At 31.5% G+C, this 130,928-nt stretch overlaps 5 protein-coding genes and 2 long non-coding RNA genes across 8 annotated transcripts in view; 5 read left to right on the forward strand and 2 right to left on the reverse strand.

Moving 5' to 3' along the window:
- Positions 1-2,694, reverse strand: part of LOC134705471 (uncharacterized) — a 12,112-nt gene extending 9,418 nt beyond the window's left edge. Inside the window, exons 1-2 of one of the 2 annotated variants that reach the window (XM_063564195.1) lie at positions 2,581-2,694; positions 1,286-1,368 (exon numbers count right to left, since the gene is read on the reverse strand). In XM_063564195.1, coding sequence (XP_063420265.1) covers positions 1,286-1,368; positions 2,581-2,644 — 147 coding nt within the window. In that variant the 5' untranslated portion in view covers positions 2,645-2,694. The remainder of the gene's footprint in view (positions 1-1,285; positions 1,369-2,580) is intronic. The other variant, XM_063564196.1, reaches the window with a different exon arrangement.
- A 7,439-nt stretch (positions 2,695-10,133) lies between these two features.
- Positions 10,134-24,095, reverse strand: LOC134705472 (uncharacterized). Its single transcript, XM_063564197.1, has 11 exons — positions 23,974-24,095; positions 22,957-23,039; positions 22,333-22,422; positions 21,860-21,974; positions 18,022-18,089; positions 17,189-17,263; positions 15,358-15,490; positions 14,352-14,492; positions 12,929-12,946; positions 12,073-12,412; positions 10,134-10,339 (listed from the first exon to the last, which is right to left on the reverse strand). Exons 1-11 carry the CDS (start codon positions 24,008-24,010, stop codon positions 10,138-10,140), a joined length of 1,302 nt encoding a protein of 433 aa, XP_063420267.1. The 5' UTR covers positions 24,011-24,095; the 3' UTR covers positions 10,134-10,137.
- A 3,157-nt stretch (positions 24,096-27,252) lies between these two features.
- Positions 27,253-47,357, forward strand: LOC134706051 (uncharacterized). Its single transcript, XM_063564760.1, has 19 exons — positions 27,253-27,361; positions 30,423-30,511; positions 31,861-31,932; positions 32,552-32,666; positions 33,542-33,597; positions 34,685-34,753; positions 35,117-35,237; positions 36,394-36,458; positions 37,758-37,820; positions 38,267-38,372; positions 39,767-39,828; positions 41,005-41,070; positions 41,758-41,839; positions 43,375-43,626; positions 44,455-44,601; positions 45,156-45,188; positions 46,683-46,829; positions 47,115-47,132; positions 47,320-47,357. The coding sequence occupies exons 1-19, from the start codon at positions 27,265-27,267 to the stop codon at positions 47,355-47,357; spliced, it is 1,698 nt and encodes a 565-aa protein (XP_063420830.1). The 5' UTR covers positions 27,253-27,264.
- A 508-nt stretch (positions 47,358-47,865) lies between these two features.
- On the forward strand, positions 47,866-49,635 carry LOC134708206 (uncharacterized). Its single transcript, XR_010105816.1, has 3 exons — positions 47,866-47,920; positions 48,770-48,944; positions 49,391-49,635. It is a non-coding gene; the product is annotated as an uncharacterized LOC134708206 (long non-coding RNA).
- Positions 49,636-53,829: 4,194 nt separating this feature from the next.
- LOC134706052 (uncharacterized) lies at positions 53,830-71,361 on the forward strand. Its single transcript, XM_063564761.1, has 10 exons — positions 53,830-53,868; positions 55,198-55,345; positions 56,605-56,696; positions 58,181-58,252; positions 59,549-59,636; positions 61,095-61,174; positions 63,586-63,645; positions 69,334-69,433; positions 71,000-71,061; positions 71,332-71,361. Exons 1-10 carry the CDS (start codon positions 53,830-53,832, stop codon positions 71,359-71,361), a joined length of 771 nt encoding a protein of 256 aa, XP_063420831.1.
- Positions 71,362-74,856: 3,495 nt separating this feature from the next.
- On the forward strand, positions 74,857-100,023 carry LOC134706053 (salivary glue protein Sgs-3-like). The gene is made up of 7 exons (XM_063564762.1): positions 74,857-74,915; positions 75,773-75,857; positions 78,372-78,641; positions 95,096-95,242; positions 97,897-97,923; positions 98,653-98,799; positions 100,004-100,023. Exons 3-7 carry the CDS (start codon positions 78,383-78,385, stop codon positions 100,021-100,023), a joined length of 600 nt encoding a protein of 199 aa, XP_063420832.1. The 5' UTR covers positions 74,857-74,915; positions 75,773-75,857; positions 78,372-78,382.
- A 490-nt stretch (positions 100,024-100,513) lies between these two features.
- LOC134705473 (uncharacterized) lies at positions 100,514-103,152 on the forward strand. Its single transcript, XR_010105576.1, has 2 exons — positions 100,514-100,696; positions 102,944-103,152. It is a non-coding gene; the product is annotated as an uncharacterized LOC134705473 (long non-coding RNA).
- The last annotated feature ends 27,776 nt before the right edge of the window (positions 103,153-130,928 follow it).

Below are 130,928 nucleotides of genomic sequence, written 5' to 3' on the forward strand. Positions count from 1 at the left end.
GCGCATATAGTTTCACTTGCTTTAATTTCATATATTACTAGTTTTAGGATAGAAAATAGTTTCTACACCTTTTAATGTGACAAATGACCGATAATTATTGATTACACTGTTTTAGAAAGCTTCTTAAATTTAATAGGAAATGTAGGTACCTGTATTATGATATATTTATAACACGTAGTAAACATAATATACTGCGAGAGGAAATTCGATTGTTAAATAAATGTGGTTGACAAGAGATACACGAATAATTCATGTGAACATATTCAAATAAAGGAGGTTGTGGTTGGGGTCCTCAAGTTCTGTTTATCATTAATTATTTTGGTATTCTTTTTTTTCTATTCCTTATACTTTTTGCCATTTACTGTTGTAAAAATCTGTCCCATCGAACTTGAGATAAAGGATATAACGGAAACAATTAAGTCTGCCTTATTTCTTAACCTACTTGACTTGACTGACCCGGTTGAAAACTAACATTTACGACAAAAGAGGTAACTTCAGCTTCCAAATTGTAATCTTTCCATTTCTTTGTTGGAACAGTCTAGCAGCGCCTTCAAAATGAATGTATAATAAAATATCCCTGTTGATACGATATACCAGAGCTTGTTGTATTTCCTATCATGATTTCCTTGATAGAGTTTTACGGACGCCCTCAGAAGTTGATTGACCTTATGGAATTTCCGTTTCATAGATGATATCGGTAATGTTCCTGATGTCGTTACTGCAATCCCGTATCTTTTCCCGGATGTGACCTACCAAAGCAGACTTAATACCTGCTTATTCTGACATGGGCAACTTAACTCCCCGGCAGTTTTAGCTCCGATCTGCATACTTCTCTACACTTACGATGGAGTAAAGGAAACGGAACGGAAATGATCACTATACGGAGTTCGATGAGCAACGCGATGGGTGCCACGTGTGGAAAAGGATCTGTATATCCCTACAAAGGACTTGAGGTTACCCCTAGTTTTTGGTGGAGTTCGGGTTACTCAGTCTTTAGTTTTCTATGCTGTGTTTTGTGTACATTTGTTTGTCTGCTTGTCTTTTTCTTGTTTCCCCTTTTAGCCATGATAGATAATTTAATTAATGAACCAACCATATTTTGTGCTTATACCAAGTGAATTAGGAACATGTGTTGTCGAATGTTGTTTTCCTTGTTTGTGTGTCTATTTAAGTTGTTAGAGAGCTCAATTGTTGGTGATAAATTTATTGCGATCTATTGCAGTATCAAAATTTTTGTTTTTGTGTACAAATGCAATAATATTAATAATATAAATGAAAACATTACATCACCATGGTCACAAACGTGTTTGAAACATCTGAATGGAGTTTGGTGTGGTGCCACACATACGCCGACAAACGCCACAAGGACTTTAAAAAAAAAGTGAAGTACACAGTTTACATAAGAATGTCACTTCAGCTTTTCAATCATTTAATTTACTGTAAGAAATAATTTTATTCCTTACATATAACGGTATTTTTATAATTATTTATTAATATTTCTTTTAAAAATAGAAAATTTATATAATACACTTAATTACTATATAAATAGATTGTCTTTCGGTTACAAAGTGATTCTGTTTGAAAACTGATGTCCGTCGATGTAAAAAATATTATCATGAACAATTTTCCGAGTCGCCAGAACCAGGTTCAATCCACCATTTTTACATTAGAAAATGCCTGTACCAATTCAGGAATAAGACAGTTGTTATCCATTCGTTTGATGTGTTTGGACTTTTGATTTTGCCTTTTGTTTTTTGATTTTCCTTTTTGGTTTTCCTCGGAGTTTAGTTTTTTTGTGTTTTTACTTTTTTTAACAACAATTTGTGCTGGTGAAAACAAAAATAGTGTATGAATATATTGGAATAAAGTGAAGTAATAGTTTCCGGTCTAGTTTGTTATTCAGTAAGTTTTATCAAATATTTTGTCACAATAAATGGATTGAAATCAGAATTGTTTATAAAAAAAATCATGTATGTTATCTATTTTTTAATATTTGAATCGAATTTACTTAATTAATTTTGTGTGGTTTTTTTTTGTTATCTTGAAGCTGAAAAGGATACATCAGTGAATCTCAAATCATATACGTTAACATGTCAAAATGTACGACGCGAAAGAGCCTTGCGAACCACCCCCAAATTTGAATAGATTTTCCACAATTTTTACAGCCAAGGTGACCAAATTCAGAATTTAAAAAAAAATCTATCTAAACAGAAACTGGCGTTGTAATATCAACCCACATCTTATTTATCGTTTAGCTGGTAATGTGTATACACTTCTACATAATGTAACTAACCAATATCCTGATAGTTAAACTTAATTGTCATGGTAAATAATTAAAGTGTAAATAAAATGATCAATCCCTATGGCAATATACTTCTGTAAATGTTACAATATCGGACACAGTAGAACATTTTAGAAAGATACATAATTACTTTAAATTGAGAATGGAAATGGGGAATGTGTCAAAGAGACAACAACTCGACCATATTGCAGACAACAGCCGAAGGCCATCAAAGGGTCTGCAATGCAGCGAGAAACTCAATAGAGAACAATAAAATTAATACAAATGTTATATCCTACCGAATGTAATATGCTGTATAATTCCGAATGTAGACATCATATGTCGACATAACATATATTTCATATGGCGATCAGATAAAGATAACGGTATCACTGTTCCTCACTCATATGTCATTAAAGTTCAAAGAACTGATATGATATAACACACTCATTCGTCTCAACTCGGCCTATTCCGGAGAGTAGCGGATTCTACCGAGGATTGCCGAATGATAAAACACTGTAAACCTGAGTCTAAACCAAAACAGCTGTGTTCACAAGAGAGTTGGTGATACAGACACACACACTATACTAGTAAAACAAATAAATTTATTATATGATAATTGTCAAAACCAGAAACAGAAACGCCCTTTATAGCTTTAACTAATTTCAAAAGAACCACAAGGCCTTTACAATAGTACAAAGTTTACCTAGTTCAATGTTCGCACCCTTGAACTAAAAACTTTTTCGCAGAAAAGCACTACATTCTGTTGGACTTCGCCTTATGCTCATGTATTTTCCAATGTCAATAGAAGCAATGTTACATAAAGAGAAGAAGCTGTCAACCCTTCCGGAACCTTAAAATACCAAAAGAAACTGAAAGATGAAATGGAATTTCTAGAGATGAAAGAAAGTGTCATCTCTGCGACTTGTCAATTGGAAATCAATTTCACTATTAATTTGAGTGCCAGTCTGACTGTTATTTTTAGAATTATTTTTCGAAATAAGCAAGATTACCACACGTGTCCATGTGTCGATAAAATGAAATGCCTGCTTTCATTTTGAAATATTAAAGTATAAATGACGAATTGATCACTTTTCATTAACAAATTTAAATATTGTAATCGTACTCTTCTCAATTATCAATTTTGTGAATACCGGTATGTAAATATTGTTCTGTGTCAGCCATACAGTCATATGATTATGCAGTTTGCCTCTATTAATATATATGTGTGTTTGTGTCTGATTGTTTTTGAAATAAATGATATTGTTATTGATATTGTGTTACTCTGTTTTTAGTGTTTTTGTAGATAGTTGTTTGTCTTGTAGTCTTGAAATCTTGACTGTTTAACCATGTCTTTGGTATATTTCTTGGTGTTTTAGTCATTTTCTAAATTTTGGCGTTGATGACGCTGTATAGTATTAAAGCCGGATAGTCTTCATAATTTAAATTGTTCTATTTTGCATCTTTATCAATTTTCCATGTTTCTGAAAGCAAGATAGTACTTCACTTTACTTACAAAGTAGGCTGTATTTTACTTGCGAAGTCCCATCGTTTACATCTGGGTTTTTTTGTGTTGTTTTTTTTGGTTTATTGATTTGTTATAAATTAGGCTGTTAAATGTTTTTTTTCATATTTTGTTATGTTAGGGCCTTTAATTACTGATTATAAGTACGTTATTGGTTTTGCTTTTTGATAAAAAAAATATGCAGGGTGGATTTTGATTTTTATTAAAAATTGGGCAGTAACCTGTGATTGCTAATATCCCTTAATTTGACTCCTAATGACTGTTGTCTCATTGACAATACACAATATCTACATATTCTATGTAAACACCACGTATGCCAAACGCCTCCCTGACCCATGACTTGATTTCTTGAGACTGTTACATAATTTTCACTTTATAATTTATATTTCTTTTTGGTGTTTAAAATTTACATGTCAAAATCGATTAAACATCGGTGGGGTACTTTTTTCACATCAAGACCACTTTTCCAAATTAGCAAGTACAGTTACAATTTGAACTATATTATATACATTTTGTACATATAAATTTGCAATCTCCGGCGCAGTCTCAGCTCACATCCGTTGCGTACTAAATTCGTATTACTACACTGAATATGTATTGTAGTGTACTATATAAGTATACGGAAAGGAAACGAGCGCTGTACGGAGATTGATACATTTGTACCTCAAACACCAATTAATTTAGATGTTTTACGAGACATTAAGTAATACATTTTTGGGGTTGATAAGCCTTTGTAAATAAATTTATCATAGATACCAGGATTAAATTTTATATTTACGCCAGACGCGCGTTTCGTCTACATAAGACTCATCAATGATGCTCGAATAAAAAAATGTTTAAAGGCCAAAAAAAAAGTACGAAGTTGAGGAGCATTGAAAACCAAAAATTCCTAAAAGTTTTACCAACTACAACTAATGCAATCTCTTCCTGAGGTAGAAAAGCCTTATTTTTTTTTCAAAAATTCAAAGTTTTGTTAACAGTTAATTTATGATTATGAACACATCAAAGATAACTCAAGTCAACACAGAAGTGCTGACTACTGAGCTGATGATACCCTCTGAGAAATAAATCTCCACCAGTAGTGGTATCGACCCAGTGGTTGTAAATAAACTCATCATATATTCCAGGATTACATTTTATATTTACGCCAGACCCGCGTTTCGTCTACATAAGACTTATCAGTGACGGTCGAATAAAAAAAAAATTTAAAAGGCCAAAATAAAGTACGAAGTTGAAGAGCATTGAGGACCAACATTAACGTGACTAATATCGCTAATGTCACTTATGATAAATTAGTGGATTGATTCTTTTGCAAACTTACTGATATCGATATCTCCACAGATGGATGATACAGCACGATTATCATTCTTCAAGTATTAACTTTATAAAGTGCTATTTTAGTTTCTGGCACTAGAGCGATACCGTATGCATGTGGGTTGTTAGTTGCCGGGGTGTCAGCAGCTATTAATAGTAGTCAATTCTGTATTGTAAGGTTTCTAAAAATCATTCTACAAAGTTTTTGTTAATGAGATTATCAAGAAACTTTTTGGGACAAATTCGAAGTTAGAATTGATTTGACTTTTCTTTGTATATCCCCTTTTCAAATACGCGTACATCCTTGGGTATCAACTTAATAGGTTTACGTTCCTTATACGATTTAATCCAGGGACCCCCCTTTTTTTTGCCGATCAATGCATTTGAATGGGAGCATATAGCTGGACCGACCCCCCCCCCCCCCCCCAATCTCCTTTACTCTGGGTTGGGAACCACCCCTTTTTAAAATGTCTGGATCCGCCCCTGGAGTGTGTGAAGATCTTTTCGATATTAGAAATAAAGTATTCGCAATAATATGTTGTTGAAAATGTACACATTTCACATGATATGTCCCACTTTTCTGATGTGTTGCTATCATTATTTGTCATAATTATGGTATCTATTTTAAAGACTGATCTGAATACCAGATTTAGTTTTTGAAACTTGTTTGTAAGCCATATTGTATCGTCCACTTAAATATTATGTAAGTATATTGTATTGTCCTGCATTGCATAATAATAACGCCTTCTCTTCGCTTGGCATCTGACCCCACATAAGAATATTTAACATATTGTAAAAGTTACGTCTTGACATTAACCGAACGTTGATAACCTGGCATGATCTCATAAGAAATATGGTACGACATTTTGGAATTTTTCTATAAACAGATATTCATACTACGAAATATTATCAAATAAATATAAGATGTGATATAAGTGCAAATGAGACAACTCTCCAACAGATCACAATTTGTAAAAAGAAAACAATTAAAGGTCAAAGTACGGTCTTCAACACGGAGCTTTGGCTCACGCCAAACAACAAATATAAGTCTTAAGTATGAAGATTGCTATGATTGTTCGCAACGCTTACTCGCTGAAAGGTTTCGCATATAGTATAATGCTCAATATCAATAAAATTAATAGTGTTACTGTTCTTACACATTTTAGCTAAGCAATGACATTACTCAACATTACAATTGTCCTCTGTTGTTGACTGTTTTTTTAATTTTAGTTTTCGTCTATATTCTTGCCAGAAATCAATGAAATTTTTAAAGAATAGTGCTTCCATGTTTCAATTCGAAACACTTGTGCAAGCTGTATTTAGTGTGATGTGGTTCAATACGGGTCAATGAAGACTTTTATATATCACCGTGTAAAACGCCACATGCGGGGTGTCGGCTATGGTTGACACGAAGTAGCAATTTCGAAGCGAAGAAAAACTATCAAAGTTAGTTCAAGTATCAAAATTTCTTCTTTTTTGATTCTTAGTACCATATAATGTATTGCACGGAAGGACCTGCAACACAATCTATTTCCTGCAAGGAGAAGCAGTCGATTTCAGTGCTCTGTTTTCTCAAACACCTCTCCCTAGTTTTCCGTGTTGCAGATTTTGAGGCTTCAAATTCAAATTTCTGGATACAAAACTACTTTAGACGAACTCCCCCCCCCCCCCCCCCCGTAACATTTTTATAGAATCGAATTCATATCATGGAATTTAATCAAATACCAGCTTCTTACTTAAATTATCGGTTAAAATAAATGTTACCGGGGGGGGGGGGGGGGGGTGGAGTTCGTCTAAAGTAGATTGTGTTGCAGTTCCTTTCGTGCAATACATTATATGGTACTAAGAATTCTAAAAAAAAGAAATTTTGATATTTGAACTGACTTTGATAGTTTTTCTTCGCTTCGAAATTGCTACTTCGTGTCAACCAAAGCCGACACCCCGCATGTGGTGTTCTACACGGTGTATGTGTTTTTTAAAGAGAAGATGTGTATCTCACTTTTTGATAACATTTAAGTACAGACATATATTTTCTTTAAATTCAGAGGCCTTACAGAATAACACATAGGATAATCGAGATAATCGGGTCGAAAAAGAGGGGTGAAAGATACCAGAGGGACATTCAAACTCATATGTTGAAAATAAGTAGACAACCCCATGGGTACAAAAGAAAAAGTACCAATGACAAACAATAGAACATAAAACACACCATGATAACTAAAAACTGAGCAACACGATTTCCATAAAAATACAATTGGATGATCGCCGATGGTCTTGAAGGGTAAGCAGATCCTGCATAACATGTAACACTCGTCGTGTTTCTCATATGTTATTAAAAACCCGGTAATAAGTCTAATTCGGTAGGTCACATTTCGGAAATGGATACATGGTTGTGGTTACGAAATAAGAAACATATCCGTTATCATATGTGAACTTTATTAATTAAGTGCCGCAAAAGTGATGAACACATTTCGGCCAATCAGACAGAATTTAACTTTATGAATTTTTCAAACCAGATTTGTTTCTTTATCGGTCTCTGATATGAATACCGGACTTTCATAACAATAACAATTCACTTCAAAGAAAAAGTGAAAATCGCTACCGATAAACTTTCAACTTTACTATTTGAATTAATGCAATAATGTCTTCGTAAGAAATAAAGTTTCTATTAACTCGCTATCAAGAAAAAAAAAAGCATTGCAGGACAAATTATCCCTTTAATATTGTATCAACTCGGTGATATAATAAAATTGAGAATGTAAATGAGGAGTGTATCAAAGAGACGACAACTCAACAATAGAAAAAACAACAGCAGAAGGTCACCAAGAGGTCCTCAATGTAACGAGAAATTCCCGCACCCGGAGGCGTCCTTAAGCTGGCCCCTAAACAAATATATACTAGTTCAGTGATAAATAACGCCATACTTATTCCAAATTGTACACAAGAAACTAAAATTAAAATAATACAAGACTAACAAAGACCAGAGGCTTCTGACTTGGGACAGGCGCAAAAATGCGGGGGGTTAAACATGTTTATGAGATCGCAACCCTCCCCCTATACGTATACATCTAGCCAATGTAGAAAGTAAAAGCATAACAATACGTACATTTAAAATTCAATTCAAGAGAAGTCCGAGTCTGATGTCAGAAGATGTAACCAAAGAAAATAATCAAAATGACAATTATACATGAATAACAACAGACTACTAGAAATAACTGACATGTCAGCTCCAGACCTCAATTAAACTGATTGAAAGATTATGATTTCATCATATGAATATCAGGCACAATCCTTCCCGTTAGGGGTTTAGTATCATACCATCATAACATATATGAGAAGAACAGAACCCGTGTCATGCCAACAACTGTTTTTTTAATAAATGTGTTTAGTTTCAATGCAAAGACCCTATAAGTGCATCAATATTAACGCCAAAATATGCAATCTTCAATAACCTGACAACAGTATCGTAACTAAATAATATCCCTTCTTAATAATTCAATTGAAAGGTTTTGTTAGTTTCTGCGGTGAATACTGACATCTTTGTGCTTGATAAAGAATATTTCCATAAAAGATTGGATGTGAAATACCTAAACGTATAAGAAGTCTGCATGTTCAGCTATATTTACGAATGATGTCCTTATACCGATGATAAAATTTAGTAAATGTTTTGACTAGTTTGTGATATCGAAAACCCTGGTGTAATAATTTTTCAGTAATACATAAATTTCTCTCGTTAAAATCTAAAACAATTTTACATACACGAGCGAATCGTACAAGTTGAGATTTATCAATACCGTAAGATGGTGACAAAGGAACGTCATTTTTCTGCTTTATTCTTCAAGAATAAGACTAGGTAGGCGTGGTCGAGCTTGACCACAGATAGAGACAAAGGTCTTTTACTGCATACCGTGATATATCTAGATATCGTTTATTTCAAAGTGTTTTGTGTCGTTGTGTAGTGACATTTACTTACCTCTCTTTTTATTACCATGTGTAAAACGTTGAAGGAATAAAACCAATAATCCATAGCACCATTATTTTCCATAATAAATTCTAGAAATTCAAGTATTTCTTCTGGTTTGAACAATTAGGCAAATGTACCCTACTATCATAATTGTATATACTCTTTTTATTATTCAGAAGAAATTTTCTACAAGGGTTCTACAATAATCCCATATCCCCATGCTTTAATTTGATACCGAAATATACCAAAATATTTAATTTAGATAAAATACAGCTATGTGTAAAAACTATATTGTTTAAAATATGTACTACTTTCTTGTATGCTATATCTGACTGGCCCCAAGGTAGTTGTTTAAATCCTGAAGCAATTGGTTATAATTCGAACGGTGTAGTTGGACAGTATATTTGTCACAATTCTTCTAAAATAAATGACCAATAAGATAAGTGACATAGTAAAGACGTCTGTACATTTCAGCTGGCTACGGACAACATCATAAAAAAGATATATATATATTTTACAAGTGCATTTATGTTGAAAATTATAAAATATAAAAAAGAAGTTGTGGTATGATTGCCAATGAGACAACTTTCCACAAGAGACAAAATGACACAAAAAATAACAACTATAGTTCACCAATTGGCCTTCAACAATGAGCAAACCCCATACCGCATAGTCAGCTATAAAAGGCCTCGAAATAACAAAGTTAAATAACTCAACGGCCTAATTCATGTGCGAAAAATGAACGAAAAAAATATATGTAACACATAAACAAACGACAACCACCGAATCAAAGGCTCCTGACTTATACAGGCACATACATAAGAATGTAGCGGGATTAACATGTTGAAGGCCGTACGGTGACCGATAGTTCTTAATGTTTGTGTTATTTTGGTCTTTTGTGGATAGTTGTCTCATTGGCAATCATACCGCATCTTCTTTTTATATCATCAAAGCATGATGGAAAAAGTGGAATGAAGAGAGTTGTTTTGTAAACGTTGATAATCAAACTTAAGGATTACGTTATAAAAATATTTTTATTATGATGTATTGTTTTTATTTTCCAACTATTAGAAAAGCATGCGGTACTACAAGAGTAGAATCGGAAGGTTTTATGCTTGTATTACATCCATCCCCAGTACAGCAGAAATGACATTCATAAGCATCATCGTTGGCCACCACTCCGTATTTTTGACAATAATCAAACTTTGAAGAGTCATTTGTCCACTTTGTGTTGCATGTTTGTTCTGTTACACATCTACAAAATACATTATTTTGTTATATTCTAAAGTGATTCAAGATTGATCTTGCTTTATGCGGCAACAATTCCAAGTGTTCTCCTACTTTGTCTTTGCAATGGTCGCACTAAACATGCATGTACATAACATCTTAATTTTTTTGACTTTGGTGGATAGTTAATTCATTGGCAATCATACCTCATCGCCTTATCTTTAGAGATAATATTTTCGACTGGACGTAAAACAACAAAAAATCAGTTTAATACTAAAATGTCTTTGATATTGAGATACACCAATCGCACTGATAGCATTATAATTATATTAAGCAAGAAATATTAACAGTCCTAATTTTATCTAAATTCGGAGTTTCTTTTCGTGATATTAGAAATTGGAGTATCTTAAAGCTGTATACTTACTATGACTTGTGTATTTATGTAATTTATATATCTATCAGTAATTCATTTTCGAAAATTAAGTTTGATGTTTACTAATTTTATTTTTTTGCAGTCTCAAGGCTTATCATTGGTTTTGCTAATAGTTATTTGTTGTATGTTGTATTATCATGATACAAATTAAAGAGATGTAGTGTGTATTTCACGTAGACTGCACCCGAACGATGTACCCAAAACGAAATCTAGACCTAAGTTATGCATATGAGCCAGGGGTTTAATAAAGCGTGAACTATAATATTGCCGAGGATAGTCGTTTCATCGTAATATAGTGCATAGAAAACTTTGTATAGACACAGGATAATGATAATTCTCGTTAAAATGTCAGTTGTGTAAGTAAAAATGTTTTTAAATTTTCTTGAAGAACTATTGCTTTTGCGCCAAATTGTATTTAATGTGCGACAACTAAAAAATCATGATTGCTCTTGCGTCAATATATATATAAAAAAATAAGATGGGGTATCAATGAGACAACTCTCCACAAGAGACAAAAAGGACACAGAAATTAAAACCTATAGGTCATTGTACGGCCTTCAACAATGAGTAAAACCCGTATACCGCATAGTCAACTACAAAAAGCCCCGAAATGACAAATGTAAACCAATTTAAACGAGAGAACAAACGGCATTATTTACTACCACTTAATTACAGTGAGGCTCGATGAGTTTTTATCCTGTTTCGTAGCGAGTACAATAACATTTATTATTGCTATATTGTGTATTTTTCCTTTGATCCTTTTTTGTGATAATTTTCATATCATGCTTCTCGCTTGAGATGGAACAATTATCGCTATAAACTAAGGAGGCCACGTGGCGTTGCTAATGAAATTGACATTGAAATTGACAACGTGAATAGGTTAAATAGCGATAAACAGATTATCATTGGTCATCTCAACTCGATTGCTTTTCTCACTTTCGCTGTACCAGCTCAAGCGAGAAAATCAACGATAATCTATAATAATAAATATTCTCCCAAACGGTTCAAATACTGTTTTGATATTTGTGTGTGTTTTTTGTTTTTTTTTTGTTTTGTTGTTGTTGTTTGGATAACTCATCGACGAATTTGTTTTTGAGTGAAATCTACATGACTACATGCGTTCCGCAATCAGGACTTCCAATTGAACTGTGTTATGTTAACAGTAATTTGAAAATAAGCGTACGATCGCAAAAGAAGCAGGGTACCAGGAGACAATTGAAATTTTGTATGCATTTATCGCTTCGTGTTAACTGTACACGTGTATTGGTAAAATAGTAGATGTGGTGATGCAAGATATAATTAATTGTTGTAACCGTATTAATACAAACCGTTTAAAAAGATCCGCATTGCCATCAGCATCAGTAAAAATATCAGTCATACAGAAGTTATGTCCAGCAGGACAGACTGACGTTTTGTTACCAAAGACATCTCTAGAGAAGCATGGTATATAGTTATCGATATCACCGCACGTGTTACATTTGGCGGGTACCGTATTGGTCGTGAGAGAGGCTGTAGATGTTGTCGGCATTGGCGTCGTCGTTGGTTTTGTCGTTGTTGCTGCTGTTGTTGGTTTTGTCGTTGTTGCTGCTGTTGTTGGCTTTGTCGTTGTTGCTGCTGTTGTTGGTGTATTTGTTGTCGATTTGGGTTTTTGTGCAGTTAAAGCTGGTGCTTATTCATAAGAATTCAATTTACATAATACGTATAAAGCTAGATGTAAAACAACTACCAGTATAAACATAATAATTATATATGTTCAGAACAATTAGGGGTTAGATGTTTTGGTCCTATTTTTTTTCTCATGATTTGTTTATCTTTTCTTTTCCAAAATACAGAAGAAGAAATGTTTCAATGCATTGAAATGTATGATTAGTTTATTCTTACAACTGTCAAATGAAAGGGAATATTTTTTTCGACCTATTTTCGAGTTGGACTTGGTGGTATTACACCTCAAAGGTGTATTGCCAAGATAATCGTTTACATACAATATTAGAATTTCGTTAAACACATACCACATACATAATAGATGATTTTTTTTATCGTAGCATAGTATTTAAAAGTATAAGGTATTATAGTGCTAAACTCCTTCTGTTATTGTATACCATTGTTCCCCAATGTATATCTTTTCTAAGCTCAACATTTAGATTGAAATGTTAAATAATTTATATTTATAATAAGTTAACTTACTTGGTAGGTGTAAAGAAGCTGAAATTGAAATATATTGATGCATTTTAAAGCATCTTTCACTGTTTGTTTTGATCATTTTTTTTTAAAGAAATTTAGAATTCTTATATCAACAATCGTTATGCGTCAATAAATATCAAAGTTTTTGAAAAAATACATATTCGGTATGTAGCAATGGCCAATAGTTTCATAAGAAAAATAAATATAATTATATAATTATAAATATATATGTCATCAAACACACACTATGAAATCTAGAATATGATACAATTTGAAGTTAATTTTGATGTTTGAAACGTGACAACTACAGCTTTTAACATACATAAATACACGGCATAGTCACAATCTCATTTTTCAAATATTCTACATGTATACATTTTGGGTACATCCCTCCACGTTTCATTTACATCTAAACATATTATTGTCGAGGGAAACAATTAAGCAATAAATATATGCTACATGTAAATAACCATTTCAGTTATGATTTGGTTTAGCTCTGTTTAAAAGAACAACTACTGCTATAGATAGAATATGTATGTTAATAAGACAGTAATCATGCGACAAAAAAAACTTCACAGATATTTAGAGGGCTACATATAGTTTCCAACAATAGATATGTGTCTACACAATATATATCAATTTCTGAATCGTCCCTTATGTATAAAAAGACTGTGAGTAAATTTAACAGAAGCAAAAAACAATCTGTCTATATATATGCTGTTATAATTAAGGAGGACGCCTGAATATAAATCAAATTCCAACCTTTTACTATTTTCCAGATTTATGCTAGAAAAGAATTATTCTAAGCCGTGGTTTGGAAATTGACCGCACATTTCCCAAAACTTTCATGTAAATTGAGAGTGTCATATTTTAAAACAGTTATCGACTAATGAAATCATACAACGCCATAATTTGTTTTATCCAATATGCAAACAGCAATGAAGTTACCAAAAGACCTTTCGTATGAATGGTCGTCGAATGTTTCGGGAATAACTTTAAGCAGTTTAAATATCTATACTTGAAGTGTGCAAGCATAAAAATGTAAAACATCAGAAGACACAAAAACTAAGAGGCACTCTTAAAAAAAATAGCCTAAGATCATTTAAGAGAGTTATAAATTGCTTGCATTAAGCACACCTAAATTGTAAGTATAAGAAAAGTCATAGAACAAAATGAGAGCACCTGCCACTAAGAAGATGATATTCTAAAAGCTGATAGGACAGTATCAGCGAGATGTTTTTCATTAAAAAAAGTTTTACACACTGAGGTTTGACAAACGACGGAAAAGGTAAACTTTCTACGTTCAGAGATATTTCGTTTCCTTCCAGGAATCAGTATGTAAAAAATTCTTTGTTGTTGGTATTTTCTATTGTCAAATAGAATATTATGCTTATTAATAAGTAAGAGTAATCAACATTACACATACCTATATACTGATCACACAAGTTACATGTTCTGGCACATGTTGCAATGGCATACGCCTGTGTCGTAGCATGGCATAAACTGTCTTTGAATAATGCGCATCTTGTATCGTGGTCTACACACAATGGATGAAATGTAGGAACCCCTGTAAAAAGAATATTTTTAGTATGCTTTCGTGCGTTATGTACTAAGACAATATTTTTAAAGAAGACTCATTTGTTTCAATAAACACAGTATTACAGAAAAACAAAATATGTCCTTTTAGAGAAACCACACAGTAAAACTAGTTTGATGTTTGTTATTGAAAGACAATAAAATGTTTATTTTCTTATTTAAAAAAAACAAACCCTAAGCTTTCTTTTTTGTTGTGTTTTCTTTTTATTTGTTGTGTTAAACTTCTGTGTAATTTTGGTCTCTTGTGGAGAGTTGTCTCTTTGGAATCATACAACTGAGTTTATGTCATGCAACGAATTCCTCTCAAAAAGGTGCTTGGGAACATTTCTAACTTGCAGTGAAGTGAGATATTTTTGTTTACTCTGTATTGAAGGTCTATGACTTTGAGATAAGGAACAGCAATACAAACGCTGTTCCTTTGCTCTTGTGTGTTTTATTATGCTACATAAGTACATGCATGTACTGATTTTGTACCAAAGAAAGATAACCCCTATCCTATTGTTTTGCCGATTATAAACATTAAAGCATTTTGTAGGACAAAATTATTTGTATGTACCTGTAATTTACATTTTATTGTAGAATGAGAGCAATACTTGCACGGAGTTTCACTGTCGTTTTAATTAAAATTTTAAGACAACATTCAATTTGGTTCAACGCAATAATATTGTGGAACAGGTTTCATCCAAGAGAGCATTCAATTTCAAAATGTTCGCCCAATATTTTACTCATATTTACAAACCATTATTAAATGTCAATAAGTTGCTGTAATAGTGCATGCGCCTTTTTTTCACCAATGTTTGTTAGAGACAACACACCACCAAATAAAAAAATCTTACCAGATGGAGGAGAGGCTGTTGTAGTTGTGGTAGTTGATGTTGTTGTAACAGCCCGTGCATCGTTCACACATTGTTTGTTATTACAGTAGCATTCCTGTCCTGCTCTCAGAAAAACTGGACATCCAAACCTCACCTTTTATTAAGGTAGACATGTGATTATTTAATATCAGTCGCATCATTATAAATCTTAAACCCTGAACATTATGTACATGTGTTTTTTTTGTTTAATTATACTGCAGCACTTCGAATATATTCACAAATAAAAACTAACTATCTTTGTTATCTATGATGAGCAAATTTGATTATTCATGATGGTTTGAAAACGTTCGTCATGCCATATAAATAAACTCTTTAGAATTGAAACATATAGAGTACAAATTAACAATATCTAATACTGACTTAATTTTTTTTAAGATGTATGTTTCATTATAATTCGTTATTCTGATTGTCTACACTGCAATCTCGCGATATTCATTAACCAACTTCATTACACAATAAAATTTATTATTCATGATGACACGAGGTCCCACAATAAAGTGCACAGGTAAATTAAATAAAAACTTGATAACAATCTTGTTTTCATGATCCTTGTTAAAACTAGAGGCTCCAAAGAGCCTGTGTCGCTCACCTTGGTCTGTGTGAACATTAAACAAAGGACACAGATGCATTATGACAAAATTGTGTTTTAGTGATGGGGATGTGTTTGTAGATCTTACTTTACTTATCATTCTTGCTGCTTACAATTATCTCTATCTATGATGAACTTGGCCCAATAGCTTCAGTAGAAAATGTAAGTGAAAATTTACAAAGTTTATGAAAATTGTTAAAAATTGACTATTAAGGACGATAACTCCTTAGGGGGTCAATTGACCATTTTAGTCATGTAGACTTATTTTTAGGTCTTACTTTGTTGTACATTGTTGCTGTTTACAGTTTATCTCTATCTATAATAGTATTCAAGATAATAACAAAAAACAGCAAAATTTCCTAAACATTACCAATTCAGGGGCAGCAACCTAACAATGGGTTGTCAGATTCATCTGAAAATTTCAGGGCAGATATATCTTGACCTGACAACAATTTTACTACCAATGTCAGATTTGCTCTAAATGATTTTGTTTTTGAGCTATAAGCCAAAAACTGCATTTCACCTCTATGTTCTATGTTTAGCCGTGGGGCCATCTTGGTTGGTATGCCAAGTCACCGGTCACAATTTTTAAACTAGATACCCCAACAATGATTGTGGCCAAGTTTGGTTTAATTTGGCCCAGTAGTTTCAGAGGAGATGATTTATGTTAAAGTTTACGGACGACGGACGCCAAGTGATGAGAAAAGCTCACTTGACCTTTCAGGTCAGGTGAGCTAAAAATGTAATTATAAGTATTAAATGCTTCTTTTTGTAAGTTCATTGGGGTGTAAAAGCGTTGACCGAAGTACATTTTGTATGAAGCGCGGAAGCCAGTAGCAAAACACTATACCTAAAGGCAAATGATTCGTACTTACATTTATACCATTTAGTATAATTTAGGATCATTCGGGCTTACATTTTATTCAACGTTGCTTAGAGTGCGGAATTTTCTCGCTGTGTTGAAGAACGATTGGTGGACTTCGGCTGTTTTCTGGTCTAAGATTGGTCTTTTCTCCCTTTGACATATTCCCCATTTCTATTCTCAATTTTATGTTGTTTAGGATCATCCGTACTTACAAATACACAATATTACTTAGGATCGTTTTCCAACTTAAATTTTATACCAAAGGCATGTTGTGTACGAGCACTTAAATAATTACATATTATATATTTTCCATGCTATCTTTGGTCATTCATACTTACAATTATACCATGTTGACCAGGATCATCCATGCACTGTCCTCTGATCGCTCCTCCAACATTATTTATTCTGCAAATCTGAACGTTTGTTATACGATAATTTATTATATATTAAGTATTCAGTTCATTAAAACAGCAATCAAATAAATAATTAAACGTAAAACATTAAGGTAAGCATAGAGTCTTGACATATGTCTTAACCACCACATATTTTATTGTTCATCTATAAGACTAATTTTTTTTAAATAAAAACAACAAATAATCGTCCTCCATTTGCAAATGATTGATTCTACAGATTTTGAATTTCAGGAAGTTTCAAAATAAATTAGAATGAAAATTTTACTGCATTCACATATACCAACATCTTCGCACTGTGATGATACATACTCGACTGTTTCTTATCTTGATGAAGATACATGTTAATCAAGACATTTTGCAGCTAGCGGCAAAGTGATGTCTTCGTTGAAGGAGTATGGATACTTATGAAATATTTTAAAATGACTTTTACCTTAAAAATATGCTGTTGGGATATATATATCGTTGTTATGCTTCACCATCTCTTGTGGTTTTTTTTTCAGACAAATGGGAAAACATGACAATTAAACACATTTAATTTTGTTCAACGGTGACTCTAAACGGGACTATTGTTCCTTTGTGTAAATGGGATGCAAGTTCTCTATGATAGATTATGTTAATGATCAGATTAGATCAGAATAAATACTTTCAGACATGACGACCGTGCGTTTGATAGTTTTACAGCTATGACTTTGCTATCTACCAAGAAAGCATTTCAGATCGGGTAGATAACTGTAACACATAGCATTTTATATATTTACCTCATTACTGTTGCAGGCGTATGTGTCACACACAAAGTCTTTATCCGGTGGTGGATTAGTATGACCATCTGAAAGTTATCAAACTATGAATTACGACCAATTTCAATAAAGCTTACCATAATTAATTTTTTATTTTTATTATAATAGAAACATGCTGCCTATCATCTATTTTAATGTCTATTTAAATGTTAATCAATACACGAACAGAATTTCATGTTATACTGACAATCTACCAGACAATTGGTTATACTTTAGTGATAATAGTCAGTAAATTTGTATGTCAGTTCGGAAGAATTTGTTATTGGTGTATTACAAGACATTATGCCAAACGATTCGTCTGTTTGAATCTATCTTTCTTTAAGAAGACATCAATTTAGTCCTTCATTTTTCAGTTTCTAAATCTTATGTCTCATTTGAAATCATACCACATAATTATTCTTTTTTTATAATGACATGAATATGCAAAATGAAATGTTGTAAAATTTGGCTATCAGGCCCGTTTCGGTTATACATCTTTGTAATTGTTTCGGTATTTATACATCATCGTCTTTCAAATATTTGGCTCTGAATTTTCTCGGTTAATGTAATTCCAGAAAAGAGCGTAAGACGCATGGAATTAATAAAGGGTCGTTTACATTTTTTTACGAGAATATAGGATAAACATATGTTGTTTGGTTACCACCATATACCAAATGAAGAAGATGATAGTAACTAGCAAAGGTTGCAGGGCGATAATAAGCGAAATCCGTGCGCATAACAAGTTAGTAAGACCAAAATTATACACAATTCAAATTAGAAAACCAACGACTTGATAGTCTGTGAGTGTACCTAACATATTTCCAAGGTCATACCAAGTTACCTGTCCTTATGTTACATTAAGGTTTGTTTATGTAATATATACGTGTTTCTCGTTTCTCGTTTTGTTTATATAGATTAGACCGTTGGTTTTTCCGTTTGAATGCTTTTACACTAGTAATTTTGGGGCCCTTTATAGCTTGTTGTTCGGTGTGAGCCAAGGCTCCGTGTTGAAGGCCGTACTTTAACCTATAATGGTTTACTTTTTATATTGTTATTTGGATGGAGAGTTGTCTCATTGGCACTCACACCACATCTTCCTATATCTATTGATAAAATATCTCTTGCTCACTGATTAAAATCGTTCAAAAACTTACCAACAGTTATGTGAAGAATCACAAAGACAAGAAAGGTTTTGTATATCATTCTTATGAATTATATTAAGATAAGAGATCGGTGTCATAGAGAAATTATATTTCAGATGAAAGAGGTCAACAATCCTCGTGTTTTTATCCAATATTGAGGTCAAACAATCATTTCAAAAGGTGAAAAGTGTACATTTTAGTCTTTAGTCAACGCTTGTTACTAAGCAAGACTTCGTATTTTACTCATTGAGATGTTATCTGACTCTATTTCATGTTTTCAGATTTGACGCATTCATTCAATTCTTCTACAAAGACTTCAATACAATAACCCAACCTTGTGAACCTGAATATTGGTCAACTGACAGTTCAAGATCTGATGAACTAACATAGAAATGAAGATAAAATCTATAATGTAACCTTTAGCCAAGGACATCACAACACAAACTAAGATCAGGTGTAATTCTTTAATTTAGATACTAGCTATGATGCAAATCTGATATATGAAAATTATTGCACATTACTTGCAATTTACAAAATCCTATTTATAATAGCTGTCGAGATATTAAGATTATTTTTTATTATTCATTAATGGAATACGAGTCTTCGCATTATATTCAGTCGTTTCTAACCGTTTGGTTTTCTATACTTTTGAATTATATGAGCGTTTAACCATATGTATTAACCAATTTGAGCTTTCTGTATTACATTAAAGTATAACCTTTCCTATAAGTCAATTAGAACAATGAACAAGTTGGAGAAAAAAACGTTACGACGAGTAGACAAACAACAGTGTAGAAAATAACTACTAGTACATAGAAAACAGGTCATAGAGGAACACGAGCCCAATCAAAGTTTGCCATTTTGGGAAATGCCCCGCAAAGGGTATACTACCAAGAGTTTATTCACGTTTTTGGTACATTTCTACCTTCTTACATATCAGTACTGTTCGGCAAGACTTGTAATGTTATACTTTCTATTAATTCAGTACTGTTTATTATTATACAAAAACTGCACAATTACTAATTCTAAAAATTGAGTGATTTTTTCAGTACTGTTTCCACCCTGATTTTGTCCGAACTGTTTCAGGCAGTATTGTACAAAAATTTACATATGCCGACCGTGCAAGGGCTGTATAGACAGTAAAGGTCATTGAAAACTTTCATTTGCTCTATTAACATATATCAGATTAACATCCTTTCTAAATTAAAGAATGGTATCTGATCTCAGTTCGTGTTGTGATATCCTTGGCTTATCCTCATATCTATGTTAGTTCATTTGATCTTGAACTTCCAGTTGATCAGTACTGATTTTGTCATTTTTGACTGGTTGCAAGCACCCGTCGTGTATATAATGTAGTGAATTGCATGACATACTCCAATGACGTGACGTTACACATATTTATTCTTTTGTTATTTTGCAATATCAGTGTGATGTGAGAGCCTAGTCATTTACTTGTGTCCAAGTGAGCTTTTTGTGTGAATTTGATGCTTTCCAATGGTTCTCGCGGGACAGATATTTTGAATTTAAAATTCATTATGTTAAAGATGTGGCAATAACGTGTGCTGATCATTGTTATTTATCTATTCAGCCAAACAAGCAGCTGCAAATGTTGCTCAGGTACTAGTTTTTTTTCGAATATCTGATTTTTCCCGTTTGAATGATCTTTCCAGACGCATTAAAACTCAATGAGACGCATTCCAATTTTTTATGGAAATATTCTTTATAAAGCACAAAGGTGTCAGTATTCACCTCGTGAAATTTACAAAACCTTTAAATAGACTGATTAAGAAGGGATATAATTACGATACTGTTGTCAAGTCATTAAAGATTGCATATTTTGGCGTTAATATTGGGTCACTGATAAGGTCTTTGCGTCGGAACTAAACACATTTATTCTAAAAACAGTTGTTGGCATGACACGGGTTATATTCTTCTCATATATGTTATGATGGTATGATACTAAACCCCTAACGGGAAGGATTAAACCTGATGTTCATATGATGAAATCATAATCTTTCAGTCAGTTTAATTGAAGTCTGGAGCTGGCATGTCAGTTAACTGCTAGTAGTCTGTTGTTATTTATGTATTATTGTCATTTTGTTTATTTTCTTTGATTACATCTTCTGACATCAGACTCGGACTTCTCTTGAACTGAACTAAAATGTGCGTATTGTTATGCTTTTACTTTTCTACATTGGTTAGAGGTATAGGGGAGGGTTGAGATCGCACAAACATGTTTAACCCCGCCGCATTTTTGCGCCTGTCCCAAGTCAGGAGCATCTGGCCTTTGTTAGTCTTGTATTATTTTAATTTTAGTTTCTTGTGTACAATTTGGAAATTAGTATGGCGTTCATTATCACTGAACTAGTATATATATGTTTAGGGGCCAGCTGAAGGACGCCTCCGGTTGCGGGAATTTCTCGCTACATTGAAGACCTGTTGCTGTTGTTTTTTGTTTTTTTTATTTGGTCGGGTTGTTGTCTCTTTGACTCATTCCCCATTTCCATTCTCAATTTTATTGATTTTATAAAGTATAGAACTAATATTATTTTCAATCGTGGTTATAATAAGTTGAATACTGAGACCATATCTAGATTATTTTAGATATATATCTTAATTAGTTTTTAGATATATATCTTAATTAGTTATTACATTAGAAAGATCATGAATGAACTTACACACATAGTTTAACACTTGTTTGGTACATTCCTCATTATTGCAGAAACACTCGAATCCATTATCATGGTTCTGACCATCAACAAGACTCTCTGAACACAGGCGTATGTGTTCTAACTAAATTTAAAATGAAAAAAAACACAACTATATATTAACTTTTTTTAAATGTTTACACATTACTATATACATTTAAGCTATTTGAATTAGAAGATTTCAAGATAGGTTATCATAAATACTGTGCATACTTTAATGGTCTAAGAAGATACATGTACCTAAAATTAGCTGGATATATCCTCCAAACCATTTGCTAGTTAAAATTTAGGAAATATACAGTACTACCATATCAATATTCAGTGTATTCATATTAATAGTAGACTCTGACAACAGTTGTGAATAGGTTGTTGGACAATGGGGATTTGATAATTAATGACATGTTTGGTTATGTGTGTGACTAAAATTATTTCCTTATTCTTACGTGTGGTTGAGGATGTGGCGGCCCATGAGGATCGTGATCTGGGTGACAGTTGGCCTGCATATGATCTTTGTGTAGGGTTATCAAACATATCTGTTAAACAGAAATTAATGCAATGCAAATATTAAACCATGACTAAAAAAATCAAATGTATCACATATGATGTCATGTCCAGCTTGTTTTTGAACAAATATTCATCATAGATTACTTCACCGACTTAAAACATATGAATTTAATTTCATTGTCATGCACACAATTCTTATTTGTGTGTCTTGTTTTGGTTACCAAGTCAGGAATATGACAGTTGTTGTCCATTCGTTTTTGATGTGTTTTGTCATGTGATTAGGGTTTTTCCGATTAAATTTTCCTTGGAGTTCAGTAAATTTGTGATTTTACTTTTTACGATCAGTTATACTCTTTGTAAAAGCATACATCTGTCTTCAATAGCTCTGAACAGCATTACAAATGGTTATGTTGGCACATAGATGACAACAACACAAACGCAAAGCAATGACACATTTTGAAGATTTGTGATTCTTAAATAGTTTTTTTCCACGTTTTTTTTTTCTCTTTTTTTTCATTTTTAGAAACTCATATAAATGCCACAAGAGAATAAACTACATTTACCTCGTCATGATGACAACTATGGTCAAAACATCTAAATTGACTCCTATGGTCATGTTTTCCAGGGGCACCAATCACTAATAAAACTGTAAATCATATGTTAAACAACATCATATCTAAACATAGCACATATATTGTTTTGAGATGCTTTCATTTCAGTAGGAACTTCATCTCTATTTTAATTAAAGACCAAATATGCATCAATGTTGGTTGAGCACATTTTGTCACATAACCTAATTTGTAATTTCCAGAAAAATGTGATCCATTTCCTGTTATCTTGTAAATAAAGGCAATAGTAGTATACCGCTATTCAATAGTCATTACATGATTCAACTGAAGACAACACATCAACTATAAGAACTACAACAACAAAAAACGACAACAAACATAGATACAGGACATTTTAAGAAAAAAATTGGTTGGTTAAACTTGGTTTTATGGCTAGCCAAACCGCCTGCGTATATGGCAATGTTAAAAATACTGCTAAAATGACAACATTTAAAAGTGTCAGGATTATATATATACTCTTCAATAAGATATATGATAAATCCTCAATCATGTCAATACATCTACAAAAGGAAATTAATTCAACATTATTTCCTCTTTTCATTATAATCAAGCCAAACAATGATATAAGAAAGTGTTTTTTTTTAGAAGCGCCCTCATTGCTTTTCTTATGGATATGAATGTATTCACTCCAGGAAGATCAGTAAAAAGTAAGATTTATTTTCATTTTATTTAATTATCAAGCGCAATGTATCTTTAATAATATGGCCAATAGAGTCCTTCCTTTGAATCATTTACAATTTATATATATCACATGTGTTATATTGCATATTTTGGATACAACATGCTTAAGATAATAATGATATCCTTATCATACTAGTAGCCCCGGATATTTACATCTCTTACACAAGTCTCAAATTGTCAAAAGGAACGGATAATTCGGATTGTTTTAAAAAGTAATAAAACAAAAAAATATATAGAGATAAATATTTCTTTCCAAATTGATATACCTACCATGCAAACTCTGTAATATTCCTATGGTTACCAACATTTGTCCAACAGGCTGTTACAACTTTTTAACAGTTTATTTCTCTGGATTGTACTATTACAATATGCAAATTATGCAATATATGTATGATAAGGCCTCCCCAATGACGCATTCGTAACAGATATATATTTACCTACGTGCAATTGATATTGTAATACAATATCCATTGCTTAACGTAAATAATTCAACTAGTTTTTTCTTCATAAAAAGAACAAACAGTATTGTCACTTCTGAACGCAATAATCTTTTGTTGCAGTTGAAAACATTAAATCGAATATTTGTATTTGCATGAATTTATGAGAATAAACTATCTATCTATCTCAGTTTGAACATATTAGCATTATTTTGTTGAATACATTTAAATAGTTTGTGGTGCAAAATAAGAATTTTGAAATTCGGACAATATTATTTCTGGTCATTGAAGCATGAGCCATAACTTAATGTGACTATCTTTAAATTTAGAGAATGAGTATAAGAAAAATGAAAAACTTCGATGCAAATTCAAAAGGGGAAGTCCATAAAAAACGTTCCAATCAACGGAACAAGTAAGGAAACCTGCCATATTTCTGGCTCGGTACATGTATTTCTAAAGAAAATTGAAAATTAAACCAGGTTTTATAGCTAGTTGAACCACCAATTTGTATGGCAGTTGTTTATAGTTCCGTTTTATTGACAACATAGGGTGACCATACCAAACAGACATAACAGGGTAATTTGACAATAATTGCGATCAAGCAGCCAAACCAGTGTAAACATACATCACGAACACACACCACAACTGGCTATAACATCAAACATAAGTAAAGTTTTAGAGTAAGTTCAAATAACAATTCCACTTAATATTTTGGTTAAAACTTCAAGTAAGACCCCCATTTCGTTTATAAGTCAAATTTTTTTAAGGACATCAACATGAACTATAACTTCATGAACTTGTTGATAAGCCCCACCTCCTTAGATGCACATGTTTGAAATTCTACCTAAAATTTCTTACGTGTGCACTGGCTTTGAAAGGGTCATGGTTTCCAAAATATTGACCTTGTATTTTAAAGTACACTTATTAGATTAATTTGATTAGAGCTCCAACAGTGTATTAAAGGCTAGTAACACATGCATCAGTTAGGTACTAGTATCGAATTCGCGGAGGATCAAATAAACCAAAAGGGTTGAATTCTTCTTTATATGCCCCTTGCTAGTAATGTAATGTTCCATTGAAATTTTAGATTTTTTAGGAATAAAATGTGAACGCAGATTGCAGAAATATATAAGAACAACCTTTTGGTCAAATACAGCAGTCTTGATTGTTCATTAAACGTGTTGTTTTCAAGTTTTTACATCACTGGTCGATACGTCTGCTGTCTACTGGTGGCCTATCAATCCCCGAGGGTATTTTCAGGTTAGAAGTCAGTACTTCGGGTCAATACGGCTTTTTCCCCCGCTTTTTTCTGTATTGACCATATTTTTTTTCATTATTAGACCTGTTAGAAGAGCAATATTAAATCTTGATTTATATCGACAGTGGAATGTTTTCAGTATTGCACAAGCTGATTTATCCGTATTAGGGCTTATTTGCTCATATCATTTAAAAACAGCATATTCATGGCTATGTCTGAATGGAATCTTATACACTATACAGGACTTTACTTACTCGTTAGTATTGAAAATGAGTATGTTTATTGTTTAAAATCATAATTAAAAGGGAGTTTTGTACGGTCTGAAGGTGGATGTAACATAACAAATCTTTAACCAATATTTAGGCAGTAATATGGAATACATATTACCCATTTTATATACGATGTTCTAAAATTGAGATTCCTTTTCTTTATTTTCCTGAGAGAGTGTTGCTCTTATATGGAAGTTTAAAAGCAACGGTTCGTATTGGCTAAACTTGACGTAATAATAGAATATCTGTTTCTACTTATACTTCTGCCTCATCTACCTTTTAGTTACCGCCTCCACTATGTTAAAGATGATGTTACTTGTACTACGCATGACTTAATGGTGACGTAAACTTTGATAATCTTGAAATTATTCAAATTTTTAATCTCATTTTTTTAAATCTTAGTACACATTTTGATTTGGCTTTGACGATGCAACTTTTGCACATGGTGCATTTATTAAATGTAAGTTTAGGTTATGACAGCTGCTTTTAAGAGCATACGATACAGTTTTGATCCCATATTGAAATTTTGCTAACAATTTGCCTATAGGCTAAATTTTTCCTGATTAAATCAAATGTGTTATACAAACAAACTCATCATGGATACCAGGAATCAAAATTAATGCCGGACGGGCGTTATAAAAAAAATATACCTTCATGTGCTACTTTTTGGATAAAATGTTTAATGTATTTGCTCAAAATTCGGATTAGTAGACGTATTTTTAACTTTCGACAGAAATACAGAACTCTTTTTTTAAAAGATAAACACCAGCTGTTTTGGTTTAATTATGTTTTATATAAATTTCAATTTAAATTTGTGCATTTGTTTTCCAAACAGCTCATATTTATTAAATGTCCATGAATGTAGAAAAAATCTTCATTTTTGTTGTATAGTTTAAAAAATTTATAAATTTAAAACAATTGTACTATTGACGTTTTCATGAACATTGGCACACATAATCTTCTTACGTAATCAAACCAAATGGCATTTTAAAAAGGGGTTCATAAACTCGTTTTTCAAGTTAAACTAGAAGTTTGAATGAAAAAAATCAGTCGAAAACTGAATCTTTTCCCGAAAGGTCATAGTTTGAAGTCGCGAAAATATCAATTTTCGATAGCAACGTCACTACCTCCCATGTAAATGTGTCGTTAACCCTTAACGACTTTACAGATTTTTTCATCTGTGTCTGGAGTTTGTATAAAACGCTTTATTGTTTGACCATTCTTCATAAAAAAACGCTCGAACTCCAAAAATGAAAATCAAGGTTGTATTACTACTTGATTACCTAAGCCGCTATATACACTGCATTTAATAAATAATAGAAATGTCATCTCCTTTTGCAAATGTTCATGGTAGTTCTCAGCAGTTCCTTAAGGTCATCCAATTGTCAATTAGGATTGTATTTTTTCATTCAATTCAACTGTCTAATTCTTAGTGCATGAATATTTATGACATTTGAATTGCGATTGTTTTGCTTTGGTCATTCAAAATTATGTTAAGGTGAAAGTGTGTATTGTTCATTGACTGCATTGTAAACTCTGTACTGAAACGCGTGACAATATAACCTTGTGACTGGATAAGAATTAGGTCATTACGTATATGGTGTATATCTTACCAATAGTAGGCGATACTATGGACAATACATACAGACCTGTCATCATGTTGTTAACGGTAGGACTCATCAGTGCTCTTGTTGGTATGTTAATTTATGGTGCATTATGAATACATTACTATTGAATCAGATACTAGTATGTATGGAGATTACCGCCATAGGTGTTTGCACACTATTATTTATTTATTTTACTATCTTATTTATCTTTATGGCATTCTTTCTTCCAACTTGAGTTGTTTTGATATGTTATTTGAAATTCCTACTTATTTTTATCTGAGCAAGTGCAGTTTTAGATACTTCTTTTTTTCCATTTATAAATTCGTTTAACATTTATATTGGTTTACCAAACTGCTCACCATTGCTCACGGTGAGTTACATTTTTTTTAGATGTATTACATATTACACGAAGACGAGTACGATGGTGATCATAGATGGCGTAGAATTAGGACACGTACTTTTTGTCTGATAACCAAATGACCCTAGCGGACATTCGAACAACACACACAAATTGATATAACTTATCTCCCCTGAATTTATCTACCTTACGCGATTAAATTCAGAAAACTAATAACATCTAAATTAAAGGAACATTTAATATCAGAGAGCATAATCTTTAGTTTTCTATGTTGTGTCGTGTGTGTTATTATTTGTCTGTTTGTCTTTTATTCGTTTTTTTAGCCATATGGCGTTATCAGTTTGTTTTCATATCTATGAGTTTGACTGTCCCTTTGGTATCTTTCGCCCCTTCATTAATTCACTTAAAATATCGTTTTAACCATATCAGTCATATCTATGAAACGAAACTATCATTCAGCGGAAAACTTTGCTTTTATAGGCCTTCGTCATATCACAAGACCAGGTTTCTGGATAGATACTGCTGCTGTACAGTGTTATGTTTTTTACGGTCATAGTATAACTCTTTGATACATTCCCTACTTTCATTCTCAATTTTAAAATATCATGACATTTTAAACAAGAAGGTATTTAGTTAATGGTGCCGTTATCAGTCATTTTCCAAGTATGTGAACATTTTTAGAATGAAAGAGGTGACGATAATTATTAAAGACTCATCATAACTATATAATATACCATACACCTATTTAACACTGATTAGATTGAATCCAACTAGTAGATTTACTTTTTGGTTAATTTGAAAATTAAAATTCAAGGTCAAAGGTCAATGAGATATTTTTAATTTTCATATGTTTGCAGTTTCCATGGTTACCACAACAATTTTGACACCATCTTCACATAACAGACACCATTTTATCTACTTTCAATTAATTTGATCAATTAATATCTGATTATTAGGCAAAAACAATAACAGTGATTCCTACTCTGGATAAGCAAATGATTTTATCATAGATAACAGGATTACACAATTTTATATTTGCGCTAGACGCGCGTTTCGTCTACAAAAGACCCATCAGCGACCCTCTAATAAAACAAAATATTTAAAAAGGCCAAGTGAAGTATTAGGTTGAAGAGCATTAAGGATAAAAAAAAACGTTTGCCAAACACAGCTAAGCTAATCTATTTCTAAACTAAAAAGACTTCGCATTTCCAATGTCATCCAACTTTTGTTTGGAATGTTATAGTTTTGTGTATACAAAAAAAATAAATGCAGATCAGCAGATATTTGCATCATCTTAAGAATTTCTTGACTTGCAATGACAAAACTATCAATTGTTTATAAATTCTGTAGACATTCACCTAAAAAGAAGGTCAAGAGATAAGGTACACATGTGGGTGAATCTAAACTATAGATTAGACATTTCATTACCGTTCAAATAAGTCAGAAGTGATTTTAGAAGGACAAGGGCATGGTATATTTGTTTATAACAACACGCATGATTTTCATTCCAACTAATACCCAAATCTTATCTTACTGACAGCGTTTACTGTAAATTTTCTATTTTGAAAGTGCACTACCCATTCAATTTTTTGGTTTCTCGTTTCTATTTTTTTTGGCCATTTGTGTATATGTGCTTAAATTTTATTTTTTATCCTATATTTTGAGACAGCACCAAGTTTGAGGCAAAATCCGTTTGATATCCAATCAATAAAAAGTAAAAAAAAAAAAATACCACAAAACGAGCTAAATTCTTAACGGAAATTCCGTAATCAAATTGTCAAATTAAAAGCTCAATCACTTCAAACGAATGGATGACACTTGTCCTATTTCTGACTTTGTAAAGGCAATTGTCATTGATATAGTTATATTTATAAATTAACTGTTTACAAAATTTTTAATTCTTTGGTATACTAAGGCTTTCTACCTCAGGCATATATTACCTTATCTGTATTTGGCAAAACGTTTAGGAATTTAGGTCCTTAATGCTCTTAAATTGTTCTTTATTTGGCCTTTTTTTTTTAACTTTTTTTTATTCGAGCGTCACTGATGAGTCTTTTGTAGACGAAACGCGCGTCTGGCGTATATAAAAAATTTAGTCCTGGTATCTATGATGAGATTATTTTTCATGTGTAGAAAATGATTGATTGAACCTGGTTTTATAGCTGGCTAAATCTCCCATATGTATGACTTTCATTATTGGTGGTGATATGTTTCTGTTGTGACTATTACATATTTTTCTGGTATTTAAGGTATTTATTTCGTCTGTTGTTCTGTATTTATTGCTTTCATTTCACAATCATAAAACCTTTGACAACAACTGTTTTTTATACTTTTCGTAGTTTCAAATATGTAAGCTATTGCTATAAATGAATGGATAATATAGTTATATGTCGATGAAACCGCAACCAAACTAAAACCAAATGAATATTTTAAGTTTAAGACATAAATGGTACAAGATATTGGAATTACAAGATTTATTAAATACCTGGTATGTGTTTCCAGTTCACAAAAACAAAAAAGAATATATTATGAAAACAACAAAATAACAGAATAAGAAAATGTACAATAAACAGATGTTTCTTCATTTCCCGTTTGAATTGTTGTACGATTGTTCATGTCTTACCATATGAACTCTTACGCTGAATCCTATTGAATTACTTTATTTTAATGTCGATAACTGTACGGTGATATACATGCTATAGCAATGTGTTATGGTAGATAATTGTTTTACTGCCAATTATTTCACATCTAATTTTAATATATCATATATTCATTAACGAACTTATATAGTTTTAGCATCAGCAAAAGGAGGTGGTGACCACAAAGGACATGCAGATCATGACCTAGCCTGTTTTGCAAACCAATGTCATCATGATGAGGTACCTATTGAGTTTTATGTCTGTCTGTTCATCAACTATTTTATTGCGAGATATCTTGCCACTTACATACTGTATTTCCTTCAAAAAACGCAGTATATATCTATTTCGTTTTTCAACGTGTATCACTTTTGTAATTCGTCGATATAACACCATAAAAACCTTCGAGACTAAAATATGTTCACTTTTAACATATTATGTAGTTTCAGAAAGATGGATCGACCGATATGACGGAAGAATCTTAGACTGGGCCTTTATGATGAGGGTTTGTTTTATAGACACCAAAATCTGACTTTTCAACAGGCCCGATACAAACTCCTCCGAGAGCTGTTGAAATATATTTTTCAACAGAATTGTAGATTCCATATATGGACATCAGATTTAACGCCCCTAATTAACACATAATAAGTCAAATTTTGGGTGTCAGACAAAGACCAACATTTGTCCATAACGTTAAGTAGTTCTATATGAATTCATCCAGCACATTTGTATATTGTTTAGATTATGACAGTACTAAACCACTTGGTGATAGAAAATCAAGTTTACTTGTATACAACCAAAAAAAAACATACCACTGTCAATATCTTTACACAAAATAAACCAGTAATAATATTGTTACTCTGTACTCCTTCGTAAGCACAAAAATGAATCAACGTTACTTTAATCATTTATAACGTTATCTACAAATAGTTATCAAAGGTACCAGGATTATAATTTAGTACGCCAGACGCGCATTTCGTCTACATAAGACTCATCAGTGACGCTCATATCAAACTATTTATAAAGCTTTATCAAATGTATCTTTCCATATAGTTTATACAATTACATTGACTTAAAACACGATTGAAGTATAAATTTTCAAGTAAAACTGATAAACTCAAAACGTCAAGATATTGGACAATAGTAACTAGAAAATGTGTTAAGTTGTATAAGCACACATCTTAAAATAACCCATAACAGATGTCGGGGACTATTGGAATATGTGACAACTGTTTTTAAAGTTAGCAATTCTTTATAATTTAGTTTGTATGATACTGGATAACTTGTTGCGATAGGACAGATACAAATGTCATCGCTGATCAATAACTACTGTTAGGACAAGATTTCAATTCGTAAGATGTGCAAAATTTGTTATGCAATATACGAGAAGGAAAGTTAAGTTTCTGAATAAGGGGTCAACTTTGATTTGCTTGAATTCTAGGAAAGATTCAACTTTCCCCGTCGTGATGGTTTTGATTATTGTTATTGAACGCAATTAAACGTTTGTTAACCAATGTTTTATCTTGTAACAAAATTGAATTCACAGAATCTAACTAACAACGGGTTAATAAATGTTGATCTATTTATTTCAGTTATGTAGAGTTTCCAACATTGGTGGCACTATTGCTGGACAGTGTATGTTGGCACATCACTTACCTCATGATGTAAGTTGTACAGACATAAAAATTGTAGAACGAAGTAACCTACACTATGTTTGATTTAGATATTCCTTAAAAAGTGTTTATTTGATAGAAAACAATTATGCGCCAAATGCCTGCATTAAGTTCGAAAAAAAAGAGTAATCAAGGAGGAACGAAGATCCTTTGATTCGTTTGACGTCACTCTGTAGTTGAAATATAAATGCATGTTCATTTATAAAAAGGAGTCAAATCACTGAGAGCTGCACTGAGCAGAAACGAGTGTATATATGAGATATATGTATAAACCAAATTTAGAGATAAGTGCAAGTTAAAACTAGAAGTACTTTATAAAAGTTTGTGTCGACATTCATTCTATTCGAATATTCTATCACCAAAACATGAAAATGTATTAATTACAATTAATCCCATTCTAAAGTAGTCAGTGCAAAAGGCAAAATATGTCATATCTGCCTATTATTTGTTTTTACATAAAAAGTCAATACGAAATTTAATTCTTTACAGACACTATAAATACAATGAATTGAAACCAACAGCTCACAATAACCTATTAAAACAGAAATGTGTGAAAGTAAAGTTTTCATTTTATCAAGAACAATACTGATATGTGTTTCCCTACCTTTAGTTGATATTTGGATGTCCACAAACTTTACTAGATGGAAACGAGTGCTTTTGTAACACACATGACTGCATCCAACAGATGCAAGCCCATATCAATCCTCAAGGACAATTTGCCAAAGGTTGGTTTTAAATTGTATTAGCATATGAAAGCTATTTATTTTTGAAATTAGTAAATAATGTATCTTTATTAACGTCAATTCACTTGTGTCGTCAATTACAAAACAAAATATGACAGCTTATTATTACTGGTATAATCAAATATCTAATCTGATTATACTTTTCATAGAATAAATTAATATAAAAGTTATTCATATAGCGTAAAAACATATGTTATTACTGAAAAGAAATTATACCTTCTTTCGTCTAGTATTTTTCATCAATCCTCTTTCTCAACATGTTCGTCTATGTTCCATCTGTTTACTTTTTGAAACCAGCGATTTACATGGTCTTTAGTTGCTATTTAGTAAAAACACTAATTGGCAGAAGAAAATAAGGGAATATTCAAAATTAATACGTCGAAATATACCTGACAAAGATGCCACAAGAAATAAGAAGTACAACAAGAGACCAACATGTCAACAAAACATTGCACAAAAAGTCAATTCTCAGCATTACGAACCCCACCAATTACAAGTGAATGGATCTGGAAATTAAACACCAGTTCCATAACTCATGTCCCTCGCAGTAATCCGAAATATGAGACGAGACTGTGTTGATGACAGTCGTATCCGGGATCATATGTTACAAAGATATTATATAAAGCTTGATCAACTAACTCTGCATTATTTCCATATATATGTATAAGTTGTTTGCCATAAAATTATAGGAAAATATTGTTATAAAATTTATCTGAATAGTTTTTTTTTTTTATTTTACTCTATCAAAATAAAATGGCCGATTCCGAACGTGTCTTTTATGTTTTGAATTCTAAAAATTATAGTTTCATGGAAGGGTTGATACAAGTCTTTCACGTGTGTTACCCTTTTTTTTGTAGCTGGCCATCATTCACTGACCCAATGCGGTGATAAAATATGTAAGCACGGCGATGAGGTCAGTATTAGTTTTATTAAGATGTAATCAACTCAGTCGTTGTGCTTAAAATGAAACGATAATCAACATTTTATGTACTCTAGTCAAGAAATAGTGTGACTACCGATAAATAATTAATGGAGTAAAATACATATATGAACATTAAAGACAGTATTGTTCTACATTATATATGTTTTTGTCTAAATAAACTCATCATAGATACCAGGACTTAATTTTGTATATACGGCAGACGTGCGTTTCGTCCACGAAAGACTCATTGGTGACGCTCGAATAACAAAAAAGTTTAAAATGCCAAATAAAGTACGAAGTTGAAGAGCATTGAGGACCAAAATTCCTAAACGTTTTGCCAAATACAGCTAAGGTAATCTATGCTTGCCTGACTGATCCTTTTCGTTTTCTTTTTATGATGGGAAAAATAATACACTTTATTGTGACTTTGATATTACTACCTCCTAAAAAGTAACATTTACTATCAAATAATATAAACTCTAATTGAATTGATGTGAACATGTACTGATTATTAATATCTCTGTAAAGTGTTTAACAGTGTCATGAACGGGGAAATGGGTTACAATAAAAAATAGTATTTTTGTTATTTTACTTTTATTTCATTTATACAATTTTGTTCTAATTGAAATACAAACCTCTTTATAAAAAGGAACAGCTGATGTAAATTAAGGCAAATACGTTAATAATTCATTTACACACGGTTCGTCAAAAGTAAAGATACGGTTTTAATTGTAAGTTCAATTTTTCTATGTCATACCCTTGATTACATAGCTTAATTGTTAGCAGTAATAACCCTATCATAAAAAAATGTTAGAAACTTAAGCCATGGGATATTACTATGAATGGTATATTTATATTCCTTATGAGGTCTTTGTTAAGTACATATCATACAAATTATTTTGGGAGAAGACGTCAGTTAACTGCGATCTCCGGATTTCATCTGTACTAAATACAATTTAGAAAGGTTTTCTGTGGCAAGATCATGTTGATTGTGAATTGCTTGTTAATATCTTTTCGGTTTATTTGACATGGCCTTAAAGTTATCTGTTTGCCTACATTATGAATTTTATTATTTCAGATATGTAAACATGATGTAGACAAAGAAGGCAGACTTCATTCACACTGTGTTCCGGAACATGAAGCCACAGTATGATATTTTCACTAGAATGCATTTTACTTTTTATTTTTATCAAATCTCTCTGACACATATTTTTTGATAACCGCTAAAATTATGATTGAACGAAACAACCATCAAAACTTAATTTGTCTTTAAAAAATAATTGTGTTGCTTCTAATTATATATGTTTGGTATATTCCGCACACTTATTTTACATTTACGTATTAAATTTAGAAATTATTAATTGAAGACCGTACATTGATCTATAATGGTTTACTTTTATAAATTGTTATTTGGATGGAGAGTTGGCATTGGCACTCACACCACATCTTCCTATATCTATTTGATATCTTAATATAATTTTTCTAAAAAAAAACGTTTTTTACTTTGCAGCATCACGACCCTAACCCACAGTTTGGCTGTACAACTTTACCGACAGAGCATCATCCTTGCTTCTGTAGAGATGATGTGTGTAACACTAACTTATACAATAACCTTTACCAACAAAATCAAGGTGACTATTACATTTATATAATTTACAGCTATAGATAAAATACACATTCGTTATATGACATATAAAGTTTAACAGAATGATAGTATATAAGTCGAAAAGCGGAGGCATTATTTATTTAGACAACTTTAGAAATTCGGCAAACTTAAACGCTTGTATTACAAGTTTGAGATATAACATGTATATTTTCCTAATCCCTCTTTTTTAAAGTGTTATATTATGATTACTCCCCAACCATCTAAACGCTGTTCAACCTCGTAGCAAAACTGAGGTCAATCGAAAGCGAAACAAGAAGTTGATCTATTGGTGATTTTGATAAACATGATAAAGTTAAATATGTTTTTTTTTTACCCAAAGATGCTGCTTTTTTATAATAGTTATTTATACAATTGCCCGACGACTTTAATGTATGGAATATCATGTATTAGATAATTTTGTATCTGGATTGTCAATGAATGTTATCATGGGATTTACCACTTATCGTCTAGTCACTCACTCCGTTTGTCTTATAAGTTACACACTGTAAAAGAGATTACATGGATACCGTAGAATTGAAATTAAAGATTTACCAATAATAAGGGTTTCTAAGGCAATAAAATATTTAAAAAGGAATGCAAGATACTTTGTAAAAATGTAAGAGTACATATTAAGCCACTGATGTTCTTATCTCAACAATCAACCTACATGAGACTAAATCTTGTAACAAACAAAAACCGAGAAATTTTCGGTGATGATCATTAAAACGAGAGTTTGAAATCAATGGGCTACACACTGGACAACATTGAAACGATAAAAATTACAAATAACAAATAACAAAAAAACAACAACATATTAATATAACACCTAGGAATATGACCCAACCGAAAACGGTATTCAAGTCAGAGGCGTAATAGGTTAAGCGATTCCTACTCTACATGTGGCACCCCTCGTTTTCATAATGCAGGAAAAACACGGCTGCATTCGGTAATCACTATTTAAGAATAGCGGACAGGATCGTATGTACGGACAATAAAGATCAACAATTTATGGTAGCGATGAGTTCAACTGTTCCACTTGACCTTTGTCAGTTAACTATTAATATAAATTGCTGACACCATAGAGATATGGCTAGAATAAACGTATGTTTTCGCTGTTTGTGTAAATTTCTTTTGTTTTTCAGTTCAAGTTCAAGCTCATCACCAAGAATTGCTTTGTGGGGATCATGTCTGTCATGGTGGTCATCAGGTATCTGATAAATCATCTTAGAAACTATTACAGTAACTGTTTATAATAATTATTATTACAATATCAATTAAATAATTTGTATGGCAATTAATATGTTCGGGATTGGAATAACGCGAATGATAATTGTCGGAAATGTATAATTACTATTATATATTAAATTTTGTTTGACATTAGCATAACAGGAAAACGATAAAGGAAATCTGCGTAAAAAGTGTACCCCAAAATAAATTGGTTTACAGCAATTTAATTTAATGATACGTATACGAATTAAGATACATAATATCAAGTTATAACAATATAAGTAATGGTACTATATAAGTAGTGATAATAAGAAGGAAAAAAACGAACGTTTCCTTCATCACCAAGTTATGTACAAAATAAACATGAACGATTTACATATTTATAAATTTACTGTTTACAAATTTTTGATTTTTTTTAAATACTAAGGCTTTTCTACCTCAGGCATAGATAACCTTAGCTGTATTTGGCAACACTTTTAGGAATTTTGGTCTAATGCTCTTCAACTTCGTACTTTTTTTGGCCTTTTTAACTTTTTTGGATTCGAGCGTCACTGATGAGTCTTTTGTAGACGAAACGCGTATGGCGTATATACTAAATTTAGTCCTGGTACCTTCCTGCTTAATAAAAACAATAGATGTAGCAGTCAACTATCATCTTTCATACCAAAACAAAGGAGAGATATTTAACAGCACGAAATAAAACAATCGTTTGAATAGAATTTTACAATAAGCTTATCAAACATTTCTAGAAACAGATAATAAAATACACCCAGCACCGATCTATGTGCTTCTTACATTACTTTTAGTCAATATACTATAACTACATTATTGACAGAAAGAGTGTTTAAAATTTTCGCATCAAACATTAGGTAATTATTTATTAAAAGATAGACGAAAAACACCAAAGGGACATTTGAACTCATAATTTAGAAATTAACTGACAACGCCATAGCTAAAAAGAGAACTAACAGAAGAAGACTCGTGCAGAAAACACAACATAGAAAACTAAAAACCGAGCAACACAAACCCTATCAAAATATCGGGGTGATATCAGGTGCTCCAGAAAGATAAGCAAATCCTTCTCCACGTGTAGCTTCCGTCATGTTGCTTATTTAAGTACTGATCCGGCCATAATTGTAAGTCGTAAATCATACTCTGCGTAACGTGTATAGGGCATGTCATAATCGTGGATTTTTTTTAATTATATAGGTTTATCTCCTATTTCATCAATATGCAAATTACAAAAAAATGTTTATATATTTAATTATACCCTTTGCAGAGATGTGTAATAGAAGAGAACTGGGAACAACATTTACATTTAAGATGTGAAGACCATAAGGATGTAAGTATTCGTATATACCAAAATTGCATGCGTCCACTTATCTCTGTTTTCTGACTTTTGCATTCGATCTTCATGCAATTTTGAAATAATAAATAATAATTTATGTCGTATCGTTTCCTTTGTGTTGCTTCATGATGAGGCTTAGGTTCTCTTGGTTTAGATTAAGATAAACACTTGCTGCAATTCCCAGGCAGCAGGATGAGGCATTAAAAACGGAAGGTAGGGAATAAAGTTATAGTATAGGATTTTAAGAACAGATGAATAGTTATTTCTTCGTTTTGTATTTTTTTTGTGATAGTGTGAAGCCCACCGTACCTTTGTTAAACATTATATCCAAGAAAGAAGTAGAAGCAGGATATACACAAAAAAAAATTAAATTGCGTATTTCATAAACCAATCATTCGGTAAGCAAACAATTTTTTGTATTTTATTTTTCTCATTTTCAGCATCACGCCACACCACACTGTTTACCAAATCTATTAAGTGCTGGCAAACGCTGTGTCTGCGACACAAGAATTTGTGTTGACCACACACTCATTTCACTTGTCTCAGGTATTGATTATAAAATTATTATTACCTGCCATTAATATTTAATAGTTATCAAAGGTACCAGGCTTATAATTTGATACGCAAAATGCGCGTTTTGTCTACATGAGACACTTCAGTGATTCTCATTGAGGACCCAAATTTCAAACAAAGTTGTACCAGATACCACTTATTTAATATTGTCTGAGATAGGAAAATCCTTAGTATTTCGAATGATTCATACTTTTGTTAGTCGTCTGTTTATGTGCTTCATAAGGGTTTCTCGTTCCTCGTTTCATATAGATAAGACCGTTGTTTTTTCCCGTTTGAATGGTTTTACACTAGTAATGTTTGGGCAATTTATAGCTTGCTGTTCGGTGTTTACCAAGGCTCCGTGTTGAAAACGGTACCTTGACCTATAATGGATTACTTTTGTAAATTGTGACTTGGACGGAGAGTTGTCTCATTGGCACTCATACCATATCATCTTATATCTATTTTGCACAAAAGAGATTTATAAAAACATGCATTTTTGTGATAAGAACTTCAGTATATGTATGATACATAAGAAAATCGACCGATAACATGCGATTTGTAATTTACATTAAACTTCCCTTTTGAAAGAGGGGCGAATAATACCAGATGGACGGTAAAACTCAAAGATAAAAAAAAATTAACTGACAATGCAATGGCTAAAAAAGAAAAAGACAAACAACATTACATAAAAAACACAACATAGAAATCTAAAGACGTAGCAACACAATCCCTTACCAAATACTAGGGGTTATCTCATGTGCTTCGGAAGGGTAAGCAGATCCTGCACTTGAGAAGGTATTACTGTGGTCTTTCTGTCTTTGTCCTTATCTAAAGAAATTGTTCCAATAAACGCACCAGGTAATTATCCGAGTCAAAAGTAAAATAGCAAAGAAAAAACGATTTGGAAGGAAAATGCATCTGATAAATCCTTTATCAAGTGGCAAAATCAAAGCTTAGACACATAAAGCTAACGGTACACGTCTTTCATATGCTTGCCTTGGTCAGAAGTTATATATATATATATATAGAAAGATGTGGGGTGAGTGCCAATAAGACAACTCTCAATCCAAGTAACAATTTGTAAAAGTAAACCATTAAAGTTAAAAACATGGCCTTCAACACGGAGCTTTGGCTCACACCAAACAGCAAGATTTATAGAGCCCCAAAAATTACCAGTGTAAAACCATTGAATCGGGCATTTTCGTACGTAGACAATGATGGATTAAACTAGGTTTAATAGCTAGTTTAACCTATTAATTGAACGACAGTTCCATACTAGTTAATTTCGTTATTATAAAGGGAAAAAACAAAATAAAACATAATTGAATTATATTTCTTTTGCACATGGTAGTTACAGATTTAATGTATATATGTTTATATTATAGGACATAAAGTTACAGGACTCATTTGTGCTGATCATGATGATCATGTTTGTCATGCAAACCAGGTAATAATGTTTACATAATGATTGTATGTAATTGTTAGACATCCATATATCAAACCAAGCTACATATCAATACATGCACACGACCGGGATATTATGAAGCTCAACTTTACTAAATTGAATCAATTTCTTATCAAAATTCTTAAAAAGGTTTCTGTTGCTTATGTTTTTATATGTGTAGCAATTTATAGTAATCTAAAGGATTCGTTTCATTAGTGTAAAGGGGAATTAATTACAAAATAAGAGCATGAAAAAAGTTGGGTTCCAAATTTGATAGAACTTGTCACAGTTCAATAGTTTTCATATTTTGCACATACAGAATCATGGGCTCTTTCTTTCAAGGTACTGTTAAAAAAGAGGGACGAAAGATACCAAAGGGACAGTCAAACTCATAAATCTAAAACAAATAGACAACGCCATGGCTAAAAATGAAAAAGACAAACAGACAAACAATAGTACACATGACACAACATAGAAAACTTAAGAATAAACAATACGAACCCCACTAAAAACTAGGGGTGATCTCAGGTGCTCCGGAAGGGTGAGCAAATACTGCTCCAGATGTTAACTTTCACTAACAACTTTTTTCAATGATATTCAAGAAAGAGTTTTCTATTAATTAAGAGTATTAGATAAGATGTACATTGATAATGTGTGACAAGTCAGAAATAGTTGTTCATAATAAAGTAAAAGTACAGATGCTATGATCAATTGTGTGAGAGAAAAAAAATAGTACCTATTCCCTTTGTTTTTTTAGTCTTGATTTGCCGGCTAAACCGATTTATGATAATTCAAATCAGTAATTTAAACCATTCAATGCGCATTTTTAACACAAAGAAAATATTAAAAGGTTCATCATAAACATTGCATTTACAAACGGGTCGTAGTTCTTCTCCACTTATATTTGATACGTTTTCCTCAGTTTTAGTTTGTAACCTGGATATGTTTTTCCTCAATCGATTTATGAATTTCAAACAGCGGTATACTGCTAATGCCTTTATTCATACTATATGAAGAAAAAAATATGTACGTCGAGTCCCTTCAGCAACGATTCATCGAAGGATGAATTATATCTTAGATAAAAGATGTTTGGTAAATAAAACCTAATTAGTGGAATGATCGGTACAACGTGTTTCTTTAGATTTTGTTTTTATAGTAGACTGTGTTATATTTCATTAGGTGTGCGAAATTTTCCATGAACATAATGGTAACTTTAAAAAACATTGTGTGGATCGACACGCTGGTGTAAGTAATATATATATCACTGAAGTTTAAATCATAACTTGATACTTTGCATACTGCATTTAGCTATTGGTAGTTCTTATAGCTATTTGTCTATTTAATCTCAAACATCATTGGCTCTTAAAAGTCTGGGGTTTAGGGTTAAAAAAGCACTGCAGACGCACGACATTTACCATATATTATCTTATTTTCAATAAAAGTTGTGTAACCTCTTATCAAAAATGAAAGAAAATAAAGTACACATGCTATATTTTATAAAATATCATTTCTTTATAATAACCCTTTGAAATGAAAAATTATAGAAGAATACATAATGAGTTAGCATAATATCTAAGTACACGCTTGATGTGGTACGAACTTTCGAATGTTCACTCGTCTAGATCTTCAAACAAGTCAAATCCAAGTAGTTTTCAAAAATGTTACAAAATATAAAAAGAGGACGGAATCGGAAATACGACTTTTGGCTTTTGAACAATGGTACACTGTACCACGTCAGCTATATGACAGTTGTTGTCTATTCGCTTGAAGTGTTTTATCATTTGATTTTGCCATTTGATTAGGGACTTTCCGTTTTAAATTTTCCTCGAAGTTCAGTATTCTGTGATTTTACTTTACCCTTCTGTTATTTACGACACATCAACATCAAATTATTTAGAAACTTTTTCTATGTTTATCATTTTTTATTTGCAGTCAATCGAATGTCAACATTTACCTTATTTTAATCAACGCTGCATATGTACTACACAGCAATGTGTTTTTGGTCAATTCACAGGTATATACATTATTATTTATTGTTGATTTTTATTAGTGTTGGATCACATCATATCCTCCTTTACTCATATTGTTTTGTTGATATTGTGATTTTTATAAAAGAATGGAAGACTTGTTTATATGTCAAACATGTATGTTCTTTAAACACTACCAATTACGGTCTGTATATGGCAAGCAAACGTCAACACGAAAATCAAAATTGCATTTACGTATCAGATAAAGTATGGTTTAAATAGAGTCGCAATTGTTGACTCCCTTCTCCGAAACTGATACTGTTACATTCCTAAAGTATACTGAGTGTTTATTTAAAACCCAATTGGACGACTTAAGCTCGATGGTTTTTTCTTGTTTCTACTTGAATTAAACAAACAATGTTATACTAATTTCTTCCGAACATGAGAAGAAAACTATCGACAAAAATTTGTCCTGTTCACTTTCGGAAAGAATAAAAAAATATTTCCTTCATTCATTTAATTTCTAATCGATTTAAAGGAACCCTTTTGAGTTTACATATTTAAGTTACAATAATTTATCAAATATATTTTGTGATTGAATTATGTTATGAATACTAAATATTATGAAGAAATAATATCTTATCAACTAGTGATTCCCTTAACTATTAGGTAACCTAACACTGGAAACTAAGTTAAAGCTGTAAACTAAGTAAATTGTTACAGCAAAATGTGTGCTACTGGTTTCTTTGACGGTGTTATTTAGCGTCTCATGTAACAATACACACATCATCTACCACGTTAACTCATAATCAGTGAAAATGCCACAATCGGGAATAAAAGACTCAAAGTTAAGAATGAATGAAAGAAATCTTTGAATATTTTTTGAATACTTAAATGAACAAGGATGAAATACAAACGCAATTGTTTTTATTTTTTATTTGTAACTTATATTCCTTACTCAATTATTTAATACTACAACTGCATCAAATGATTACCAAATACCTTGCTCGACCGTATTTCGTTCATAATGTACATCGCAGTTTAATATAACTCCAAGGGAATACTTATTACTTTTTTTTCAACAATATCTATTCCATATCCAAATATTTATCAATGACAAAGAATTTCACTGCCTTAATCTTTAATAAAAAAAAAACCCTCATTATTGTCATGTTACCTAATGTTACCATAAGTAAAGAAGTCAAATAAGACATAACCAACCGTGAAAAAGAAGTTCATACAAGTTCTAGGAATAAACAGCATACAATTGGCTATGTGATTTAAAAGCAGAATCTAAACCGTCCCGTCAGTACTGAATGAACAATGAAGAAACTGCCAATGATTTTCCATCAATCACAAATTCTGTAAATAACAAAACTTACATGTATACAATTAAAGTTTGACGAAAAAGGAACACAGCCATGGTGCTCAAATATATATAGATTTTGACCAATGAGTTGTTAAAAATCAATGTTTGGTCTATTTATGGCTTGATTTGTAATATATTGCTAATTGTTGTATTATCATGTAACTACCAAAAACATATTCCTACATATATTATTTCATTTCATTGATCTGATAGCACCAACAACCGTTGCACCAACGACAGCTCAGCCAACAACTGTTCAGCCAACAACTGCAATGCTAACAAAAGCTCCAACCACAGCTGCAATGTCTAATACATCATCAGCAGCTGCAGTAAATACTACTAACCAACCGACAGCGTCACCAACAAACGCACCAACAACAGCTATGCTATCGAACTCTTCAGCGACACCAATGCTATCAAACACATCAACAATACTAATGATGAACTCAACAACAGTTGTACCATGTAGGTGTTTTCATTAAATATCTATAAATATATATATGATAAAACTTCACTCCACAACAGTTGTGCCATGTATGTGTTTTCATTAAATATCTATAAATATATATATGATAAAACTTCACTCCACAACAGTCGTTCCATGTATGTGTTTTCATCTAAATATATATTTGATAAAACTTCTGCAGAGTATTAGTAAGCCAAAAAAGTGTTTTCCCCTGTAGGATCAATTATATTTAAACTGTTTGCATAAGTTTCCTTCTGCAGCAAATATCCGTATCAGAATAAAAGGAGATTTTGGTAGGATGATGTTGCTTAAATTAATTTTGTAATAAATTTGTGTTATTTGAATCGTTCAAAATTATTTTCTGTACGTTTCGTTGTGTTGTTATATTCTCCCGTTGATGTCACCAAATGACAGAGGAATTTTTGACCATTCAGTTGCCTATTTGTTTTCTCTCCAAAATTCATTTGAAATGAATAAGGGATTATTAACACTGTAAATATGGAAAAAGAAGTAATTTCCGTGTGCTTACTGTTAGTAATTATTCGTGTTGCTCGTTCGAATGTATCGAAATAATTACATTATAAGTAATTAATAATGGCAACCATTAAAGAAATATAAATTGTTAGTTCATTTCAACAGTTAAAACCTAAATCTTTTAAGTTTGTCAAGCCGTTTTATAAAAGTGCTAGTTTAATTAACTGTATTTAGATGATTTGTTTTAAACAAGTATGTTTTCATGCTTCCACTGGTCTGTCGTACAAAATGTCAAGCTGTGCATCTATGACAAGGTTTTTTTTCACCATGTATCTAATTCTGATTATTTGTAGCTACTACCCCGTCTTGTGCTGACGATGAAGATGCCAATTTTTCTTGTGTTATGTACGAGATGATGTATAATCTGTGTACTGCTGCAACAGGAACCTTACATTCCATCGCACACAAAAGATGTCGTTCTTATTGTAAAATATGTTCAAGTAAGAAACTTTCTTTTGATTATATGATAATTTTCTAACCAATATAATCATTTTATTGTTTTGGGGATTGATAATGTAAAACGTACCATTAACAAATACTACTGTTATTTCGTGGTTGTATTTTTTTAATTTCTTTGCCATATTTTAAAATTTAATTGAGTAAAACAAATCGACATTGATTGTATGTTATATGTCAAAATGTGAAATGCGTATTTCCAGGTTAAACAATTATCTTATATAAAAGATGATGTGGTATGATTGACAATGACACGATTGTGTTATCTTACACGATATTTATTTCTATTATAAAAAAGGTGTTCCTTACAATAAAACTGTATAAACAAGGGTCCTTTATTGTCAAGCTGAACTTATCTTCTAGCACGTGTTACTTACATCTTCAAGATTGGCTATAACATGTATGCAGTGTCTATTAATACCATAACATTTCATTTACTTTGTTTTTGTCTCCCTTCTAAAATTAATAATATGTGTTATATATGTTTATTTATTTTATGGAAATTATAAAATTAATTTAGCAATTTTGTCAATAACAGGTGGTGGTGGTAGCACATCTGGAACCATAAGTGGTAAGGATAACTTTAGTAACATTTACACAATTAAGTAATTTAAGTGGCTAATTACGACAATGAGAATGGCTTTCAATATAATTGCGCAACATACTGCAATTAAGACGCTAAAATGTCAACCCCAAATACCAGCCAAAAAATAAATGGTTAAGCAAATAAAAGAATAAAAGGTCGTTGAAGTGCGTTGGTCACGCTAAATAGTTTTCAATGGTACCAAGATTATAATTTAGTACGCTAGACGCGCGTTTCGTCTACATAAGACTAATTTAAGTGGGTTGGTCTGTGCTGATGTACGATGTTCCTTCCGTTGATGAACGATTATTAATAAGACGCGTGTTAAATAGTTTAAATTGACAGATGTTCAATTATTATGAGATTTTGATCTTTCATATATGACTTAGTCTATAAATTCAAAACATTCAATATCTTCTTAAGTTGCAGTATATAACTTAGGTGCTCTGTCTTTTTCCTTAAGCACAACTTAAATTTCTCTCGTATTGTGTATTGTTCTGACTTAACAGAATACAATAACATTTCAAACAATTTCGACATTTTTTCAGTCATTGCAATAAGTATCTTTGTTTTTATCGTCTATTTCTAAATGGTTGTATGATCGACTGATTTATCTTGTCTCAGCTATTTACAAAGTATCGTGTAAGGTACATTTCAACTTTTTAATTGAGGACTGGACAAACTATTGCGCCAGTTTATCTTGATTGTCTCAAATCAAACAGATTATGCGCTCAATAATTTACATAAAAGAAAAACTCAAAAACGCTCCTTCGTAAAAAGTAAGCGACTTCTCCATCGACATGTTAACATGGAAAACATTGAAGATATAGTTTATGTACTCAATCGCATCTCTACATTGATACTAACAAGATAGTATCACAATGCCACCATCGCATTTCGACCTGATCAAAAAACGAACTTGTTTTCTTTTAATAGTATAGTATTGTTGTTAATGTATGTGTCATTTTGTCTTTCTCGCTGAGTTTTCTACATGACAATAGGTCCACTCTTCTCATTTTCATGAATAAAGATACACTATGTGATACTTGTCGGTTGAACAACTCTTTAAATATAATACGATAACACAGATATGCGGACGAGGTGACTGTTCGTCAAAAATATCACATCAAGATTGTCATCTTTAAATTTTCTAAATTTCAATTTACATTTGCAGAAAAAGCTTGATATATTTTTGGTAGTATTGCATTCGGTCCGTTGATCGATCGAGAAAAACGTTTGGTTCTGTTTTTATAGACTGCCATCTTTTTTTGAATTAACTTAGGAGTTTGGTATTTTGTGTTTATTCTTTCTCTACTTTAAAAAACAATCTCGAAAACGTCTATATTGGGTTTGCATGATATAGTTTTAATATATGACAAATCACATCCAACCTAAACTATATTAAACCACGGGGAATATGTTCAAACGTGGAAATTAGGTTTCGAAACGGGTTAAATCATTGTAATCTTTATACTTTACTAGCAGTAAGCCTTCCAACACAAGCGACTTGTATAGATCATGACGTTAGATGTTCCCAGTATCAAGTCAATATCTGTGGTGCTTCTGTATCCCAGGCTTTTGTTATCTCCACATGCGCAAAGACATGCAACAAGTGTGCTGAATATTTTGGTAAGTTAAATTTTAACAATTATACGGCGAATTACAAGACGCCTCCCTAATAAAACGTTATCAGCTATCACGTGCAGTAAAAGAGATGCAAAAGCTTTTTATATTAATAATCCTTTTATCAATTCAATAAATCGATTTAATTCGTATTATCTCAACTAATCCACAAATAAAGGAAATAAAGGTTCTAGATCATTTTTATAGTAATGCAACGGTAATTAATCAATACAATTTATAGATTTTTTTTCCTGAAATATAACTATAAATTTAGAATGATATCTCTTACAGCTTCATTACAGGTGCAGGGTAAGTATTTCATTTTCCTTCAATTTCTTATATTTAGTGATTTGACAAGACTCGTAATTATACATAATTTTAATGAATGGTAACGGGTTGAATAGCAATTGTGCCTCTCTTTCTTTTGTTCTTAACAAATTGGAAAAAAATGTGCTTACACTTCAATTCAAAAGAAATGGTCTAATTTAATTTTCAGCCTATGTTGAAATATTTCATACATTAAGGAACCCATGAGTTTATGTCAAAGCAACAGCAACCTAATAACACAAATATCAAAAACACATCTTGTAGTGTTTAAGTTTATCATTACAATACTTTGGTTTGTAATTTTCCATTGATATTATTTCACTGTTTTATCTCCACTGTAACATAGACGTATATGACACATCATACACGTTTGTGCATTCGTTCTTTCGATTGTACTCATGCATTTGTTGATAAACTGATATTTAAAGTTGCTCATGATACCCAAACATCATGTGATAAGAGTCTTTCACCGAAGTCATACAATGGGACATAAGTAAGGGATAAGTCCACGAGAACAAAACGATATTCCTTTCTCATACAAAACATATGGTAGGTGATTGTTTTAGTTGAAAATAAAGGTTTAATATAGGAATTTGATTCCTTTGAATTCAATATAATAATTAATGTGTAATTGTTACCTCAAACAACACTATGATGTCCAAAAACAGAAACGTCTGTATGGTTATTATAATGTTTTCTATTTTACTTTTCATCAGCCACTACTACAGCAGCTCCACCAGCTGCTCAACCAGTAGTTACAACAGCAGCAGGTAAGTCTTGTAACAAGTTGGTATGATGATATTTTTTTGTCACGTTTTGTTGGGTGGCAATTGATAGTTACCAATAAATGAAATTACTGTTGATGTGTTACTTATTCGTTTATATTTTTGTACATAAATTAGGCTGTGAGTTTTTCTCGTTCAAATTGTTTTACATTTCTCATTTCGATGCCTTTTATAGTTTACTATGTGGTATGGGCTTTGCTCATTGTAGAAGGCTATTGGTTTACAAACTTTTGATAATCTTACAGTTCTAATTGGTGTGGGTATTGTTCAGACCGTACTGATAATTAAAAAAAATATTTATGACTTATACCTTTTATGACCATACAACCTTGCTTTCTTCTAAGCATACGTGTGAATACCACGCGTAGGTAGATACATGTATGATCTAAATTAGAAAAATTTTGCATCCCATAAACTTTTATTTCATATTGATCTTAAAAGATGTCCTTATTATAAATACAGTTATCATTCTTGAAAAAGCAATTTCAGTTAATCATACATCTAAAGTTATCTATGCACGACGTACAAGTGTGAGATGCTTCGTCACTTGGCGTATGTCGTCCGTCGTCCAGTTACATTCATCAAAATAATTGTTTTTAAAACTGTTAGTTCAATCAGAAACTCAGTTTATAGAATCTTGATAACAACAATATGGTGCGGGATTGTCACCTTCCAAGGCTGAGAAAATTCGAGTGAATGCAAAGAATCGCTGAACCCTTTAAAATCGTTAACGATACATTTAGCTGTATGCCATTGTTATCAAACAAGTAATTTCAAACACTTATTATTAAGGTATCCAATCACACTATTAATTCTACCTTAATATCCTGACAGCTCCCTCAACACAGTCTATAACATGCAATACATGTGGAGATATTGACCAGTTGATTCCCTGCTACAGTAGAGATGTCTACGGAAACAGTTCTACCTCAGTTTGTCCAGCTGGATATGATTATTGTATGACAGATGTTTATCAAGATACCAATGGCAATACAGATGTATTCAAAAGGTACTTTTTTAATATCAACATTTAAGTTTGACCTTCATAGCTCTTTTGAACTTATTTTAATATTGTCGTGGTGGATTTTTATTTATTCTATTCTTCTTAGCAATTTTGTCTGGTACTCGAGTAGAAATACATGTGAAATTTAGATACACAAGTGAGCACACGCTTTAAGTAGAGCAAACCACGAGAACACGGCATGATATACACTCTATCAGTCTTTAAAAAAACCAAAAAAACATGAACTAGATTATATTTAATCCTCAATATAGACCCTTTATTATAAGAAGATACATGTTTTCTGCAAAATGTTTTAACAAATATTTTTATTTTCAAATTGTAAAATTGAGAAAAATAATTGTTGGGTTGATAAATTTCGTGGTGTTAGTAAAAGAAATTTAAAACAACATACGTGAGGTGAATTATACGTGTGTTATCCTTCTTTTATTTAGGTGCGTAACAAAACAAGTATGCGACTCCAAATGGACGAATGACTCTGCTACTTATAACTACTGTACACAATACGGGGTTGTCAACAATCCTAATGCGCATGAGTGCCATTTTTGTTGCACAGGAGATCTCTGTAATGTCAACATGAAGCCTTCATCTTCTTCGTTAGTATAATAACGATGAAGAACAAGATATATTGAATATTATATCTCAAATAAAGTTTTTAAAATAAATTTTTCATACCTTATCTTTGATCTGTTATTTCTTATAGGTTAAGTGATCGTCTACATTTTAAAGAAGATTTGTTTTCGTAATTGAAAACTTGTATCGAAGATTGTCACACAAATGCAAGGTCTAAAGAAAATACACATATTCGTTCATTTATCTAAATCTTGTAATTAAAAGAGACTTAGAATCCTACTCCATCTTGACAAAGCTCGCCTAGGATGACTGTTCGTTTTGAATACTTGTTTCTGATAAAGATACTTTAGCATCTATATTTCTATGGCTCTTAAGTTTAGTTTTACGTGGCTGATGAAGAAAAATCCAGAAAAGTTATTCGGACGGAACTAATTAACAGAGATATTTGCATAGTAAAAAAAAAAAATCTGTTTGGTCTCTTTTTCTTGTTGCTTTAGTTGTGTATGTCTCATTGATTTTTCGCTTTTTTTGCTAAATTAATGGTGTTTCAAGATTGTTTCAGCAATAGAAGACTGAAATATCCCATAACACAGTTTTTCACCAATGAAAATGTATGTGCTATACAATGCCTTTTGATAAACTAACGACATATTTTATAAGGTTTTCACTATTTTCACTATTTTTTAAAGTGTGTGTATATATATATATATATATATTATTTCTAAACAATACATTTGCACTGATTGTGGAATTTCTGTTACACTTTAATAAATATTTATCAAAAACATTTATGCGATTATCAGTTGATTCATTTTGCTGTTGGTGAAGGCACTAGTACATAATACATTTTGAAAATTACTTTACCGGAAGAACTCTCACCTGTTTTTTTTTTATATAATTGAAAAGAGGAAAACGTGTTCCATAAAAAAAAGTTGTAAACATACAGTTTGGTCAGATTTTTTTTACAATTAAGTGCCAGTCTTTGTAAGAATCAGGCAATTATGTAAAAATTGAAACATGATTAGAAAAAACCCGCTGAGCTAATCATGCTATTAAATACTAACCATCGTTAAAAAGTGTAAGTCTTTCGTTTGTTTGTGTCTGGTAATATCAAATAACTTGATTAGAAAATTTGTTAGAATGATAGCAAATTACAGAGTTATCCCCCTTATTCGTTAATTTCTAGTGCATTTCAACTAAATTGTATCTTCTATTACCAGAAGAGAAAATGAAAATGAATGTTATTTTTGTGCATAACTACATGTGATGAACTGAAATCTATGTCAAATTGGGTGGGTTTTTTGGTCATGTTTTCAACACTGTCTGATTCATAGGCAGACTGGCACTTAAGGGCAAAGGGCAAACCTTAAATACATCATCAATTCAAACAACTCACAACCCAATGGAATGTTTTGCGATATGTTCAGAAAACTTCTCCAGAACGGTTTCATTAAATACATAAAAGATGTGGTAGGAGTGCCAATGAGACAAATCTCCATCCAAGTCACTATTTGTACTAGTAAACCATTAATAGTCAAAGTACGGTCTTCAACACGGAGCCTTGAATCACATCGAACACAAGGACATTGCAAAGCATGTCAAAACGACAAGTCTGACAATTTGTAAGAAGAGCCGCCATTTCAAATGGCTATTTTGTGTATACATGTGCATTCCCTGTCTGTTGTTTCAAATTCACGGCAACAAAAGTTCTAAAAAAAGAAAAAAACATATTACTAAGTTCCTAATTTTCACGTTCAAATATGTTAACGATAGCCTGTTATTCAATAACCAATATTTTAACTTAAGCTTGTATCTTATAAATGAACTCTCTACTAAGGCTACCACCAAACAAAACGTCCGCTTCAACTTAGATTTGTATAGAAATTGAAACAGATGGACAACTTGGAAGTTGGAATATTGACAAACGTGATATTTTTAATAATGAACATTTATATGTTAGTGGTATTAAGCCCTCTGCTTAAAAAATATATTGAAGGTACAACTCATGTTACGTAGTGGACATTTCAATGAGCTTTGTAGTTGACAAAAACCGTTTTATAATGAACAAAAAGTTTCGTAGTTGACATCAACCCTATTCTATGTTGAAAAAACATACTGGAAGTTATATGAAACTAACCATTGTTATTTGTTTTGCACGAATATAGTTGTAAAAAAAGTAAAAACGACTGCATGGTTATGATAGTGTCTACTACGAAACGTTTTTCTCCCATACTTGTTTCGTAGGTATATAGGAATACAGACAAAAATAATCCAACACATTTTAATTGAATCAATAAGTGAAAAAATAATCGGGTTTATCTGCAAATTAAGTTTCAACAAGTCAGTAACTGCGAGTATTCTGAGTCGTTTATGTTTGAATATCAAAATACTCTGCCGTTCTGTTTTTTCTGTTACGTTTGTTTTTATGTATGTATCGATCTAATAAGTTAAGTGATTTTTACAGCGGATGACCGTGAGGGTATTTCGGTGTATTGCTATCGCATCTATTTCCATTACGTAATATTCGTTTTGGGTCTTTAACCGATCTATAAACATGATAACGAACGCAACATATCATTCCTTTTCGTTTGTTATAACTTCAATGAATACTGATAACAATATTTTTGTTAAGAACATTTATTAATAATATGAAAATGTTTTGTCGTTAGATAGATATATATAAGTAAAATAATAACTATGCACACGTGCCAAAAAATTGTGTCAAAGCATGTGGAAGAACTTCTGAATAGACAACCTCCAGCTAATACACCAGTTATCAACAAAGCAGATGAAGAGCTTCACATAAATCTTAATCTACCAACAAAAGTAGAAATTAAACAAGCTGTAAAAAAATTGAAGTCAGGAAAGGCAGCAGGTCCGGACAACATTCCACCAGAAGCCCTTAAGACCAACCCAGACCTAACAGCTAACCTCTTACATCAACTTTTCCGTAATATATGACAGCAAGAAGAAATGCCTCAGGAATGAAATGAGGGTCACCTAATAAAACTACCACAGAAAGGCAACCTTAAAGAATGCAAAAATTACAGAGGAATTGCATTATTATCAGTAGCAGCAAAGATACTAAATAGAATTCTCCTTATACGACTTCTAAAGGCTATAGACGAAAAACTCTGAACAACAAGCAGGATTTAGGAAAGACCGATCATGTATAGATCAGATAGCAACACTACGCATAATAATTGAACAGTCCTTAGAGTGGAACACCTCGTTACTGATAAACTTCGTTGACTTCGAAAAGGCATTCGACAGCTTGGACAGAGAAACCCTTTGGAACATCATGGCACACTATGGAATACCACAACCTTTCATAAACATCATCAGAAACTCCTATAACAACATGAATACAGAGTTATACATGAAGGCAAGCTTAGTGAGAGTTTTGATGTTAACACTGGAGTAAAACAAGGCTGCATGCTATCACCTTTTCTTTTCTTCTTTGCAATAGACTACATCATGAAAGAGGCAACTGAAGGGAAAAGAAATGGAATCCAATGGACAATGTGGCAACAACTAAAAGACTTGGATTTTGCAGATGATAAAGCCCTGATATCCTGCAGTACACAACAACAAATGGAAGAAAAAACTACCCTTCTCTCTTCAACATCTATAAAGCTTGGACTCAAACCAAACGAAGAAAAAACAAAAGTTATGAAGAGCAATACCAAAAGTAAACAACCAATAAAGATGAACAACACCAACATAGAAGAACTAGAGGAGTTTACTTATCTAGGAAGCATTTTCAATATAGAAGGAGGTACAGACGATGATGTAAAAGCAAGAATCAACAAAGCCAGAGTCATCTTTAACATTCTAGGGAAAGTATGGAGTGCCAAGTACATCTCAAGAAGCACAAAAATGAAAAATTTCAATTCCAACGTTAAATCAGTGCTCTTGTATGGATCAGAGACATGGAGAACAACCAAAACAATGTTGTCTAGACTCCAAAGGTTCATCAACTACTGCCTAAGGAGAATCATGAACATCAGATGGTTCGATAAAGTAAGAAATGAAGACCTATGGAAAAGAGCTGGTTAATAACCCATTGACATCCAAATCAAGAAAAGAAAATGGGTATGGATAGGCCACACACTGCGAAAACCAGCAAGCAGCATTACAAGACAGGCACTTAAGTGAAACCCTCAAGGAAAAAGAAACCGAGGACGACCAAGAAACACCTGGCGTAGGGACACAGAATCGGAAATAAAACAGCAAGGGCACAACTGGAACACACTAGAAAAGCTTGCCCAAAATCGAATTAGATGGAGGGAGTTCGTCAATGGCCTATGCTCCCCTGAGAAGCCAAGGGCCTAAGCAAGTAAGTAAGTAATGTGGAAGAAAATCTCAAAAAACGATTTGCGACACTCCCGTCAAGGACCGGTAAATCTGCATGGAAGATTGTTTTTGCGGGAAAATATAAATGCCTACTTATCTTACTCAATCTTTTAGAAAAATCGGAAGTTTTACAGAAGAGTGTCCACCATGCATTTGCACTGCACTATTATTAAAAAAGTAGAATAGAATAATATACAAATTGATGAAAATTATGTATACAGTAACATGAATATGATATATAACAACAAACCAGTTTATACTGATTTGTATGCTTGCAATATACTATTTATTACTGTGATTTTGAATTTCCTATTATTTATTCATCATCCACGCACGACCGCTTCTCAGAAAAAAATTCTTCTACATTAACCTCAGTTTCAAGTATAGAGATGTGATTTTTTTCTGTGACAAGTACTTCTGGCCATCCACCAAAAAAACGGGCATCCGATGTTTAGTACTTCAGTACTTTGATTATTGTTTGTTCTTTTATTTCACTGTAACACTACTGTTACATGTAGCTTATATTATTTGATAAGAAGAGGAAATATGGTATCGTGGATAGAAAGAACATATATTTTTGAAGTAATACAACATGTAGTGTCTGTTGTAAAATTTCTTGTTAAGATATAAAACAATCTGATAAATTGTGGATGTTAGAAAAAACGACATTCACAAGAAAGCATAAAACTTGTTATAGATAAATAAAAGGTAAAACCTTACAAACTATTTGGTAAATAGCTTATGAAAGGATACTGGACACTTAATTTTTTGAAATGTTTTCTATGAGTGTTTTTTTAGAATATATAATTTAGTTCTTTCTGGAGCATCTGGGATCATGTACGCTTTTTGTCGTGTCCCATGTAACTCGAAAATCGTTAGTTTTATGTGTAGTCTATCCGAATGTTGTTTGTCCCTTCGTTGTTGTTTAATTGAACTATTTTTTACTGAGTGACCACTATCTTATGAGTTGCAATTCTGTAATTAAAGACAATGCAATTTGCATTAGATATTCCCTTTACAAGTAAAACTGTTCTTTTTTTAATTAAAAATCTGAAATGAACAGTTCACATGCACTACTAGTCTTTGCAAATGTAAACAATCTAATGCTTTGAACTCCTATAAATAAAAACTGAATATACTAGAATTATGTACTATCATTTAGGGTTCTATGTTTCTTCCTGAGGGTTAAATGTAGTAGCTATCCAACTTAATATACTGGTACAGTAACACTTGGTTTAAACAGCTGTTTTTACATAGTCTAACCTTTCAGTTTTGAATAATTATAGTTTCTATCATTTGCTCTCATTCATAGTCAAGATTACATGCCTTTAGCCTTGTAATAGATAAAATTAAGCCAGTGCGTGCAACACTCCTATGTAAAACTTTATCTAACAGTAATACACGTATATTGAGATATTGGAAAATGTGGATTTTCTTAGGAATAATTCAGTTCTCTTTTGGTAGGATCAACTGCTCAAATTATTGCTTATGTCTGTTTTACTTATAATTTTTATTTATAATCATTTCCACAACAGGATACAGAAATAGTAATAAATGAGTTTTATATAATAAAGCAAAAAAGTCAAATTAACGCGCATACTTGAAAACCTTCTAATGATATTTAAAACATTGCTGTCTATCACTTTTGTTTTGTTTATTAATGTGTGTGTACATCAGGTGGTTGATTTTTTCGTTTAAATTGTTTTACATTTGTCATTGTTGGGCCTATCTGACTACGCAGTTATTTTTGGTCATTGTTGAATGCTTGAAGGTGACCTACAAATGAAACTATCTGGTGAACAGTTGTCTCATGGGCAGTCATGCGACATCTTCTCATTTACATATATACAATGAACGTTATGAAAAATAAGAACGCATTTAGAGCAGACGTCAGGGACACATCACAGACATCACATTTATATTATTTTTTTTGTCTTTATACTCTAGTGCAGACGTCATGCAAACATAACAGACATCAAATTTTATAGATAAATTATTTTCCTTGATACCTTAGTGTAAACGTCAGGGATAATTTAATACACCACATTTAGATTAGATATTTGCCCCAATATCTTAGTACATATGTCAGGGACACATTACAGTCTCAATATTTAGATTATACTGTTTTGCCTTAATACCTTAGTGCAGACGTCAATGAAACATAAAAGTCACCACATTTATATTATATTTTTGTCTTCATACTATAGTGCAGAGGTAGAGGAAACAATACAGATATTACTTTTAGATTAATAGTGCCTTGTTACCTTAGTGCAGACGTCATAGAAACATTGATGTCGCCATATTTAGATTATATTATTGTCTTATATAAATACCTTAGTGCAGACGTCATGGAATCATTAAAGTCACCATATTAAATTTAAATATGTTCCTTGATACCTTAGTGTAGACGTCTGGTTCATATTAAAGACATCACGTTCCCAGATAATCATGTTACCTTACGTTACTGTCACCATCATGAATTGCATCAATGAAAACAAAAAATGACAATATTCATAAAGAATTCACTGTTTAAAATGAAAAGCGAGTTGCGAACTTGTTCCCCTATTCTTTCTATTAACTTACTAGCATTTTTATATTTCAACGTTCTCCACAGTCGTTCATGATTAACTTTTTCATCTTATTCATTGATGTACATGAATGTAAATATTGTTTAAGTGCGAGTATTATAATTATTTAGATTTCAATTTTAATCTAACAGCTTTACTGGTTAATGCAGGCAGTAAAGGAGCAGGAGGAGGCCATGCAGAACATAACGTTTTGTGTTTGACTTCGCACTGTGCTCATGATGAAGTAATTTAACATACTCCAAATATTTAAATATGTATCTATACAATGCTCATTTTGTAACTACTGCAGTAAAGATATGATTCAAAAGGAAACAAATCTTCATCTTACATTCTAAATTGTAATTTAATAAATTATGTGTATTTTAAACACATAATTTTGTTGTTAAAACTTGCACAGATGATAAGATACAAGTTCTTCCAAATTTATCTCCTTACATGTAGGTACAATATTAATCAAAAGAATGTCATAGAATGCACGCATAAAATCAAATGCTCAACTTTATCTATCGTTGTAAACTATCATATTACTGACTTTAAGCAGCGATTTATCGAAGAAATTACTGAATTAAACCTGGTTATATATAGCTCACTTAACCTCCTACTATATATGTGAGTATAGAATCTGTATATTGACAAAATTTCGTTAGCAACTTTACAGACATAGTATGTTTTTTGGAATGAGTTAAGCCGTCTCAATTGCTATTTCATAGTGTGTCTTTTTTATGTTGTGATGTTACACTAATTTGTCCGGTAAGGTCAAAGATTGGTACCTACAAAAACGGTATAACCCGCTGCATTTGCTGTCAAGAATCGGATGTTCAGAAGTTGTCGTTTTTCGATGTGGTTCATAAGTGTTTTTCGTTTTATATATAGATAAGATCGTTGGGTTTTCCGTTTGAATGGTTTGCCACATGTCATTTTGGGTCCTTTATAGCTTGCTGTTTTGTGTGAGCCAGTGCTCTGTGTTGAAGACCGTACTTTGACCTTTTACTTTTTTACAAATTGTGACTTGGATGAAAGAATTGACAAAGAGGTCAACATAACAGTACGTTTGGTGTTGACATTACATACAGTATTGCTAATCATAATGACTTCCCCGATAAAGTACAAATTAAGAAAAAATTCTATACAAAGTATAAAAAAAACACTATGAGAAAAACCTGCATCGAAATAGCACATCCGAACCCACCTGTATCAGGAATGCTAAAGGAACTTGGAAAATTTTGTTCGATTTAACATAATGAAATAAGATTAACGGTAGTATTTCACTCTACTAGAGTCTTAACACTTCAATGTTTTCAAACTTTTGATCTCCACCGTAAACATTCCAATTAAACATCATGTGAGCGAAGTGGGTCAGTTCCAACATATATTAACACCCTGTCTCATTATGTTCTTGAATATTTCAATTGTTGTGCAAATGAGCCAATTAACTTATGTTGTTTATCTATTTTAGAACGGGATGGTTTTTTTTTTAAATTTTATTGGTAAGCTAATGCGATGACCGATGTTCCACGACTCATACTAAAACTTAGCGCGCGGTCATCATTTTAACAACCCTATGACATTACGAAAATTAATATGTCGAAGTGAAATGCATTCTTATTCTTAATTCGCAACGAAATGGCAAATCAGTTTTGAAAATAATGTCAAACACATATCAATCAATCAATCAATCAATCAATCATATACATTATTTCTTAATAGGTTTGCAGATTGCACAACACAAATGGACAGCTCAATGGTCAATGCATTTCAAAACATAATGAACCATATAAAGTAAGTATCAGAGAATATGTGGTTGTAAAATTCGAATAGTGAACACGTTGCAGAATTAAAGAGAGAGATTTTTAATTAAATGAAAAAAAAATGATTTATTAAAAATTATTTTTCATATGAATAAAAGATTTCGTTTATAATGGGTTCATTTTGATATTCATGGGGAGAGGTAGCTCAAGGGCTGAATGATTTTTTTTTAGCGAAACACAAAACAAAATCACTTTTTATTTTGTTGAAAAGGAACTTCTAATGATGAACAAACTGCCTAAGAAAATTTAGCTCTAAGATATTTAATTTTACTCACAGCATATATATATAGTTTTTGTGTAGACGTTTTTATTTGAAATATTCCAACACCATCTGAAGATGGTCTTCATAAAATTGAGAAAGGAAATCGGGAATGTTTCAAAGCGAGAACAATCCGACAATAGAGCAGACAACAACCAAAGGCCATCAATTGGTCTTCAATGTAGCGAGTAACTCCCACACCCATAGGCGTCCTTCTGCTGGCTCCTGAAAAAATATGTATACGAGTATAGTGATAATGGACGTCATACTAAACTCTGAGTTATACACAAGAACTAAGATTAACAAAGGCCAAAGCCTCCTGACTTGGGCCAGGCTCAAAATTGCCGCGGGTTACACAAGTTTTTCCGTGATCATGTTTCATGTTTACCTATGTGAAGTGTACATTTTCTTGGTGACTGATGCATGCATCAAGATACATTTACTAAGTCGACAAATCCAATCTTTTTCCTTATTTAACGTTCCTTCCCTCTTTTATTTTTAACCTTAATTTTTCTCTTCCCTTTTCTAATCGTTTTCGATTAAACTAATTCATTTGTTTACGTATGGTAAAAATGTTGAACATTTTTTTTTTTAAATAAAAAAATACATTTAGATATAAGTTATAGTCTGTCCTTTGTCTCAATACCAATGAATCAAGCCATTAGTGGTATGTCACTGTTTAAAAGTCATAAATCGATTAAGAAAAAAACAAATTCGGGCTACAAACTAAAACCGAGGGGAACACATCAATTTTAAAAGAAAGACAAAGGATCATCAGAAACAATAAAGGGCAACAACAAAATAACGACAATGCAACTTACAAAGAAACGAACTATAAGATAGCAACTGCTGATATTACTATAAAACCTTTAAAACTTGCACTCTGATAATGTGTGTGTGTGTGTGTGTTTGTTTGTTGGAAATACAAATATAAGAATAGAGTGCGTTTAGTTATTTTATTTTTTTCAAACAGGTTAATATCTGCACAACTTTTATTTCTATTAAAAGCAGGCGGATCGTGATGGATGTCCACAACTTTTAGGCGTGGGTTATGAGTGTTTCTGCAATAATTATTACTGTGTGCAACAGACGCAAGGTATTATTGATGTATAGCAAATGTTTTATCGTACTTTGTTAGAAATGTTTACTCCTTGTTAATCATGCTTGGGATTTCTGCGTCTTTGATTTAGCTAATTATGCAGTATTAGTTGTTTCTGATTGTTGAAGGTCATACGGTTACCTATAATCATTTACTTCTTTGTAATTTGGTCTGTAGTGAGAGATGTTTCAATGCCAACAAACCACTTCTTATTTTACAATTGGTATTTTGTGTACTCCGACCAAGGTTTAGCGCTATAATAGCAGGTTTAATTCACCATTTTTCCTCATTTGAAAATGTCTGTACCAAGTCAAGAATATGACAGTTGTCCATTCGTTTTTTATGTGTTTTGTCAATTGATTGTGCCATTTGTTTATGGACTTTCCGATTTGTTTTCCTCTGAGTGCATTTTTTTGGTGATTTTACTTTGTCCATGTCACATTTTTAAAAATATACTAGTTGATATGTGTATTGTACGCTAATTATCAAATACTAAGATGCAATGTAGCTAATCATTGATCAAAGATCTACACCTGCAGCATTTAAAAATTGCAAAATAAATTTATCAAACTGTAACGATATTATTTAAAAATGCCTGTACCAAGTCAGGAATATGACAGTTCTTGTCCTTTCGTGTTTGATGCGTTTTGTTATTTGATTTTGCCATGTGATTTTGGACTTTCCGAATTGATTTTCCTCTAAGGCCAGTATTTTTTGTGATTTTACTTTTTGTTAAATATGTAAGTCAGTGACATACTTGTAAAACACATATACAAGTGTTGCACTACATGTACGTGCATTGGAATCAAACCTTAAAGGAGATGATGTGTACTCATATATCATATAGACATCTTAAACGTGTTATTCACTTAAATGTATCCGTTTCGCCGAAACGTGTCCATTTCATTAAAATATATACTCAGCTCAACTGATTTAATTCCATAAAAATAAATTAATGCATAAAAATTATCTTCATTGAAATTTACATTATGCTTAATATTAATTTCACTTTTTTATGTAGCTGGTTAAAAGAAATATAAGAGGAAATAAGTGAAAATGGTCTGCAGAACCTAATCTGATTCACCAAGGGACGGGCATAGGTTAGAAAGAAATCGAATATCGTGAAGTCTCTATAAAATATCAAATGGTCACGCATATGTCAAGAACAAGTTCGAACATGTTGGAGTTCTATCGAGTGAAATTCAGACCAATAAAGAATGGTCTATTAAAAAACGCGGTTGATACCAAATTCTTCTATTTGTGGATTGGTTTCTTGTCTTGAGAGCAAACTGTTTTTTATTTTTATCTATTCTTAATTATGACAGTCGATTACAATTGCTTCATCATATATATATAGCAGATTATATATATATATATATATATATATCAATCATGATTAATAACATCACCAAAAACACAAAAAATCTTTAATACGAACTTTACTTATGCTTACAGCAGCAACTGGTCAGCATGCTATTACTTCAAACAATCAAAATGACCTGGTGTGTGGTGATCACGTGTGTCATGGACATCAGGTAAATACTAAAAACTAACTGTCTTTTGATGAGGTAAATATGTGGTTGAATTTTCTTTTGAAAATCTGATTTTCACTGAGGCCGAAGCGAATATCATTTTTTTTAAAAGTCAATTAGACCACATATTTACCGAAACAAATTAAAAGACAGTAATTATTTTATTCCATATTCCCAAAGAAATGTATGTGAAGGGATTTAATTACGAAAACCATTTGCGCATCAAACGCTTACCAAAATTATACACGTAAAAACACATGACGTTTTGCGCGGTGCATATACCTTTTCAGCAGGTGAGTATGCTGACATATTCAAAATCCGATTCATATAGAAAAAAGGACTATGTAGTTTTATTGATATGGGATAATAATTACTAAAATCATCTGTAACAACTGGTCATTAGTTTTTTTCATTCATACTATGAATAGCGTATGTAAATATTACTGAAAACGTTTTAATAAATATTTATCAACACTGAAACCTCAATATAATCGATTTAGCTGGGGAGATAACGTTTGATTATGATTAGCTAATTCCGTTACCTTTTCTAAAGCTGTACTGAAGATGTGTATATCTATCTTTTAAAGTCATAAGAAACCTCAAATTAAGAAAAAATATGCATATGGTTTTTTTATAACAAAATGGATAGTTTTCATTATACAACTTATGTACATATACATTTTTCTGAGGAAAATTCTTTAATTTGTCCACATTTAGAAGAAGTTTACTTATTTTTAATTGCTTGCTTCCAGGAAGCAATTCGCCGACATATTTTTCCGTATGCATAGTGACCCGAGCGTAACCCTCCTCGTAAAAATCCGGTGATCGCAAAACGCATAGATCTGTCATTGAAAGAAACAAATATCTGATTATACATGTTAAAAACGTGCTCGATACCCATGCTTTTTGTGATTTGTTTACTATAAGGTGATAATCGGTAAAACTCGGCTTCAAAACACGGCATTTGATGAGCAGCCATATTTGTTGAATCATAACAAACAGAGAGAAAAAAAAATACGATAATATGATATATTTGCGGAAATAATGATAAAATCGGGCACAGAGAACTATTAAAGTTTTTGATATATACATGCATTGGTTCAAGAATTAGATAAACATAATTTTTCACCACTCACTCGTTTCATATGACTTTAAGAAAAAAACAGCTATAAATTAAATATAATGCTATACCCAGTTTGTCTTTAGCGTGTAGATCTTGCATCGTATTGTCAATGAAATAAAAATATACAATTGTAAATAACCAGTTGTATATATATATATATTACACTGAATTTGTATAATCAGTGATTATTTTGGTAGAATCCCTGAAATTTTATGTAGAGTCACTGGCTAGTTTCGGGATTTTATATAATCATTAAAATTTTCAGGGATTATGTATAATCACTGGTAAAACGTCAGGGATTTTACATAATAACTTAAATGAAGTAAAAGTTTTATTTCTAAAGAAAATGAATAAAAGTCAAATAATTCATTCTTTAAAATCATAATAAAACATCATTAAAAACATTAATAGTAAAATGTTGACACTATATCAATATAGAACAATATAAACCCATTTTTATTTTTAATTTCAAGCACAATTTATTAAAATGTTAAACAAAATATATTAAAATGTTTAACACAATATATTAAAATAAGTATCTGTTTTATACAACAATATCTGCATTTTGTTCCTTTTTTACTCTTTGGAATTGCTATGAGAATATTACACCAAATGCAAACTACCTCTAAAATTTTATTCTATTTGTCAATCTTTAGATCTGCCTTTTTTTATTTGTTTTTTACTTTGTAGTTCATTTTCATTTGAACAAAAATAAAAATAACAAGAACCCACAAACCAGATGTTCCATAATCTTTTTAACAACTTGTTTTATATTATACGTACCAAAAATAACATGCTCTGTGGATTTACAAATAGAACATGAATATCCACAAGACGCTGGCTTTTTAAGATTCAAACAATACATGTATAAAGTTATCGCTCTAAAGTGAATGTTAATATCATTCGTTTTGAAGTCTTCACTGTATCTCGAAACCCCGTGTTGGTTATAATTTTAAAATCATCTTCTGTGTTTTAAAGCAAAATTATTTAATCCTGCAAAGAATACGAATGAAAAAAATGATAACTTGTTTTTAATAAATTTTTGTATCAAACAAAGGATCCTTAAATTATTGATAATCCCTGAAATAATATAAGGGAATTTGTAGAATAATTATTAAAATGTTCAGTGATCATGTAAAATCACTGGTCATTTTCAGGGATTGTGTATAAATGATTTTAGTGATTCTACATATCCCTGATTATACAAATTCAATGTAACATATATACATAATTATCAATAGAGATCATGCTTTAAAACAAAGAAAATAATTTTGTTATTTTTTTTTTATAGTATTGTATTGTTGAAGAGGAGAAATTCGACAAATTGCATCTGAAATGTGCAGATGTACATGTAAGTAAGAAACTTCACTTATTTAGTAAAATGTGTTGCTTTTTTGATGTTAAGTTTTTGTTCATTTTTTCTAGCTTTTCACAATCAAAATCAAGATTTAATTAGACATTTACCATTCAAATCAAAACATTTCCTATCACAAACTTTTTCAATTCAAACCATATTAAGCTACCATTTTAGCTTTACATGATAGGTAACGCAATGCTAAACATGCTGTACCATGTTCAAGTTTACGCTATCAGTCATGTCTGCTAGAAGATCAGTTGGTTTTGTTAGATTTAAATCTACCTGTACAGATTTTTTCAACAAACTAAAACAATCAGCATTCTTTTTTCCTGAAATTTTTCTTAACCTAGGATTATTCTTTAATACAAATTGGAAGGGGTGAACATATTTTTTATCACTCAAAGATTTTAATTTAGAGTCTACCTAGATGCTGCCCTATCACTTTACATGTTTATATTTTACAGTTGTAATATAACTGAGATAGGTTTTCTAAACTTATAAATAGGGCATTAAGATTTCAATTTTTATTTTGTTGAATAACGTAATATGCATTTAGTCTTAATTAGTTTATATGGTATGAATAATGCTAGAATATGACCACTTAATAAACAACTGTGTGCATTCCTTCATTTAAACATTTGTTTTTACACTTATTGACATGTTCCTTGTAGAAAGTGCTTGTGAATATTCATATTGAAATATCAAAATCATATTTAAATGAACCATTTTATTTACTCTAAAATTGACACCGATATTTTACATTTCATCCAGTATTCCATTTTCTTTATCTGAAATAATTTTTAACATTTTCCTAATTTTATCAAAGATTTTGAATATTTATACACGCTTATTACTATATAACTTAATTTTCTTCTATGTCCATATTTTGTTCATTCTCCCATGATATATATATATATCCCCAAAAACAGGTACATAATTTTGCAATATTTGATTATTTCCATTATCATATTTAAAATGATTATCCTAACTTTCAGATGATGACTGATGTACCCATATTTTGACTATTTTATTTATTGTGTCTGTTTATTTAACGCATCAATGTAAATATTACGGAATTTGATGAGACTGTCATTAAAGTGAGAGGGTTAGCGCTATAGAACCAGGTTTAATCCACCATTTTTCTACATTTGAAAATGCCTGTACCAAGTCAGGAGATGACACTTCTTGTCGATTCGTTTTTGATGCGTTTTTTTATTTGATTTTGCCATGTGATTATGGACTTTTCGAATTGATTTTCCTCTAACTTCAGTTTTTTTTTGTGATTTTACTTTTTACAAATATGTGGATACGTTTCTTCATATATTTTCACTATATCACATGATTTTACTATTATCCACAGTATTGGTGTTTTTAAATTTCAATTGCAAAAGTATATGTTTCAATTAAACAATATTTGATCTAGAACTTTATAATGATTATTTCCAATTTCACATTCTCGTTATCCAAACGTAAGAAATATTTTGGAATATTTTACTTTTTCTTTTCTCTTTGATACTACATAAGACTATATCAACTATATGAATTTAACATTTTGTTTCATTTCCATGATATATATCACATTTAAACAGGCGAATTACTCTTATGACATATCCCGAAATGTATAACAAATGTTTTCAAAATTGCATTTAAGATCTACTCAACCATATTATACAAATTGAAATTGCTTGAGTAAACGCAGTGTTTTTTGCACAAAAGTCATCTTAAAATAGATTTCAAAGAAAAACACTGCAAGGTATACTCCATATATATATATAGCTCAAAATGCCGATTTCTTATACGTTCAGGTATTTCACATCCATTTTTTATTGAAATATTCACGTATAGGGTCTTTGCATCGGAACTTAACACATTTATTTAAAGACCAGTTGTTGGCACGACACGGTAATGTTCTTCTTATATATGTTATGATGGTATGATACTTAACAATTAACGGGAAGGATTGTGCCTGATATTCATATGATGCAGAAATAATCTTTCAATCAGTTTAATTGAAGTCTGGAGCTGGCATGTCGGTTAACTGCTATAAGTCTGTTGTTATTTATGTAGTATTGTCATTGTGTTTATTTTCTTTGGTTACATCTTCTGATATCAGACTCGGACTTCTACATGTTTAACCCCGCCGCATTTTTGGACAAAATCAGGAGCTGCTAGTCTGTGTTAGTCTTGTGTTATTTCTAATTTTAGTTTCATGTGTACAATTTGGAGCTAAGTATGGCATTCATTATCACTGAGTTAGTATGTATTCCTGTTTAGGAGCAAGCAAAAGGAAGCCTCCGGGTGCGGGTCTATAGTATTGTGTTACCGGAGAAGTTTCATGTTTAGTTTGGAAAGTTTTTCTTTTATTTTAGGTACTGCGCGCGCGCCAGATTGAGGAGACATCACGTGACTTGAGTTTATTATAACGAAAACTTAGTATTTTTATTCCTTTTTAGGTGGGGTGTACAACAGACAACATGTATAGAGACGGAATGCACACCATGTAATTTCTATTGTTATTGTAGGAAATTGACATTTTGATCACAGTTCACCAGCAGTGCATGATTTGGATTTAAATGATCCGGCGTAACTTTAAAACACGTTTAAGGATTATTTTCTTAAAATATGCATTTTTCGGCACTAGTTTGTTACACAGATCAGTATTTCAATCTAGGAGCGGACACTTTATTGTACGATTTCACTGAGATTTACGGACCTAGCAAGCCATTTTTACGGCATTGGCATTTCTTTTCTCTAGGAACATTCTTCAGAGGTAGCTGCACCATGTTGTTTTATAAACTTTTAGTACATGTATGCCCTGCTGACTGCAAATTTTGAGGTCGATTGGACGTGTAGTTTCAGAGGACATATGGATTTTTTTTCAGAAGAGACGTAAAAACAATATTGAAATTCCATTTTTCTTGAATAATATAGAGTTTGTTCCTTCAATATACTGTCATAAATAAACAGTCATACATATTGATTGATTGATTAGTTGGTTGGTTGATTGATTGATTGATTGGTTGGTTGGTTGGTTGGTTTATAACTTAAACACGTTGGATAGGTTCAATTGAAACAGCGAAAAAGAAACAAAGATCTTAGACCCTATACTAAACACATGAGACGGAAACATGATTGATTGATCAGGAAAGGTGGAAAGACCTAATAAATCCAATATGTTATGCTCATCGATTCAAATAGATTTCAAATATTTCAAATATGATAATCCAAAATGAAAATCTGGAAAGGAAATCATAAATAAATGCACAACATATAACCCATCTTGAAACTGAAACCACCTCATCTCATTGCACTGACAACACAGTTTTAACTTTCATAAATTTTAATATGCAGTTAATAAAAAATCAGATTTTTTTTTGTAAATTTCATAACTTTTATCAATATTGGGATTTAAAACACTGAAAACAAAAAATATTTCTACCTTTTCAATTTTTTTATAGGTCAAGAAAAGCATGATGGAATTTTGGGTTAGGTGAATAAAAAAATGTACAGGTAGCATCAAGTAGATTTAAATCTAACAATTAAATCTGGTCAATAGAAATGTCCCTAATGTATTGTCAATGTTAAAATATGATTGAACAATACGTACAGGTAAAGGTTAACACCCATAGTCAAGGCACAGTAATAGAAACTTTACCAATGCTCCTAGTTTATATCGATTTAATCTTTATTGATAATGTCAATTTGTAAACATGTTTTCAATTAGTTATTTGTTAGCTGTTAATTAAGATCTACTCATTGTATACTTAAAACTTTTATTAACTGCTACTATCCAGTTCAAAGGAATCACAACAAAAGTAATGGAAGATAGACTGACCCGTATTTGATTGATAACACGTCTGATTCGTTCTATACTCACCATATGCATATATAAGTATAAAAATTCAACTCGTAAAAAATATTTAATTTTATGTTTAAACACTTAATTCGATGTTTTAATCATGATATCATTATTAAAGAACTATTTACCATAAGTTAATAGAAACTTACATTATCAGGATTCTTGATTTTTTTTGATTGACAACATATTTGTTACGTTCGGAGGACGTGTTTTTCAACAGACTATCGGCATTCCAATGAGAACGAATTGTGTCCCTCTTCCTGTCGACTTGTTTCTTTATTATTATGAGGCTGATTTCATACAGAACTTCTTAGGAAGAAAGATAAGAAGTTAGCAATATCCTTTAACTCTACTTTCCGCTATATAGATGATGTTCTTTCACTACATAATTAAAAAATTTGGTGACTATGTCGAATGCATCTATCCCATTTAACTAGAGATAAAGGTTACAACAGATACAGTAAAATCGGCCTCATATTTTGACTTAAATCTAGCAATTGACAATGAGGGTCGCTTGAAAACAAAACTTCACGACAAAAGAGATGATTTCAGCTTTCCAATTGTGAACTTTCCATTTCTAAGTAGCAAAATTCCAGCAGCACCTGCATACGGTGTAAATATCTCTTAATTGATACGATATTCCCGTGCTTGCATTTCCTATCATGATTTTCTTGATAGAGGGTTGTTGCTCACAATGAAGCTATTAAATCAAGAGTTTCCAAATGGTGAAGTTGAAATCACGAGTTGGTTGAATATTGAAAAATCGTTTCACAAATGATATCGGATATGTTCCTTACGTCGTAACTACAGTCCCCTTCCCTTTCATAAATGTGACCTATTAATTTAGACTTTTTACCGGATTTGTTATTTCATAAGCAACACGACGGGTTCCACATGTGGAGCAGGATCTGCTTACCCGTCCGGAGCACCTCAGATGATTCCTAGTTTTTGGTATGGTTCGTGTTGTTTATAATTTAGTTTTCTATGTTGTGTTATGTGTACTTTCATTTGTCTGTTTGTCCTTTACTTTTTAAGCCATGGCGTTGTCAGTTTATTGTCGATTTTTGATTTTGACTGTCCTTCTGGTATCTTTCGTCCCTTTTTTAATAGTAGTTTTCGTTTCATGGACTGTCGTGAAACAGCACCTTTAAATACCTTTTTTTAAATCTAATTGTTAAATGTTGCCAGTCCAAGTGAAAATATTCATAATGGTATCAGTCAAGAACAAATTACTATAACAAGTAATATTTTTTAGTTAATTTCATTGGATTTTCTTCCTCAATGGAGGTATTTTAAATGTCAATAGAAGCATGGACTAAATGTAGCTTTCATCAATGATACCAGCCCCGAATTAAGCGGAATGCTTTCACTCTTTCATCATTATGAATTCATTTATAACGCCTTTTTCATTCCAGGGGAATTATACTCCCCCAATTCAATAATACATCAAATGGGTTAATTCCTGTCAGGTCGGTAATTTCACTATTCAAGTAATTATCACCTGGCGGTATCGCTCCAGGTGACATTTCATACAGTTAAGTTTACTGCAAAGATCTCTATATCATTGTTATGTATTTACAAAATTTAAAGGTTAAATTTTTTCAATGAATGAGTCACCCAAAGAAAGCCAATAATGTAACATTTTATGTTATAGAAATGTTTATTGTTATGCATTCTTTTTTATATAGATTGCAATGATGGTTAGAATTAGTATGTTAAATAATAAAAGTTTTCTTTAAAATGTGTTGCGTTTTAATCGAAAATCGATGCCAACTCTTCACAAGTGACCAAATGACACAGAAATTAAAAAAACTTTATTTTAGAACACACAGCATTGTCTGCCGAATCTGTTGAGCCTTGGATCGTCGTGCTTTTGTGACACTAGGACTTGTGTAGACCATACTCTTATCTCCATTTTTGCAGGTATATAATGTATTATTAAAAAGAACATTGTGTTTTCGTATTGTCAACCAGCTACTAGATATTCATGAGTGATAATTGAATTGTATAGACGCTTAGATGTTAATATATAAAGGCTAGTTTATCACAGACGATTACTGCCATATTTGTTTTAAAGAATACAACCCCAACTTTCATTGCATTTAATCAAGAAATTTTAAATAATTGCATGAGAGTTTTATCTTATGACTTCTCGATTACGCCATAAAATGGACCTTTATCTTATGTGGAAACATTTTGGCAGACAAGAAACAACGAAATAATTTAAGAGCAGCAATAGTCATATAAAGTTAATTCTAGGGTGCACACGTACTTTTCTAATCCAGTATATACTTAAAAATTGGTGTGAAACAACGATATAACAATATTGCACCAAATGTACAAATTTCGTCACGGTTTGTTGCCATGGTATTGTTAGACCAGAAATTTGCTCTTATCTTATGAACACCTTGTATCGTAGTGACTTTTTAACAATGAGTATGGTAACCTTTCAATTTGCACAAATAAGGTCTTAATTGTCTCTACTCCTTAAATTTTTCGCCCTTTTTAGTTCAATTTAATGCAGTAACGCGCTTCAGCAGATAGTTATCAGGTACCAGGTTTATAATTAAGTACGCCAGACGCGTGTTTCGTCCACATAAAACTCATCAGTGACGTTCATATCAAAATATCTATAAAGCCTAACAAGTACAAAGTTGAAGAGCAATGAGTATCCCAAGTTCCAAAAAGTTGGGCCAAATACGGCTTAGGTAAATTATGCCTGGGGTCTAAAAATCCTTAGTTTTCGAAACAATCAAATTTTAAAAAAGTTCAAAATTCAATGCAGAACCAGATTTTAAAGTAAAAAAACGAAAAGAACGCGAGACAGATTAAGATAATTTGTCAATTTTATAATGTTAAATTACCTAAATAATATCTAAATATTACAATCATGATGTTAAATCATGCATGTAAAAAATACACTTTAAAAACAATAATTTACCGTAAATAAACTCATCATAGATACCAGGACTGAATTTTGTAAATACGCCAGACGCGCGTTTCGTCTACAAAAGACTCATCAGTGACGCGCTCGAATTCAAAAAGTTTTAAAAGGCCAAATATAGTACAAAGTTGAAGAGCATTGAGGACCAAAATTCCTAAATATTTTGCTAAATTCGGCTAAGGTAATATATGCATGAGGTAAAAAAAAAGCCTAAGCGTTTCAAAAATTCAATATTTTGTAAACAGTCAATTTATAAATGTAACCATATCAATGATAATTCATGTCAGCACAAAAGGTGCTGACTACTGGGCTGTACACACACTGGTTGAACCATTTTAAGACAAATATGTTGTTATTCTTGGTAAATAATGACAGGTCCTTATTTTATGCCCGACGCACATTTCATTGTATCTTGGTAAAGTTCAGTTATCTTTATTAAAGGAAATAACATTATATAGCCAATTATTTAAAGTCAGCCCATTGCTCTTTTCAAATATTTAAACAAATATTATTGCTTAGTATATAATGCATCGTTTTTCTTGTAGGACATCAAGTTGCAGGCCTTATTTGTCAGGATCACGATTCTCACGCTTGCCATGCAAACCAGGTATGTATAGAAATACGTTTACTTTATGTATTATGTCATAAATGATGAAATAATTCATTATTAATGGATGGGTTTTTTAAAATAGAATTTATCACACAAAATCAAAAGATCACAGTGCCAGCGTTGAAAAAAACCAAGGGGGTATACGGAGACGGAACTAAAATCAAGACTAGGTAAGACTTACATTTACCCTTAACGTTTTCAATAGAAAAAAATATTGATTTCATTAATATTGTTAGTTGCTTAATGTCATCAGTTTATATCCTTTAGACTGATACTAATACAATTTCTGCTGGATGACTAATAAAATTAAACAAACTTAAACCCGTTGTATTAATAAATTCTGGTCAACATTAGATAGTAATTATACAAAAACAGCCAAGATCTGATTTTATTTTAATCTGCTTCAGGGAGTTTATGTCTTACTTTCAAAATAATTTCTGTAGAATATTATAATTGAGATATTTGTTAATTGTGTAATACAGAATCATTAACTACTACCGTATAGCGTGTTATTTTCGCGGGTATAAAATATCGCGATTTTCATTGAAATAGGTCTACGAAATATTTTGGCGCTTATTTCTTTGGCGGATTCATAACTTTTATCAATACCTTTGAATGTTCACTTTCAAATTTAATTTGTCGATTTTGTTCTATCCACGAAAATAAGCGAAAATTTACACCCCGCGAAAATAACCCGCTATACGGTAAGTCCATCAGCAGTTGTCTCGTCCATGTGATGGATAATTAAAGTGCATGTAACTCTCTATAAATTGTTTGTGTCTGTCCTGCTTCCCTTGATTTAACTATTTCCTGAAGTTCAAACATATCCACGACCACTAATTAACATGTGACTGCATCTCCTCCGTAACCGTTAAAGAAAGCGACAAAGCCATGGATGTATGAAAATTTAAAAACTTGGGGAGCTACTGGACTTTATTTGATATGAAATAAAAGTAAACCCGGGGAGGATCAATTCGGCCTCTGAGATTTGAAACCTTAGTTATACTTTAAAAATAATCAATAAAGACGTTTAGTAAAACATGATATAAATTGTGTCAATACCGATGCAACGCAAGTGATTTAATTATTCCTTCGGGAACGTAGAGTCTTTGAACAGTGTTATCGAGTGTTATGTTAGAAAATGAAAACAATGCACTCTCACTTTTGTATTAACTTTTCTAAATTCACTATCTTGAGTAGTGCATGCACATTCAAGTTAATTTCTGACAGGAGGGGACGGATAGGAATTTTGTTTTAATATCAGAAAAACATCACGAAAAACGTCCTATCAGATCTCAAAGTTACAAAAATTCAAAACCTATCAGATGTAGAGTTTCTGTTCATATTGGGTGGTTGGGCTTTTATGGGAAAATTTGACCTATCTATTTACTGCTGCAAGACCCTCGGACGTTTTTGGTTTATAATTGTACGTGTCAGATGAAAAACATCAAAATCACACACCCTAAGATGTTTAAATTGTACACCCCTCAAAAATAACCACCCATCCCCCGTTAGCAGACATTAACTGGAATGACCAAATTAAAGTTAGGAAATTCATGGCTGTATGAACATATTGGCGTACACTTGGAGATATATGAATAGAAAAGGGCAGTTGTTATCCTTTAGTTCGTTGCTGTATGTTGTATGATCGTTTGTTTTTGTTGCACTTTTTGTTGTTTCTGTTGTAATGTACGTTGCCTCTTATAGTTGATGTTGATCCTATGGTTTCAGTTTGTAAGCCGGATTTGTTTTCTCGATATCGGTTTATGACTTTGGAACATCGGTAAAATACTGTTGCCCTTATAATAATAATTGTTGCGATAGGATCAAAAAGCACATTAAATGATTAATATGTTTTAACTTAAAATTGGATAGACGAAGCCATGCAATTCTATACAAATTGTCTTTCTTTTCATTAACCAAATGAACCACATTCATAAAGCATATACAATATTGTTAAATCAGGAAGTTCAATTCATTCAAAGTTTTGATTCCTTGATCATCTTTTGCCATTATTTTTGTTCTTTTGGTTTAAAGCTCTACATAAATGTATAATGCCTTTGGTTTTTAAACATTTTGGCCTCAAATATCATTTAAGAGGAATTGATTGTCTGTCGAATTACGCATCTGGTGCAGACAAATTGGTACTGTTTATGTTAGTATGGACAAAGTAACAATTTCTGCAAAAAAATGCACTTAAGATTGGTTACTTTATGTTTAATCAAAGACGATTTCCAAATCGTAGTAACATATTCTAAAATCAATAGTCGTGAAATCTTAACATGTAATTACATATTCGTTACTTTAATCACTATGTATGTATGTTTAAACAGAAAGATTTTTTGACTATAAATAACTGTCAACAAGTTTGAGGTTTAGCTAGCTATGATATAAAATTGAGAATAGAAATGGGGAATGTGTCAAAGAGACCTGACCCTAGAGACACCTGTTTTACATACAATTTCTTCAGAAATATTTTACTAAGTCAGAGAAATGACAGGGTTTTATTTTTAACTTGTTTCGTTGATTGATAGTGTTCGATTTTATTAGTTTTATAGATTTGACCTTTTTGAAACTATAGAGTTCAGAAGTTATATTTAATTAAGAATTTTCAGACAAGAGCGCTTCCTCTTTTATGCCATGCATGTTCAAAAGAAACTGGTATAAGTTACGACTACTTACCGATTAGACACATTTGGTTAATCGTTTTCTTTTTGCCTATTAGGAGGGACGAAAGATACCAGAGGGACAGTCAAACTCATAGATAGAAAATAGACTGACCACTCCATGGCTTAAATAAAATATAAACAGACAAATACTAGAGCACAAGACATTGAAATGACGAGAGTAACGCATGACACAGGTTGTGCAGGCCATGACTTTTTAATAAGTTCTAAAGTTATTCATAATTATAAACACAAATGCATTTTTATGATATACTAATTTCACTGTAAGTATTAAAGATTGTTGTTTATTCAATACGACATTTCTAATTGATGATTATTTTCCTACAAAGATGAATTAAAAGCTAATAATATATTTTAAAACCAATACTCTAGTGAATCACAATATAAGAACGTTTAGAGTAATTTAATATTCTAAAGTGATAATCTTTCTTTAAACATGTGCAAAAAAGTAACGCACATATACAAACATTTCAAAAGGAGAATAAAAAATAAATGCCTAATCAAGTGTCATCAACCAATGAACGAGTGGATAATAATTGCGTTCAAAAAAGTATGGCGACATTATATAGGAGTTTGAACTGCTTATACATATTGTCTACAAATTCAGTTTTGGTACAAACAACTGGATAAAAAAAAACGTATCTGTCGTTAGGTTGTAGTTAACTGATGAGACTTTTTGTTAGAATGTATTTAATCATTATACCATGTAAATAATTGGATGATCTGATGATTGACGAAAAAACACCACAAAAACACAGAAGAAAGTCCTTAATCAATTAGCAATATCCAAAGCTCAAACACATCATACGAATTGACAACAATTGTCATTTTCTTGACTTGGTACAGACATTTTTCTAATTTGAAAATGGTGGATTAAACCTGATTGTAAAGCTAGCTAAACCTCTCATTTGTATGAACGTTGTATGAAATTCCATTATATTGACAATGGTGTGTGAAAAAACCCAGACATACTAGGTAAAATTTTCAAAGAAAGAGATACAGTAATAAACGTTGTATTATAATCTTAATCACTATAATTTACCTTAATTTGAAAAATATATTTTTTATGTAAGCACTTATCATTTTTATCTGCATCTTCAGGTGTGTGAACTTCATACTGATAAACATGGCGTTCTAAAAAAACATTGCAGTGATGGAAAGAATGTAAGAAAAGATCGATTAAAAATATTGTTTTCAAATGATTTAATCAGCAAGACTAATTACAGTTGTGAATCTTTTCATCTGGAATAGAATTGTTTTAGAAATACCCACAATACACTGAATTCAATTTTCTTCGTTTCATACAATAATTTTTCTTCTCCCATCAATACTCTTAAAATAGTGCAGCGAAATAGAAAAACATTTATGTACTGGTGAATATGTATTCTTTTATTATAAAATTTCAGAAATAAACCAACTATTTTACTGACTGTGTCATCATATACATAAGCTATTAATTAAGAGTCTTTTGTCGTAGTCAAACAAAATACTAGTGAAAAGAACTGTCAAACGCGTTCGTCGAGTGGACAATTAAGACGATATCAAGAATATTAAATCACAATAAAACTAAACAATCTTTTTAACACAATGTTATTTATACAAAAGTATAATTCACCGTTTTCTGAAAACATTTACTGAGTACTAAAGAGATTAATACGAGACAAAATTATTGTCAGATTTCACATTTTCTGATTTTGATACTTAAAATCACCTCGATGCAGCATATATTAAAATCTAAAAATACCACCAATATCGCATCGAAGTCCCGCTTTTGATGATTATTGAAAGGCGATTTTAGACAAACCGTTATAGATATATGTTATACTTCTATTTTGAGTTTTGATGTGCATACACAAGAGAGAAATTCACTTATTATAAACATACAAGTAAAAAAAAACTGATGATTGAGTGCAGCATTAAATGAGCTACCAAAACATTTGTGTAGAAGCAACGATCTAACTTGTTATTACATAGTTTTCAAAGCATAGGTCTTACGTGGATAACAGTTCAGATTCTTTCAGGTGGGCCTATGTACTCGTCTGCCAGTCGACGTTGATGAAAAGTGTTATTGTATTACACAAGAATGTGTTTTCGGACAATTCAATGGTAAATATGCAGTTTATATCATACCTCATATAAACTGATTAAGACACAAAAATGAATTAAAAGAAAAACATCAACATCTCTTGAATTGTTTACGGTCATATTTCGACTATTACAGCTTATCCAATTCGACTGCTTATATATATAATTACTTAAATATAACTTGTCATCATTATAACGTATACAAACTGACCGTAAATTATGTAAATCAAGGCCCTAGTATCATTGTATTATATTCTAGTTAACCGAGGTTCTAATCTTGTTAACCGATAAAGAAGAGACAAATCTTCGCAATAACAATAACCGTGTGTCACAACCTTGAAAGATCGTATGCAGTCGGTAAAATGACAGTTCAGACGACTTTACTGGTAACTAAGTACTATAAGATTGCTTTAAAAGCTCACTAGCATTTGAGACGACACATTGTTTTGGCAACCTATCCGTGAGAGTGACCAAATGCTCCTCCTTGAAACTTGATAAAGCAGATTGTGTAAAAGGAGCATATCACTGTAAAAATTCACGAGAATATGTTGAGTAAGATATGACATTCATTAGGATGGAACAGATGGCACAGTGTTTAAATGCTGAGAAACGGGAAGTTGACAATTAAAAAATTGAAATGATCAAGTTTTTCAAAATCATAAAAAACACAGGGATGACGTTATGATCACATAACTAAAAAAATGTATATGATCTGAAATAGAGAAAAACGTTTAGCAACACAGAAGACACGTATCATGCACAATCAAATTATTGTTCATTGTACATTTTTTAGCCCATCTGGCCTGGAGGGTCAAGTGAGCTTATCTCATCACTTGGCGTCCGTCGTCCATCGTCCGTCGTCGTTAACTTTTCGAAAATTTTCTCATCTGAAAATACAGGACTAAATTTGACCAAACTTGGCCACAATTATCATTGAAGTATTTAGTTTAAAAAAAATGTGCGGTTACTCAGCCAACCAACCAAAATGGCCGCCATGGCTAAAATAGAACATGGGGTAAAATGTAGTTTTTGGCTTATAACTCTGAAACCAAAGCATTTAGAGCAAATCTAACGGGTTAAATTGTTTGTCAAGTCAATATATATCTGCCCTGAAATTGTCAAATTAATTGGACAACCGGTTGTTGGGTTGCTGTCCCCAATTGGTAATTTTTTTCGGAACAGTTTTGCCAGGAATCCATCTGTGTCCTTTGTTTAATATGCAAATAGACTAAGGTGAGCGACACAGGCTCTTAAAAGCCTCAAGTTTTATCTTAAATTAAAACATTTCAAACACGTAACATCTTTCAATCGACGTGTTGTTTGGCATTGACATTATAGCGACACATTTTCATCCCTTTTTCGTTTTGTGTTGTCGTTCGTTTTATTCTTTTTAATCAGCAATTTTTTGACAACGGTCTTACAGAATTGAATTCAACATATTCTTCTATTTTTTTGCCATTCCGGAACCCTTTTACGAGATTTATCATCGTGAGTTGGTTTTTTTTCAACAAAACACCGATCAATATTTGAAAACGACAGACAAAATACATCTTTAAAGAAAGAATTACATACATTTCAGCATTGATAAAAATCAACAAAAGCTTATCGATCGCGTTGGACGTTTCACATGTGTTTGAGATTTTGTTTTGGCCATTTGATTACAGACTTTTCTTTTGGTATTTGTATCGGAGTTTAAAAAACACAAAAGAAACACCTTTACATTGGTGTAGTTCAACGGACAAAACTTTTTCCGTCACATTCGACTATGATGAGTACGTCTTATTTCAACAGTTTCATATTAAGCGGATTTAACTCTTTTGAAAAGGACTATATTAATGTAGATTTATTATTTTTCGTGGGAAACTAATTTCGTTTGAATATGTTGTGAAAGATCTCCATAGCTCAAAGAAATACAAATTAACTTTCTACTTAAAAACAGAGTTTGGGAATAAAAAATCGAGTATCAACTTATTCTGCAAAAAAGTAGCTACGAACATGAACGATTACACACATTAACATTTAATGTGTCCGTAAGCGATTTGATGTTATATGGCAAAAAATAATGCAATGTCATTTATGAATATGTTTTGCTTTTCATAACAGATATAGTTTAGCGATCAGTGAACAGAAATACTATATTAAATTGTTAAACAGCAAAACTACAAAAGGGGAGAATAGAAAATTAATTGTGGCTCATTTAAGAAATCATATGTTTTTTCTTTTTACAAACTACGTAGATGTCAATCTTTTAATATATGTATCGATCATAATATCTAATGAACTAAAACAACCCATAAAAGCCGAAAAGACAACCACTCAGTCCTTGAACCAGAGGATGACAAACATTAGTCAGAAGCTTTTGTTTTTCTCTATTTGCCGTTCTCATTGATACATACATGCATATATTCATATAACATTATACTTTAATAAACTAAAGCGCTAAATAAAGTTTGAAAATAAAACAAAAGAATGATTTGTTAATATTTTTTTTTAGTAAAATTTAACATATGAGTTACAATGTATGAACTATTTAAGCACCAACAACAATGTCAACAACTTCTCAACCGACGACAGCTGGACCAACAGTTGTTGCATCAACGACAATCCTAAAAACAACTATGCAACCAACAACGGTCCAACCAACAACGGTCCAACCAACAACGGTCCAACCAACAACGGTCCAACCTAACACTGCAGGGGCAACGACTGGCAATTCATCCAGTACAGTAGGTTTAACAAACACTACAACGGTCCAAGCAACTTCGTCTATCCCAACAACCACTGTAGTAACAGTTGTTACATCATGTAAGTAATTTTTTTCAAGTTATTTGTGCATATCCCATTGTAGTATTTTGCTTATTTTGCAAATTATTTTTCCTTCGACGAAAAGCTACTGATGTATGTATTATGTGTTTCTTTCTAATATTTAGTTGTTGTTAACAATAGGTAATCCTTTTGAAAAAATACTACATACTATGACATGTTCCAATGAAATGTGCTTAATTGAAAGAATTACCTTATCAGTCTTTCATTCATCAGTTATGACACATATCAATGTGTTATAAGACAGGACTAAAACTTAGAATATGTACATGTAATATCTATAACAAAGAAAACCTAAGATGAATTTGGCAATTTACTATGTCATATTTGATAAGACAGCTCTGTAACATTGTTCGTTTCTCATGCACCTTTTAAATTGCCATTTGACCAGAGACTTCGAGTTTTCCTCGGTGTTTAGCATTTTTGTGATTTTTAAGTTTTTTTTATATGAAAAACGGATCAACGCAAAAAGGCTTCCTGAAAGAGTATTCACATGATTTAGAGGATGTTTATTTTCGCGATGAATTGACAAAATATATGCATAACGCTTTACTAGACATTGGTACATGTAAATTGTCGTACTGAATATAACTTGACAATATTCATTTTGCATGGATTTGGTAGCAGAATTTATCCTAATCTTTAGAAAACATTTATGACCGACACTTCCGATGATGAAAATATAGATTCCACAACTGCAACAATAAAATCAACGGTACCAATTTTGTTGCACCAGATGCGCATTTCGACAAAACATGTCTCTTCAGTGATGCTCGTGGCCAAAATATTTGAAGTCCAAAGCTTATATAAAAGATGAAGAGCTATAATCCAAAGGGTCCAAAAAGTATAGCCAAATTCGTGAAAAGAATCAGAGCTTTGCATGAGGGAGATACATTACATTCCTTTATTTATAATAATTTTTAATACTTTGTAACAGCAAATTTTAATAACACAAAAAATCCGTATTTTCATGCCAGTACCGAAGTACTGGCTACTGGGCTGGTGATACCCGCGGGGACTAATAGTCCACCAGCAGAGGTGTTACGATATTTCTCTACTCGAGACAGTTAAATTTTAATATCTAAAGCGCGAGGCTTTGTCAAGCTTTTTTAATAGTTAAAATTTTACTGTCGAGAGTAGAAAAATATCATAATACACGAATAATAGTGGTCGAATCTGTGTAATGAAATTTTTGTTTGGATATAAGATAGCGTCAGTAGTATAGTACTTGAACGACTCCAGCGCACCCCCTCCAAAAAAAAAAAAAAATTTGACCCCCAAAAAATTACCCTCATTTCAAGTAAAAGAGCCCTAAATTTTCATAAAAAAGCAAAAAAACACCCCAAAAAACACCAAATTTTCTTACTCCCAAAAAATTTTTTTTTTTACTTTGGAAAAAAAGTTATTAAAAACACCCAAAAAACAACTAAAAAATTCCAAAAAAAATAAATAAAAAAACCGGGAGAACAGGCAGAGAAAAAATTCTGTGGGATTTAAGAGAAAAATAAAATCAATTTTTACTTTTAAAAATGAAAGAAAAGCAAGCTAGCGGAGCGAGATACACTCCGGTTATCCTTAAAAAATGGAAGCGAACTGTTCCCCTTAAAAAATGGAAGCGAACGATTCCCTTTATGAATTACCAAAATATCCCCATTGTGCTATTATATGTGGACAAACAGGATGTGGAAAAACAGAGTTTGTTCTTGATTTATTAGAAGGAGAATATAGTGGAGTTTTCAAATATATAGTCATACTTTGTCCAACCATCCAATGGAACAAAGCATACAAAAATCGTGAATGGATTGATGATGTTAGAAAACCAAAAACAAAAAATCTAATAATTGTTAATCCTATTGTTGAAGTGAGAGAAGCGAACGGTTCCCTTAATGAAGAAGAGAAGCTACAAGAACTACTAAGAATGTTCTTTAAAAAATATGCTGGTCATCCAACATTATATATCATTGATGACTGCAGTGCAACAAAAGAACTAACAAAGAAAAAAGATATGCTGTCCGAGCTTGCATTTTCAGGAAGACATGCGGAACAATCAGTGTGGGTCATTTCACAGAGATACAACTCTGTTTTAAAAGATCTAAGAGAACAAACAAAATGGTTATGCATGTTCTACACAAAAGATAGAGATAGTTTTGATAATTGTCTAAGAGAAAATGATGTTATTCCTACTTTGGAAGAAAGACAAAGAATAAAGGAAGAACTTAAAAAAAAGAAACATCGTAAATTAATATTAAAGACAGATCAACCTACTGATTATTGGTTACTTAATTGATTTTTTTAGCAATTCTCAAGTAATGCTTAAGTAATGCTTAAGTAATGCTTAAGTAATGCTTAAGTAATTCTTAAGTAATTTAACCAAAATAAGTAATTCTTAAGTAATTTAACCAAAATAAGCAAAATAATTCTTAAGTAATTTAACCAAAATAAGCAATAAAAAAAAGCAATGCTGTTGGAAATACTAACAATTGCAACAAACACTGCAGTCTTATCATTAGTTGGATATGTTGTATTTAATTTTTTTAAAGTTAAAAATAAATTATATCCGTTTTTTGAAACGTATAAAATGAATGCTGAAGAATTATTAAGCGAGCAAATTGTGGAAAACATAAATATTGATGATGAAGCGAGCGAAGTGAACGGTTCCCTTCAAGAAAAAAAACGCGAAAGATTATCATCCGTTGTTGCTGGTGGGAGTAGTAAACAATATCTGGGTAAAGAATTACAACTGTCAGATATTGATAAAATGACAACAGAGCAAATAAACAAACTATACTGTAAATATGAAGCAAGATTGGGAGCTAGTATGACCAAGACATTAGGAAACTCTTTTATAAATTTATATGTCATGGGTGTATCAAAGTTTTTCAAAGTTGTTAATCCACCAATTTTAATACAAGACTTAAAGGAAGATCCTTTTATCAATAATGCTTTAACTAATACATGTTGTGAACTGTACTATAGATATGGAATGTATCTTGCTCCTTTTACTGCAATATTAACAACAGCAAGACATATTGAACCACTCGCTTCGCTCGATTTCCGAAAAAAAGATGAAAATAATGACATAAAAAATGATGAATGAAAATCCTGAACAAAAAGAAAACAAAGAAGAAAAAAAAGAAGTATTTAAAAAACCCAAACCAAAAGACCCAAAAAGAGTAGCTGCTGGTAAGAAAGGTGCAGAAGTAAGAATAAGAAATGCAGAATTGAGAAAAAAAGAAGTGGAAAAATTAAAAAAAGAAAATTCAAAAATCAAACAAATAACAAAAGATTCTGATACAGAAACAGATTATGAATCAAACGAACATATCCCTTCAGTCAAGAAACACTCCAGTTCCCTAGTTGATTATAAATTTGTACTTTTTTCTATAAGTATTGTTGGATTGGGATTGTTTTTTTACAACCAAAGTAAGAAACCAGAAAGAATGATTAAAGAAATAACAAAACCAGAAAAACAAAAGAAAGAAATTGATCCTTTTGAATTTAATTAAATTTAGTACATTAAAATGACAACTCAAAAAGACGGAAAACAAATAGCAAATATGTTATATCATGCTGGAGTGGAAACATTGTTAACAGTTGGATATGCAGAAATAGGTAAAAAGGTATTAAGGAGGCCAGCACCAAAAGTGGATTTTAATATGAATGATGTTGTAATGTTATCCATTGATATATTACTTGCGATAGCAACAAAAGATATGTTGATTAAGCAAGGTATTATACCTGCTGATATTATGAAGTAATTTTTGTTTTTATAAAATGGCAAGTGCTTTAACAATGATGCTTGGTGGGGCAATAACAAATGCTTTTGCATTTTCAGGGAGTAATTATTTATTTTCACATATGGGTAGTAATGCAAATGAAGAGAAAATAAGACATGATAAAGCTATAGAAAAATTAGAAAAAGCACAATCCGAATGGAATAAAAAAAGAATACAAAGATTTGATTTTATAAATGAACAATTACAAAAGGAACATCATGCGGTTCAGACTTTTGATGATGTTAACCAGGCAATGAAACTATACTATCGTGTCACGAATAAAAAATTAACTTCATTATCACCTAAACCTACATTAAGTGATTTTTATACTCCATCAGAAGACCAGAAAAATAGAGAGATTGCATTTGTTGTTGGTGGTATGACATTAACTGGTTTTATTGTTTGGAAATTAAAATAAATTAAAATCCAAAAGGTTGAGTATCTATTCCATTATCTAAAATATATCTTTTGTCGTCGAATGAAGACATACTTATTTTATTTACTTCATTAACAAACATTTTGTGTTTGCTCGAGTTCATTGTACACATTTTATTCATTTTGGTTTTATTATTGAACAAACAATCTTTATAATCATCAAATTTAATATCTTTATTTATTGTAGTTTTTCCAATTCCTTTTAATTTTTTTTCTTCACTTAAACACATTGTGTCTGTTAATGTAAAAGAATATGCTTTACTTTTTAAATAAACTATTTCATTCATAATTTTCCCATTAAGTTCATCTTTAAATTTACCAATTACTTTTTTATTTTTTTCTGAATATAAAGGGTGATCTTTTGGATAACCAGACGTATCAAGTTCATCTATCATTTCTTCCATGTCTTTAAAAATATCTTTGGTTTTTACACTCAAAATCATACTATCAGTATCACTTGCAACTAATTCATTATTTTCCCATAATTCATTAACAACATCATAATAAAAGCTATACATCAATTGTTTTGAGTAATCCAATATAGCCTGTCCTAAATAAATAGGTTTATTAAATTTAACAGAAGGAACATTATTTTCAATTGCAACAAAGTTATCATTAAATATTATTGAGTCTTTAAAATTTGGTTTTTTTATATATTTTTTTACTTCTTCCCTGTCTGTCAATAATTTTATTTCACTTCTTCCTCTGATATTTTCTAATGTTTTACCATAGAAACTATTGTTCATCAGTTTCCAAAGATCTTTTTCAAAATCTGATTTTGCTTTAGTTCTTTGTTCTGTATTGAAATTTATGTATTTTGCTAACCAATTTGATTCTTTAAATGAAATTGTTCTGTAAACTTTTGTTACCTTTATTCCAAGTTTTATATATTCTTTTAAAATGCTATCGTGAATTATATATTTTTTTTTATCTCTCAATGTTAAAAATAATTTTTCTTCATTACCTAATGGTTTGTCTCCCAATAGATTTAATTGGTAATCAGATAATTCTTCTTTTTTTATTTTCATCTTTTCTGGTGCTAAAGGATATTTATATGTTTTCTTTTTACATTTTTCTGTGTATTTTAAATCACATTCAATTAAACATCCTCTTCCTTTTGGAATTTCTTTATAATATTTTAAATCTTTTTCCCATTTAAAATCTCCTGTAGGAAGTTTTTGTGACATAGCCCATCCATATAAATTATTTGCATCTAGATACAACAAATAATTTTTTTCAAAAAATTTATTTAAATCTTTTCCTTCTTTTAATCTTTTTAAACACTCTTTTTTTTCATGTTCATCTATTATTCTATAATCTTTATCATAATTTGAAGTATATTTGTTGAAGGCTTTTACATGTCTAGGACCTAATACTCCAGAAAATCCTCCTCTTATTCCTTTCTCAAACATTTGTAACATATCAACATCAGTTAATAATTCTAGTTTTACTCCAGTAAATTTTAACCCGCATTGCCAAGTCAATCCCGGAGCAGAATAACAATAGCATGGATCTATTTTATGGTTTTCTAAAAAGAAATTTCTAAATTTTTCGAATGCATCGGCTAAGATAAGAACATCTGTTTTAAGATATAAATTATGATAGTCTAATAAAGTTTTACAATTATAATGTTCCCAGACTCTTTGTGCATGTTTGTACTCTTCTTTTGTAATTGTTTCTTTTTTTAATTTAGAATAAAATTTTTCTATTTCAGGAAGTTTTTTATCTTCAAATTTTTTTATAGAATCTATGTATTCATATGGATAGAATCCTTTTTGTTTTAAATGAGCTATATTACCTTTAAACTCTTTTTCTAAAATAGGAAACTCATCCATTGATTTGGCAATATCTGATAAGCCTTTTAACATAAATCTATATGAATCTAGGAATCTTAATTTTTTATAATTTGATCCATAATCTATAGAAATATAATTTTCTGAGTTTTTAGAAAGAAGTTTTACTTTATTATATTCATCTTCATATTTCATTAATTCTTCGATTAAAAAGTGGAAATCATAATTCGATCCATTATGAAAGAACACGGGTATTAATTTTGTTGCTTTACCTTCTTTTGTGTTACACGATTGACACGCTGCTCCTCTATATTTACCTGAAAGATGATTATGTTCTCTTACTTTTTCGCTTTCTTTAAATTCTTCTCCACAAATATAACATCCGGTTGCTTCTTGAAATTCATCTTCTTCATGATTATTTAATATTGGTTTTTTCTTTTCGTTAAGGTAGATCTTATAAGTTATTTCTTTGTATATCTTCATTACTTTTTCCACATATTTTTCTACTGCATCATCACCAACATAAGAAAAGTATTGTGGTTTATATATTTCTGGATAATCAGAATGAACATAAATACCATAACTATTTATTTCTTGTTTACTTATTGGTTTTATATAAGATTTATTAGGATCTGGAGTACAGGATTGTATAGGAATATTATATGCTTCGAAATCAGAGTAGATAACAAATGGTAATTTATTTTTAAAATGATGATTATTGAATTTAAGAATATTTTTTCCTGGTTTTGGCATTATGGTTTTACAATGTTTGTTATCATAACATATTTTTTTATGTTTTATTAGTGTTTCTTCTCTTTGAAATCCTTGCAAACAGTTTCTACATATAAACGATTTATTTCTATTCTTATCACACATAAAACTATTTAAATTTTTAATTAGACAATAATGAGTATTTTCGTTACTTTCAATGTATAAGAGATCAATTACGTTTTTACTTTCTACATTTGATATATAAACTGGATGTAAAGATTGTTTATTTGTTTGATCCTCTAAAGCAAATACATTTATACTTAGATTATTTTGTTTCTCTACTTTTGGGATATCTTTTATTGAAACAGGATATTCAATTCCTTTCATGTTAATTTCATTTTCATATTCTTTATATTTTGTTACTCTTTGTTTGTCTTTATTGGCTGGAAATAAACTTGCTAATATTGACCAAAGAAAACACTTATTATCCTTTTTATTTTGGACATTAATAATATTACTTGATTTAAATTGAAGGGGAAAATAAGACGAAGCTCTTTGATATTCATATTTATATAGTTTTACTTTTACACTTTTGATACCATCGAAAACAAAACCAGATCCTCTTTCTTGAAATTTATCTACCCAAGCTTTAAATTTATCTAACAAATTATTGTAAAATGTAGATAAATTGTTTTGTGTTAGGACAACTTCAACAGGATGAGAGTAATGACTTTCTATTCTATCAAATGCCATAGGAGTTGTAAATTCACTTGTTATTATTATCTTTATTTTTAAAGGAAATTGATTAATAACTATTTTATCTTTTAATAAGTTTATGTATTTAGTTGCATTGATTTCTTCTATATCATCAATAGTAGTTTCAGTAATAAGATCTTTAAAGGATTTTTTAGATCCCATTTTGTAATATTTAATTTTTAATTATATTATTTTCTTGGATATAAATTCCAATAAAAAGGATTTCTTTCCATAAATTCTTTAAAAGCTTTTTTATATTTTTCTTTGTTATTTTGATAATGATTTTGTTTTGAAGGTTTTAAACATTCTTTACATGCAGATTTAACTCCCAGTGGTTTGTCTTTTGCTTTGTAATATTCACTTAGTAACTTGTATTCATTACATTTTGAACAATGTTTTCTTTCATCCATTTTTAAAAAAAACATTTTAGTTACTTCAAAATGTCTAAAACAAATCTAACAAATAAATTAGCAGATGAATTACATCATAGAGTTATAAAATCTTTTCCTAAAAGACGTGTTTATGTTCATTCAATAGATCAAACATGGGCAGTTGATTTGATAGATATACAACAATATTCAAAACAAAATAAACACTATAAATATTTATTAGCAGTTATAGATGTTTTTAGTAAATATGGTTGGTTGATTCCATTGAAAAATAAAACAGGAGTAGCAGTGAGTGAAGCATTTAAAACATTATTTAAAGAAAGAAAACCAATATATATTTGGTCAGATAAAGGATCCGAATTTTATAATCGACAAGTAAAAGAATTGTTAAAAGATAATAACATAAAGTTATATTCAACTGAGAATGAAGAAAAATCCAGTGTAGTGGAACGATGGATAGGAACAATGAAACAACATATGTATAAATACTTTACTGCTAATGAAACTTTAAAATATTATGATATATTAGATAAATTAGTTAAAAATTATAATAATACAGTACATTCTTCAATTAAAATGACACCTGTTGAAGCAAGTAAATTAAAAAATGAATTAACAGTGTATAAAAATTTATATCCAGAAAAAGAAGAGAAAATTAAAAAAGCTAAATTCAAAGTCGGAGATAGAGTAAGAATAACAAAAAAAAAGGGTAAATTTGAAAAGGGTTATACTACTCGTTGGACCAAAGAAATATTTGTAATTGAAAAAGTTTTAAATACAATTCCTTTTACTTATAAAATAATTGATTTAAAAGGCGAAGAAATAACAGGTTCTTTCTATGAACAAGAATTAATGATGACTAAGTTTTAGATCTCTAGGTAGATTTAAAATCCATTGAATAAATCCATTAAATCTTAAATGTCTGTTTTGCATAGCAAACAGTAATTACTGGTTTGAATAGTTGAAACGTTGTGAATTTGATATTTAAATCTAACTACAGTCAATTGTAATATTATATATATTAATAAAAGAACAAATTCAATAATATCGACAAAATGTAAGAAACATACTTGAATTCGTTTGTTAAATCATGCATCAAACTAATTAACTGCGTCAGTAAAAGTTTAATAGTTGTAAACAAAATTCTCAGGTAAAATTTACAATAACCTGTAGTTAAGTAAGTATTTACTGCATCTAAGGAGTTGTTTACTGCATCTAAGGAGTTGTTTACTGTAACTAAGTAAGTGTTCATTGTAACTAAGGAGATGTTTACTGTATCCAAGCAAACTGTTTATATTTAATTCAATAGGATATGACTTTTAAATAAACTAAATCGATCATTGTAAATATTTACAGGTAACAAAGTGCGGTTTTTAATTAAATTTGCCATTTAATATTGCTACAGTAACTTCAAAATGGAATCTGAATTGAGAAGATGTTATTTAATTAAAGTGTCGGATGATTTAGAGAAACTTGAAACATTATTAGTGAAACGTAATAATACGATAAATATACAAGATATGGATATAAACAGCATAAAAAAGGAAATTGAATATTTAACCGAGAGAATAAATAAAACTAAGGAAGATTTTGGTGACAGAAACAAGAGACGGATTTGGCTTCGATTAACAAGACAAAAAGTTAGTGCAAAGACTAAGCTTAAAAAATTCATAACAAAAAGAACCTGTGAGAATGAAGAAAAGACTATATTGGAAATAAAGAAAAGTGATTTAATTTCTGAACAGATTAGGATAACAGAACTTGTTCGTCAAGACAGTAATTCCTAGTAATTAACTTCTTTAAATCTTCCATCTTCAAAATTAATTTGTGCATCTTGTATAACAAACAGATAAACATTTATTAATTTATTTGCTCCTGCTGTTTTAGTTATTTGGATAGTAATACCTTCAGAAGCATTTTCAATTCTTCTACCTGAACCGTGTAATGAGTTGTCATCTGTTGAACGTAAATCTAACCATAATGCATAATTAGTTGTAAGATATTTTTCTAATGTTGTATAGGATAAATTTAAATCCTTTAAAACTTCTTCTGTTGTTTTATTTCTTTTTGAATTTAAAGCAAAGAATTTATTTATTTCATCCCATTGTTGATATGCTTTCATTCCTTGACTGTATAGTTGATTTGGAACACCTTCTATTGTCATTTCTACTTTTGTTATGTTAGGATTATAATAAGTTTCGGTACTTGTTCTTTCAGGATCTTCGAACAACATTAGAATTCCTTTCATACTTCTAGCTGGAACATTTAAATTTATATTCCACAATGTATCAGATTTGTTTTTGGTTATTTTTCTATGTCTTAGTATTCTATCGTACAAAATAACCATCTTACCATTAACTTGTTGTCTTATCTGTCTTGCTAATTCTGCATCAGTAACCATATCAAATTCTAAACAAATGTTTTTGATTGTATAACTTGCAGATGTATCTGTTGATTTAATAACATTGCTATAATTATTAAATGTAAGTTCATATTCAAGTCTATCACCAAGACCTGCTTGATAAAAAGGCATATGAGTTTCTAATAGTTCAAAATCAAGTGGGATACAAAATCTTGCACCATATGCAGTTGCAATTGCTTCATCCCCTATGTTTGATGCTTTATCATCCGCACCAACTCTGTGTTTTAACATGTTTGTTTCACCAATTCCTTGGTATGCCATATTTAAACGTTCAGATGTAGATTTCCATAAATCAACATAACAATGATAAATATCACTATCATCAATTGACATAATTTCATTTCCACTTATACGAATTGTTGTTTTTTTAACTATTGTTCTTCCTATGTTTTGATATATAGTTGCATTGTCGTCTGTAGATGTGAGTTCTATTTCAAATGCCAATCTGGTTGTTCCAGGAACAATAACATCATTATTGCTTAGATTGGGGAATCTCACTAATAGCTGTTGATTTTGATCAATAGTTGAAGGATTATTTGTTATTGATACACTTTGACGAATACCTTTCACACCACGGGGTTCTCTTATTTTTCTGTAAGGATTTAATTTGTTTCCGTATGCCGACATTTTTAAGGATTAAATTTGTTATAAAAATAATTCAATTATCACTGATACTAGAGTATTGATACATGTAGAATTATCACTCTCACTAACAAACCCTATAATATCTCCAGCCTTAACTTCAAAAGGTGTATAAAAGTTATGATAACTGTGTGTGTCACCATTACTTAAACTTATTCCGTAACTATATGTCTTATAATTATTAACAGTTATCATAACATCTATATTATCTGAGTTTGTTCTTAAACTTACTAAACTAATACCCAATATTTGTCCTGGAAAGTTCATTACATAATAACCACCACCACCATCACCAAAATTAAACTTTTGTCTTGCATGTATTGAACCATCAATTCCAGCATTTATACTTATTAATTTTTTGTCTGGTTTATTTTTAATATTACTAACTATATTTTCAACATTTAAAACTCTGATGGTTAGGGCAGCGACACTCCGGCGTAAATCTCTATCCTTAGTATCCATTGTTTGAAGCTCACTCTTCATATTTAATATTTCCTTTTTTATTTCCGATGTATCTACGTTTTTTTTTTTGACACCAAGTATGCTCATTTTATTAAATAAATTATATAACTTCTAAAACACAATTAATTGGTAAATGATTAATTATCTTGTTATTATTTTCATCTCTTATTTCTAATTTCAATTCTGTTATAACATCATTTACTAAACACTTATATTCCGGATGCTCAAATCTCGCTGTTATAACTTCACCAAACTCTTTATTCTCGACTGGAATAACAGCCAATAATGTACTTGGCTTACCATCAAGATAATTATGAGAAGTGCTAACTTGTTCCAAATGGATATATAATGATTTATGGATAGCAAAATCCACAAATTTGTTTCCATAATGTAATTCATTAGGTTCGAATTTACGTTTATTATTAAATCCTAACATATTTCCCAAACCCTTACTTATCTTTAACTCAGTAGTAGTGTTTAATGAAGCGATACCATTTGCTTCATTTACGGATAATACAATATTTTCTTTTTGAAATTCATCCACTATTTGTTGAAAACTATAATAACCATTCATAATCCTTTGTTGTTCCTCTCCGGTTTTTGTTATAAACCCATGATAAACATTATACCAACCTATACTGTATCTTATAAATTTCAAACCAATACGTTTATTTCCATTTCTGTTATTTATGTATTGTTCTAAGTTTATTGTATTATCAATATTTGAAATAGTATGAAACATTTTTAATATAAAAAAATGATAACAAAAGAATTTAAATATAATCCTAATGTTTCATATAATCCAGGTATTAAATATTCTGAAAAAGATCATCAATTAAAAACAAATCTTGTAAATCAAACAATATTTGTAAATCAAAAAGAGAACTTTAAAACATCTTTTCCTGATTTATTTCAAAACTATCAAAACCCATCAATACACACTAACGAACCATGGAATGCCTGGATTCATTCTTCATTTGATTGGTGGCAATGTCAGTTAAATTTTGCAGTTTGGTGTGCAAGTACAGGATGTGGTGTTTCTTATAATGATCATATACAAAATACTTCAAATCTTACAAAGTCTTTTTATATGTTTCATTTATATTATTGCATTGCAAGAATTTTAAAAGAACTTAAATCACCTTTACCAACAGATTCTTCTTTCTGTTATTACAAGAACCCATATGACAAAGCTGCATATCAGAAATTATGTGATGAATTTAATATTTCTCCAAATACAAATTGGAGACAAAAACTAGAATCATCATGTCAAGGATTAGGAAGTTTTGAGCAATATTATAAACCAAGTGGAGAATATAGACAAAGAAATAAAATTAAAGGACCTTTCTTTAGTACTCATGATACTATTAAGCATGAAAAAGATATAAGTATGGCTTGGACTACTTTTATTTTAGATAATGGGAATGGATTTACACAATCTGGTGTTGAACGTATTAATGAAAGTATTAAAATTTATGTATGGGCTTTGTTAGGTGCACAATCACAAACAAAAACAGAAATTTTAAAAGTAGGAACAGGATTTGATGCACAAAAACAATTCTTAGCAAATGTACAAGATGTAATAAATAGTCCTATCGATTTACCCACCCAGATATCGAATTATGAAAATGTTTTAAAATATGCAAGAAGTAAAGTTGATTATGCTTATGGACTTGGTTTATATATGTCTCCCAGTGATATGGTTTTACAAATTGGAAGTATTGTTGGTTATAATAATAAAATTATAATTGCAACAGAAAATCAAACACTTGGGTTAAATGATGATTTAAATAATAAAAATTTTGATCATGTTGATTTTAAACCAAAAGAACCTGTAAAACCACAAGAACCTATAAAACCTGAAAAGCCTGAAGAACCAAAAATAGATCCAATAAAAAAAATTGAACATGAAGATCATGAAGATAATAAACAAGCAATAATATTTGTAAGTATTGTAATAGGATTTACAGCACTTTATTTTTTCAAATAATCTCTAGCAGCAGTAAACAATAAACTAACAACTAAAATAAGCAATGCCCATAAGTTGTTTGCAAACCAATTTACTACGTCTTTTGTTGCAGACAATAACCAAGAAACAATAGAACCTATAATACCTGGTAATGCAGCTGCTAATTTTCCTGCAAGAAAAGATAATAATTTTCCAAGATTTTTTAATTGTTTTTTTATCCAGTCTTGTACACCACCACCTTTTGATGGAGGAAAGGGAGAAGGAGAAGGAGAACCAGTAAATACTTCAACAATAACACCAATAATCATTCCAAAAGCAGTTAAAACACTAACTATTGTTATTCCTTGTTCTCTGAATAATGTTCTTATTCTTTCACCTAATGTTTTGTCTTCGTTTAACATTTTATGTATTGTTTGTTTAAATCTGTTTACTTGACTACGTAGTTTTTCTTTATTAATATTAATTACTTCTAGTCTTGCACTTCTCTCAGATTCCAACTCTCTTATTCGACTACTTATTCTATTTATTTGAAATTCATCATTGTCTTCTTTAGCTAGTTCTAATTTGGCATTTTCTTTTGCTAAGTCTTTATTTGTTTCATTCAGTTTTGCTAATTCATTTGCAATCTCTTCTTTTACTGATGTCATTGCACTGATTATACCATCCATCTCTCTTTTTGTCATATATGTTTGTGTTTCTTCATTTATGAAAGATGTTCCATGTTCAATAAATGAAGTTTCTATTTCTTTCACATGTGTTTCTTCATTACTTGCTATTTCTAATAATTCTTGTCCTTCTTGTTGTGTAGATATTTCTTGTAATGGAATTTCTATATTATCGAGTTCACGAATTGGTGCTTTTATCTTTTTTTGAAAATCTTGAAACACTGATCTACCTTCTTTTAAATAATCAGATATTTTATAATCATCTACACCTAAAACATCCCTGACAAAATTAACACCGTATTCTTTTTGAAGAGTACTAAATTTATAAAACTTTAATACTCCTTTTTGGTAATATGTTAATGCAATATCATTACCTTTTTCATCTTTTACATATAAGATTTGTCTTTCATTATGATCTTCCCTAACAAAAAAACCTACTTCATTACGTGTAGTTTCACCATTTTTTTTATAAAATTGGTTAATCATTTTTTTTGTAGTTTCTTTTTTACGAATTTTAGCTTCATTTTCTGATAAATCTCTTGATTTTTCAAATTCCTTATTTATATTATTTTGAAACTCTTCATCATCTTGAAAAGACGTTTCTTCTTCTTCATAATCATCATCATAATCATTATTTTTAAACTCAGGATTATCAAACTCATAACCTCCTTCAGCCATTTTATTCATCTAAAATATTAGATAATAAACAATAAAAAGAACCTGTTAAAAACAACTTAAGATAAAAATAATTAAATTTTTTATTTAACATTATTTTTACATTTTCTACTAATTTTTCTTTTGTTTCTTCATCCATTTATTTAATTAAAAATTGATTCATAGTTTGGTGGATTTCCCACGTTCACATAGTGGTGATTTTCAACTAAAGTTATTTTGTTTATAAAAATTATAGATTTTCCATTTTTTTTTTTATTTCATTTCTTACTCTATTTTCTGTTTCTTCTATAATTTTTCTTCTTTCATCTTCTGGTAAACTTTTTGAAGTTTTTAAATTTGCCATTTTTAAATTTTTTTTCATCTCATTAAATTTTTCTAGTTCTTCTAAAATAAGTTTAAATTCTTCTTCACTTATTTTATTGTCAGTTAAAGATCTAGAAATTAAATCTTTAATACTATTTAATTTACACTCTGCTAAAGTTTTTATTTCATAATGTTTTTTAGCTTTTGAAGTAAGCTTTCTTCTTATTAATTTTATTACACCCCCAACACTACCGCATGCGACTGCTGTAATCTGTAATGGTAATAAAATAGGAATAGCAATACCTATACCTGCAGAAATAACTGATGCTGAAATTAAAGTTGTATCTATTCCATCTGTAAAGTTTACTCCTCTTTTATATTTTTTATATAAAGAATTTCTTTTGTCTCTTTCATTTTTTAAAGAATTTTCTATTTCTGAAATTTTTTGTAATCTATAGTTTTGTCCATCTTCTATAGGTAATTCTGGATATAAATTAGGAGCTGTAGGTTGTTTCATTTTTTAAAGTAAAAATTGATTTTTTTATTTTTCTCTTAAATCCCACAGAATTCTTTCTCTGTCAGTTCTCCCGGTTTTTTTATTTATTTTTTTTTTGGAATTTTTTTGTTGTTTTTTGGGTGTTTTTATTGTTGGGTTTTTTCATAAAAAAGTATTACAACGGAATCTATTCACAACACAAAATAATAGAATGAATAAACACCTACAGATGATTTTCTTGTGAAATACTCCAATCTCTCCACTGTCAATAAACGTCTGCTATATGTTTACATCACCCAGGCAACATGTTGTCATCAATAATGTTTTATACAGAATCGATCGTTGCTATTGAATTAACTATAGAAAGTTGTGAAAAAATCCTTTGATCATCGGTTTAATGTAATGCTATTGATTTGTATGCTTAGTTTCAATAAAAAGCTGCTTATGAAAAGCAATTGAAGTTGTAGTCGTATTGATCCGTTTTATTACTAGACTATATTGATAAAATTAATTAAAAATCAAGGTTGGGGCGCACTGGGGAAATTATTTTTTCTCTTAAATCCCACAGAATTCTTTCTTCGCCTGTTCTCCCGGTTTTTTTTATTTATTTTTTTGGAATTTTTTTGTTGTTTTTTGGGTGTTTTTAATAACGTTTTTTTCCAAAGTAAAAAAAAAATTTTTTTGGGAGTAAGAAAATTTGGTGTTTTTTGGGGTGTTTTTTTGATTTTTTATGAAAATTTAGGGCTCTTTTACTTGAAATGAGGGTAATTTTTTGGGGGGTCAAATTTTTTTTTTTTTTGGAGGGGGTGCGCTGGAGTCGTTCAAGTACTATACTACTAGCGTCCTTCAGCTGTTTGTTGAAAATACAAGAAGTATTTGCTGTTTTTTATAAACATTGGTTGTATATTCCATTCATTCTTAATTTATTTTGGTACGTTTTAGCTACAAATAAAACATGCACTGATGATCAGGATTCCAATTTTTCTTGTGCTGTATATGAAATGAAGTACGATTTATGCAAAGCTACTACTGGAACACTGTTCAATATAGCTCAAAAACGGTGTCAAGCATTTTGCGGAATATGTGCAGGTAATTCAATAAACACATTTATAACTTTGACAAAATGTTTAACCTTAGTGATGTTCCAACAAAACATTACTGTGAAGTGTGGTTGTATTTGATTTAATTTTCTATTAAACTTATGTATTTTCCATCATTCGTCGATTTTATCATAGATTACTATATATTTATATCGTCAAATGATTATGGAGTACTGTTTAACTAGTCTAACATGCATGCATATCTTTCCTCAAGTACTTTGCCTATTAAAAAATATTGTAGAAAAACGCTATATACAAAAGGAGAAACAATCCATAACATTAACAACACGAACTTACAAAATAGAAAGTAGCTAAAATACAAATCTTTCGACTGATTTATCGATAAGTTCTGAATAAAAGGTTTTGTATTATTTTGTGTGTATTTTTTGTGTTTGGTTTTTAAGTTTTTGTCATTATAAAAATAGCAATGTTTTTTATACAAACTAGTATAGATTGCATTTCTTTCTATCCAAAATTTTGTAAACTTTGTGTGGCGTTTGATGTTGTTTTCTAAACGCTACATAAGTAGAAACAAATACGTCGTTTGATTAGTGTTTACTGACCCAATTTGAACTTTCAATAATGCATGCACATGTTGTTGGTAAACAGACTTTTTACAAACGTAGAAATAAAAACATCGGTTAATCAGGTTGAAGTTAGAAACAAATGTAGCACTTGTACTAACGAACGACGAACGACAAACTGTAGACGCAGTTTTAGCGAGTTCATAGTTTGTCAAAGTTTGGTTAAACTTTGCAAACGTATGTTAGAAACAAATGTTCAAAACATGTGCGCGCTTATCCGTTTGCATCGTTTGTGTTAGAAAGAAATGAACTCGTACACAAGTGACTAATTGCTGTCCCATTCTTATCACAGTTTAATAATTGTCTGTAATAACATTAACTGTACCAATTTTACTGCACCAGATGCGCATTTCGACAATACATGTCTCTTCAGTGATGCTCGTGGCCAAAATATGTAAAATCCAAAGCTTATATAAAAGACAAAGAGTTATAATCCAAAAGTTCCAAAACGTATAGCCAAATCCGTGAAAGGAATCAGAGCTTTGCATGAGGGAGATACATTCCTTAATCTATAATGTTTTGTAATATTTTGTAACAGCAAATTTAATTACACAAAAAATCCGTATTTTCATGCCTGTACCGGAGTACTGGCTACTGGGCTGGTGATACCCTCGGGGACTAACAGTCCACCAGCAGAGGCATCGACCCAGTGGTAGTAATAACATTAACTGTACCAATTGTACTGCACCAGATGCGCATTTCGACAATACATGTCTCTTCAGTGATGCTCGTGGCCAAAATATGTAAAATCCGAAGCTTATATAAAAGATAAAGAGCTATAATCCAAAAGTTCCAAAAAGTAAAGCCAAATCCGTGAAAGGAATCAGAGCTTTGCATGAGGGAGATACATTCCTTAATCTATAATGTTTTGTAATATTTTGTAACAGCAAATTTAATTACACAAAAAATCCGTATTTTCATGCCAGTACCGGAGTACTGGCTACTGGGCTGGTGATACCCACGGGGACTAACAGTCCAACAGCAGAGGCATCGACCCAGTGGTAGTAATAACATTAACTGTACCAATTTTACTGTAAATGTATCTTGAATTAGTGACTTAACGTATGCGATTGGTGTCACTAGTTGACTGACTCTGGAAAACGAACAATGTTTTGACATGCCTCTTTTGTTTACTGAACAACAATGATTCCAATGTGTACAAGCTGTCAAACTTATCCTTAGTCATGATTATCATAAATTAATTTGGGGTTGTATTTGTTTTATAACAACCAGTGTTCGTATTACGAACATATTCTATAGAACAGCTATAGATCACCGTACTGCCTTCAACATAAAGCAAAACCCATACCGCATTGACAGTCAAAAAGTCAGTTAAACATGGTAGCGTTTGGGTTTTATAGGTGCTCAGTGCTCTTCAACTTCTTAATTTATTTGGCCTTTCAACATTTTTTTATTCGAACGTCACTGATGAGTCTTATGTAGAAGAAACGCGCGTCTGGCGTACTAAATTATAATCCTGGTACCTTTGATAACTAGTGTAACTGTGCAAAGATAAGAAATACAAAAAAAAATCAGTTAAAAAAGGGCTAAGCTCATCAGACGGATACAAAAAGTAAAAAATATAACAAAGACATGTTAACGTGATTGGTATTTGTACATCTCAACACCAAAAGATACTTAGTACAGATCTGAGAGTACTCGCAGTTACAGACACCTACTTAAAAGCCAACAAATACTAATATAAAAATACAGAATATATAAAATTGTCTGAATATCTCCTGACATGAGGGTGTTTTTTTTGCAATTCAGGTACACACTTTATTTCTTCTGTTAAAATATCGAGAATCAATGACACATTTTCAAACGGAGAATGCCATGAAAACGGAAAAAAACAGATGTTAGACAGAATCAACCAACGAAACGAATGTTAAACCAAATGTCAATTTGCTGACTTGGTACAAGCATTTTTCGAAGAAATAGTGTGTGGATTAAACCCGGTTTAAGATCTAGTTAATCTCCCACTTGTAGGCCACTTGTTTATTTAAGGTATCTTTTATAAGTTCATATATTACAGTAAACTTTATTGCAATTTTTACAGGGAACAACACTTCCGGAACTCCACCAGGTAAAAATGATGACCATTAAAACTTAATGCAATGGTAGTTTTATTATTACAAACAATACACGTTTGGTCATTTTTTAAGGATTATAATTGTTTTCGCAATTTCAACATTTTTTTTCAAAATTTTAATTCATATCAAGCATACAAAGACAATAGCAACGATAACGAATAAAACACGGTCGGTGAGTATTAAAGAAAATATCAAAATGTTTGCAAACTCATATTTCGTATTTTGAATTTTTTGGGTTTTTTTAATTTTTAAAACACAAATCTTTATCAGAAATTTGGTTCTATCCACTAAGATAACACGATACGCGAGTTTTCAATCGATTATTTGATTTTATTGTTTCAAGATATCATACCAATAATAAACACCTAAATCATAAAAGAAATATATGTGCATTTGTTAATGTTTAATATAACTAATAAATAATATCTTATGCTTATTATTATTAAATATTTTATACAGAAATAAAACAATATAGTTTCTTAAGCCGATAGATAACGTGTATATACACAATTTGAAGACTCTTCTTACAGATATGACATAATCAGTTTTAAATACTAATATTTTCAAATGTCGGTTAACTATTTTTGCCAAAATGAGACATTTTGCTAATCACAGATGACTATTTAGAACACAATTGTATATTTTGTCTATAGAAAGAAAAATATCCGAAACTTTAGAATTCGCTTACAATGGAAATAATTTATTCTTATATATTATAACAGCTTTCTTACCTACACAGCCTACATGTATCGACCATGATGCAAGATGTTCTCAGGCCCAATTTCAGCAAATATGTTTATCTGCTGTGTCTCAGAATTTTGTTATTTCAACATGCCCAAAGTCATGCAATAAATGTGCAGAGTACTTGGGTGAGTTTTTTTGCTAAGATATTCATCTCAATACAAAATATCGTTATTTTAAACATTAAATGTAAACTTTATCTTTTGAAAAAATCAGTTATCATGCTTGCCCTTTTATTCCAAAGGAGTAATATTAAATCCTTTCAGAAATGTAAGATAAATACAGCTTGCTATAGATGTTGATATGATTTAGAAAATAAGAAAACATAAATGACAGTTGTGACGTCCTATATATAAATCGAAGCATTCTTAAATAAAGGCAACAGTAGTATACCGCTGTTCAAAACTCGTAAATCTATGGACAAAATACAAAATTGGGGTATCAAACTAAAACTGAGGTAGACGCATTAAAAATAAGAGGAGAACAACGACACAACATTAAATTGTAATACACACAGAAACGGACTAAGCATTAGGCAAAACTATCTTAAACAATACAGCGTTTCGTACACATAAAATACTCAAGGATAATTATGAGGAAAACAAAGGTTAATCAACAATGCATCAGGTTAAAGTCTCCATAACGAACTAATTGATCGAAATTCGAAATGTGTTTATTCTAAAAACAGTTGTTGGCATGACACGGGTTATGTTCTTCTCATATATGTTATGATGGTATGATACTAAACCCCTAACGGGAAGGATTGTGCCTGATGTTCATATGATGAAATCAAAATCTTTCAGTCAGTTTAATTGAAGTCTGGAGCTGGCATGTCAGTTAACTGCTAGTAGTCTGTTGTTATTTATGTTTTATTGTCATTTTGTTTATTTTCTTTGGTTACATCTTCTGACATCAGACTCGGACTTCTCTTGAACTGAATTTTAATGTGCGTTTTGTTATGAGTTTATTTTTCTACATTGGTTAGAGGTATAGGGGGAGGGTTGAGATCTCACAAACATGTTTAACCCCGCCGCATGTTTGCGCCTGTCCCAAGTCAGGAGCCTCTGGCCTTTTTTTGTCTAGTATTATTTTTATATTAGTTTCTTGTGTACAATTTGGAAATTAGTATGGCGTTCATTATCACTGAACTAGTATATATTTGTTTAGGGGCCAGCTAAAGGACGCCTCCGGGTGCGAGAATTTCTCGCTACATTGAAGACCTGTTGGTGACCTTCTGCTGTTGTTTTTTATTTGGTCGGGTTGTTGTCTCTTTGACACATTCCCCATTTCAATTCTCAATTTTATTAAATTGAATCAAAACTTTTTTTACAGCATCTCTGAATCGTAAGTAAACTGTATAATGCATTTGTCTAACTTGTCTTCGACATGCTGATGATCTTGCAGTGCTTTCTGAATCAACCAAAGGTTTTTTTATAGTCTGCATTACATAAGCTGTAAATCTATTGTAAAAATTGGGGTTTACCTGTTAATTTACAAAACAATAAAATCTTTAGTATTTAATATAGCAAGTCGTATTGAAACCGTACAGTTTTCGTATAAAGACACATTCATCCAAAACACCCAACATTAAACTTATCTTCACGTAACTTGGCAGCTTTTCGGAAGTTACAAAAATGCTATATAGAGAAAAGTTTAAAAGCGTTTTTCAAATATACTAAGTATTTTACAAACCTAATATCTCCCTTTCTGTTTGTGCTCCTCGTGCAATAAAAATAAAGAATAACAGTCTGCATTTAAATTTCATTTACTTTTAAATTTCATGCAAAAGTATCAGAAGTGCTTGTTGATATTCACCATTTATTTTGTTATTTTGTTATTTTATATAGCTGTTACGACGCCAACTCCTATAAAATGTAACACGTGTGGAGATATAAGTAACGGCATTCCCTGTTATAGTAAAGATGTGTATGGAAATAGTTCTACGACTATCTGCCCTACTGGTTACAATTACTGCATGACAGATGTGCTAAATGATGGCAATGGTAATTCCGATATCTTTAAACGGTAAATTATATTATAAAACTGATACTACACTATTCAATAATATGTATGACACTTTGATACGTCCAATGTTTCATTTTTGAATCTGATATAATGTTGACACATTTGGACACCGGTAAACTACTGTTGCCTTTATTGGACAACATCCAACTTAAAACTATGACAGACATGAGGAAATCCGTTTTCTCATTGGTATCTTTTTTTCTCAACTGAAGCAGGTTCTGTCAACCGTAAGGGTAAATAATTTTCATAAGTTACGTTAAGCACGTTGGTTTACATATGAAAAACATGTTTGCGTGATTTCATATTTATCATACAAGAAAAAGTATGAAGTGTATATTAAACCTATTCTAATGAGAAAGGTACGCAGAGTTTTATAATCATGATACTAGTAGGCGATGTTTTCATAGAAAGATACACGTACCCGACCTTACTCGGCTAGGAGTTTATGCAATTCCCAGAAGGAAAGTTTATCTATATTTAAAAGGTTAACAAACTTTAACGATGATCTTATCTAATAAATTCCTGAAGAAACACACATCAGGGTAAAACGCAAATAATACTGTCATGCTTTACACTGGCTTGTCATTCCACTGCTGGTGGACGTTTCGTTCCCGAGGATATCACCAGCCAAGTAGTCAGCACTTCGGTGTTGACATGAATATCAATTATATGGTCAATTTTATAAATTTCTTGTTTACAAAACTTTCGAATTTTTCGAAAAACTAAAGATTTTTTTATCCCAGGAATAGATTATCTTAGTCATATTTGACACAAATTTTAGGAATTTATGGTCCTCAATGCTCTTTAACTCTTAACTTGTTTTGGCTTTATAGTTATAAAAGGTATCAGGATTATGATTTAGTCCGCCGGACGCGCGTTTCGTCTACATAAGACTCATCAGTGACGTTCATTTCAAAATATTTATAAAGCCAAACAAGTACAAAGTTGAAGAGCATTGAAGATCCAATATTCATAAAAGTTGTGCCAAATATGGTAATCTATGCCTGGGATAAGAAAATCCTTAGTTTTTCGAAATATTTAGAAAATAGGAAATTTATAAAAAATTATAACTCTTTTCATCTGAGCGTCATTGATGAATCTGATTTAGACTTAACGCGCTTCCGGAGTATTACATTATAATCATGGTACCTTTGATAAATATTCTTCCGGTTTATATTACTAACTATTTAGAATTTATCGAACGATTTCGTTTACTGTAGTATTTTTTTCATCATTTTTCCTATGTCATTAATTATCAGTTTTTCTTTGAGCAAAGATTTTTAATTATCTATATCATTTTTCGCTGATTTTCGTAAAAGTCGACATGTATGTAAAATTTCAAATGTTTCGTATCATTTGTCTAATAATGGTTTACTAAATGTATCCCACTATAAAATTTGTATATATGGATTTAGATATAAGAAATAAAAAGGTTTGGTATTAATTCCTATGAGACCATTTTTATCCATAGAAAAAATTACGTACGTTATAAAATTAAGTATATTTTGAAAATGAGGTCGTTCCCAAAACACATTTGAAGGCATTTCCAGCATTATAAAGGCGCATGATAAATAAATTTTGGAGACGAGGGGTACTAAATTGGTGTTCGTTTCGGAGACTTTCACAGTATCGTGTTGCAATTTTTGTTACATATCATAAGTAGCATCATAGATTTAGATATAATGTAGAAAACACAGAAAGATAAACAAACAAGACTTTAGTAATTTTGACCAAAATCGGCATTTGAAATTTTATTGGAGTCTGTTCAAGTACTAGTCTGTATTAAATTATAATCCTGGTACCTTTGATAACTATTATTGTGTAATCTATATAACCTTTTTTTCAAAAATCTTCTGCTCTGTTCAAGTACTAGTCCGTATTAAATTATAATCCTGGTACCTTTGATAACTATTATTGTGTAATCTATATAACCTTTTTTTCAAAAATCTTCTGCTTGCTATTTAAGAGCTTTGCCAAAATAAACAAAGCTTGGCCTTAATCCCTATCAGGGTATGTAATACAATTTTAAACTATTTTACATAATTTCGAAAACCCCAGTAGATACAGGTGAGCGTCACATAATCTTGAGAGTCTCCTGTTTTGCAATGGTATAAAGTTGTTGGATATTCCTTTGGTATCTTTCGCATCTATTTCATTTATTTTGTACATATCTATCTTAAATTTCAATATCATTCGATCATCTGTTTCATCATAAAACTTGTAACACTTTTTTCTTTTTAATTCTAGATGTGTGACGCAACCGACATGTGACACAAAATGGTTAAAGGAATCAGCTGATCAAGATTATTGTATGAGATATGGAGTAGTTACCAATGCTAATGCATTTGAGTGTCATTTCTGTTGTTCAGGGGATCAATGCAATACTGGTATTAAACCTGCAACTTCAACACTTTTATCAAAAACTTCTGGTTAAGAATAAAGCCTGTAATTCAGTGGTTGTCGTTTGTTTTTCGTTCATTTTTGTACATAAATTAGGCCGTTAGTTTTCTCGTTTGAATTGATTTACATTGTCATTTCATGGTCATTTGTAGGTGACTATGCGGTATGGGCTTTGCTCATTGTTGAAGGCCGTACGGTGACCTATACATGTAGTTGTTAATTTCTTTGTCATTTTGGTCTCTTGTGGAGAGTTGTTTCATTGACAATCATACCACATCTTCTTTTTTTTTTTATACTTTATTCATTCTAGATGCTGTTTGAATTTACTTAATCTAACGAAACACAAACCATGAATCATTCGCATGTCGGCGATTTTTATCTACAACCTTTTTAAGATGGTATTATTCATGGATAAAAGGTCATAACAAATACAGTAATTGATTTTTTTTTTTATCAAAAACACATCAATGTAATAGGGAACGTTCTGTGAATAATGTGTCTGTGAATGTGTGAATAACTGTAACATTAACAATTTGAAAATATCAGCTTAAAGTCATATGAAACGAGTGAGTGGTAAAAAATAATGTTTATCCAATTCTTGAACCAATGCATGTATATATCATAAACCTAGTCCTCTGTGCACGATTTTATCATTATTTTTGCAAATATATCATATAATCGTCAATTTTTTTTCTGTTTGTTATGATTTAACAAATATGGCTGCTCATTAAATGACGTATTTTGAAGCCGAGCTTACCGATTGCCACCTTATAGGAAACAAATCACAAAAAGCATGGGTATTGAGCACGTGTTTAACATGTGTATTCAGATATTTGTTTATTTCAATGACAGATCCATGCGTATTGCGTTCACCGGATTTTTACGAGGAGGGTTAATCTCGGGTCACTATTCATACGGAAAATATGTCGGCGAATTGCTTCATGGAAGCAAGCAATTAAGAATAAGTAAACTTCTTCTAAATGTGGACAAACTAAAGAATTTTCCTAAGAAAAAAGTATATGTACATAAGTTATATAATGAAAACTATCCATTTAGTTATAAAAAACATATGCATGGGTTTTTTTTAATTTGAGGTTTCTTATGACTTTGAAGTAAAATAACAAAATTACAGAGCTCCGAAGAAAATTGACAAACGAATAGTACCTAATCAAATGGAGAAAAAAAACTCAAACACATCAAACACATCAAACAAATGGATAACAACTGTCCTAGTCCTATATATACTTGGTGTATTTTCAGATGAAATAAAAAAAAAATTACAAAAAAAACTGTCCTAGTCCTGACTTGGGACAAACATTTTCTTACATAGAATATTATGGATTAAACCTACTTTTATAGCTAGCTTACCATTTCACATGGTGACAGTGTATAACATTTCCTTATATTGACCACGATGTTTAATAGGTACACAATGTGACATGTCAGAAATAATCTTGATTACTATAAAAACTAACAAATATAATATCAACGACAAACGAAAAGGCAATAGACAATCCGCCATTTCCAAAACGAAGACAAACATACAAAAAAAATATCATAGTTCATGTACCTAAACACAATGTCGGGATAGACTACTACCGAGCCACGTCATATGAGACCAAAATAGAGACATTAAAAGTAATAATTTACGATTGACACTAGTCAATAACTTTACAAAAAGTGTTGCAAGTTTCAGCAAGCTTTAAAGCTCTTAAACCTCCACAATTATGGATATCAATTGACAGATTAACAAAACATGCATAAATGAATAAACAACAAGAGCAATCACAGAAACGACATCTAACTCTTTAAGGAGCATTATCGGACAACAGATGAATTATCACGTTGTGATTGGTTAAACGCCGTCACGTGGTGACCCCCTATGAGACCGTATGGGGTTAGTAAGTTTCATATGGGGTTCATGACGCGTTAATGGAGACGTCATCTATTAATGTTGTTGTGTTTCCTTGTTTATTTTTCAACAAAACGCCGCAGAAAAAGTCCAGCGTCCGATAAATTCGTTATACGGTTAACTACTGACCCTCTACGGATCCATAGAGGGTGAATAAAATTCATAGGGGACTCGGCCTCCGGCCTCACCCCCTATGGATTTTACTAACCCTCTATGGATCCGTATGGGGTCAGTAGCGAACCATATAACTTATAATAGCTGTCGAAATCATGTCAACAGATTTAACTAAAATTTTCATATTTGATGTATATACTAGTTAACAAAAAAACGATACAAAGCAGTGTACTTTCCATATATAATTAGATTCGATACACTCTACAAAGGCCAAGAATTTACCAATCGATCTAATAATTGCAGAGTGTTGTTATTTTCTAAAACCATTGATCTACATGATTTAAGGCAAATACGTTTTGTTTTGCATTTTTTTTTCAAAACCTTTTAAGATCCGTTCTACATGTTCTACAAGATGTTCATATTTCCAAACAAAACATTATTATTCAGAAGACAGAATATGCAAAAGGTCTGATATCTTATAAATTTTAAAATTATATATCCTTGACCTTTCTTCATTCTTTGACAGAAATTGCAGCATATGAAAGAGGATTCTTCAAAAAAGGTAGAAAAATGATTGCTTTCAAATGGTATAGGATTGATCAGAATACTGAGAAGCTGCATACAAATGAAATTTTATGACTAAGGTCACTCGTCTATGCTTAATTTGAAGACTGTTATTTACCATTTGTTTCACATATGAATATATGCAATTAGGCGTACGTAATTATTGAATATGACGAATGAGACTTATTACCAACATTAACTGACTGTGTACTTAAGAGGGACGAAATATAAGAGAGGACATTCAAACTCATATATACTCACATCAGACTATTACAAAATGTTGCAAATATCAATAAACATTAGCAGTACGATGAGTAGTATAGGTAAAGTCAGATTTGATATTTGCTTCCCTTTCCCGTATACTCATTTGCAGTTTATTTTGTTAGAATTTTGTTGATCCTTCTCCAGTATTAATATTTTGCTATGTTCGGTATGTGTTTTTGTCGTTTCTCGTCTTTTACCACGGCTTTGTCGGATAGATTTCGAGTTATGAGTTTGAATATTTTGTATTTTTATGCTCTTGATATCATTTCGTTCTTTTTAACATATATTAAGTCCTTCGTACTTGGGAGATCATATTTTGACTATCCGCCCTCGATGGCTTTTTCTATTATTTTCGATTTTCTTATAACTGGAAAAATAATTCTAGCATTGCATATCCACATTATCAAAAGTCATTACAGCTGGTTACAAATTAGCTTTGGTTTCTGGTGTTATTCAACAGGGACGACTAATCAAAATACATCGGTTATTTGATGTGAACAGGAATATCTTTTACACATTTCCAGCATGATATTTGTAGCATAGACTTGCTACTTCTAATGCAACAACGTTTGTAACGTTCATTTTGATTGGATAACGTCCCTTATTTACATAGCATCAATTGACAATTGATGCTATGGGACGTACGCGCAAGCGCAGACGGCATTTGACAGATTTTTAAATACATGTTTTTACGTTGTTTTCTGTCAGTTTCATTAGAATGGAGATAACAATATTGTATCTTAAGCTCCGACAGCATCAATTGGGGATTTGATGGTCGCAAATACCCGTTTACTGTCTCCGCTAACGCGTCGCCAGTAAACTTAATTTGCGACAACAAATACCCAATTGATGCCGTCGGAGCTTAAAATACAAAACAGTTATCTCCTAAATGTCCCTTCCTAATTATGTTTTTTCTTCTTTTTTTTCAATTTTGCCCCTTTAATTTTTACTGCTATAACAATGAGATTACAATTATACTGACATCTGCAGGAGGAAGCCTTTCTACAAGGGCAATCAATAGGCTGGCACTTATCAGTAAACATATAAATTAGTAAGAGAAAAATAATAGAAAGGGAATTGTAGCAAGTCTATTTGTAGCATGAATGAATGAGTAATAACTATGTTAAATATAGCATTTTCAACTCCTCATTAATATGATAGATATTTACACAAAAGATAATCAAATAAGATTCAACCAATGTTTTAGAAAATCAACTAAAACAACTAAACAATGAAATTCTTACCAATAACATCAGAGTTCACGAAACAAAACCTACCTGATTGAAAAAAGAGAGAAAGTACAACAAGAATGAGAAAATCTTTCTATTGAAAAATAAAAGACAATACAATGGAAAAAGGGTGAAATAGATTGAAGAGGGAGAAAAAACTCTCTTACGTCTGAAGTAATTAATAAAGGAAAACTCAGTGCAGGAATGAAACGATGCTATATTGAAATTAAAAATAAATAAAGCTCCAGACGTAAGTGGTACCTAACACTACAGGGAGATAACTCTGTAAAATCAGCAGAACGTTTTAGTGACGTAGTGTTCATAAGAGAATATTAAGCTTCTCAATGATCAAAATAAGTGTTTGTCAAACTGCTATATAACCAGTGTAATTTTTTTGATAAAACGGTTGGTTCAAATTTTTTGAAATTCGTATATTTTAGTCAAAGGTTCAAAGTAATTACTTTGAAAAAATTTTATGAAAATTAAACGAGCCATATTTATTTTAGTGAAAGTGTTGGGTACCACCTTAATATTTAACTGTATCTGTGTTCAATGTTTGCCTTTAAAAAAAACAATTTTCAAATTCAGAAAAAGACGGGGCAATATCATACATATATATAAAAAAAAAAAGAAGATACACTTTCCTTACATTATTATCATCCGAGATCGTTTTTTAAATTATGATGTAAAATTGGTAGCTTATGCAAATGCTGAAAGAAGAAAAAAACTAGTTTTACCAAAACGAATTCATACTGATAAAAAAGGTTATATTGAAAAGATATACATAGGCTTCATTATTAGGCAATTACAAGGAATTATTGATTACCCAGAAAACTTGTAAGTAGATGGAACTTTAATTTTTTTTCCAAGGCATTCGACTCCCTTGTGTCAATGTGTCAAAAACCTAATTTGGCTTGAAAAGTTTATAACATCAATTACCGAGATTTTTTTTATTTCCAGTTTTCCGAATATTTTTTCCTCTTTAAACATATTCAACCAAAATTACCAAAATATCGTGAACATGGTTTATTGTTTCTACTGAATTATCTACCTTTTTTTTCTTTTAAGCATTTGAAACTATTAAAACTATGTCAGTGCTATTTCATTCCATCCATATATTATTCATTCCTTTTTAAAAGAATAAAAAAAATCAACTAATATAAGAATTCCAATAGCTCAACAACTTGATGAAACTTTTTAATTATTCATAATAGCACTCAATTTGTTTCTTAGTATAGATTAACATGTGAAAAAGTCATTCTTTCGTAAGAAAAATGATTTGACATTAACTGTCCTTCTCTTTTCTAATATCTCTTTTCTTTTCAGAATATATATTTAGTATGTATATTTATATAAGCCTATTCACTTGTTTTCATAAAAAAAATAATTGGACTTATGATTACTTAACTTTTTGCTGATGTTGGCTGCCATATGAAATGTCCTCTGGGAATGTACACTTCGTTAGATCATAAGGAAGAGTTCATTGTAATTATAAGTCATAATGAAAAATCATTCATATTTACAATTATATAGTGCATTGAAAGCTTAACTGTAAAAATACAAGAGAATATATTGATTTTCCATCAGTACATAAGAACTTTTCCTCCAACCAAACATCTTAAATTTATATCTCAAGTTTCATAGAACTTCTTTTCCCGTGTACTAAGTAACTATGCAAGAATAACCTAACAATTAATATTTCATTTGACCGGGATAAAGATACATGAAACATTCTATGACCCAAATTATAAAGAATGTAAAAAAAATTGCACACATCAACTTAAATGATTTTTTCAGAAAAGAGGTTTGAAAAAGTATTTCTGCAAGTTTCTGTAATTTGGTACTGAAATAGATGATTATAGAAGAACGCTAGCTTATAATTGTAATAATTTATCATCCATACATTTATTTTGTACACAAAACAAAATGTGTTATGGAACTGAAAACTTGTGAAGGGAAATGGTGGCAACTTAATGATGATATTTTAACTTTCTGTAGGAACCTAATCCATTCCATCATATATTTCATATTACCATGCAAAGAAACAGATGTTCTAAGTCAACGCTTTATATGAATATAAAAAAGGTGTTGTATGGTTGCCAATAGGACAACTGTTCACAAGTGACCAAAATGACACAGACATTAACAACTATAGGTCACCGTACGGCCTTCAACAATGAGCAAAGCCCAAACTGCATAGTCAGCTATATAAGGCCTCGATATGACAATGTAAAACAATTCAAACGAGAAAACTAACGGCCTTTAAAAAAACAAAACGAAAAACAAATATGTAACACATAAACAAACGACAACCACTGAATAACAGGCTCCTGACTTGGGACAGGCACATACTTCAATAATGTAGCGTGGTTAAACATGTAAGCGGGATCCTCCTTCTCTAACCTGGGACAGTGGTATAACAGTACAACATAAGAACAAACTATAAAAATCAGTTGAAAAAGGCTTAACTTATCAGATGGACCAAAATTCTAGTGGACGTGGCCGGGTACTTGTACATCCCGGCAACAAAAAGACACTAGGAACATATCTGAGAGTACTCACAGTTATCTGACAGCTAGTTCAAAGCCACTAACAACTAATAAAAAAAATCATACATCTAAGACTAAACTATCAATCCGTACACATCCAACATCCACTGGATTTAGCGTAAAGACGTCATAAACAGTCAGAGAAAAGTCTGACTTTGTGCAATGCCAGGTTACAGGTATGGACAGATTGTAGTTCCATGAATATGTATATGTATATAACATACTAGTAATATTTAGTGTGCTTTTAATTAACTGATAACAAAATCAATATTTATACCAATATACATACTTGTATTATCAGCTTCCATCTTTTCCATGCAAAGTCAAGGGGCTTTTAAATTGCTTGATTTTAGGTGATACGTGTAATACCATATAAACTTCTATTTTTCCCATTTGGATTTTTTTCGCAATTTATAAACTAATGATATAGTACATGTCATGTAAATCACTGTCACAGATTGAATACATATGATAGCTATGCTACCAGTAAGTATCTGTACAACATAAATAAAAGTTAATGAGCTCAATTTAAAAACGCCTGTTATACAACAATAATATCTGTTGATTGCTTAAGAGTATCTTTGATATGAGTAGTAAGCAAACAAAAATAGATAAATAAAAAAAAAATATCTATAGAACATGTATATATTTCTTGATTTGTTCAAAATTAAAGTAAATCGGATATTATTTTAGCCTGGACTCTAAGTATTCGTGCACTCATCTGATAACATGATACTGATTTTAAGATGCACAGCTTATCTTGCATATATGTTTACAATAAGTAATGTTAAAGATACAATAACTTTGTGACACAATCATAAAACTAAGGTTTTTCTTATCCCAGGAATAGATTACCTTATCCGTATTATGCACAACTTTTTTGAATTTTGGATCCTCAATGCTCTTCAACTTCGTACTTGTTTGGCTTTATAAATAATTTGATATGAGCGTCACTGATGAGTCTTATGAAGACGAAACGCGCGTCTGGCGTACTAAATTATAATCCTGGTACCTTTGATAACTATGAACATCTTTATTATTAATCATTTATTACTTTTGCTAATAAATTACTAAACACAAAAAAAAAGTAAAAGACCAAATAAAACAAAAAATAGCAAAACAAAACGAAACAGACACCATGCTTTATTATGCATTAATAAAATCATTTAATCCTTTAATTTGAATTTTGCAATTATGGCTTAGACGTAACCTGTGTTTTATCAAATTCTTATAGATACAAAACAAACTCATCATAGATGCCAGGAATAAAAAAAATCATTATTTGCACCAGATGCGCGTTTCGTCTACCACAGACTCAGCAATGATGCTCGAATAAAAAATGCCAAAAAAGTACGAAGTTGCAGAGCGTTGAGGATAAAAAATACTTACGCCTCGGGCTTTAAATATTCATTAAACATGACCAAATTATACATTGCAACATATTATTTCAACTTCTGGGAATTGTTGACATGGATCAACAATATAATTTTTATTACTTATACTAATTGACAATCAAAACGGAAGACTGGTTCACGGTTTAAAAATATTAAATAATGTCACGAACAAATGTATGCACCAAAACACTAATGAATTACGTTTAAATTATACTTGACTGTATATTCAAACTCTTTCTCGGGTAATGAATTTGGTGGGTATATAAACTGATCATACATTATCTTTTGCTTAATTGGTTATCAAAAGTACCAGGATTATAATTTTATACGCCAGACGCGCGTTTCGTAAAAGCTTTTCAACAGTCCATCAGCAGCTATGCTTCGTTTAAATATATCTACATGTATGTTTTTTTATACGACCGCAAATTTTAAAAAAAATTTCGTCGTATATTACTATCACGTTGGCGTCGTCGTCTGCGTCGTCGTTGTCGTCGTTGTCGTCGTCGTCGTCGTCTGAATACTTTTAGTTTTCGCACTCTAACTTTAGTAAAATAGAATAGAAATCTATGAAATTTTAACACAAGGTTTATGACCATAAAAGGAAGGTTGGTATTGATTTTGGGAGTTTTGGTCCCAACATTTTAAGAATAAGGGGCCAAAAAGGGCCCAAATAAGCATTTTCTTGGTTTTCGCACTATAACTTTAGTTTAAGTTAATAGAAATCTATGAAATTTTGACACAAGGTTGATGACCACAAAAGAAAGGTTGGGATTGATTTTGGGAGTTTTTGGTTTCAACAGTTTAGGAATTAGGGGCCAAAAAAGGGCCCAAATAAGCATTATTCTGGGTTTTCGCACAATAACTTTAGTTTAAGTAAATAGAAATCAATGAAATTTAAACATAATGTTTATGACCACAAAAGGAAGATTGGTATTGATTTTGGGAGTTTTGGTCCCAACAGTTTAGGAATTAGGGGCCAAAAAGGGACCCAAATAAGCATTTTTCTTGGTTTTCGCACCATAACTTTAGTATAAGTAAATAGAAATCTATGAAATTTAAACACAAGGTTAATGACCATAAAAGGAAAGTTGGTATTGATTTTGGGAGTTTTGGTCCCAACAGTTTAGGAAAAAGGGGCCCAAAGGGTCCAAAATTAAACTTTGTTTGATTTCATCAAAATTGAATAATTGGGGTTCTTTGATATGCCGAATCTAACTGTGTATGTAGATTCTTAACTTTTGGTCCCGTTTTCAAATTGGTCTACATTAAGGTCCAAAGGGTCCAAAATTAAACTTAGTTTGATTTTAACAAAAATTGAATCCTTGGTGTTCTTTGATATGCTGAATCTAAAAATGACTTAGATTTTTGATTATTGACCCAGTTTTCAAGTTGGCCCAAATCGGGGTCCAAAATTAAACTTTTTTGATTTCTTTAAAAATTGAATAAATGGGGTTCTTTGATATGCCAAATCTAACTGTGTATGTAGATTCTTCATTTTTGGTCCCGTTTTCAAATTGGCCTACATTAAGGTCCAAAGAGTCCAAAATTAAACTAAGTTTGATTTTAAACAAAAATTAAATTCTTGGGCCTCTTTGATATGCTGAATCTAAACATGTACTTATATTTTTGATTATGGGCCCAGTTTTCAAGTTGGTCCAAATCAGGATCTAAAATTATCATATTAAGTATTGTGGAATAGCAAATCTTTTCAATTGCACAGTATTGTGCAATGGCAAGAAATATCTAATTTCACAATATTGTGAAATATCAAAAAAAAAATTAATTAGAGTTATCTTTCTTTGTCCAAAATAGTAAGCAAGAAATATCTTATTGCAAGATTTTTTTTTAATTGGAGTTATCTTTCTTTGTCCAGAATCAACTTAAATCTTTGTTATATACAATATACAATGTATATTCACTTTTTACTACCAACTGATAAATTTAGATAATCTTTACCATTCAGTGATAACAAGCAGTTTTTTTACATCTTAATATTTTATGATGTATTTAAATGAGTAGTTATTGTTGCAAACTCCATTAGAATATTTTAATTGAGATTAGTTTTGGAATAAGGGAAAGGGGGATGTGATTAAAAAATTGGGTTCAATTTTTCTTATTTGAAAGTTCTGTGTCAGAAACCTATGCTGTGTCAACTATTTAATCACAATCCAAATTTAGAGCTGAATCCAGCTTGAATGTTGTGTCCATACTTGCCCCAACCGTTCAGGGTTCAACCTCTGCGGTCGTATAAAGCTACGCCCTGCGAAGCATCTGGTTTTCTTATAACAGCATGTCACTGTGAAGTTCAGATGGGAAGTTATAGTGATAATGATTATCGCAATTCCACAGTTTTGATAACATATAGAGATATGGGATTGAAAATGTGTGGTCGTTATTGTCTGTACCATAAATTGTGTACAGCTGTTAACTATAATCCGGTATTGTTAGTATGTGAATTACTTGATGGATCGGCAGCGGATCCGCATTTAACAGTTCAAGATATGATATATTCAGCAATCGACACGTGGTCATTGGTAAGTTACATGTAGTTGTTTTATTTCAGAAATCATGGAGCGACAAAAAATTCTACCGTTGGAGATACTGTTGTCTTTGCGAGCTAACCAATAGTCTGTGAGTCATTTTCTAAGACCAAAACTAACCAAAAGACATCTAGATCTTAAACAATAGTTAAAATAAGTAGGTGTCGAAAACTTGCGAGTGAATTTGCCATTTTGGATATTCCTTTTTAACCCTCGCGAGGCTCTCCCAGCTAAAATTATTAGGATATGAAGGTTACATAAAGACAATGCTAACGCGTATAAGTACATGTATAATTCCCGCGGTATTATGATACTCTCTACTTATCTTCAAAACTATGCATACACATGTTTATGGATAACTGCTAACCAATAAAAAAAATATTCCTTTCACCAGTACAGAGAGTTTCAATCGGTGTTATAAAACAGATATATCATGTTATGGAAGCGAATTGCGAAAAATACCACTCTTTGGACCAAATTTCCCTTGCCTTCTGGCTCGGGAAATTAAACAGTCTCCCGACTGATATTTTTCGCAAATACGCCTCCATAAGATGATATATCTGTTCGATAAAAACTAATAGCCTAACCTATAATTAAACAATTAAAAAATAACATGCAAGAACAAATGTTAACTGTTAAACTACAGGCTTCTGACTTTGAACTGGCGCATAAAAAAGTAGATGAAACATGTTTCTAAGCGCTTAACCCTCTCCTTACCTTCTACAGTGATGTTAAAGCACAACTTAAAACACAGTTTGTAATCTGTCTTTTTTTAAAGATATTGTTCCGTGGTTGCTGAACATATATTGTAATATTTTAGACCGACGATCCTTGCTACCCTAGTCCATGTTCTTTGAACGAAAAATGTGAAAGAACTAGTCGGAATCAGTATTACTGTCAATCTACAGGTAAGTGATTACATATAAAAATTATAGAATAAAAAGTATAACAACACTACTACACTCTAATGGTAAGTTGAAAAGGGAAGTCAATTAAAAATGACAGACAAACGCTATCAATCAAAGAAACAAGTTAAAGTCCCGGGCACCTGAGATCACCCGTAGTTTTTGGTGGGGTTCGTGTTGTTTATTCTTTAGTTTTCTATGTTTTGTCATGTGTACTATTGTTTGTCTGTTTGTACTTTTTATTTTTAGCCATGGCGTTGCTAGTTTGATTTTCGATTTATGAGTTTGACTGTCCCTCTGGTATCTTTCGTCCCTCTTTTAAAGGGAACAGCTATATTCCTGGCATAGTACAGGTATTTTCCGAAGTAAATTGTGGATAAATCATTTCGAATTTTTGAAAGTGGTAGACGAGATTTATTGCAAAATACGGCCAGTCAGTGAATGTCATATAAATATAAAGCTGACCAAGACAGACGATTAAATTATAAAGATTGTTACAACAATGATAAATGTGTTTCTGCATGACATATCTATTATGATATCAAGACAAACATTTCAAATAAGTATTCCATGTCACGAAGAACAATTGTTAATCATTATCTATGCTTGATATATTTGTAACACCGGAAACCGTAAACACTCCATGAATTGTTGTTACTTTGAGTACATATATTACCCCTCTACCACATTGCACAGGGGTTAGTGGGTAATATAAAACTAAGCGGCTAATAAAACAAAGAAAAACACTGTAAACCGAGGCTTAGAATAGCCTCATTAATAGTATTGTTATCAAGCTAATCTATATTGGTTTTTTTTATTTTGTTCAGAGAACATTCAAATTCCGAAAGACTGTGATGATATTCAAACGACAGGTAAAGAGAGTGGTGTGTATACTATATGCATTGACGGCATACAATCAGTAGAGGTCTATTGTGATATGGAAACAAACGGAGGCGGTTATACAGTAAGTATTTACGAATGATCACGTGATAAGCTGATTTTTATATATTATTAAAAGAGGGACGAAAGATACCAAAGGGACAGTCAAACTCATAAATCTAAAACAAACTGACAACGCCATGGCTAAAAATGAAAAAGACAAACAGAAAAACAATAGTTCACATGACACAACATAGAAAACTAAAGAATAAACAACACGAACCCCACCAAAAATTAGGAGTGATCTCAGGTGCTCCGGAAGGGTAAGCAGATCCTGCTCCACATGCGGCACCCGTCGTGTTGCTTATGTGATTACAAATCCGGTAAATAGTCTAATTCGGTAGGTCTAATTCATGAAAGGGAAGGGGATTGTAGTTACGACGTAAGGAACATATCCGATATCATTTGTGAAATGGTTATTCCATAACGGTCAACCAACTCGTGATGGCGTCCTTAAAATTTACGAAGGGATGATTTCAACTTCACCATTTGGAACTCTTGATTTAATAGCTTCCTTGTGAGCAGTAACCCTCTATCAAGAAAATCATGATAGGAAATGCAAGCACGGGAATATCGTATCAATTGAGAGATATATACCCCGTATGCAGGTGCTGCTGGAATGTTGCTACTTAGAAATGGAAAGTTCACAATTGGAAAGCTGAAATCATCTCTTTTGTCGTAAAGTTTTGTCTTCAACCGACCCCCGTTGTCAATTTCTAGATGTAAGTCAAGATATGAAGCTGACTTAACTGTATCTGTAGTATCCTTTATCTCCAATTCGATGGGATAGATGCGTTCCACATAGTCACCAAATTTTGAATTGTTTAGTGAAAGAACGTCATCTATAAAGCGGAAAGTAGAGTTAAAGGATATTGCTAACTTCTTATCTTTCTTCCTAAGAAGTTCCTGCATGAAGTCAGCCTCATAATAATAAAGAAACAAGTCAGCAAGTAGAGGGGCACAGTTTGTTCCCATTGGGATGCCCACAGTCTGTTGAAAAACACGTCCTCCGAATGTAACAAATATGTTGTCAATCAAGAAATCAAGCATCTTGATAATATCGGTTTCAGAGAATTTTTTGTTTGAATCAGAGTGATTCTTTACAAAGAAGGATTTATCCCTCCCTAAGACAAGATACTTGTATCTACGTTGGCCATTCTTTTTTATGAAGCAAAGTAATACCAACTCTTTTAATTTGTCTTTAAGTTTGGAATGTGGAATACTTGTGTAAAGAGTAGAGAAGTCAAATGTTTTAATACTGTTACAAGATGAAAGAGAGTTAGATTGTATGTACTCTAAAAGATCTTTGGAATTTTTAAGTATCCACATCTGATTCACGCCACCTCTAGAATAGGTAGTTTCACAATAACTTTGAAGCCCGTCTTTGATTGCTGATAAAATGGATGTTAATAATTTAGAAAGAGGTTTTGTGGAGCACTTGGAAGATCCAGCAATATACCGCTGTTTGTAAGGACACTTATGTAGTTTAGGTATCTAATACAGTGATGGAAGATCCAGTTCTTCATCTTTGGTTGAAATACCAAAGGAACAAAGAACAGACATATGATTATCCAGGATTTCCTCTTTGGTAAGTGTCGTGAGGATATATGTTGAGTTTCCAAGTGAATTGTCTATACCTAATTCGTTTATCAAGCAATTAATGTAATGACTTTTACAGACAAAAACGATGTTATTTGGGGCTTTGTCTGCGGGGACAACAACATATTTATCATTGAGGTCGGATAGGTGTTTAGCAACATTTGGGTCTTTAAAGATTGACGTAGCATGGGCATTGATGGACCCATTTAGTTTCTTTATTCTGATTTGTATTAAGGACCTCACTGCCTTTATCCATTCGGACAGAGTGTCTACGTCTTTCTCGCGCTTAGCCCATTGCCTGGCATAATCCTCGACTGAATCCATCAAAATTTTAAAGTGGTATTTCCAATTGATGGATTTAGGCTCACGATATTTCGGACCTTTCGATAACACGTTTCGTAGAGAAGTGTTATTAACAATGTTAAGGTCACCGGTAATAACGTGGCCAGCAGGATTATATGTGAATTGGGAACTAGCACAAGTGCAATCAGGAGGTTTAGACTTGAAGTCGTCAATATCGAGATCCTGCAAAACGGCTTTGTAATTGAAAATTTTAGTTGCAATAGGTTTGGTATAGGTATAAGAAATTATTGGTACAGACTGGTCTTTAAAATAAGGAGGTATTTTTGATTGAACTAATGGGCGCTAATTGGCGAGTTTCTGTATTGTGGGTGTTTTAGTTTTATAAACACCCACAATACAGAAACTCGCCAATTAGCGCCCATCTAGACACTTGTGGTAAAAAACGTTTTCAAATTATACCCATTTTTAAATGTAGACGGGATGAAGCCTATCGAAAGGAGATGGAACGTTATTTTATCGCAACGTTCCGATCAAAATTAAATCCCGAAAACTTTTAATAACGAACAATGACGGAACGTCACAAACCTCCTTAACGACGTCGCCCATGACGACGCCATATCAGTTATCCTGAAGAGTCCCAAATGGAAGGATGAAATCGATTAAATGGAACTGTTAACTTTTTAACTTATTTTACTATTTTATTTATGAATACATACATCTGCACATGTGAAAATTATTTTTTACGCCTATATATAGAGCCCAGGTGGTCGTGTGGTCTAGCGGGACGGCTGCAGTGCAGGCGATTTGGTGTCACGATATCACAGTAGCGAGGGAAGAACCAAAAATTTGCGAAAGCAAATTTACAGATCTAAAATTGTTGGGTTGATGTTTAGACGAGTTGTATATATATATATATATATATATATATATAAGTACGTCTGAGTCAGTGACAACCCTACAACAGATGTATCCATCGGATCGCCATCAATGATGGTGATACATGGCTGTGTACATAATGTATATACAACTCGTCTAAACATCAACCCAACAATGTTAGATCTGTAAATTTGCTTTCGCAAATTTTTGGTTCTTCCCTCGCCGGGATTCGAACCCATGCTACTGTGATATCGTGACACCGAATCGCCTGCACTGCAGCCGTCCCCCTAGACCACACGACCACCTGGGCTCTCAAAAAAAGAGCTTTCGGTGGCCATATGTTACCTTTCCACGTCAGTTTTAATCTAGCGGCGTACTACAGTACATGATATATAAGGCATGAAGATGTTATTGTTACAGATCAGCTAAATTATCTATAGTAAAGGATCCTACAAATTAATGTAAGATACTGTCACAGAAAATAATTATATTCATAAGTACGTCTGAGTCAGTGACAACCCTACAACAGATGTATCCATCGGATCGCCATCAATGATGGTGATACATGGCTGTGTACATAATGTATATACAACTCGTCTAAACATCAACCCAACAATGTTAGATCTGTAAATTTGCTTTCGCAAATTTTTGGTTCTTCCCTCGCCGGGATTCGAACCCATGCTACTGTGATATCGTGACACCGAATCGCCTGCACTGCAGCCGTCCCGCTAGACCACACGACCACCTGGGCTCTCAAAAAAAGAGCTTTCGGTGGCCATATGTTACCTTTCCACGTCAGTTTTAATCTAGCGGCGTACTACAGTACATGATATATAAGGCATGAAGATGTTATTGTTACAGATCAGCTAAATTATCTATAGTAAAGGATGTATCTGTTGTAGGGTTGTCACTGACTCAGACGTACTTATGAATATAATTATTTTCTGTGACAGTATCTTACATTAATTTGTAGGATCCTTTACTATAGATAATTTAGCTGATCTGTAACAATAACATCTTCATGCCTTATATATCATGTACTGTAGTACGCCGCTAGATTAAAACTGACGTGGAAAGGTAACATATGGCCACCGAAAGCTCTTTTTTTGAGAGCCCAGGTGGTCGTGTGGTCTAGCGGGACGGCTGCAGTGCAGGCGATTCGGTGTCACGATATCACAGTAGCATGGGTTCGAATCCCGGCGAGGGAAGAACCAAAAATTTGCGAAAGCAAATTTACAGATCTAACATTGTTGGGTTGATGTTTAGACGAGTTGTATATACATTATGTACACAGCCATGTATCACCATCATTGATGGCGATCCGATGGATACATCTGTTGTAGGGTTGTCACTGACTCAGACGTACTTATGAATATAATTATTTTCTGTGACAGTATCTTACATTAATTTGTAGGATCCTTTACTATAGATAATTTAGCTGATCTGTAACAATAACATCTTCATGCCTTATATATCATGTACTGTAGTACGCCGCTAGATTAAAACTGACGTGGAAAGGTAACATATGGCCACCGAAAGCTCTTTTTTTGAGAGCCCAGGTGGTCGTGTGGTCTAGCGGGACGGCTGCAGTGCAGGCGATTCGGTGTCACGATATCACAGTAGCATGGGTTCGAATCCCGGCGAGGGAAGAACCAAAAATTTGCGAAAGCAAATTTACAGATCTAACATTGTTGGGTTGATGTTTAGACGAGTTGTATATACATTATGTACACAGCCATGTATCACCATCATTGATGGCGATCCGATGGATACATCTGTTGTAGGGTTGTCACTGACTCAGACGTACTTATGAATATAATTATTTTCTGTGACAGTATCTTACATTAATTTGTAGGATCCTTTACTATAGATAATTTAGCTGATCTGTAACAATAACATCTTCATGCCTTATATATCATGTACTGTAGTACGCCGCTAGATTAAAACTGACGTGGAAAGGTAACATATGGCCACCGAAAGCTCTTTTTTTGAGAGCCCAGGTGGTCGTGTGGTCTAGCGGGACGGCTGCAGTGCAGGCGATTCGGTGTCACGATATCACAGTAGCATGGGTTCGAATCCCGGCGAGGGAAGAACCAAAAATTTGCGAAAGCAAATTTACAGATCTAACATTGTTGGGTTGATGTTTAGACGAGTTGTATATATATATATATATATATATATTACAGAGAAAATTGAGTAAATTGAAGTTATACCGAAGACAACAATTGCTAGTTTAGCTATAAGTATACTTTTAACGTTAATTCTAGTTTGAGCATAGTATTATGTTGATTTGATCAAAACACGCTACCTTTTGCGAACAATGTATACATTTCAATCATTTTTATGTTTGCTGCATTCACATTGCTACCCAAGTATTTTAAAGTTACCTCTATAGATTGAAATAAATATTCCATGACTTTTTATCAAATAGTATATCATATTCTGATGATTTCTTACATAAAAATATATCAACTTTGTTTTTTCTGAATAGTTCATTTTCAAGCAAAACGATCATTTTTTTTTATTCGACTTGATAGTTTCATAATTGTATGACATCATTTTTGCTCAATGTTTTCAAACTTTTCAAGATATTGTTTTTTCATATAAAATACGCCTATACCATTTATGTTATATAATTGTATAATTTTATATAAACCATTCTTAATATGTGTATAAGAGCCCTTCAATAATTCATTTAAACCTTTTCATATCTATTAATAATGATTTGAACTTGTTTGTCATGATTTTTCTCTTTACTGAATCACTACCGGAATTTAATGACAGAAGAACACAAAAATGTACAAATGGTGATACAAACATGAAACTTTGAAAAGAACATGAATTTATGTGTAGTTTAAGTATATATAGGGGGTAGTCACGAAATCAAATACGTCACCATACCTTACATAAGGTTTGATATGTTTGATACGTCCATCTTTTAGGTCAACTTCCGTCACTATAACTTAAAGATAATCCACAAATTCATGATAGGAAGTTTGTTCATATTTGTCCAGTGGTTTCATAATGTTGTAAATATCCAATACCATTATCTATAGAACACTAATTGTACAATAATCAGATAGTACCATTTCAAGCATAAGACATGATAGTACATAGAATATAACTTGCACGTGTTCAAATGAATTATTTTGAACGAGAAGAAATAACACATAGCTTTCAAATTTCAGGTTTTTCAAAACAGATTTGATGGCAATGTTGACTTTTATAACAATAGAACATGGACAAACTATAAATATGGATTTGGTAATCTATCTGGAGAGTTCTGGTTGGGTATGTTATTTGTATCTCGAAAATCTTACTACATGATATGTATATTTGCAGTCTTGTATTACCATCACATCCTGTGAAGAGTTGTCACTGGTTCAGACGTACTTATAATATAATTATTTCTGTGGCTGCGTCTTGCATTAATTTGAAGGACCCTTTACAATAGATAATTTAGCTAATCTGTAACACAATTCCGTCTGCATGCCTTATATATCATGTATTATATAATTATGTAACGACGCTAGATTAAAACTGACGAGATAAGGTAACACCAAGCCACAAAAAGCTTTCTTTTTATGAAGCCTAGGCGGTCGAGTGATCTAGCGCGTCGAGCATAGTGCAGGACGATTACAGATCGAACTTTGTTCGGCTGTAATTTGGACGAATTATATATACAAATGAACATGTATTTGCAGCCTCGTATCATATTCACTGGTGTTCATCCGAAAGACACAATCTGTTGTAGAGTCGTCACTGGTTCAGACGTACTTATAGGGTTAACGTTCTTCAATATTTCGATCACTATAGTTTTGCATTATCTTTAACTCTTTTTAAATTTATTTTGATTGTATGTTCTAATGTTGAACTGTTACACCACTGTTACAGGTTATGCAAGGATTTTGCGCCAGCATACATGTTTATTATTCCGCTGCATTCTATATTTTCCTGTCCTAGCTCAAACTTGTGTTCAGTGGTTGCCGTTTACAATATTTTTTTCCGTTTAAAATTTTGAACATATAAGGCTATAATTTTTTCCCCGTTAGAGTTGTTTGACATTACTTATTTGGGGTATATTTATATTTGCAATGCGTCATGGGTTTCGCTCATTGTTCAAAGCCTTGCGGTATCCCCTAGTTGTTAATTGAGACGTCATTTGGTCGTTTTTGGAGAGTTTCTCATGGGCAACCATACCACATCTAATTTGTCATCTTCATATAAAAAAAAAAAAAAAGCTAGATGTTTAACTTTTCCCCTGCTTTTAGCAATCAAAGTAATAAAAATCGGATGTTTCATTTTTGTTTTGTATTATAGATTTGAAAATGCTAGTTTTTATATTGCATGTTTGCACTTCCGTGAATCATATAAGAAGACCGTTGGTTTACGTTTAAAAGACAAAATACCTATTCGATTCTTAGATTGATTTCTCACAGCTTCAACTAAGATTAATTTCTCATAGTAAAAATTCAAATCACAAAAATACTGAATCCCGAGAAGAATTCAAAACGGAAAGTCCCTAACCGAATGGCAAAATCAAAAGCGCAAACACGTCAAACGAATGGCTATCAACTGTCATATTCCTTACTTGGCACAGGCTTTTTCATACGTAGAAAATGGATGATTGAACCTGGTTTTATAGCTAGCTAAACCTCTCACTTGTATGACAGTCGCATCAAATTCCATTACATTGTCAACTGGTCGCATCAAGTTCCAAGATAGTGACAACGATGCGTAAACAAAACAAACAGACATTATAGGTTAAAATGTCAAAAATACACCAGTTGTGTAGTTTATATACTTTTCTTATTTCGATATTTGAGTTGCCGTTCATTTACCATACAATGATGGTAGCTACATGTATAAGGTAAAAGTTCACAAACATAGCATTAAATCATGAGTTCCAAGTAGAGAAAGTTAAATGCATCACTTCGAGGATATTACGGCCGACATCACGAGTTGGTTGACATTTATGGAGTATCTGTTACAATCCCGTCCTCTTTTCAGGTGTGTGACCTACCGAATTATACCTCTCACCGGGTTTGTACTTAATGAGTAACAATAAGGATACTAAAGGTAAAGCAGGATCTGTTTTCCCTTTCGGACACTTGAAATCGTTCCAAGTTTTGATAAGGTTCGTGTTGCTCAGTCTTAAGTTTTTTATAATGTGTTTTGCATGCTATTTGTTTTTCTGTTAATGAATTTGAACGTCCCATTTGTTTATTGCCTCTCTTTAACACAAAGTGAGCATTAATCAAGTAGTGGACAAGAAAAAAGCAACAAAACAACAAAAACCTTAGGATTATATCATGCAATCGGGAAACTGTTTCTCGTTTAGACGCTTGTTAAAAAACATATAAAATAGGGTTATAGACCCTAAACTAATGTAAAATAGTTGATAATTCATCATGAATTATGTACCATACACGAGTTGAAAAAAATGACTTATTTATCGTGCTGCCCTGAAGTATCAAGAATGTATCTTTAATCTTATGTCGTTTCATTTAAAACAAAGGTCTGGAATACATTTATCTAATGACAAGGAATGGTGATTACAAGCTAAGAGTAGATTTAGAAGCCAACAATGGCGTCAAGGTTTATGCCGAATATTTAACATTCAGAGTAAATAGCGAGGCTGATAAATACAGGCTTAAAATTGGTGGCTACTCCGGAACAGCAGGTAATATTTTTTACACATTAACATGTGCACACGAATATCCGTACTGTCACAAACAAATATGAAATTTTCTGTAAATTTGTCAAGTTGGGTACTTTAACCTATTAATACGTTCTCTAAATCAACCCGTTAATTATAACTGTATATTTTCCTTTTTATATCAACTGCTTCCAAAAAATTCTTACTAAATATTTTGATCAAGCACGGTCGGAAAAAACTTAAGGGCCATTTTAGATCAGGCGTCTTGCATTATCCCGGCGTCACACATTGGCGTATGTAACGGCGTACATCAGACGTACAGAGAAAATTAACGAAATCCGTATACGTTAGTTGCACACCAGAGGAACGCTAAGCAATCGTTAAACGCGCGTTGCACAAGTTTGAAGTACGTCGAAATGCAAAGGTATACGCATGGCGAACGCTATAACTCAAAGAAATGTTTATGTAGCATAAACATTTTCGTCCAGCTCAAGCTTTTGCCAAGCGTATACCTGTACGGTACAAACACGTAATCCTTACACTACAAATGAGTTAAGAGGAATTTCGGAATAGAAATATAAAAAGACGATGTGGTATGATTGCTAATGAGAGAACAAGAAAGCTTGTTAAAAGTAATTTAGGACCAGAAAGCTTCGTAATGAGTAATTGAGGTCCATTACCGTTAGGTGTAATTAAAGACCATGATCGTTAAGAGTAATTGATGACCATGAGAGCGTAAAATATTTATAATATGTATAATGTATGATCAGGCATCCTCATTAATGGTGAAAAAACACTTTCAACAGTTAAATTTTATTTATATAAAAACCTTGTGCCTCGCGCCATGAATATTAAAACTTAACCGTCTCGAGTAGAAAGATAGAAATCATATTTCTGTATTTGAATATGCTTTTCATATTTATCATTGATTCCTGAAAGATTGGATTTTCCCTGACAATTAGGTCTCAAATTATTGTGTGTACTTTTTTGTTATGTTTAGGAAATCAAATCAAATTATTATAAGAATGATCATATTCTATTTCTATTTTACGATAGTGGTGATTGCAATATGCAATGAGTGTCGATTCTTTTATTTTTTAATAGGTTCTGTATTTATATTTCAGGTGATCTGCAATCTACTGGAACTCTCCTTGGCATGCTTTATAACAATAATAAAAAGTTTAGTTCACCAGATATGGCTACAGCCTGTACTTTAAAAACGCAAATAAGGTTGGTGGCATTCAAATTGTTCAAACGCAAATCTGAATGGCTTATATAAACCAGGAGTCAGCGCTCAAGATTCAATGTTTTGGTACGGATTCAAGAACAGAATTGGCTTAAAGAAAGCTTCAATGAAAGTCAAAAGGAAATAAAGAGAATAATTATGTTACATCATAGATTTTTCAGAAATAAAAATCTTTCGTATCTTTTCTAGATTTTTATAATGTGAACATATATTTGTTACAATATCGATAAGATATATGTTTAACTCAATGCGTGCATGTGTCTTGCGTAATTAACTTATTACTACAAACGAACTTATTTTCGAGGATACTTTTTTTCCTTCTTTAATCCACTTTGTGGCGATTTCATTTTGCGATGGTTCAAATTTGATGTCGACAATAAATGAAGATCCAAATTTTACATATTTTTGACGATTTATATTCAAGTTTTTTTTTTACTAGCAAAATTAGGAAAATAAATAAATCTTTTTAGAATAAAACATAGAATCCTATTCAAAACAGTGTGGTCCTGGCCATTGATTGACGACCTTAATTATCCCACTGACTGGGACAGATTAGGTGAACGTTTGTCGGTAACAATCACTGCCCACTATGTACTTTTTTAACGACACTGAATCTGTGGGGTCAACAAAGGTTCTCAACACCTAAATAAAGCAATTCGAAAAACGAATCCGGAATAATACGATGTGTTGATTTATATCAATAATATAAATCAAAACATAAAGGTTATTCATGATAATTTTTCGAATTATTTTATTATTAAAGGCGTTAAGAACCGTTGGTGACCGCACAGTTTAAATTCTATAATAAGTAAGAAGTGAGCAATGGTCGTTACAGACAAACGTTCACCTAATCTGTCACAATCAATGGTATAATTTAGGTCATCAATCAATGGCCAGGACCACACTGTTTTAAATATGATTCTATACATTTGTAACCGGTAAAAACTTGCATTCACCATAGTTTTATTTAAATTGCAAAGGTGAAGGACACAAATTGTAATACTGTGCATGGCGAAATATTCGAACGGAACATTTAGTTGATTTTTAGCTCACCTGGCCCAAAGGGCCAAGTGAGCTTTTCCCATCACTTTGCGTCCGTCTAGTTTAAAAATGTGTCCGGTGACCCGGCCAACAAACCAAGATGGCCGCCATGGCTAAAAATGGAACATAGGGGTAAAATGCAGTTTTTGGCTTATAACTCAAAAACCAAAGCATTTAGAGCAAATCTGACATGGGGGTTAATTTGTTTATTAGGTCAAAAACTATCTGCCCTGAAATTTTTAGATGAATCGGACAACCCGTTGTTGGATTGCTGCCCCTGAATTGGTAATTCTAAAGAAATTTTGCTGTTTTTGGTTATTATTTTGAATATTATTATAGATTATAGATAGAGATAAACTGTAAACACGTGAAATGTTCAGCAAAGTAAGATCTACAAATAGGTCAACAAGACTGAAATGGTCAGTTGACCCCTTTAGGAGTTATTGTCCTTTATAGTCAATTTTTAACCATTTTCGTAAATCTTAGTACTCTTTTACAAAAATCTTCTCCTCTGAACTACTGGGCCAAATTAATCCAAACTTGGCCACAATCATCGTCGGGGTATCTAGTTTAAAAAAATGTGTCCGGTGACTTGGCCATCAAATCAAGATGGCTACCACGGCCAAAAATAGAACATAGGGGTAAAATGCAGTTTTTGGCTTATAACTTGAAAAGCAAAGTATTTAGAGCAAATCTGACATGGGATAAAATTGTTTATCATGTCAAGATCTATCTGCGCTGAAATTTTCAGATGAATCGGACAACTTGTTGTATGGTTGCTGCCCCTGAATTGGTAATTTTAAGGAAAGTTTGTTGTTTTTGGTTATTATCTTAAATATTATTATAGGTAGAGATTAACTGGAAACAGCAATAATGTTCAGCAAAGTAAGATTTACAAATAAGTCATCAAGGCGGAAATGGTCAGTTGACCCCTTTAAGAGTTATTGCCCTTTTTAGTCAATTTTAAACCACTTTTTATAAATCTTAGTAAATTTTTTACAAAAATCTTCTCCTCTGAAACTACTGGACCAAGTTCATTATAGATAGAGATAATTGTAAGCAGCAAGAATGTTTAGTTAAGTAAAATGTATTAAACACATCACTATCACCAAAACACAATTTTGTCAATCCATCTGCTTCCTTCCTTTAATATTCACATACATGACGTAGACCAAGGTGAGCGACACAAGCTCTTTAGAGCCTCTAGTTTATGCCATTTATCTAGATCATTTCACGGATTGCAACGAAATATAGTCACTTTTTGTGTTAGATGAACTTAGTATACCAAGGCTTCGAAATAGTATAGATATTTTAAACAATGGGTATGGAAGTAGATGTATTGATTATTGTTAAAACAGAATTGGAGAAATCAAAACAGGTAGTCCAACTGGTAGAAATTCTAGCGTTATTGACTATGTATTGATTTATACTGACTTTCTATACAAAATCTGTAAACTTGAAATGTCAAATTTTTGTCAACTTTGTTCAGATATACCTCTTCCTTTGTCTTTACAATTGTATACAAGCGATGACAAAAAAGACAAAATGTTAACAAACACATTTTGTTGTGCTGATGAAAAAGTCTATCATTGAAAAACGAAAAATGAAATGAATATAAGAACAATATAGATAGAAACAACGTTTATTATAAATGTAATTGATTTTCTACACAGTCATGTAAATGGTGTAAATATTTTTAAATGTAATACATTAATTAAATCTGATAGGGCAACATTAGGAAATTTAACATTGAATAACAGAAGTACGTTTAAATGCTGAAATAACCGGTTTGATAAAGACCGATTAAAATAAAGATTGTAAAAAAGGCGCAACGAGAATTTATGAAATCTCAGTGGTTTTAAATTATGGGTGGATCATCTTCAAAGCGAATTACATTAATTATTAAAAAAATAACGTTATGGATATTATTTTTTTTCTAAGAACGACGATTCTGTAATGAGTAAAAAGATGAAGGAATTAAACAAATCCAAAAGAATTTTGAAAATTATTAAAAAGAGGTACAAAAAGAGAAAAAACAATATTTCACTGCAAAATAAAGGTAACAGTAGTATACCGCTGTTCAAAACTCATAAATCCATGGACAAAAAAACAAAATCGGGGTAACAAACCAAAACCGAGCGAAACGCATTAAATATAAGAGGAGAACAACGACACAACACCGAAACGCAACACACACAGAAACTGACCAATCATCAGACAAAACACCACGAGAATAACAAATATAACATGAAAACCAAATACATGAATTTGGAATAGACAAGTACCGTGCCACGTCTTATCTCAATATCTCAAAAATAAGAGAAAACACAAACGACTCAACGTTAAAATGCGACACACAGAGAAACGAACAATTATATAACAATGACCATCTTCCTGACTTGGTACAGGACACTTTTAAAGGGGAATAAAAGTAGTGGGTTAAACCTGGTTTTATGGCATGCCAAACCTCGCACTTTAATGGCAAATTTAAATATAATATTGAAATGACAACATAATATTACAGGACTACAATACAAATAAATAGGAGAACATATTAGACAAAGAAAAACATGATTAATAAATAACAAAAAGCATCAGGTTTAAAATTCAATACGCCAAAAACGCGCCTTGTCCACACAAGACTCACCAGTGACGCCCAGATATAAAAGATCGAAAGTGAAAAAAGTACAAAGTTGTACAGCACTGAAGATCAAAATTTGAAAAGGTTTCGCCAAATACGGCATTGTTTTTATGCCCGGGATAAGAACATTCTTATTATATAGAACAATTCATGCTATTGCAAACAGTAAATTTTATCAAATGAATATGAAAGAGATATACATAAAGAAACTGAAGTATTAAAAATTACAGAAAACTAAACCTGAATACATAACGCCTAGATATAAAAGATCGAACGTGAAAAAGGTACAAAGTTGTACAGCACTGAAGATCAAAAGTTGAAAAGGTTTTGACAAACACGGCATTGTTTCTATGCACGGGATAAGAACATCCTTATAATATAGAACACTTAATGCTATTGCAACCAGTAAATTTAAACAAATGAATAAGAAAGCGATATACATAATGAAACTGAAATATTAACTAATTTCAGAAAACTAAACCCAAGTTTATCACAAAATAGACACACATCCGAATCAGTTCAGGCGTCAACGTAATTCAAAAAATGTGACGTCACATACGATGGCGAAAAGGCAGAAACGTTATGCCACATATGAATTTATGAAATTTAGAAACAGCATGACGTCACATATGAAAAACTATCATTCAAAAATGAGATAGAATTAGGATTGATTTAGAACTAAATACTGATAATTCATTTAAACAAAATGCATATTGCAATACTTATTAATAGCAATTAACTGTAATATATATATATATATATATGTCCAGTTTGCTATGAATCCAATTTCAAACGTAAATAAACGTACAAAATTTAATATAATTAATAAAGAGGAGGTGCTAAATTTTTCTATACGTCACACCTAACTATATAATAAGAAGACGTCAACACATTTGACAGAATCTGATGAGAATTACAAATATAACATTAAACATGTAAACTAAATACATGAATTTGGGATAAACAAGTACAGAAACACGTCTTATAGTAATGCGAATTCATATTCAGCAAAACAGTCACAATCGGGAATAAGTCACGTTTGGTAATTAAAAGATTAGACGACATAATGACAAACCACAATCTACCATGTGGTAAAAATGTCCTTAGCTAGTTTGGTTAAAGAGACATCATATGGATCCACCAATTCGTGATGGTGTCCATAACATTTACGGAGTGTCAATTTTGATCTGTCCTCCTCATAACTTTGTTGGAGCAGTTTCTGCGTAAGGAGCACACTCCTGTATATGAAGTCCGTATAGTGTGAACAAGCACGTGAATAACGGATCAATTGTGATATGTAAACACCATACGAAGGGGCAGAGGGTATGTTACTGCTGAGAAATGGGAAATTGATCATTGGGAAGTTGAAATCGTCCCGTTTATCATAGATTTTTGTGTGAAGTCGTCAATCTACGTCAATATTGAGGAAAAGATCAAGGTATGAAGCAGTCCTTCTAGTATCAGTAGTATCCTTAATTTCAAGTTCACTGGGATATATGAGATGTAAGTATTGGCTGAAGTATGGGTTGTTCATTGATAAAACATCATCAATATATCGGAAAGTAAAATTAAAGAATTTAGCAAGGTGCTTTTTCTTTTTGTCTTTTAGAAGGTTCTGAATAAATTCTGCTTCATACGAATACAAAAACAAATCAGCCAGCAGGGGTGCACAAATAGTACCCATTGGAATACCGACTGTCTGTTGAAATATAAATCCTCCAAACTCAACAAATATATTGTCGATCAAAAAGTCCAGCATTTTAATAATATCATCTTTAGTATATTTTCTGGAAGATTCAGTGTGATTCTTCACAAAATATGAATTATTGTATCCCAAAACAAGAAATTTGTATCTACGATTCCCATTTTTATAGAAAAAGCTCTGTTTTATGAGTTGGTGAAGACTTACTTGATTATTCAACAATTTAAACAAAAATAAGTTCGATTTTTTTTCTTATTTAAAACAAAGATATAAATTCTGAGACGGTAAATGAAAATTTAAATTATAAAATAACCCAGGATGATGTTTTCAAAGCTGTGAAAAGGACTAAAAATAA

This window comes from Mytilus trossulus, chromosome 2 (genome assembly GCF_036588685.1).
Source record: "Mytilus trossulus isolate FHL-02 chromosome 2, PNRI_Mtr1.1.1.hap1, whole genome shotgun sequence".
Taxonomy (NCBI): domain Eukaryota; kingdom Metazoa; phylum Mollusca; class Bivalvia; order Mytilida; family Mytilidae; genus Mytilus; species Mytilus trossulus.

What these genes read in the sequence shown, in the direction of transcription:
- LOC134706052 (XM_063564761.1), top strand. Translation starts at nt 53,830, where the DNA reads ATGGCCTATGCTCCCCTGAGAAGCCAAGGGCCTAAGCAA. An exon ending in CGCACTGTGCTCATGATGAA is followed by an intron (nt 56,697 to 58,180) that starts GTAATTTAACAT and finishes ATTTCTTAATAG; the next exon opens with GTTTGCAGATTGCACAACAC. An exon ending in ACGCTTGCCATGCAAACCAG is followed by an intron (nt 71,062 to 71,331) that starts GTATGTATAGAA and finishes TATATCCTTTAG; the next exon opens with ACTGATACTAATACAATTTC.
- LOC134705472 (XM_063564197.1), bottom strand. Translation starts at nt 24,010, where the DNA reads ATGTTGGTAACCATAGGAATATTACAGAGTTTGCATG. An exon ending in ACAAGTGTTAAACTATGTGT is followed by an intron (nt 18,090 to 21,859) that starts GTAAGTTCATTC and finishes GATAACTTTCAG; the next exon opens with ATGGTCATACTAATCCACCA. An exon ending in ACGCCTGCAACAGTAATGAG is followed by an intron (nt 17,264 to 18,021) that starts GTAAATATATAA and finishes ACAAACGTTCAG; the next exon opens with ATTTGCAGAATAAATAATGT.
- LOC134706053 (XM_063564762.1), top strand. Translation starts at nt 78,383, where the DNA reads ATGTCAACAACTTCTCAACCGACGACAGCTGGACCAACAGTTGTTGCA. An exon ending in AGTAACAGTTGTTACATCAT is followed by an intron (nt 78,642 to 95,095) that starts GTAAGTAATTTT and finishes GGTACGTTTTAG; the next exon opens with CTACAAATAAAACATGCACT. An exon ending in ATTTTGCGGAATATGTGCAG is followed by an intron (nt 95,243 to 97,896) that starts GTAATTCAATAA and finishes CAATTTTTACAG; the next exon opens with GGAACAACACTTCCGGAACT.
- LOC134706051 (XM_063564760.1), top strand. Translation starts at nt 27,265, where the DNA reads ATGGTGTATATCTTACCAATAGTAGGCGATACTATGGACAATACATAC. An exon ending in GATGTGAAGACCATAAGGAT is followed by an intron (nt 37,821 to 38,266) that starts GTAAGTATTCGT and finishes TCTCATTTTCAG; the next exon opens with CATCACGCCACACCACACTG. An exon ending in TGTTTTTGGTCAATTCACAG is followed by an intron (nt 41,840 to 43,374) that starts GTATATACATTA and finishes TTGATCTGATAG; the next exon opens with CACCAACAACCGTTGCACCA.